This window comes from Malus sylvestris, chromosome 12 (assembly GCF_916048215.2).
Source record: "Malus sylvestris chromosome 12, drMalSylv7.2, whole genome shotgun sequence".
Taxonomy (NCBI): domain Eukaryota; kingdom Viridiplantae; phylum Streptophyta; class Magnoliopsida; order Rosales; family Rosaceae; genus Malus; species Malus sylvestris.
This window is the reverse complement of record NC_062271.1, coordinates 26,134,633-26,277,004: the sequence shown is the minus strand read 5'-3', so window position 1 is coordinate 26,277,004 and position 142,372 is coordinate 26,134,633. Positions and strand designations below refer to the sequence as shown.

The 142,372-nt window shown below is 38.2% G+C and overlaps 12 protein-coding genes, 1 non-coding gene and 3 pseudogenes across 17 annotated transcripts; 9 read left to right on the top strand and 7 right to left on the bottom strand.

Moving 5' to 3' along the window:
- The first annotated feature begins 7,585 nt into the window (after window positions 1–7,585).
- LOC126592661 (probable WRKY transcription factor 70) lies at window positions 7,586–9,551 on the top strand (annotated as a pseudogene).
- A 4,419-nt stretch (window positions 9,552–13,970) lies between these two features.
- LOC126592305 (uncharacterized) lies at window positions 13,971–14,630 on the top strand. Its single transcript, XM_050258007.1, has one exon. The coding sequence runs from the start codon at window positions 13,971–13,973 to the stop codon at window positions 14,628–14,630; it is 660 nt and encodes a 219-aa protein (XP_050113964.1).
- A 21,549-nt stretch (window positions 14,631–36,179) lies between these two features.
- LOC126592304 (prohibitin-3, mitochondrial-like) lies at window positions 36,180–37,015 on the top strand (annotated as a pseudogene).
- A 12,322-nt stretch (window positions 37,016–49,337) lies between these two features.
- On the top strand, window positions 49,338–51,724 carry LOC126592658 (WRKY DNA-binding transcription factor 70-like). Its single transcript, XM_050258415.1, has 3 exons — window positions 49,338–49,881; window positions 50,784–50,888; window positions 51,004–51,724. Exons 1-3 carry the CDS (start codon window positions 49,436–49,438, stop codon window positions 51,470–51,472), a joined length of 1,020 nt encoding a protein of 339 aa, XP_050114372.1. The 5' UTR covers window positions 49,338–49,435; the 3' UTR covers window positions 51,473–51,724.
- Window positions 51,725–65,657: 13,933 nt separating this feature from the next.
- Window positions 65,658–68,655, top strand: LOC126593773 (uncharacterized). The gene is made up of 5 exons (XM_050259887.1): window positions 65,658–65,978; window positions 66,269–67,202; window positions 67,516–67,611; window positions 67,741–67,877; window positions 68,234–68,655. The coding sequence occupies exons 1-5, from the start codon at window positions 65,725–65,727 to the stop codon at window positions 68,382–68,384; spliced, it is 1,572 nt and encodes a 523-aa protein (XP_050115844.1). The 5' UTR covers window positions 65,658–65,724; the 3' UTR covers window positions 68,385–68,655.
- Window positions 68,656–69,115: 460 nt separating this feature from the next.
- On the bottom strand, window positions 69,116–69,187 carry TRNAH-GUG (transfer RNA histidin (anticodon GUG)). Its single transcript has one exon. It is a non-coding gene; the product is annotated as a tRNA-His (tRNA).
- A 7,453-nt stretch (window positions 69,188–76,640) lies between these two features.
- On the top strand, window positions 76,641–81,839 carry LOC126594052 (vacuolar-sorting receptor 1-like). The gene is made up of 12 exons (XM_050260254.1): window positions 76,641–77,260; window positions 77,719–78,411; window positions 78,985–79,073; window positions 79,195–79,264; window positions 79,353–79,436; window positions 79,876–79,952; window positions 80,059–80,140; window positions 80,223–80,305; window positions 80,393–80,459; window positions 80,834–80,962; window positions 81,245–81,354; window positions 81,473–81,839. The coding sequence occupies exons 1-12, from the start codon at window positions 76,966–76,968 to the stop codon at window positions 81,569–81,571; spliced, it is 1,878 nt and encodes a 625-aa protein (XP_050116211.1). The 5' UTR covers window positions 76,641–76,965; the 3' UTR covers window positions 81,572–81,839.
- A 1,678-nt stretch (window positions 81,840–83,517) lies between these two features.
- Window positions 83,518–86,929, bottom strand: LOC126594051 (protein FATTY ACID EXPORT 3, chloroplastic). Of its 2 annotated transcripts, none has more exons than XM_050260252.1 (7): window positions 86,489–86,929; window positions 85,278–85,671; window positions 85,015–85,182; window positions 84,845–84,891; window positions 84,693–84,730; window positions 84,010–84,110; window positions 83,518–83,838 (listed from the first exon to the last, which is right to left on the bottom strand). In XM_050260252.1, the coding sequence occupies exons 1-6, from the start codon at window positions 86,723–86,725 to the stop codon at window positions 84,026–84,028; spliced, it is 969 nt and encodes a 322-aa protein (XP_050116209.1). In that variant the 5' UTR covers window positions 86,726–86,929; the 3' UTR covers window positions 83,518–83,838; window positions 84,010–84,025. The 2 variants fall into 2 exon arrangements, with proteins under 2 accessions (XP_050116209.1, XP_050116210.1); XM_050260253.1 differs by having other exon boundaries at window positions 85,278–85,668; window positions 86,489–86,927.
- A 4,720-nt stretch (window positions 86,930–91,649) lies between these two features.
- Window positions 91,650–95,715, top strand: LOC126594050 (leucine-rich repeat receptor-like protein kinase PXC2). The gene is made up of 2 exons (XM_050260250.1): window positions 91,650–93,697; window positions 94,042–95,715. The coding sequence occupies exons 1-2, from the start codon at window positions 92,244–92,246 to the stop codon at window positions 95,483–95,485; spliced, it is 2,898 nt and encodes a 965-aa protein (XP_050116207.1). The 5' UTR covers window positions 91,650–92,243; the 3' UTR covers window positions 95,486–95,715.
- Window positions 95,716–99,072: 3,357 nt separating this feature from the next.
- LOC126594049 (uncharacterized) lies at window positions 99,073–102,903 on the bottom strand. The gene is made up of 4 exons (XM_050260249.1): window positions 102,532–102,903; window positions 101,896–102,445; window positions 100,645–100,760; window positions 99,073–99,786 (listed from the first exon to the last, which is right to left on the bottom strand). The coding sequence occupies exons 1-4, from the start codon at window positions 102,661–102,663 to the stop codon at window positions 99,361–99,363; spliced, it is 1,224 nt and encodes a 407-aa protein (XP_050116206.1). The 5' UTR covers window positions 102,664–102,903; the 3' UTR covers window positions 99,073–99,360.
- Window positions 102,904–112,101: 9,198 nt separating this feature from the next.
- On the top strand, window positions 112,102–114,735 carry LOC126592303 (pentatricopeptide repeat-containing protein At5g41170, mitochondrial-like; annotated as a pseudogene).
- LOC126594048 (uncharacterized) lies at window positions 114,713–117,820 on the bottom strand. The gene is made up of 7 exons (XM_050260248.1): window positions 117,605–117,820; window positions 117,418–117,495; window positions 116,680–116,786; window positions 116,233–116,310; window positions 115,830–115,931; window positions 115,448–115,529; window positions 114,713–115,059 (listed from the first exon to the last, which is right to left on the bottom strand). Exons 1-7 carry the CDS (start codon window positions 117,753–117,755, stop codon window positions 114,929–114,931), a joined length of 729 nt encoding a protein of 242 aa, XP_050116205.1. The 5' UTR covers window positions 117,756–117,820; the 3' UTR covers window positions 114,713–114,928.
- Window positions 117,821–121,095: 3,275 nt separating this feature from the next.
- On the top strand, window positions 121,096–126,571 carry LOC126594045 (B3 domain-containing transcription repressor VAL2-like). Of its 3 annotated transcripts, none has more exons than XM_050260244.1 (13): window positions 121,096–121,435; window positions 121,592–121,719; window positions 122,291–122,372; window positions 122,484–122,585; window positions 122,898–123,550; window positions 123,680–123,776; window positions 123,906–124,080; window positions 124,345–124,421; window positions 124,522–124,920; window positions 125,058–125,107; window positions 125,202–125,315; window positions 125,397–125,464; window positions 125,650–126,571. In XM_050260244.1, the coding sequence occupies exons 2-13, from the start codon at window positions 121,607–121,609 to the stop codon at window positions 126,408–126,410; spliced, it is 2,691 nt and encodes an 896-aa protein (XP_050116201.1). In that variant the 5' UTR covers window positions 121,096–121,435; window positions 121,592–121,606; the 3' UTR covers window positions 126,411–126,571. The 3 variants fall into 3 exon arrangements, with proteins under 3 accessions (XP_050116201.1, XP_050116202.1, XP_050116200.1); XM_050260245.1 differs by having other exon boundaries at window positions 121,097–121,435; window positions 124,606–124,920; XM_050260243.1 differs by having other exon boundaries at window positions 121,097–121,435; window positions 124,498–124,920.
- Window positions 126,572–126,776: 205 nt separating this feature from the next.
- On the bottom strand, window positions 126,777–130,585 carry LOC126594046 (probable serine/threonine-protein kinase PBL1). Of its 2 annotated transcripts, XM_050260247.1 has the most exons (6): window positions 130,342–130,585; window positions 130,144–130,252; window positions 128,817–129,511; window positions 128,078–128,335; window positions 127,763–127,882; window positions 126,777–127,607 (listed from the first exon to the last, which is right to left on the bottom strand). In XM_050260247.1, the coding sequence occupies exons 3-6, from the start codon at window positions 129,465–129,467 to the stop codon at window positions 126,978–126,980; spliced, it is 1,659 nt and encodes a 552-aa protein (XP_050116204.1). In that variant the 5' UTR covers window positions 129,468–129,511; window positions 130,144–130,252; window positions 130,342–130,585; the 3' UTR covers window positions 126,777–126,977. The 2 variants fall into 2 exon arrangements, with proteins under 2 accessions (XP_050116204.1, XP_050116203.1); XM_050260246.1 differs by lacking the exon at window positions 130,144–130,252 and having other exon boundaries at window positions 130,342–130,584.
- A 3,537-nt stretch (window positions 130,586–134,122) lies between these two features.
- On the bottom strand, window positions 134,123–135,291 carry LOC126594044 (uncharacterized). Its single transcript, XM_050260242.1, has 2 exons — window positions 134,641–135,291; window positions 134,123–134,533 (listed from the first exon to the last, which is right to left on the bottom strand). The coding sequence occupies exons 1-2, from the start codon at window positions 135,046–135,048 to the stop codon at window positions 134,417–134,419; spliced, it is 525 nt and encodes a 174-aa protein (XP_050116199.1). The 5' UTR covers window positions 135,049–135,291; the 3' UTR covers window positions 134,123–134,416.
- Window positions 135,292–138,293: 3,002 nt separating this feature from the next.
- LOC126594043 (RING-H2 finger protein ATL74-like) lies at window positions 138,294–139,998 on the bottom strand. Its single transcript, XM_050260241.1, has one exon. The coding sequence runs from the start codon at window positions 139,146–139,148 to the stop codon at window positions 138,531–138,533; it is 618 nt and encodes a 205-aa protein (XP_050116198.1). The 5' UTR covers window positions 139,149–139,998; the 3' UTR covers window positions 138,294–138,530.
- Window positions 139,999–142,372: the final 2,374 nt, after the last annotated feature.

The window sequence follows — 142,372 nt, the reverse complement described above, 5'->3', positions numbered from 1 at the left end:
AGACTTAATCCCGGGAGTAATTTTTATTTCACTTTGTCTTTTCAGTCGATACTCTGTCGAATTCGTACCGTGATATTTTCAATGTCCATAATGGTTCCACAAGTCTCCAATCTTCTGCTTTGACCTTTCTTATGTTAGTTTCTCACATCAGCACCTTTCTTTGTTTTCACTTGGTATATTTTTTGTGGTTGTTATTTTTCCATGAAATTCAAACGGTCGGTTGTCACCACTGTGAGTAGATGTCGATGAAGACAAAGTCCGATAAGTCTGGTTGGCAGATTAAAGTAGGACATCTTTGCTTACTTGGTAGGCTACGTAGGTTTCAAAACTCATCTGAACGAGCCCTTTAACAGCCTTAGTAATCTAATTTTGTATAAGTAGTTCATTTCACATTAATGAGACCAAAAATATGTGTAAAGACCGAGCACCGCGATGCCTTGCGCTTCAGGCTCAGATATAAGACCAACAGACTCAAAACTACTAGCAATTGGTTGGGAGTGAAAGAATAGATCACGACAACCTTGACGACTTACAAGTCAGTTTTGGCGATAACCTCGTCCACCGAGCGCCGATGGTAGATTTATGAGACTCTTTTCATCAACTGCCCCAGAAGAATAATCCACCTCTGGCTATCGAAAGGAGAACCTTAAACAAGATGTCATCAGAGCCGCTTTTAGTGAGATAGGGGATGGAGACTTCTTCAATACCTCTGACTACCTAGGGTCTTCGATACCCCAGGTAGATATGGTTGAGTTAGCTGAAAATCCTCTCTCAGTGAGTTATAAGAAGGCGTTGGGGGATCATACCGATGACCATACTGTCAGCATTATGACCCAGCTAAGGGTGGAAGAGCTAAAAAGTCGGTATCGAACATCGAGTAACATCGTTCCGAGCACCAATGCAAGGAGAAAATCTTAGATGATCGCCACCGTCACGCCCCGGACCCAGGACCGGTGAAAAAATTAACCCATGTTTGGTGCACGACTAAAAACAAAAAACAAAAACAAACGAAATACACGATTGAAAAACCCTTACAGAGTGTACAAATATAATAAAACTCTTAAATCCCGCTCTTATGACACAACCTCAGCTCATTTAGTCATTCTCTTGCCAAATAACTCATCTATAAAATAAAACGGTGGGGTGAGCAACAACCATCATTGCCCAGTGAGTAGATTATGTAATATGCCAATCAACTGATGTCATTTTGCATAGGCTAGAAAATATGAGAATAATATCAAAGCTTTAGTGACATAATTCCACATCACATCATCCCTTCACATGTTGGTTATACTTCATAATATGCAACTCACCACGTGACCCCTAAATTGGTCGTTTTGCCCTAATGTCACCATGTGCCATACATTTATCCCTCGGATAGCCCAACACTAAAGTTCTTATGCTCCATAAGCATATCCAATTATCCACATATCACCATATATAATCACTCCGAAAACATTTCAACAAATCCAACATGCTTGACTTGAAATAGAAAGATATTTGGAAATAGATCAAAACCCACGAGAGCTCATGGTTTTCAAATTTATAGGAAAACAAGAATATTTTGAACACATTACATAAACCACTCACATCGATCGATAGCTAGAACTTCGGCAAGACAATTTATCTACCGAATCCCACCGAGACAACCAAATACTTTCTTTCCGCTCTTTCTATGTATACAAGTATATATAATCTCTATGTGAACTCTTACTGCATGCAATGCATGCTCCTCGTTATTTTCTCTGTTGTAAATGTCACGCCCCGACCCACTTATAAAGACTATTCACAAGCTAGGGTGTGAGCCATATCTTAACTATAGAAATAAATTCTACAACCAAGATATGGTGGAAAATAAAATAAAATTATAACAATTACACCATACATCAACAAAATCTTACATAAAAATTATTGAGTTTGTTGAAGTGCAATTTGGTTTTAAAATTAAAAATTTACAATCAGATGGAGGCAGTGAATTCATAAGTAATGCATTTAAGGATTTCATAGCATCAAATGGCATAACTCACAGAGTGGCATGTCTTTACACACCATAACAGAATGGCTTGGCTGAGAGAAAACATCACCATATTATTGAAACTGCAATTACTCTAATGGATGCAGCTGGTCTAGCTTAAGAATTTTGGTATCATGCATGTGCTCATGCAATGTTCTTAATAAATAGGATGCCTTCTAAAACACTACACATGAACTCTCCTTATTTTGCATTGTTTGACAAACATCCTAATCTACAAGAGTTGAAAATCTTAGGCACAACTGTGTATCCATACCTAAGGCATTATAATGATAACAAACTGCAACCTAGGTTTTCAGTATGTTTGTTCTTAGGATATGCATCAAGATATAAATGGGGTTATTTGCTATCATCTGCAAGCCAAAAGATTAATTCTATCCAGACATGTGCTTCATGATGAAAATCAATTTCCAGCAAAGGTTAATGGAGTTGAAATCTCTAAGAATATAAACACAATAGTTCCTAGTTCTTCATCTCTAGTGATTGTGAATGTTGTAACTTTTGAAAGTCAAAATAATACATCTCAGACAATGAATCGTGCCACAACTTCATCAACTCAAGTACAAAAATTTGATACTGGTATACTTCAGGATCTACATCAACATCTAGTGGACTTCAAAATGGTTCTAATCACACTCAATCATCAAATGTTGCAGGGTCATCTTAGGAATCTGAAACACATAGTTCACAGGTTCTTCCTCAAACACAAGATCAATTTCTCCCATTGTTGCCTATCCTTGATCCTGCACAACTTCAGGTAATATTGCCTATTACAGATACACATGAATCCATTTCTGAATCTAATCTAGTTCTGGCAAAACACACAATATGACAACTAGATTGCAATCTAGTGCAATTATGAGGAAAAACTATGCTGCTTATTTGTCTGTGTTACCTGAGCTAAAAGCATTACAAATTGATGATTATGCTATATATTCCTTTTTAGCAGAAATCAATGATACAAATGAACCAAAAACATTCAAAGCCGCTTCATCAAATCCTCATTGGCAGCAAGCAATGCAGGATGAATATGATGCACTAAAGGCTCAAGGTACATGGATATTGGTTCCAACTCCAGCTACTAGGTCTATTGTGGGGAGTAAATGGATTTATAAAATAAAGAAGAATCCATATGGCAACATTGCAAGATACAAAACAAGATTGGTTGCACAAGGGTATACACATGAACAAGGGCTTAATTATGCTAAAACCTTCAATCCAGTTGTGAGACACACTACTGTAAGGTTGATTCTTGCTCTTGCTACTTGTCATAAATGGGAACTTAGACAACTTGACAATAAGAAGGCCTTCTTGCATGGAGATCTTCAAGAAGACATATATATGAAGCAACCACAAGGCTTTATAGATCCAAAATGTCCTCAACATGTGTGTAAGTTGGTTAAATCTTTATATGGACTCAAACAAGCACCTAGGGCTTGGAATTCAAAGTTCACAAGTGTGTTACCATATTTGGGATTCAGTGTATCTCAATTTGATACAAGTGTAATTGTCAAGAATGATGGAGAGGATATAATCATTCTACTATTGTATGTAGATAATATCATCTTGACAGGTTTTAACAAGTCCAAAGTTCAATGATTATCACTCAACTTGGAGAGTTATTTGATTTGAAGGATATGGGGTAGTTGATATACTTTCTTGGACTTCATATTCAATATAAGGCAGATGGAAGTCTCTTTGTCAATCAAACAAAATATGCCAGAGAATTACTAAAAAAGGCAAGAATGGAAAATTGTAGACCTACACCAATTCCATCCAAACCACACACTCAGTTACTTGTCTTTGAAGGCAAGCCTATGTCTGATCCTACCATTTATATATGTTTGGTGGGGCATTACAATACTTGACATTCTCTAGGCCTGACATTACACACTCTATCAATGTTGTTTGTCCATACATGACTAGGCCTACTAATATGCACTTCTTTCTTGTGAAAAGAATGATGGGATATCTACAAGGAACCTTGGAATGTGGTCTTACTTACACTCCATCAACTGATTCATATATCAGCTTTCTTTGATGTTGATTGGGCAGCAGACATAAATATAAGAAGGTCAATAACAGGTTATGTTGTGTATTTGGGTGATGGTAATTAAAGAAGCAAGCCTTTGTCTCCAGAAGTTCAACTGAAGCTGAATACAAAGCACTAGAACATTGCACTGCTGATGTTTGCTGGATAAGATTTGTGCTCAAAGATTTGAATGAGTTTGTAACTTCTCCACCTGCTATGCATTGTGACAACATTTCTACTTTGGCACGCAGTTCAAACCCAGTATTTCATTCTCGAATAAAACAACTAGACACTGATTATCACTTTGTCAGAGAGAGTGTAGAAAAGAGACATTACAGTTGATTATGTTTCAACTGAGTCACAAGTTGCAGACATTTTGACTAAAGGATGACACAGCCCAGTTTTCATCAAACATTGCAGCAATCTCAGGCTTGGATATCCCAGCTGAGATTGAAGGGGAGTAATAATAGAATGCTGATATAGCTTTAGTATATCGGTCCATGTGTCACAGTGTAATTGGATTGTAATAAGATTAGATTGTTATGAGTTAGTTAGCTGGCTGCCTTGTATTGTAAGCTAGTTAGTTAGAATCTCAAACACCATATGTACTGTTGTAGCCTCTAATTTCTCAATAATGTGAATCTGTTCAAAGTTATACTTTTCCCTCTTTCTCTCTCTTCTCTCTATATCTTCGACTCTTACATTTCTGAAGCTCTTCAACTTTTCTCATAATTTCTGCAACTCTGTAAAGCTTGATTGAGCATTGTTATTAATACAAAACTAGTGTACCGAAATGTTCGTACCTAAATATGTTATACTAAACGAGAAAATGTCTGTACCTAAACATAATACTGAACTAGTGTACCGAAAAGTCTCTACCAAAATATTTCTTATATAAGATACTTACCATAAATTGGTGATGCAAAATGTCAACAAATAAAAGCTAATTCATTTGCCACTTAGTACTACGGTCCAGTGATATTCCTCTTCACTTGTAAGTGAGGTCTTAGGTTCGATTCTCGCCAAAGGCGAATTTGAACCACATTATTGCTAGCACATTGTGAGGCTTAACACACCCCCTTCCCTTAGTGCAGATAATATCGTATGTTAAAAAAAAAGCTAACTCATTTGAATTCAAATGAGTATTATAATTTACAATATTTTTTATAAAATTTAATTCATGGACACTATCAGTTATGATAAAAAAAGACATTGAATGCATATGTTGACATTAAATTGAGTCTAGGGACTATAAAATAAAAGGGTGGAGTGAGCAACAACCATCATTGCCCAGTGAGTAAAATATGTAATATGCCAATCAACCGATCTCGTTTTACACAGGCTGGAAAATATGAGAATAATATCAAAGCTTTAGTGACATAATTCCACATCGCATCATCCCTTCACATGTTGGTTATACTTCATAATATGCAGCTCACCACGTGACCCCTAAATTGGTCATTCTGCCCTAATGTCACCATGTGCCATACGTTTATCCCTAGGATAGCCCAACACTAAAGTTCTTATGCTCCATAAGCATATCCAATTATCCACATATCACCATATATAATAACTCCGAAAACATTTCAACAAATCCAACATGCTTGACTTGAAATAGAGAGATATTTGGAAATAGATCAAAACCTACGATAGCTCATGGTTTTCACATTTATAGGAAAATAAGAATATTTTGAAAACATTACATAAACCACTCACCTCGATCGAGAGCTAGAACCTCAGCAAGACAAGTTATCTACCGAATCCCACCGAGACAACCAAATACTTTCTCTCCGCTCTCTCTATGTATATAAGTATATATAATCTCTACGTGAACTCTTACTGCATGCACTGTATGCTCCTCGTTATTTTCTCTGATGTAAAACAATGGGACATGCTCCTATTTATATGGTCTCAAATAGTCGGCACCCCAAAGACTCTAATTGGTTGAAACTGAAGCTACTGACTAACTTAGGGGCTCTGTCTTTTGAAAGTACAATAAGAAGAAGAAGATAAGTCACCATCATATATGATAGTCGTGGTATCAAAGTGTTTACTCACTCTAATAAACCAAACACCTGGTACTGCTGCACGAAAACAATAATTTCCGTACCTCCATGGGTTTAACAACTACTAACGCTATTTTAATCAGTTGCTCCGGAATAGGCCACGTCAAAAATCTAACTAAGATAAGATGTAAAAACATGGTTTCCTATTGGGTATAAGGGTGACATGTCAATAATTCCAAGCGATACGAAAATGAAATAGTAAAACTGAATAAGAGAAATACACACATATATATTATAGTAATATACGGGATTTCACAGCCACGTTGGAGATGTAAACTACCACCTTAATATCGTCTTATTAACAATCCTAATGCAATTCTCTTTGCCATATATAACTAAAGTCTCCACCTCTCAAACGCTCCAAGAGCACAATTCTAAAGGATGCAATCGTAATTCGCCCAAAGGGGAAGAGAGTATAATTTCAGAATGAGGATAATAAGATAACATAGATGGCTCAACAACTAGTGAATTTGTTTTGTTGGTTAGCTAATATTATAAAAAATAAAATTAATCAAAGTAAATAAATACATTTCGGGCAAGGCCAGGTAAGAACACGTGGCTGACGACACTAGGGTTACCTCACCAATGACGTCGTAAAACATGTCGACTATAGCAACAAGTATAGAACAACCGCGTGTGGAACAGTCAACCAAATATAGAATTATGTCAAGGGCTCATCCAGCGATTGGTGGGAAAGATATACCTGAATGGCGGGGTTGGTGTCGAATTACTGGACTTTCACTTCTCCTTCCTTCGACATGAGCTCATCTTACAAGGAGATGTCAAATATACTAACTAGAAATAAAACACATTAAAGTGTTCTAAAAAGAGATGTCGTACATGACATAGCAGCTGAGTAATTTAACTTCTTGTTTTTTACCTGTCTTTTTTACAACAAACAAAGATAGAGTCAAATGACTTTAATTCTTTTTTTTTAAATACATGGGTCATACTGACAATCAATAGAATGAAAATTAAACCAATTTTGATTATTTTTTAATCATTAACGTAATTATGAGGCCCACTATCTTAATAAAATAAATATTTAACACATTTATTGGAGAAAATTTTCAATGTGCTGGGAATACGGCTCGATAAACCAAGTGATAATACAATTAGTTGAAAACTTAAATACAAAATTTTTCATTCATTTATATTTTGACACTTGATATACTATTCGGCACACTAAAAATTTCTCCATTCATTGAAAAGGAAAAAGATTTAACATTTAAATTCAATAGGCCACATTAGTAACAAATAAAATTGTGGCATATAGTAAATTACATTTTATCATCTCAACTTTGGGTCACATAATAATTCAAACCTCATCTTTTAATATTGCTATTTCATACATCAATTTAAGATTAATTGCAATGTCAGAGGAGATTTTTGACGGATATAAAAGGATACCTCCCATCCAACACTTTGGCTACAGCTAACAAAACCATAAACCCTCACATAAACAAGAGAGATTAATTAACTTTTAATCGCTATATTAGTTAGTTAAGTAGGAGATTAGGATTAATGAAGTGGTCGTGGTCGGACAGTGTGCTCTAAAATAGGGAGAGGGTTATGGAGGAGTTGATCCAAGGCCGTGAACTGGCAAGTCAACTTAGTACGGCTTATGATAACAGGTCAGTTGTTAACGGTGATGATGAGGGATCGGCTGAAGGTTTTGTAAATACCCTTTTGATTTTAAATGGGAAGGAGTCTGATCAGATTCAAGGAAATAGTAGTGGTGTTAGTGGGGGTGGTGTTAGTGACGGTGGTAGTGTTGTTAGTGGTGGTGGTGCTGATTTATCATCTTGGGATGCTAATCATGATCATGCAGCTGCTATTAAGTCTGAAGATTATACTGAGGAGGAGATCAGTTGTAAGAGCACTTCAACCTTCAAGGATGGTAGAGGTTCTTACAAGAGAAGGTAATTAGTTATATTTCTCTAATTAATTACTACCTAGGTAATATGATCATCAACATCTGCATTAACATATTGTTTAAAATGATTTTTTTTCCAGTAAAAGGATCTTTCCATGTATGATTACCTGATTGTTCAATTTCAAACATTTATGTATAAAACCTACAATACTAAATAGTCTCTTTGAGAACTAATGACCCACCCGTGATAAGAATAACTATAATTAATTTGTTCATAACAGTTGTTAGATTTATGTGGATGTGTGAACAACTAGAATTATAATTAATTTTCTCATAACAACTGTTAGATTCCTGTGGATGAATATAATTGTATTTTTCTATTCAATAATGCATAGAAATTTCTATTGAGACAAAAGAGTGAAGACTACCACGTGCTCTTATATGTTCATGTTATGCTATATTCTAACAAAATTTGGATGCTTCAGTTATTCCTTGTATTTAATGATCTAAATATCCATTCCTATCCTTCTTTCCATGGCAGCATAATGCCAGCATTACCAGTTAACGTTAACCGTACATTTTATCAAAAAAAACATGGGAATTCTGCCCAATTTATTGATTTAAAAGTTCTAACAAAGAGTTCCAACTTGTTGATTCCTTGCAGAAAGACTACACACTCTTGGACTAGAGATACTCCTGGTTTGATTGACGATGGTCATGCATGGAGAAAGTACGGACAAAAAGTTATCCACAATGCGAAGCATCCTAGGTACATACATATATACGATTTACCTTGTAAAATAGAAACAAATTTCAATAGTTACAATGGTAATAATTACAAGAAATGAAGTTGACCATAGTTATGTTATGTGTATGCAGGAACTACTTTAGATGCACTTACAAATTCGACCAAGGGTGCAAAGCAACCAAGCATGTTCAACAAGTTCAAGATCATCCGTCAGTGTTACGAACCACATATTATGGCACCCACACGTGCAGAGACTACTTCAAAACTTCTGACCTGGTCTTGGATTGCACAAATCTTAGAGATTCTTCAATTTTGATTAGTTTTGACAACGCCAATTGTTTGACAAACAAACAAGAGCACCCATTTTTCGCATCCTTTGCTTCATCATCAGTTTAAGAAGAACTGATTCTCAAGGCAACAAGTGATCATACGCTGACAAGCCACGACAACCATTGGCTACCGAGTGATTATCTCGTGTCGCCTGATGATCTGATGGCATTCAAGTCCTCTTGGCCCGTGAGTGGGTTTTCATCAAGCATTGATCAGTATGATGGTGATGACGATGTGTTTTCGAGGATAATATCCGAGTTAATTTGATAATAAAGTTTTGCAATAAGGATTTTGAGCTTTGAGCTTTGATGATTAGTACGTACTTAGTAGCTAGCGTACTCCTTGTAGTAAATTGAATTTAGGAAAATCGTATGTATCTTCAGTTTCTGTGAAGAAACTTGTTGGTTTCTCAGTCTATAAAATCGTGTAAACACAGTTAATTATTGAAAGAATAAAGAAAACCAGAAGCAATATTTTCTATTCTTCTTGTTAAGTGTTCAATGGAAGCTTATTTATGCTTTTCGTATACCCTTTTCATATACAATGCAATGACAATTCTTAATCAAATCAATTCTCTAATACGTAGAGATCTGATAACATTCAATACGATTTATTAACAGAAACGAAATATATGTTGGATTTAATCCAATATAAACAAACCTTTAAATGGTCTACACTGTAATAGGAATGAAGTAATAGAGAGTAATGCTAAGATTGTGATTTGATCTCTTTATATCAGCCTTATGAATGTGTGTCTTGGAATCCAAATAAGGCCAATTGAATCCTTGATAAATATGTATTTATGATACCTAACTGGTAGGCTAAGGAAGTGGGATTTGGGATTCCTTTGTGGATGGAAACCCTAATGCCTTAACCAGTATAAATACTAAGGTCCATGCAAATCCTAGACACACAACAACACTTCCCATAAAGTAGTTGTATCTAGCTAGGTGTTTGTAGAAGATATAACGATATGAATAGTTGGTTCATTACTACATCGAACTAGCTATGACTAGAAAACCATGGCATGTTTTAGGTTTTTTTTTTCTTTCTTTGTTTTCATTTTATAGTTTTGGTTAATTGATATAGTGATAAATACAACCACTTTCTTCTAATGTCATTGTTGATTTTATAAGCATGCATATATATATATATATATATATATGTATGTATGTATGTATGTATGTATGTATGTATGTATGTATGTATGTATATCTGATATTTTGTTCTGAACTTGCACTGGAAGACTGATGAAGCGCGTCAACTCAGCAAGCTCGATGAAGTCATTTATCAAAGCAATCGGTGTTGATATATATGGTTTGAACTTGGTTATTAGAAGAGAAGGTATATGGTTTAAACATGATAAATTCATATATACATATGAGTAACATATACTAATCGAGTTATACTAATTGAGGGAAAGAAAATTATAAAGCAAAGGTAACTAATATTCAGAGACCAATTTTTGATTATTTGTTCTCAGTTCTTTATTGTGTTGCCATTGAAAAGTCTTCGTACTGACATAAGAGATTGAATATTCAGAACCGAATTTTGACTGCAACCTGATTAATGCAATTAAGAAATGGGCATAAGAATTCGAATACAGTTTGACGTACTTCTGACTGCAAGAGATGAAATTGGCTCTCTTATGGAATTTCTCAAAATTACTGTTGATATTATGTAAATATATGATTATGATAACACGCATTAAAATTGTGTTGGAAGGATACATCATATGCTAGTTATATACCATCAATATACATGCCTGCTAATGCATTTAATATATTTCCTATATATGTAAGTTAGTCAATATTGTGGAACCAAAAATATTCACCAGGCGACACGTGGACTTTTGAACGAAAGAGGACAAAAATACCCTTGAGGCATACCGGGATTCCTACGCGCAAATAGTGGGTAATCATCCTCAACCAATTCAAAAATGCTCCAGAAGAGGTAACCAATTCCAAATTATCTTATTTTAGGTAATTATTTCCAAAACTTAATTTCCCTAATATATTATTTAGTTAATTAATTATCTAAATAATATATTCTTCCCATATCTCCTAAAATCATCCCTTAATTACCAATTTGAAACATCCACTCAAACCTAAAAAATGGCATAGGGCCGGCTACCCCATTCAAAATCTATTCCATCACCTTTTTTCTACCTTTTCCACCTTTCTTTCCCTTTTAAATTAGCCAATCAATACCATAAATAATAAAATATCTCCTTTCATATTTAATTAGCCAATTAATTGGCTAATTAAACCAAAAATAAAACCCAAAACTCCCATCTAGGAGCCGGCCACATTCCCTCTCTTTTTCCTTATCTTTTCATATTTCCTCCACTTCATTAGCCAAATAATGATAACCATTCAATTTAGTAACTTCCCATTTATTTCTATTGTATTTTATTAGCCAATAAAGTGGCTAATAAAACCAAAAAATTCACCCAAAAGCACACAAAGGGGCCGGCCCTTTTCTTGAAAATGTGGACCAATTTGGTCCTATAAATAGTCACCCATTTCTACCAAACGCTCATTCCAAACCTCTTGCAAAAATTCCAAAACACTCTAAACACTATTTCTCTCTAAATTTCTAACTTTGGCATCGGAGGTTCTTCGGCCAAAGCCCCCCCCATTCATCGTGGGCGCGTGAGGCTTTTGGCCTTAACCTAAGGTGCTAGTTGTTTTGTAGGTGCAAAATCGTCCAAGATCGAAGAGGAGAAAATTTGCATCCACAAATTGGTGCTTTCATTGAGAGTTGAAATCCATACTCGTAGAAGACTCTCGTACAAAAAGGTTTTTTCTTTATTTTCTAGTCCATTTGAATATTTTTCATACGTTCTTATTATTAGAATTTTCTACTTGCAAAGGTTCTTTGATAAAACGTATAAGAAAAATATAATGACTAGAAGTTTAGAAAATTCCGCAAGTAAAAATTCTAGTATTCAAGAAATGGGACTGCGGAGATCCATGAGGCAAAATGCGACAAGAAGGGGAGCGGCATCATCACCACGAGCTTCCACCATGGGAACCACCGTGATGGCTACCTCGGTAGCCACCCGCGGCGAGGTCCATGGTGCCTTCACCACAGCCACCATGGGAACCACCGCAGGGGCTACTCCGGTAGCCGCTCGTGGTGAGGTCCATGGAGCCTTCACCATCGTCGCCATGGGAACCACCACGGTGGCTACTTCGGTAGCCGCTCGTGGCGAGGTCCATAGAGCCTTCACCACGGCCGCCATGGGAACCACCACGGTGGCTACTTCGGTAGCCACTCGTGGCGAGGTCCATGGAGCCTTCACCACGGCCCGAGCCGTGCCATCCAAGTTTACGTGGACCAAAGCCCAAGCCTCGCATTCACATGCACCGCGCATTGAGCAGCCTGCTCCCGTGATCCAGCCAGCTCTTGTAGCCCAGCCTGCTCCCGTGATCCAGCCTGCTCTTATAGCCCAGCCTGCTCCAACGATCCAGCCTGCCCCAGTGATCCAGCCTGCCCCCGCAGCCCAGCCTGTTTTCATGGTTTCCCAAGCTGCCCAAGTCCGCCCGAGACAATCTCAACCATCCGGACCAATCATCGAGGCTGAGGTGTTTTCACCACATTTCTCCGCAGATTTGACATTCCCCAACTCAAATCTCGCATTTGGAGTCAACCACCCTTTCATTGTTCAAGGAGGTGCATTCCATCCAAGTTCTTCCAATCCGAATGGCGAACAAAACTTGTCCCGACAAGTCATAGAATTGACGAGCGCCCTTGCACAACAAACTACCTTGGTGAATCAACTTTTACAACGTACTGAGATGCATCGCGCCCACGATGAAGTTTCCCGAAGTAGAACAAGGGTAGACAATGAGCCTTTTAAACAACGTCCTGGAAAGCAGCCATTCAACCCATCACAAGTCGAGCATTCAGACAGTGCACACTCTCGATTGGGCCCCCGAAATAGCGTATACTCCCGTCTTAGCGCGCGGAGGAGCGTGCACTCTCGGTTAGGCCCACGAGCAAGTATACATTCACGGTTGGGGCCACGCTTTGATAATCAACATGGGCAACCTTCCAGGCAAAACATTCATTCGTGATTAGGCTCACAAGGAGTATCCTCCACATCACATCGGAACAGGCAACCTGACAAACGGAAGGAAACGATCGTTCAATCTGGCTCTAGTTCAACCGGTAGCCTGCAAAGAAATCCCTCGCCTGCTAGGAATCTATCTCATCCATTGCAACCACAGCATAGACGAACCGACCGAGAAAAAGAGCAGCCTAGACCGGTAGAAAAAGACCAAGGGCAGCCAAAAGCTCCGCTACCCCAACAAAAGCAAATCCAAGAAGAGGTAGAAAGGCTTTTCAATGAGCGGATGCGTGATTTTCGGCGCAACGAAATGGTTGATGAGGCACTAAGGCGAGATATGACCAACATGAGCAGGTCACCTTTCGCGGATGAGATCGAGCAGGCAGAGCCTCCGCGCAAGTTTAGCATGCCACACTTCACATCTTTCAAAGGAGATGGGGATCCCGAAAGACACTTGAAGCATTACCGAAATGCGATGGTCCTTTATCGGAATAATGACGCCCTTATGTGCAAAATATTCGCCACTACTTTACAAGGCGAGGCGCAAGATTGGTTTCATACCTTGCCGGCACGATCCATCCAGAATTTTGATGATCTTTCCTTGGTCTTCACCAAAGAATACTCATCTTATCGATCGATCAAGAAAAAGTCCGATCACCTGTTCAACGTAAAGAAAAACCCAAAAGAGTCGCTTCGCGATTACGTGAAGAGATTCAAAGCAGAGAAGGCGAAGATCGTCGGATGCGACAACTCGATAGCAAGTGCAGCCTTCCAAAAAGGACTACCAGCGGACCACCCACTGTTTGGAGAAATGATCATGAAAGAAGACCTAACTCTAGCAGATTCCTTTGCTCTGGCAGAAAAGCATGCGCTTTGGGACGAGGCTCGACAAGCAGAAAAGGCTCCCGAACAACCTCGAAAAGAGTTGGCAGCTGCTCAAAAGAAGGATGAAAAACAACCCAACAAGGGCAGGCAGGAGTTCAAGCGCAGGGACCGACCCACGACCAAAGAAGGCCCGATAACCAACAACTATTCTAAGTTCTCAATTCCGATTCATCAAATCCTTCGTGACGTCAAGAATGAACCATGGTTCAAGTTGCCGAAGCAGTCAAAAGGAGATACTTCCAAGTTGGACCACACTAAGTATTGTGCATTCCACCGAGGTCCCGGTCACACAACCAACGATTGCTACACTTGGAAGAACTACCTAGAGAAACTCGTGAAAGAAGGCAAAGTCGATAGATATTTAGACAAGCCAGCTGAGCAGCCAAAAAGGAATGCAGACGGAGATGAGGAGCCACCAACTAAGACGATTCGAATCAATGGCATTTTCGCTGAGTCCGAGCACTTAGGGGCTACTAATAACTCCAAAAAGAGGAAGATCCAGCAGGCCTTACTAATCTCACAAGTTCATGCAGTCGATACCCAACCTGGACCTATCATTGGCTTCACAGAGCAGGATGCAGAATGAGTCGATTTCCCACATGACGATGCATTAGTAGTATCTGTCCAACTAGCCCATGCTATAGTCGACAGGATGATGGTTGACAATGGAAGTGCGGTCAACCTACTTCAACTTTCAATCATTCAAAAGATGGGCCTGGAAAGTACAATCATACGCCGGGCAGAGGTACTTACTGGATTCAACAGACACACCTCAACTGCCATCGGTCATATCATACTTGACGTAAAAACACCGCCAGTCGTCTCAAAGCAAACATTCACGATTGTAAGCGACCCATCTCCCTACAATGGGATTCTTGGGAGACCTTGGTTGATCAAGCTGGATGCTGTCACTTCCGTCAAGTATCAAAAAATCCGATTCCGCATCCCGGGAGGAGGAGTCGGAGAGATCAAGTCTGACCAGGTTTCATCCCGACGATGCACTGTGCAAATGTTAAAAGAAACAAAGAAGAAGACCTTTACACCCGTAGAGGTTACCGAAGTCCAAAAGGGCAAAGAAATTGCCAAATAGCAATTACAGCAGATGGATCAAGAAGATGGCGCCCAAGCAGACAAGATAGGATGGAAACCCGAAGAGGACGCCGAGGACATCATTCTTGATCCCCAGCAGCCGGAAAAGACGGCTAAAATTGGCTCACAATTAAGCCCAGACGAGAAGGAAGAACTCACAATTTTCCTTAGGAAAAACCGAGATATCTTCGCATGGTCACCATCCGACATGCCTGGTATTGATCCTAAAGTGGCCTGCCACAAGCTGCACGTCGATCCAACTGCCAAACCGGTAATTCAAAAAAGAAGACATTTCGCTCCCGAACGAGTAGCGATCATCGAGGTAGAAATCGACAAACTATTGGAGGCCGGCTTCATAGAAGAGGTAGCACACTCGGCATGGCTTGCTAATGTCGTACTAGTCATGAAGAAAAAGAAGGGCAAATGGAGGGTTTGCGTAGACTACACTGACCTCAACAAAGCATGCCCAAAAGACCATTATCATGTCCCCCGGATTGATCTATTAGTAGATTCAACTTCTGGAAACCAGTTACTTAGTTTCTTAGACGCATACTCCGGCTACAACCAAATAGCCATGCATGAGCCCGACAAGGAGAAAACTGCGTTTGTGGTAGAGCGAGGCACTTACTGCTATAAGGTCATGCCTTTTGGCCTCAAGAACGCGGGAGCCACTTACCAAAGGCTAGTAAATATGATGTTCAAAAAGCAAATTGGGGTAACCATGGAGGTCTATGTCGACGATATCATGGTAAAGGGCAAGCAGCGATCAGATCACATTCGCAATTTAGCAGAAGCTTTCAATATCCTTAGAAGGTACAAGATGAAGCTCAACCCCACCAAGTGCACATTTGGAGTATCTTCAGGTCGATTCCTAGGGTACTTAGTAACCCAACGAGGAATTGAAGCACATCCCAAGCAAATCCAAGCAATCATAGAGATGAAATCTCCAACTACCTTGAAGGAGATCCAAAGCTTGACCGGACGAGCAGCCGCCCTCAATCGCTTCCTCTCACGATCCACCGATCGATGCAAACCCTTTTTCAAAGCTATCAGGAGGGCACAAAGAAACAAATGGGATGAAGAATGCGAAAAAGCTTTCCAAGACTTGAAGAGTTATCTCACATCACCTCCCTTACTATCCAAGCCGGAAGCAGCGGAGGATTTATATATTTATTTGGCAGTTTCCAAGGTAGCAGTGAGCTCTGCTCTCATACGAGAAGAGCTGGGGGCCCAACTGCCGGTATTCTACACTTCTAAAGCTCTTCTCGATGCGGAAACAAGATATCCGAAGATTGAAAAATTAATTTTGGCGTTAGTTGTTGCGGCTCGGAAGCTCAGACCCTACTTTCAAGCTCATACAGTCATTGTTATGACTCAATATCCCTTATGATCAATATTACATGGTCCGAACGCTTCTCAACGAGTGATGAAATGGGCATTGGAACTTGGCCAATATGGTTTAGTTTTCCAACCTCGCACAGCGATAAAGGCCCAAGCCTTGGCAGATTTCGTGGCAGAATTCACACCTAGCCTAGACAACGCAACAGTGCGGCCCAACGACGCCCCAGAAGTAGCAGAGAGTACCTTAGCCACACTTACTCCATCTAATAAAGATTTCTGGAACTTGCATGTCGACGGTGCATCCAACTATAAAGGCTCGGGAGCAGGTGTAGTTCTTGTTACTCCAGATGGCTCAATGCTCGAGCAGGCGATCACTCTAGGTTTCAAAGCATCCAATAACGAAGCAGAGTACGAGGCTCTACTAGCGGGCCTCCGAATGGCAAAAGACTTGGCGGTGAAGAAACTCGCAATTCATTCTGATTCCCAACTAATCACCAGCCAGGCTACTGGGGAATACACGGCAAAACACCCAAGGATGGCACAATACCTAGAGAAAGTGCGCCAGCAGCTTGAAGCATTTCAGACTTACACTCTCACTCAAGTTCCGCGGGCAGACAATGCACATGCAGGCACTAGCTGGTTTAGGCTCCGCCCTTGACCACCAATTCAAACGCTCCATTCCGGTGGAATATCTAGACAAGCCAAGCATAGAGATGGAGTCGATAGCCGAAGTGTCACAGGTTAGTGTAACTCCCACTTGGCAAAGTCCAATTATAGACTACTTGGTCAACGACACATTACCCACAGAAAGATTGGAGTCAAGGAAGCTCCAAATTAAGTCGGCACGTTACTATATGTGGAATGGCATTCTCGTCCGAAGATCCTACACCGGACCACATCTCCGCTGTCTGGCACCTCCCGATGACTTGAAGGTTCTAAGCTCAATCCATGAAGGCGTTTGTGGGAATCACTCTGGAGGTCGATCCTTAGCCCAAAAGACTCTTAACGCAGGCTATTACTGGCCTACCATGCACCAAGATGCTAAGGAGTTAGTACAAAAATGCGACCGTTGCCAACGCTACAAACCAGTACCAGCACTACCCGCTAGTGAGCTACACCCGCAAACGAGTCCTTGGCCATTCATGCAGTGGGCAATCGACCTGGTAGGGCCTATGCCGCCTGCTACGGGGGGCAGATGCATGATGATTGTGGCAACCGACTATTTCACCAAATGGGTAGAAGCAGAACCCATGACAACCACGACTCAGACGGACATAGAGCGCTTTATATGGAGGAACATCATTTGCCGATTTGGCATCCCTCAGTCCATCATCACTGACAACGGCCCTCAATTTGTGGGAAAAGATTTGGCAAAGTTCTTCCAAAAATACGGCATCAAACAACACATGTCCACACCAAGATATCCTCAAGGCAATGGGCAGGCTGAAGCATCCAACAAGACGATTCTCGACTGCCTCAAGAAATCCCTCACCGACAAAAAGGGAAAATGGCCAGATAAGCTCCCAGGATGTTTATGGGCATATCGCACCACCAAAAGACGAGCAACCGGTGAAACTCCTTTCTCTTTGGCGTTTGGTTCGGAAGCAATCATACCTCCCAACATCATCGTGCCAAGCATCAACACTCTATTGCCAAACGTTGAACGGAACAGTAAAGAAATGGCCACAGATTTAGATCTGGCAGAAGAAAGGCGCGAACGAACCATCACCCGCATCGCAGCCTACCAGCAACAGCTCATTTCCAGCTACAACAAAAGGGCCAAGATCCGGCAGTTCCAACCCGGAGACCTAGTCCTAAGAAAAGCTTTCATCACTGCCCGTAGAGAAGGCTCGAAAAAAATGGACCCCATCTGGGAAGGTCCTTACAAGATCAACAGAGTCGGCGGCAAATGCAGTTATACTCTTGCTACCATGAATGGTAAAGAGATCGAGAAGCAATGGAACGCCTACAATTTGAGGAAATACCATGTGTGACTTCACACTATATCAAGACCCGAAGACTCGAGCATCTCAACGGGCACCACCTCGTAAACCGAGGACTATCCAATCATCACGCAGTTTTTGCAACCAAGTTATTTGCTCATTTTATTTTTCAATAAAGAATTCAAAAGTAATTTGTAATTTGGCTTTAATATATGTTTACAACAACTTATTTCTTTCTGCACTTCAAAAGAAAATTACACCCCCCAAGGGACTAACTGTGCTCTCCAAGGAAGGAGGATAAACTCAACACTCCGAATATCCAGACGTGGATGAGCTTGGCTGCCCTAGAATGACTAGGTGCATGATGGCTTGCGCCGGGATTCCTAGAAGTAGCCACAATGGTCTGTTTCAAGGCTTAGCTAGTTGAAGGATTATGGGTCTATCGGCTTAATCCGCAGGGAACCGGGCCCTAGAGACGGAGGGGGCACATTATGCAGCACACCCAATGGGCGGCTGCCCTGGAAACCTAAAGCTGCTACCGAGTGCACTAAGGTAGCCTACGGATTTCCAGAAGACTGCCTACGGCTTGCCCTTCGAGCAGTAGAACCACGCTAGACTTATGCAACCGCACATTATTGTGAAAGGTTAAACAAGTTAGCGTGCACACACGAAGATTTTATCCACTACCGACATGCTACGTAGTTGATAAGCTTCACCTCTGTCAAACGCAGAATAACTTATACCAAATCCTAAAGTGTTGTGATACTTGCTACACAGCCTACGGAATTGGAAAGATCCAAGGTTGAATAGCCAAGTGGTTACGCGGATTCGTCTGCTTCTGTAAGTAAGGCATCCGGCTGCCAACCCTATGGTTAATAACTTTGCAAAAGTTCTACATCAACACCTACGGCTGCATAGGCTATGTGGGCTTGTCTGCTTATAGAAAAGTAGCACGCCTGCCACTGGCTTATAAGGTCTAAAGGTTAGAAAAAAAAATGGGAAAAGCAAAAGAAGCGAGTTTATTAAATTTTATAGCAAAATTGATAAACAACAAGCAAATACCGAAGGAGTTCAAGCAAAAGCAACAAAGGAAAGAAAAGGAAACCCTAAAAGCTACCTAGAAGACTACTCTTCAGTAGTTTGGACATCTCCCAACTGCTCGGTTGTTACACCTTCAGCAGCCTTGGTGTTCTCAGCAGCAGCATCCTCCGAACCTTTACCCTCGACTGCTCCAGCCTGGGTATCAACTCCTCCAGCTATTTCACCGATAGAAGACTCAAAGGTAAAATCGAGCAAGTCTTCTGGGGAAATAGAGAAGGTCTCGAAGTCTTTACCGGAAAACTCAAAGTCAGACGGCCGCCCATAGAGATGATCTACATAGCCCAGCTTGTAGAAATCGGATTGGTTCTGAATAAGCGAAGCCTCGAAACCATTTTTCTCACTCTTCAACTGCTCATTCTCCTCAAGCAGGCAAGCACGAACTCGCTGCAACTCCTCAATTTCTTTCTTCAGATTGTCGTTGGTCTTCAAAACACCTTGAAGTTCCGACACTTGAGGCTCAAGCCTGTCAGCAACCTCTTTGAAGTGGATCGCTTGGTTGTAAGTAGCAATCAATTCTTCATCCTTTGCATAGGCAGCGGAGCGAAGTTCAGATATGGAGCGTTCAAGATCTCGAATCTGAGGTATGTAACGCTCGATTTCCTTCTCTGCACTTTCATTCTTTGTTTGGACCACATCAAACCTAGTCTTCAAATCCATGATCTCCTAGTGAGCGGCCTCAAGCTGCAGAGAAGTGGGGTCAGAAGTATGAGATTCCTTCAAAGCAGCAAGCTCAGATTCCAATTTTTTGATTTTTTCGATCGAGGAATAAGCTTCGGCAGCCATAGTTCTTGCCATCTCTTTAGCAGCCTTGGTGTCCTCTTGGTCAAGGAACATAGACTCGGCTGCCAGAATTGTTGTTTTCTGCATCATGGCTAGCAGAGCATTCTTCCTATACTCGGGTGTATGCTTTGCAAAAAGACTCGGACCAACAATCTCTTTGACGCCATCAACAAACTGGGCGCATACATCCATGTCTTCAAGAAGATCTGGTTTCAAAATAGCACAAATCTTAGCAGCCTCCTCAGAAACGGCCTTGGCGGATTCTTCAAGCCTGCCTGAGCGAGCAGCTTCATTCTTATCAGCAGACGAGATGGTTGCAGCAGCGGAAGAAGCAGTATTCGGCGCCACTTTAGCAGACAGGGGCACCTTATCACTCTTCATAGTAGCAAGTCTCTTCAAGGGTAAGTCAGGTTTAGTCCCGGACGGACGTTTTGGCACAAACTTCGGTACCAAAGGCACGGAAGAACTTTTACGCTGAGCAATTTTTTCAGCAATCGAGCTAGCAGCCTTCGAAGCAATAGGCGTTACTGGCACAAATGTAGCAGTTCGTTCTTTCTCGCCCTTAGAGGAAGTCAGGTCAATCACAATCTTGGGAGCAGCCGGAGAATCCCCACGAGCAGTCTTCGTTTTCTTCTCAGCAGGCATCTCTTGAGCAGGCGGGGAATGTTTCTTTTTCCCACCTTCATTGGTAGTAGGCTCCACCACAGTGATAGGACGAGCCATCGCGTCTGCCTTGATCCGTTTTATTTCTTCTTCTGGGGGTAGTCCACCTTTTTCCCTACGAAGAGGACTAAGCAGCCAACGCCACTCACGATACTCGGAAGGAATACCCAGAGCGACATGCACTTTTTTCATATCTGGAGAAACCCTAGGAGTTGAGCCAAATTCCGAATCTAAAAAAAAGAAAAAAAAACAGAAGACAATCAGAAAATTGAAGAATGATTTGGCACTAAAGCAAAGCAGCCGAAAAGACTAAGCAGTCTGCTTACCAGATATGAAGACCGTTGATACACGCAGCTCGGGAGAAGAATCAGATTCCCATTCTCCACTTATCTCCAAAGTCTCTTTGGCCTAATCATGATCTCCTTTACTCGAATTATCAAAAAGCTTATGACGGATTCGCAGTTGTCCAACTCCATCAATACGACCTATGTCAAAGAAATACTAAAATTCGTTGGTGGTTAGTCCCAAGTCAAAGAATTGGTTCAAATTGTGGAACCCCACCATCACTCGGACCGCATTCGGGGAACATTGGGCAGGCGCACATTTCATAGAGCAAAGCACTTCTTGGAAGAAACGCGGCATAGGGAAAGTAAACCCTAACACAAAATAGTAAGGATGGAACTTGATAGTTCTCCGAGTTCCACTGCATGGTTCTCGGCTGCTACCATCTTTAACTCGTCTCACACGCACTCCCGACGGAATGGCATGCCAATACGTTTCAAGAAAATCTCTAAACAAATTGTCGGAGCTAATCTTGATGTGAGCAGCTTTGAAGTAGCCAATCTTGCTCAAAGACCCGCCTTGACGGTACAGCGGGGGCACACCATCATCATTCTTACGGCTCGAGGAAGACATGCTTGAAAATTCTACAAAAGTACAAGGAAGATTTGTTAGAGAGTTGTTTAAAAAACAAAACAAAACAGCTCTCGGCAAAAAAAAAAAAAAAAAAAAAAAAGTTGAAAGCCGCAGCCGCAGGAACCAGCCAAATTGCCAAGCCCCACAGCTTGGCTAATCATCCATTCACCATAGCCCAGCAAGAAAAACCAAAATAAAAAATCAAGAAGACAAGAAAATCAATTTCTTCTTACCTGGAAGCAACGAAGAGCGATCCTTTACACGGACAAGACGTAGAAGATTGTTAGAGGAGGGGGAACAAATATCCTCTAAGCTCTCTTTTTCTCTTGTAAGGATGAATAAGTTTCTCTCTAAAAAAGTTGATTTAACAATCCACTTAAGGTGGACTTAAATGAGCTTTGGGGAAATTTATTTCCTTTTCCTAGAAGGATTTAATTTCCTATTGAAAGAGAGAATCAACAACAAAATAGGAAACAGTTCAGAATTTCCTAAAGCAAGAAAATCTCTACACCTATTGCCCTTTTCTGCAAATAGCTCAACAGGTGTGGGGGCATTTGTGGAACCAAAAATATTCACCAGGCGACACGTGGACTTTTGAACGAAAGAGGACAAAAATACCCTTGAGGCATACCGGGATTCCTACGCGCAAATAGTGGGTAATCATCCTCAACCAATTCAAAAATGCTCCAGAAGAGGTAACCAATTCCAAATTATCTTATTTTAGGTAATTATTTCCAAAACTTAATTTCCCTAATATATTATTTAGTTAATTAATTATCTAAATAATATATTCTTCCCATATCTCCTAAAATCATCCCTTAATTACCAATTTGAAACATCCACTCAAACCTAAAAAATGGCATAAGGCCGGCTACCCCATTCAAAATCTATTCCATCACCTTTTTTCTACCTTTTCCACCTTTCTTTCCCTTTTAAATTAGCCAATCAATACCATAAATAATAAAATATCTCCTTTCATATTTAATTAGCCAATTAATTGGCTAATTAAACCAAAAATAAAACCCAAAACTCCCATCTAGGAGCCGGCCACATTCCCTCTCTTTTTCCTTATCTTTTCATATTTCCTCCACTTCATTAGCCAAATAATGATAACCATTCAATTTAGTAACTTCCCATTTATTTCTATTGTATTTTATTAGCCAATAAAGTGGCTAATAAAACCAAAAAATTCACCCAAAAGCACACAAAGGGGCCGGCCCTTTTCTTGAAAATGTGGACCAATTTGGTCCTATAAATAGTCACCCATTTCTACCAAACACTCATTCCAAACCTCTTGCAAAAATTCCAAAACACTCTAAACACTATTTCTCTCTAAATTTCTAACTTTGGCATCGGAGGTTCTTCGGCCAAAGCCCCCCCCATTCATCGTGGGCGCGTGAGGCTTTTGGCCTTAACCTAAGGTGCTAGTTGTTTTGTAGGTGCAAAATCGTCCAAGATCGAAGAGGAGAAAATTTGCATCCACAAATATAAATTTTGGAACATATATTAAACAAATGACATGTATTGTACTACTGGTATGGCTATTTTGGTTCAAGCATGTTAAGGTGGTTTTTTCTTATATTGCCGTAAGCTTGGCTTATGATAAAATTGTAGCTTTTGGTTTGAACCAATTTTCTCAAGAGATGTGAATAGCATATTATGCTTAAAAACTAATTATGAGAGGTTAAACTTGTCTATAGCAATATTAACAGCATAGGAGATTTGAATGACTACTCAATTAATTTTTGTCTACAATTTTGCTTTCCTCATTAGTCATTTAATTATATATGCATGATTAGTTAACTATGAAGAACTGACGCATAACTTGTTGATTAACAACTGAGAGTGATAGAAAGCATTTAGCAACAAGAACATTATACAAATGAATGAGGTTTATAGTAATCTATGTAACAATTATCATTTGTGCTTTATCTATTTTTATGTGAGAATTATGAATTTGTCATGTGATTATATATATGTTTATGTAAATAAAGAAGTTGTGGACATATAAATTTAAAAGGCATGAGGGATACCCAAAGAGTATTTTTGGCAGGAATCCTTTTCCGTATTAGAACTTAGACATATATATGAAAAGATGGTCAAGGGACATGGGACACTAGGCATATAGTAGCTGGGGCGGCACATGAGGAATTTGAAATTTTGTATCGCTGGACGTATAGATCCAGAAAGATGTAAGAGTGTGAACAAACACAAAGATGAGAATCCAAGTGAAGGGAATTTAAGGGTCTAGATGATGACAAGTGTCACAAGATCCAAGGGAAGTTATAAGGTTGTTAGAATCTGTTGTTAGAATACTAGCTTATGCATTAAGCAATGTAATCATATAAATACATATAGCAAAGGTGTAAGGAATGTAACTTGACACTCAAGAAATACAAGAAAGCTTTTCTTTCTCGCTCTCTCTCTCTCTCTCTCTTCTTCTCTGTATCTGCAAGTCTGCTTTTCTTAATCGTCTCCATTGAAGCTACTGCTTCAATCTTTACATGGTATCATCACCAAGCATCGACCTGGTGCTTCCGCACCTCAATCAAAGCATCTATTTCTCTTCTTTATCCTCTAGTTTGCAATATGTTCTGTGATAAACAAAAACAATTGGCTTCTTCCGATCTCCACAGAGTTTCAAGAAATTGCTCTTCTTGTCTGCATATCAACTGTTCGATAAATTGTCTTAGTGAAAGAATTCTACACATCATCAACAATGGTTACTGCTGATCAGCTCAAGATTGTTCATTCTCCGATCACCAGTCTTATTCCCACCATCTCTACATCCGTTACAGTCAAGCTCGATGATTCTAACTACCTCACATGGAGTTTGCAGATCACACTCCTCTTCAAAAGTCATGACATTGTGGGGTTTGTGGACGGATCAAGAAAATGTCCTCCATGGTTTGATGATGATTCTACAAGTGAAGGGATTGAAAAAGATGACTGTCTCGTTTGGAAGATGCACGATCGTGCCCTTATGCAATTAATCATTGCAACTCTATCTACAACTGCAATGTCTTGCATCATTGGGAGCCGAAGTTCTCATGAAATGTGAGTTAATCTTGCTGAAAGATTTTCAACAGTTACAAAAGCTACAATCTTTCAGATGAAAACTGAACTCCAAAACATCAAGAAAGGGTTTAAATATGTTTCTGTGTATCTACAAAAGATCAAAGATGTAATGGATCATCTTGCAGCTGCAGGTGTTCATTTTGATGATAATGATATAAACATTCTTGCCCTGAAAGATCTTCCTGCATAATTCAATACCTTTAGATGTGTCATAAGAGGAAGAGAGAATAATATTTCACTAAAGGATTTCAGGTCTCAATTGTTGGCAGAAGAGACTACAATTGGTCAATATTTTGAGTCTTCAACATCTTTTGGTTCTGCACTGGTGGCTGGCACTGCAATCAACAAAGGGAAAGCTTTAGTTCTTGATCAAAATTCCTCGCATTCTGTTGAAATTGGTTCAAGCTCTGGAATCAATGACCAAAACTATAAGAGTAATGGTAGTGGGTTACCTTCTGGTCAAACTTTTGGGGGTCATTACAACAATAATGGCAGTCAATTTCACAGCAATGGTGGTCATTATCAAGGCTCCTCAAGTTTTAGAGGTTACAGAGGCAAAGGAAGAAGTAGATCATATTACTTTAGACTAAGGCCTTATAATCCTCCACTAAATGCAAATCCTGGAATTCTTGGTACTCCAAGACCATTTCAAGCTTATTGTCCAGATCATCATTTTGAGATTCCCACATGCCAAATTTACAACAAAAGAGGGCATGTTGCAGCTGATTGCTTCCAGAGACATAGTACATCAGTCATAGGTTCTCATTCTCAGATTCAATCCTAAATTTGCTGGAAATTTGGTCATTCAACTACTCAATGCTATCACAAAGGCAATTTTGCTTATCAAGGCTAGTCACCACCCTCGAATCTTTCAGCCATGCATGTCAATCATCAACCATATACACTTATGGAACAATTTTGGGTTGCAGATACTGGTGCAAGCTCACATATGACTTATGAGCTAGCCAACTTGGAACTGGCAAATCCATATCAAGGCAGTGACACAATAACCACAGCTAGTGGTACAGGTTTGCAAATTTCTCATATTGGAACTTTGAAATTACACACTTTTACTCATAGTATTGCATTGAATAATGTGTTACATGTTCCAAAAATATCTCAGCATCCATTATTAGTTTATCAGCTATGTAAGGATAATAGATGCAGGTTCATATGTGATGATGTTTCTTTTTGGGTTCAGGACAAATTCACAGGGACAATCCTACTGTGTAGGGCTGGCTATTACCCTATACTTTTCCATATTAATTAGAAGCCATCATCTGCATCATCTCGATCACAAAACTGCTTTCTTGCACAACCTGTTAGCACAAGTTTATGGCATCAAATGCTAGGACACTCATCTAATGCAATCACCTCTGCAATCCTTCATCAAAATAAAGTCTCTGCATCTTTTGACACATGTAAATCAGTTTGTACATCATGTCTAGAAGGAAAATTCACCAAGTTACCTTTTGTTTTTCCTACAACCAAGTCTATACATCCACTAGAAGTCATACATAGTGATGTATGGAGACTTGCCCCTCTATTGTCATATGAAGGATTTCGATACTATGTCACCTTCATAGATGAATGTACAAGATTTACATGGATTTTCCCATTGACTAATAAATCAGAAGTGTTTGCTCTATTTGTCAAATTTCATGCCTTTCTGTGTACTCTGTTTTCTGCCAAAGTAAAAGTTCTACAAAGTGATGGAGGTAGATAGTATACCAGTTCTCAATTTCAACTTTTTCTAGCTAAAAATGGTATTATTCATCAAAAATCATCCCTGAACAAAATGGTTTAGCTAAGAGAAAGCATAGGCACATTGTAGAGACTGCAATTACCCTACTTTAAACTGCAAAATTACCTAATCTTTTTTGGTTTCATGCTTGTGCTACTGCAACATATCTAATCAATAAAATGCCTTGTGTCACTTTGAAAATGCACTCTACTTATCAACTGTTATATGGTCAAATTCCCAATATTAATCATCTCAAAATTTTTGGTTGTGCCTGTTTTCCACTTTTAAAACCATATAACACTAGTAAGCTACAACAAAAAACAACAACATGTGTCTTTCTGGGTTATGCAGGGAATTACAAAGGATTCATATGTTTAGACATTGCTCAAAATAAACTATACATATCTAGACATGTCTTGTTTGATGAATCAGTTTTTCCATACAAACAGTTTTCAAGTTCTGTCAAACCTTCCCAATCTACAGTCACATCTCCTTCACTATACTCTTGTCCATCTCTGCCATGCATTACATTAACAAATCGAGTCACATCATCACTTCATTCTCATGCATCCCTATCAAATATCACATACAAATGCATCTAGTGCTCTAGATTCATTGGCTGCATCTAGTGACTCAGATTCTTTGTCTGCATCTAGAGCCTCAGATTCCTTGGAAACACATGCATCTGCTAACCCACCTTTCAATCATTCATCACCAAGTCCTAGTTCCAATCACTCATTTCTTCCTGAGATACCAGAAAACACGCCTACACAGCATCCAGTCCATGTGGATCCTGATTTCCAACATGAACAACTTCATGTGGTTTTTCCTATACCCATGAATGTGCATCCTATGGTAACAAGATCCAAGAATGGTATTATCAAAATGAGAGCTTTATATGCCAATGTTAGTTCCCAGTCAGTTATCTCAGAGCCTAAAACATTCAAAGTTGCTTCTAAAGCACCAGAGTGGCAAAATGCAATGGAACAAGAGATAGATGCACTGCATTCTCAAAATACATGGGCTATTGTTCCACTTTCAAGTGGTAAAAATCTGGTTGAGTGTAAATGGGTGTAGAAAATTAAAAAGAATGCAGATGGTACTGTGGCAAGGTATAAGGCAAGGCGTGTAGCAAAGGGCTATAGTCAGGAGGAATGTGTAGACTATGGAGAAACATTTAGTCCTATCATTAAGCCTACAACTATTAGACTCATTTTTGCTTTAGCAGCTCAGTTCAAATGGCAACTAAGGCAATTAGATGTGAAAAATGCCTTCTTACATGGCTTTTTATAAGAAGAAGTGTATATGGAGCAACCTCCAGGATTTCAAAGCTCATAACATCCATCAAATTATGTTTGCAAGCTTCAAAAATCGCTCTATGGGCTTAAACAAGCTCCAAGAGCTTGGAATAATAGATTCACTAGTTTTCTACCTGCACTGGGATTCAAGCCTTCACAGGTTGATCCATCTTTATTTGTTCAACATTCTAACCAAGGCATTATAGTATTACTGCTCTATGTTGATGATGTTATCTTAACTGGAAGCTCATCTCAGTTGATTTCTCAAGTCATTAAAGAACTTACTACAGAGTTTGAGATGAAGGATTTAGGTAATCTGCATTATTTTCTGGGACTGCAGATTAGTCACACAGATGAAGGCTTATTTGTTTCCCAGTCTAAATATATCAGTGAATTGGTTGACAAAGTAGATTTGCAGGATTGCAAACCCTGTGCTACTCCATGTATGCCATATCACAGACTTCTAAAAAACGATTGAAAGTCATATCATAGCCCTAATCAATACAGAAGTGTGGTTGAAGCCCTTCAATATCTCACATTTACAAGGCCGAATATAGCATTCTCTGTTAATCAAGCATGCCAGTTCATGCATAATCCTATGGAGTCCCATGTAATTGCAGTCAAAAGAATTCTCATGTATCTTAAGGGTACATCAAATTATGGAATTCGCTTTACACCAGGGCCAATACATGTTCAATCTTATAGTGATGCAGACTGGGTTGGGGATCCAAATGATAGAAGATCTACCTTAGGGTTTATGATCTTTCTAGGGTCCAATCCTATATCTTGGGCATCAAAGAAGCAGCACATTATGTCGAGGTCATCAACAAAAGCTGAGTATCGGGCTCTAGTTATCACAGCAGCTGAACTAGCTTGGATAAGACGATTATTTTGTGACTTACACATTCCTCTTTATCAAGCACCAATGATTTATTGTGACAACATCTCAGCTATATCTCTATCAACCAATCCTATGTTTCATGCAAAGTCTAAACATATTGAGATTGACTATCACCTTGTTTGTGAAAGAGTAACGAGAGTAGATCTTCAAGTGCAACATGTTTCATATGCAGAACAATTTGCTGATATACTTACAATAGGTTTATCTGCACCCTTATTCCAACAGCATTGTAGCAATCTCATGCTTAGTTCACTCAAGCATGAGATTGAGGAGGGATGTAAGAGTGTAAACAAACACAAAGATGAGAATCCAAGTGAAGGGAATTTAAGGGTCTAGATGATGACAAGTGTCACAAGATCCAAGGGAAGTTATAAGGTTATTAGAATCTGTTGTTAGAATACTAGCTTATGCATTAAGCAATGTAATCATATAAATACATATAGCAAAGGTGTAAGGAATGTAACTTGACACTCAAGAAATACAAGAAAGCTTTTCTTTCTCTCTCGCTCTCTCTCTTCTTCTCTGTATCTGCAAGTCTGCTTTTCTTAATTGTCTCCATTAAGGCTACTGCTTCAATCTTTACAAAAGACAGGTAGTGCTTGCCTTGGGAAGGAAATACTATTTTCTAAGTCTGTTAGGTTTTGCTTCAATGTTACATATCATCCAATGATACGTAAAATGAATGGTTATAATTGAAAATAAATAGAATTAGGAGCCAATTTATGCAATGCATTGGTCATCTGTTAGGAGTCAATTTAAGAGGATTTTTAACGGATATATGATATTAAAATAAAATACTACGTAAATGTAAGAGATTTAAATGTTTCAAAGATGTTATATGAGATTGCAATTGAACACAATTCTGAAAGAGTAACATATAATTTACACTTCCCTTTTTATTGGCTTAGTCCAAATCGCTTTTTATCTGCTTTGTTTGCGGAGCTATTGTCTTGTCTTGTACCTCAAGCAGAAATACGAGGAGGCCGCCTTTGACAAGAAAAGGAATAAAAAAAAAGAGAAGAAAGAGAAAGCTACCGATCTTCAGCAATCATGTTGGAGGAGTATGCTCGGATAGTTCCATGTCTTGTCCTCAAGCAGAAATACGAGGAGGCCGCCTTTGACAAGAAAAGGAAAAACAAAGGAAAGAGGAGGCCACCGATCTTCAGCAATCGTATTGGAAGAGTATGCGCGGAAAGTTCCATGTGAATGTCTGAATGGAACACTGAACAGGGACTTGAAGCTCAAATATTCAAGTTCGGATGCCTTTACTTATTATGCTACAGACAAATGATGGGAAATATAGTCCAACTTCATTCTCTACTTAGGTTATGTCATTTCCTAGAAACTTAGTTTGATTAATTAAAGCTTGTGTGAAACTGATGGGAATGGGTCTGATTCATTGATTTGCTCCTGCCGGATGAGTCAAGCTTGTTCAACAAGTTTGTTTTACTTTTTTCTTTTTTTCTAATGCTTTTGGACGCTCCGCTTGAAAGAAAATGAAAAGTCTCTAGGTCTACAAATAAAAGATACAAATAACTTTCTCTAAAGGGGAATATAATATATAGAAGATTTCATTACTAAAGCAAAATGCTCATAAAGTACAAATAGGCATGTCGGTATGGGGCGGCTCTGAGAAAACGTTGCCCGAGTAAAACCTCGTACGAACGCTGTGTCTCAAATGAAATTACATTTGGACAAGACAAAAGACAATGGTACTTAAAGTTGGGATAATATCAATGACCAAAAAACAAAAAATGTTGGGATAATATATAGTATTTGATGTCCTATTTTCCCCCAACAACTTGAGATTTCAAAATTAATATTATGCTAGTTGTAATGAAAAATAAATTTAAAATAAATATCCAGAAGGTTAGTACGCCAGCATATAGCAACTAGGAATCCAATCAATCGATGACGAAACAAAGACCTCGGGCGGTGACGTGAAATAAATTATGATGAACCAAAACTAAAAGTAAACAAAAAATAAGATAGCCTGATGAAAAATGTTAAAGAGATTCTCTCAAAGTATGATTTTCTATAGAATTGACTTTTCGATACTTTACACTTTAAATAAATTTATGTGCTAACACTATAGAACATTGTATCAAAACATGAGGTGGCAGATAGTCTCACTTTTGAGAGAGTCTCCTTATTATTTTTCTGGATCATATAATAAATCTTGATAATAACATGTCACTTACTATTAACGATGGTGATCATGATTTTGGATCAGGTTATCATGATTTAGGGTCTCTTGAATTGAATAAGCAAGACATAGCATATGAAATGTACTACCTCACGACATTACAAGAAAAGTTAACAATAGCCACTACAATGGTTTATACAAAATGAGGTGGTTAAACCCTTAACAGTGACTAAGAGCAGTTTCAGTGTATAAAGGCTTCCCATGGCAATGGGCAATTGAATCCCCTCAAGTGAATAGTAACCATTTTTAATGAACAGTAATTGTCTTTTGTATCTTCACCCCTAAACTGAATAGTTATGGCAATAGGCAATAAAATATTAGTATTTTTATAAAATAAAATAAAAATTTGTAAATTTCAAATACGATTTTAACCAATCTCGTCACACCACATGTAATTATCCGAAAGTACAATTTTTATAGATATATTACAATAAGATTTTTAACCAATTTCATAGCGCGACTTGTCCTTAACTGTTTAGAATCGCTGAAAATAATGAAATGTGGTGTAAAGTGGGAGAAAATGATAAGGTATTTATAGAAAAAAAAAATTATAAAATTTTAATTTTTCGGATCAATAATATGTTTTTCAAAAAAATTATTAACTTAATTAATTTGGACCGTTAGATTACAAAAAAAATTGAAATCCAACAGTCGAGAATGTGACAAGTGACCCACTGTAACATTTCTAGTTTTTTCCTTTTTTTTCTTTTTTTTTTTTAATTTTTAAAGCATAAAAAGCTGGACTGTTGATCTGGAAATCAACGATCCAGATTCAAATGTGACTGAGTGGGGCTGACATGCGAGTCCCAGAGTCTGAAAATGTGTTGGAGGCGCGCCCCCACGCTCACTTGTTAACCACACACATGAAGCAAAATATTTTACATTGTGGCTGACGTCAGCCTTGCATCACTCTCCCATAAGATGCTTAGGCCTTGGGTTTATGCATGAGCTCTCCCTCAAACTCCCCCTCAGCCCAATAGCCCGAATGGGTTGGAACCACTTTGGCAGGCAATTGGGTTGCTAGAGCAACCTGTCCACAAGGCTAAAAGGCACGCTGAAGCTGCTCTAAGGAGGTGGGTAAAGGCTTATCCACCCCCGTAAGGCTTTAGCTATCTCATTATGTACAATTAATGTTGGTGAGTATTGTCAACTTGGTCATCAACAATAAAAAAAAATTATTGAAACCTTACAAAAAAACTTCATTGAAACCTTAAAAAAACTAGTGTTCCTTGCCAATTACAAAGCACCACACCATTTACTTTAACAATTACTGCTAATTAACAAATATGATTACTGTTGAAACAAATTCTGTACAGGTTGTCAGATGGGATCTGCAAGTACAAAAACAAGAGAATGTCGTGAAACCAAGTGTCCATAAAGATGGTTTCCAGCGTAGGTGCTCCGACGATCAAATCAGAAATATGAGGAGTCAAAAGGCTTATTTATAGGCGTTTTGAAGTCAGCTTCTGAGTACTCTGTCGATTGTCTTGGTCGTCAGAGCAATTAAGTAAGAGATAAGGCTCAGTGTGGTCTACTACGAATCTGGATCCATTTTGTGAGGATTCCAAAGATTCGTCAATCTTATCCGTTCATCGTACATCAAGCGGTCAGAAATTATTTTAAATATTTTTATTTAAAATTAAACACAAACAGTACTTGACAAAAAATAAATGCATGATGTACGATAAACAAACATAATTCATGAATTTCTAGAATCTTCACTAAAAAGATCAGGAAATGATACTGTTGGGTCTGCTGCATCAACAATATATGTTGTATCAACTTGTTGCAAGTTTGCAGGCGCAGCATGGGTCAGGTACCATCAACCTGTCCAGTCAAATCAGTCGTTGGAATTTGGCAGTTGAGATTTGACTGGGGAATGATGGAATTTGAGTGGAGGAGTTGTTGGACGATGCACGAGGGGCCTAAGCACATGCATTCTGGTCGGGGAGTCTATGAGGTGGCTGATCACATAGGCCTCGTTTGGCAGCTCGGATTGTACTGACTATTTATGTCGGATAGGATAAATAGCCACCGGATAGTACTGATTAAATTAGTCGGGCGTTTGGTGCAGTATCGGACTAATGATCGTATTATTTATATTGTGGTTTGGTATAGAAGGAATTTAAAGTATTATTATTTTAAGATAAACTGTAGAGATCAGTTTTAACCATAAAGTATTATCATGTCTCCCTGGGTGGTCCATTCTTAGCGGCCACAACAGATGCTTTCTCTGCTTCTATGTCAACAACAATGGCATTAATTTCAGCTTCTTCAAGTTGTTTCAGACCATGATCCTTTGTCATCACAGCAACTTCTATGTGTTTTCCTTCACTCTCGACAACCTCAAGCAAAGCCCGGATTGCAAGCTTTACAGTTTCTTGCCCATATCTCTCTGCCGCACCCCCCCAAACTCCCTCCATCTCTCTCCTTTCTTCTTCTTCCCCGACTGTTTGCAAGATCCAGTTGTAAAAGAAGCCCAGAGCCTTCGACGCGCGACGGCCAGACCTCGGGGATCTTATAGCAAAGGAAGACATGGAGGCCGTAGGCGTTGACAGTGCCGGTAAGAATGACGACGGGGAGAACGACGTTGGCGAGAGGGACGACGGCGAGAGGAGATGTCGTGGAAACGAAGTGCGAGAGAGAGGGAAGTGAGCCGGACTAATAATCCACTCATTTTGGAAGGGTTTATTAAGCAGGTGTATACCCGACTAAATAGGCAGACTGATTAAACTAATTCGGCGACTATTTTATACGGGAAGGCACCAAACAACCGGCTCCGTATAATTAGTCCTATCCGATGCTCTATACGGTGTGCCAAACAAGGCCATAATGCCATAAAACTCTGCCTGCAGAGTTGACTCAGGATTCCCCTCTGTAACCAACCACCCCGTGTTGTTATTTTGCTATAGTATTATCCGGAATGCCTCTTTCATTCCGAAACAGGTCGACAAAATGAACAGGACCCTATTGGCAGTGGGATTCCGACCCTTGCGTTGTTCACTATTCCGGAGATGTGCAAAATATGGTCTCACAATAACCATATCCATTAATCTACCAATGTTTTATAATGAAACCCATTGGTTGCAATTTAGTTCCAACAAAAGCCAAAAACTAATATAATCCCTAAACCATTCAAGAACATGGCATCCTACATTCGACGCTTAAAATTTGAAAACCACCGCATTTCATGATTCATGATATTATCTGCATATCAGATTCAACCCATTATTCTTTCCACATCAAAATTTGCTACCATTTCTAGCTACAAATTCCCACAAAAATCCAAACATGTATGTGTTGACCTTAAAAACTACCAAGCCTATGTGGCACACAGGCCAAGTAATCAATAAGCTAATTACGTCTTGCGGTTGTGTGTGGGGCATGCCAACTCGTCGGCCGAGCTCGGTCAGGGAGTAAAATGTGTTGATGTCGCGTTAGGCGCACTGCTGACTTCTTGATCTTGCGACTGCAGCTGAGGAATGAACACATCTCGGCCTTCGAGTTCTAGAGCCTGAAGATAAGGCTACTAGTTCTGTGAAGTTCAAATATCAAATTTGGCTTTCAATGTGCGGAATGTAGTAACATGGTAACACATTACTTCGCCGAGAAGGCTGATGAGATGACCTCTACCAACAAGGACTCGAAAACCCTTGTCGACCAAGACTTGGATAGGTAATCAGTTGGCCGAGAAGCAGTGTTGTTTATGCAAACTAAAAGTGCTCATTGATCGACTGATTCTACGGCTCCAGTGTTATTTATCCAAACTGAGGATGTCGCCAGTTGTCTTCACAGTGCTGTTTATCTAAACTGAAGATGTGTCGGCGAGAAAATAAAATAAAAATCTCAAGGTTGTTGAGAGGCTTCGCGTAGAGCGAGAGTTTGCGCAGGGCAATTTGTGTGTTAAATTAGATATGCCTTTAATGTTGCATGCGACTCTGTATTTATAGTGGCTGTAAACCCATTGGATGACGTGTTTTTTCCAACCAAAACTCCGTCTCCAGAGTTGTATGCACAGACGCATCCATGCAATTTCATAAAGAATTGCAATCCAATTACAATTCCTCCTTCAACCCATCATCTGGTTGTTCATCTCCTTCAACGCACGCATAATATTTCATGATGAGGCCACGTGCTTGCTTGATGAGATGTATTCTATCTCAAATGGAACTCTAGGTTGATAACAAGAAGCCACGTGGGTTTGTCTCTGCCTTAGATGTTGCATGCATGCCTATCTCCATGTAATCTTCATTAATTCAAATGGAAAATCACAAACCAACTCAATTTGATTGTGAATCAATCCAATCATCATGTGCTGCATGCTTCTCAAATCAGATATGATTAGTTCAATCCCTTATCCAAGCAAAAAAGGCATGACTTTGTAGACTTTCACAACTCACGCACCATGTTAATCCCATTTAATCCATCTGGATCTCCTCAAACTCAAAAGATCTCTCTCAAGATAATTACCATGATTAAAATTAATAGTAATATCAAGAAAAATCTGTTTAGTTTTGGAGTCATATAATGGTTTCAATGCAATGGGACGATAGTGTAAAATCAGATTCAAACAGTATGCCTGAATTGTTTGTACAAAATTATGTTGTACCATATATTGGGCCTCGATATTTGGGCGTATATTTGGGCTTCATCACTAAGCCCACGATTTATGTAAGAGGGGAGGGAACCCTTACTCTATAAAAGGGATCCTCCTCACCTTCACTTGGGGGGGAGAAGAAGAGAGGAAACAAATAGAGAGGCAGAAAATAATACAGAGAGCAAATACTAAGCCTCTATAGCCTCCATGCATATTGTAACCTTCATCAACATTTAACGACATCAGTGTGGACGTAGCCCAACTTGAGGTGAACCAAGATATATCTTTGTGTTCTTGTGCGTTTGTGTGATTCATGGTTGAATTTACGTTAGTCCAAGATCCGTCGGATTTTATGCATCAACATTTGGCGCCATTTGTGGGAATCGACACGAAAAGCTATGTCGGTTCTATTTCATTTTTTTCATTTCACCACCGTGAATCTGCAATCCTTTCTCTCGAATCTTCTCATCGTCACCAGGATGGGAAGCAACCAAGCTGCCATGTCCTTCCTCACCAACCTCGTGAGCGCGGCCTTCGACCTCGGCGCAAGCGCCACAATCCTCAACTCCTCACTCTACACCGTTGACGGCGGCCAGCGCGCCGTCCTCTTCGATCTTTTCTGCGAAGTCATCAACGACCCTATCGGCGGAGGCACCCACTTCCTAATCTCATGGCTCCAGAAGCCCTACATCTTCGACATCTACACCCGACCTTCTCCTCCGTCTCCGGCACCAAGGATCTCTAGATGGTGAATCTCACCCTCCGTGTACTCTCGCGCCCCGAGTTCACTCAACTCCCTCAGATCTTGAAAACCTTAGGGCTCGAATAGGACGAGAAGGTATTTCCCTCCATCGGCAATGAGGTCCTGAATGCCGTTTTTGCGCAATTCAACACCGATTAGCTTCTCACCGAGCGCCCTCACGTGTTAGCGCTCGTGCGCGAGAGCTTGATTCGCCACGCCATGGATTTCAACATTGTTCTGGATGACATGGCCATCATGCACTTGTCGTACGGGCTGAAGTTCTCGCGCGCCGTGGAGGCGAAATAGGTGGCTCAGCAAGAGGCGGAGCGGTCCAAGTTTGTGGTGGCCAAGACTGAGCAGGAAAGGCCGGCTGCAATTATCCGGGCACAGGGTGAGAGCGAGGCTGGGAAGCTCATCTCTGATGAGACTGCATGGGCGGGTATAAGACTGATCGAGCTGAGGAGGATCGAGGCATCCAGAGAGGTTGCTAACACGCTTGCCAGGTTCTTGTTTCTACATGAACTGGTCGGAACACCCGGACGAGTTCGAAAGAAGTCTGTTGGTAACCAATGAAAATGATCAGTTTCTAGAACTGAAGGATGTCGTTGCCAGAAAACAGACGTTGGCTTTTCAGTTGAAGCCCAAGGTCATACAGGGAATCGCACTATTGGCAACAGGTACGGCCCGCAAGGTCAGCTACAACAGCCGGTCTCTGATTATCGACGGCCAGCGGAAACTCCTTATTTCTGCTGTCATTCACTACCCTCGCAGTGCTCTTGCATCTCTCTCTCGCTCATGAAGACAAGCGGTATTGCCATGACCTCCAAATCGCAATAGCTCAAGCAACTGGCATCCCTGACCTCCAAGCCACTGCTCACCCATGTTGTAACCTGCAACTGTCAACCATGCCCAACCCACGGGAGAACATGCAAAAGATAAGAACTTTATCTTTTTTATTTAATATGTTATTGATACATGTTATGATCATCCACAATCCCATTGAAAAACCCACGGGAGAACATGCAAAAGATGATAACTTTATTTTTTTAATATGTTATTGATGTTGGTTATGATAATTGTTACAAGTGTCCACCACTTTCTTTTAAAATAAACATAACTTTAATCATTTCTGAATACTTTATTCATTATTTAAATGTTAGGATGAAACTTTAATCATACGTGAGTATAATATGTACCCATTATCTCACTGTTTGAAAAAAAAACACACGAGGAAGATAAGAGCATATTTATATCCCTTTACAGCTCATTGTTTATTATTTTAATATTATGTTAACAAAAAACATATCACATCACACATATTTTATTATTTTAATCCATTAGACACATGGGAAGGCTGATCACATTCACCTAAAAACCCTCTTTAATTCGTACACCCACTTACATCATTTTGAGTATTATTGTATTATTGCAATGATAATTTACTAGATGTACACCCACTACATCGCTTATTATGCCGGGTCACGACGCATACACATCATTACTACTATCATTATTTTACTGTTATATAAATGGCATTACTGCCTAAACGAACGGGGTGACATGTTATAATAATATGTTTTACATTATTATTAATGGTTTATCATACGACTATTTTCCATAACATGTGGCAAGTCTGACCAAATTACACCTTTTATTATTTAAATTTTAGGGTGACATAACTTTGGTGGTTCATGGCGCGGACTTAGTTGATCAACATTGTTACGAATGAAGTTATGGATCACTGAGCCACATGCTCATGGTGACAAAGATTTAGTCTGAACGGTGATCTCTTGTCTGACCAGACACCCACTTGCTCGGACACTCGCTTATTTGGACACCTATGTGCCTGAACTCCCTTGAGCTCGAACCTCGACTCACAGACCCAACTCAAAGACCCTACAGATGGCCCCGACTCGATGACCCCATGCATGGCCCCGACTCAAAGACCCGACTTGTGGACCCGATCCGCGGATCCGACACATAGACCCAATATGCGAACCCGACAAGCAGACCCGAGTCATGTCAAGAATCAACTCATAATGAGCGCACGCTGACGTCAAGTGCATACTCATAATAAAGAACGCCACAAGTCGAGCCGCCTCGCAACGAACACCGCCTCCAGCCTCGCAACCACCTTGCCGAGAGCATTGCCTCTAGCCGAGCAACCTCGCAACGTGTGCTACCTTTAGCTAAGTATTGCTTGACGTTAAGCACTGTCTCATGTCGAGTACTAGTTCTGGACGGCATCTAGTCATTTCGACCCACACATGGATTGAATTTGAAGTCTCCAGCCAAAAGACTCTCTTGACTGAAAACTTGGGGGACTCCTGTTGTACCATATATTGGGCCTCGATATTTGGGCGTATATTTAGGCTTCATCACTAAGCCCACGATTTATGTAAGAGGGGAGGGAACCCTTACTCTATAAAAGGGATCCTTCTCACCTTCACTTGGGGGGAGAAGAAGAAAGGAAACAGATAGAGAGGCAGAGAATAATACAGAGAGCAAATACTAAGCCTCTATAGCCTCCATGCATATTGTAGCCTTCATCAACATTTAACGACATCAGTGTGGACGTAGCCCAACTTGAGGTGAACCACGATATATCTTTGTGTTCTTGTGTGTTTGTGTTATCACGGTCAGATTTACGTTGGTCCAAGATCCGCCGGATTTTGTGCATCAACAAATTCGAATGCTTGATTCAAATATTATGGAAATCAATTATACTCGGAAATAGAAAATGGGTAAAGCTTAATCTAGTATAATTTTGCACGAATTTATTGAAATTGGACCTCGCTAGAAGGGATTAGGGTTTCATAGTAGTGGGAAAATAAACGAGAAATTACCTCTTAATATGGCTTCCCTCCTCTTTGGTATCTCCTATGAACTTTGAACAAGGGCCAACAACTTTCTCCTTTAGTTTGGAATCCCACCTTTGAGGTTTGGATGTCATAGATCCACCGCGACGACTGTGTTGATGTGCTTGTGGTGGTTATGGAATGAAGGGTCTTAAGCCATCTCTAATGGATAAGGCCATGTTTTATCCCCAATTAAGACAAAACCCAACTCCAATGCAAGGCTGGCAAAAAAACTGGACCCACCAGACCTTTTCTCATCCCTTTGGTCATTGGGCTAGGCATCCTTAGCCAGTCAACCAACCCGTTTGAGGGGCCCAGTTTATCAATAGCAACGGTCACATGACGCCAGCCTGACGTCATGTAGCCGTTGGATTTTGAATTTTTCTTTTTTTAAGACAAAATTTAAATTAAAAAAAAATTAAGTTCTTTTTTTTTTCTATAACTTAAAAGTGTAAGTCGTCTTTTCTACTCTATTTTGATGATTTTGTCATTTGGGTTTCTTACAAAGCTCACATCTCGGTTAAAATTTTTACTAGAGTTTTGATTTTTTTTATTTGTATTTTTGGAAAATTGCATACATATCGCATTCAGATTTGGCTCTTTAAGCAGGACTTAAGATTGAATGCTAAATTATTGTAAGTTTGTTTTCTTTTTCTTTTGTTTTCGCAAAACAAAATTTGAATTACAATCCATTATGATTTTCACTGTTCTAAAAATTACCGCCTAATGCTGCCTAGGCCCCGCCTAGGTGCTAGCCAGCTGGTTACCATCCCGATTAATGCCTAGGCGTTTGAAAATTAAGAAATGAGCTCGCCAAGACCCGCCTAGGTTGCGACTCACTTAGACAGAAAATGGATAACTTTCATTTTGCATTCTATTCTTTTCAATAAATTGTAAGAGATTTGTTGAATACTTAAATGAACACATATTATATGCTTGTTTCCTATGTTTTCATTATGTTCCAATAGCTCATAATATATATGTTATTCTATTTTGTAGATTATGAAATTATATATATTTTAAGTATAAATAGACACTTATTTACACAAAATATAATAGATTTAATTAAATCCACCTAGTTCGCCTATACGCCCGCCTAGACCCTGCCTAACTGCCTAAGCGCTAGGCCCCAACCCGTCGCCCAACTAACACTTAACGTCTTTTAGAACCTTAATGATTTTATAGTTATTTTGATGATGCTGCTACACTCATATTACCGTAAAATGAGCTTTTATCTTGGTTTGTTTGGTAAATGGATAATTTCGTGTAAGAAAGAGAAATAAGTATATGGACACGTTCAGGCCATCTCCAACCAAGGGTTGGCCAAAGGGCTAGTTTTAGCCCTCTGGCCCTCCAAGATATTAATATTTTAATGAACAATACAAGGCCATATTTGCCTCCATCTCCAATCGAGAGCCAAAGGGCCATAGGGCTCGTTTTAGCCCTGTCACAAAAAAATCGTCTCCAACCGAGGGCCAAACATAATTTATTATTTAAATCTAAAAACTACAACAACTTAAATTTAAAAACAACAACTTAAATTTAAAAACTACAACTTATATTTAAAAACTACAACTTAAATTTAAAAACGACAAATTAAATTTAAAAACTACAACAACTTAAATTTAAAATCCATAATCAACATCATTTTCATCATCCGCCATTGTAGGAGTATAGTCAGAGGTAAACAACTGCCGCCGAGACATAATTTCCTTTTTTTTTCCTATCAAAATAGGCCTTACTCATTGGAGTGTAATTCGAAGTGTTCCTTTCCATATTCTTATCATCCATCTCTTCTTGTATTTGTTTGGCCCGTTCTTCATGCCTACACTTCCTTTCTTCCGCCTCAAGGACATTTTACTCCGCCATTAATCGCAATGAGGCCGCCACTTCATGTTGAGCGGCGTAATCAACATTTGCCTTGCCTTTTTCCTTCAACCTTCGCGCCTTGTTTCATCCCATAGCCCTAGGTATGGAACCTTCACCCGAAGACGGATTTTCTACCCTTGTTTGTTGAATGGTAGAAGATCCATCTTCATCCATATCTGCAGCTGAGGATGCAGTTCTGAACACCGGTGTAGGAGCTCTATGTTGAGGTGGATCTTCAAATAACACCCACCCTTTACAAATTTCCCAACAACCGTGAAACTGAAAGGGTTTTGAGCTGCCCTCCATATACAATTCCACCGCTTGGCGTACCTAGAAAATATAATTACAAAAATTAAAGGAAATTAATTCATGAAATTAAATGTAATATAATTAAATATAATTACAAAAATTAAAGGAAATTAATTTATAAAATTAAATGTAATATAATTAAACATTTAAAATAAACTGTGAAAACACTAACTTCATCGTAGTAATTCGCGCCGATTTCATGTCTACTTGCGGCTGCTAATAGTGCTTGATGCCATTTATTTAAACTTGGATGAAGATGTTTCTTCCACCTTGAAGAACAACTCTCGTGGTTTCGGGTATTCGGTGGAATGGTGCCTTCATAGAACTCTAAGTATTTTTTGGACACACGACTCCAAACACCTTCACTTGTTTGAGAAATCCCCCTCACACTATCTTCCGAGACCTATCTGTAAGCCATGCAAAGAGCTTCATCTTATTTTCGGGTCCAAGCCCTACCTTTCATTGCAGATGAGACCATTTTTACTGAAAAAATTGAAGGAAATATTGAAGGAAATTATTGAAAAAATATTGAAGGAAATTATTGAAAAATTGAAATAAAATATTGTAGATGAAGGAAATATTGAAAAATTGAAGGAAATTATTGAAAATTTGAAAGAAATATTGCAGATGAAGTGAAGAATTGAAAGAGCTTCACCATATTTATAGAAGAAAAAAAAGGTTTAAATTCAAAAAAAAAAAATTGAATAAAACGGCTAGCTGCAGTTAGCTAGCTGTTGTATTCAAATTTTTTCATACTATTCGTGTCGGTTATAACCAACACTATTGCAATTTAAATTACTATTCGTGTAGGTTATAACCGACACGAATAGTAATTAATCAAAAATATTCCTGTCTAGTCGTAATATTTAAATCATTATTCGTGTCGGTTATAATTGACACTATTGAAATAATCTAAATTATTCATGTCGGTTATAACCGACAGGAAATCCGACACATTTAAAAAAATTCTGGCCAGCCCGAGGCTGGCTGGCTGGAAGGGGCCAGCCCTCTAGCCCTTTGGCACTTTCAGATTCCGTGGGGCCCACGAGGCCTCTGGCCTAGCTCTCGATTGGAGACAGTTTTCGGGCTATTTTTGGCCCTCTAGCCCTCTGGAGCCTTCGGTTGGAGATGGCTTCAGATAAAAACTAACTCCAGTCGTCATCATTTCTTCGAACCTTCATTTTTTTCTTCTGCCACATTCAGTTACAAATCATACGGGCAGAGGTTTCCTGGGTTGGTAAAATGATTTTACTAAGTCTTCATCCTTACAGGTAATAGGTCATCTATTATTTTTATTTGATCTGATTTCAATGAGTTGCACGAATATAATTTGGATTGGTTTTCCCTGCTTCAAAGACAACTTTTGAAATTGTTTTTCTATTTCGCTCCTAATTAAGTCGAGTACCCGACTGAGAAGGCTAAGGAATGAGATTTGGCTCCGAATAATGGCTGCTCTTTTGCTTGAAATGGTCAGTGCTTTAAATTCTTCTTCATTTTCTTTTCTTTTTGGGAAGCTGGGTGTTGACTTAAAAAGTTGAAGTTTAAGAAGCCCTTCACATCACCAGATATGAGATGTAGAACTAATTTAAGAGAGATTAACCTATTATATGTACATGCCTTAGATTTATAAGTTGTTTCTGCCAAATCAGACTTTTGATTTTCAATGTTACTAATTTAAAAACATAAATGATTTCTCATTTGATAACTCAATTATTTGTTATTCTGATCATAACTCAGTTATTTGTTAGCTTCAAATAATCTAAATTTTCAGTCTTAAAATTTAGGCTAAAGATTATGAGTACTTAATTTACGCAATCAATAATAGAAATAATGATGGTATATATTCATTTTACACAATGCATTTCATGGGCTAAGCAAATCATCTTAATTACACAATTGAACCAAAAGTTTGCTTGCTTTTATTTTTAAAAGTAATGGCTTACTCAGACTAGTGAAGGAAGAATTTCCTAAATAGGCCAGGACGAATTACAATAGTAATCTGCCTAATAGTCTAAATTCTTCAGAATTTTTTTATGAATGCCAATCGAAGTCCCCCAACTCCGATCATATAGTCTGATATAGAGGAAATCAAACACAATATGTAGCATGCTACATATTTTGTAAAGGAACAAAGGTAGATCATATAGCTAATTAAGGAATATTGTATTTATTTTCATGCTATATATTTCGTTCAAATTTAAATGCTTATGTGAAAAGGATTTGTCCATTTCTGCCACAAGATTGAAACGATATTTGTTGTAATTTGCATGCTTAAGTGATTGATAAAATTAACTGAAGAATTATGTTGTTCATTTCATTTAGCTACTCTATATCACGATTTTGAATTGTTTGAGTCCATAATATTCTAGGATGCGTGGGAAAATGTATCTCAATCTGAAATTATACATTTGTGTTGAAATTAAGCTTATGTTTGATATTGGTAAATTTACTACTTAATGTTAGGTAAATTCTGATTACATACACCTTATGTGTCTTTGACTATTTGTTTCAAGCATATAATGTTTAGTTAGGTACCAATATCATTTTATTAACTAACTACTCTTTTTTACATGTTTGTAGATCTGGAACCATGACTACTTAAGGTCTATCAGTGAACTTCTAGAACCATGACTGCTTAAGTCGTCAATCGACGAACCAGGTGGTGGGGGAAAGCCATTCAGGGAACTTCTAGACCTAATTAATAGAGACTCTGGTTGTTTTGAGAGATCGATTGACGACTGAAAGTCAGTTTCAATTACACAATTTGGTTCTGACAGGGCGAAATAGGTCGATTGTTTGCAGATTTCGTAAGGTTTCCAATAGGACTATCTACAAAAACTTTTGTATGTAAATAGTATGTACATACACATCAAGTATTATATATCCTTTGTCTGTAAATAGTACTATATACAAAAAAAAAAAAAAAAAACTTGTACAATTTTCAATCGCGGGGCATTCCTTGCTAGTAACAACTAAAGCCTAAATGTGAGTTTGTATAAATTTCTAAACAAATTAGCAGACATGTATTGGAATGATCTCTTGCATTGATCAACTTCTGTCATTATATAACACACACCATTTCTTCCAATATTATTAGGTCAAGTGGCATTCAACAACTCGTCTCTTCGCATTCACATGATTAAGTTATTATAACTTGATTCCATTTTCGTGTGATTTTTATCGATCTCCTGTTAACTTTTATGACTTTTGGGTTACGTCTTGGCGCTGAACGCATTCCTCCAATTCCAATAAAATATATCCAATGATAATGTATCTTTACTACAACTAGGCAATAAACTAGATTCATTAGCTTCCCTTTTCCTTCTATCCCCGAGTAATATTGCAATAAACTAAGTTTAATTTTTATAAAGTGAAGGAAGAAAACTTTAGTGACATGGATGTAATGCGCCCCCGGCTCCCTTTATACTAATGGATGTGGGTACTAATCGATATTTGGAATTACTTTTAAAACAATTAAAAATATTTATAGAGAAAAGTGTTTTTCCAGAATTTGTTACTTGTTTTTTGTTGTGCCTTGGCCCGTTCATCAGTGCGGAAACGAGATTCAGATTACAACCTCATCAAAATCACACTCAGTTGAACATAATAAAATACAAGAAATAAAGACACCGAGAAATTTACGAGGTTCGGCAAAAACCTGCCTACGTCCCCGGAGAGATATTGCTCTTCACTATGAGAATAACAGTACAAGTACACATGAGTTAAATCAACATAACCCAATCCCGAATCCCTTGCACACCCACTCATAGAATTTTCCCAAGAGCCTCACTCTACCCCAAGAGTTCTTTCACTAGAATATTTTTCACTCTAGCTCTCTTGATTTTCTCTCAACCTTGCCCATGCTTTCCCATGGGAGAGCCGAATGCTCTCCCCCTTTGGATGCTCTCTGATGCTTTCCTCATGGAGAGAGCCAAATGCTCACTCTATTTTGTGTATGAAAAATGCCTTCACTTATAGACATGCACCATCAATTATGCTTCCACAAAACATGCTTCCACAAAACATGCTTCCAAAGTCCACAAAGTTGAGAGGAAATGGTTGCCAACTCATAATTATATGAGCCAAACACAACATTTTTTTACTAAGAATTAGTTCCTAAAACATTTTAACCAAAATTATTTTCAGTCATTTTAAAGTAATTTTAGATGAGTCTTTTATATATATAATTAATACACCATACTGTCATATGTATACTACTATAGATTAGTGACATGACTATATGCATGTTACCAATCTCTTCCTGAATAAGTTGCCAAAAGAAGAAAACTTAAAATTACGTGAGAACACGTAAGTTGTTTTGCCCCAGCTCTGGTACTATACAAATGACATGCATACAGTAGAGGCTAGCTGGTACTGTAGCTATTATTATTATTATTATTATTATTATTCTTTTTATAAAAAAAAATACTAGGGCGTGTTTATTTTGGCTTCATTAAATTTTATTGGACTGGACTGGCTTACTAGTCTGTATTTGGTGTGAAGAGAGACTGACTTTAATGGGACTAAGTTGGACTTGTATTCACAAAACAAAATCCTTCGCTAGGTGGTCTTAGCGAGAACCACCCCCCCCCCACGCGGAAAGGAGCGGATTGCTAATCTCGTCTCCAATCCCTGCTTTGCTTCGCCTCAGACTCATCCAGGCTGCTTCGCATCGTCCTTGTAGTCGATGGTCGCCGTCAAAACCTAAATCCCCGCTGATGGTCTTCGTCTCCAAACCTGAGTCGTTTTCAAGCCTACATAGCGTCGTCTACAACAACTCCCAACTAGAGCGGGCAACGACCGACGAAGCCTCTACAAATTGAAAAAAAAAAAAAAACAATTTGGGATTTTCTAAGTTTTATTTTAAGATAAATTATGGGTTTATTTGAAGAGAAAGCAAATGAAAATAAGAGAAATTATTAGTCGGATTTTTTCTGGGTTTGATTTTTACTACGATCAATTGTGGACGGTGCGAAGAAGAGACATCAAATGAAAAGAAGAGAAGAAATGAAAGGTAGAGAGAGGGAAGAGAGAGTGAGTCAAATATAAAAAAATAAAATAATAAAAAAAAGATTAATAATAATAAAAATTAATGAAATGAATTAGAAAATAACAAAAAAATATTTGAATTCCAAAAATAAGTTAGTTCGTAGTCCTTCAAATTAGTCAAGCTCGAGATAATCTAGTAAAATAAACGCACTCTTAAATTCTTTGTTACTCCAATGAAGCAAATGGGACACAAGATATACTTCTTTTTTGACTTGTTTAGATCGATGCCTTACCTCCCCAAATCTAGAAGAGATTTTTCAGTGTGACCGTCACACAGAGTGTTACATCACGTGTCGCTATATAAATGGTGGGATATGAGTGTTAAAAAGTTAATAACTTAAAAAATAAAATTTCCCACCACTTACATAAAAACACGTAGTGTACCACCCGTGTTCCCGTTACAACTAAAAGTTTCTCCAAACCTAGGGATATATAATACAATAATAGCACTCGAGTTTGATACAATAACCTCTCTCTACACCCAATTTAAACTTTAAATGTGAATTATCTTTTTTACCCTATTGCATAATTATCATTAAGTAAAGATAAAACTAACAATAAAATTAAAATTTATCAATAAACCCACTTAATAATCAAACCCTCTCATCACATCAAACTCTACCATCACACAATCTTTATTCCACATTCATTCTAACTAAAATACTAAGACACTCTCATACAATAAAACAAGCTCTTTTTTACCAATGGTGGTGATTTTAAAGTTTTGAATCCTCCAACCAAAGGATGAATTGATATAATCTCAACAAAATCCTCTACGAAGGAGTTGGGCAATTTATACCTAGCTCTAATTAAAATTATGCTTGAACTTGACAAATGCAGGAGCAAGGATCGAATATGAGCAACATAATTATTTAAACTCGACTCAATTGTACATCAGAGTGACGAGTACTACATCATATCCAGTATCCACCAGGTCCTTGACTTTGTATATCAGAGTGACAAATGTCATAGATTGGATTCTGGTGGGAAAGACCGAATAACACGAGAAAATTCATGCTTCCTTTTGATTCAAGCATCTGATTCTGAGGTTAATTATCGATTCAACAAATTTGGGATTAAGGTTAGAACTAATTTTGTATAAACAATGTGTCATAGGTTCACTTTGATTATTGGGTTTTAATTCTTATTTGGGTTTCTTTTGCAGGTGGTGATTTCTAGGTGTGGCTATGAGGTAATTGCAGTGTACTCTTTCTGTAATTAAGATTGTTTTTGCAACAGGATACGATGAGTTTGATTAAGTTATTAAGTTACTCCTTTTGCAATTAAGATTGTTTTTGCAAGTAGAAGATAACAGAAGACTTAACAATGTTAAGTTGGGTTAAGAAATTAGAAAAGCCACAGAGGGGTTGCAATCCTTATGAGTGCAAAAGATTTGAACTCCACTGAGCACAAGACAAATATGTGAGAGATGTTGCTCTATGTACGCCTTGAATAAGTTGTAGAACATTAATTTTGAGTTTTTATTTTTGAATGGGTGTAAAGAGAGATCTATATATTGAATTGGGTCTCCAAGGGTAATTTAAGTAGTAAATTTAGGTTTAAAGAGATATTGATAGTTTAATTAAAAATAATATGGGTGTAGAGAGTAAGTTGGGTATAAAAAGAGGTTATATGAGTTCAAAGAAAATTCATCTTTGAAGTATATGAATCGCGACAGTAGTTTAGAAGAAGCCAATGATGTGTCTCCACGCGTTGAGACTGGAATGGACGGACTCGATACCCTAGAACAAGGACGTTGGAGTTGTAAACTACCATCTTAGTGTCGTCTTATTAACAACCCCAATGCCACTCTCTTTGCCATTTATAACTAAAATCTCAACTCAAAGGCTCCACGAGCACAATTCTAAAGGATGCAATCGTAATTTGCCCAACTGGGAAGAGAGTAATATTCAGAATTAGGATAAGATAATACCATAATATAGATGGCCAAACAACTAGTGATTTTTTTATAAGAAAACTAATAAAAATAGGTTGAAATTTTTGAATTTTAACGATAATGACAAAATAAAGGGTAAAGTGAATAGTACCATAATTGACATTTTAGTGTAAAATGTGATTTTTCATTAAAATGAACAGTACCAGTAGCTTTTCGTTAAAGTTCATTTTTTTTATTGTTGGTTTGCTAATATTATAAAAATTAAAAATTAAAAACAAAGTAAATAAGTAAATGTTGACAAAGCCAAGTAGGAACCAGTGGCTGACGACACTAGAGTTACCCTCATGCAATGACGTCGTAAAAGATGCCGTACGATAACAACAAGTGTAGAACAAGCGCGTGTGGAGCAATCAACCAAATATAGCATTATGTGGAGTCTCATCCAGCCCTTGGTTGTAAAAAATAGACCTGAATCGCGTGGTGGTATCGTATTGAGAATCTTGGACTTTCGTTTCTCCTTCTTCCTTCAACCTGAGGAGAAATTTCTCAGGTAATTATGGTAGGAAGACTAAATTTGTAAACAAAATTTTAAAAATTAAAAAACATAAAAGTTGATGATTAGTTTATTACTTAAACATTGATAAACGTATTATTGGTGACACATCATTTAGTTTACAAATTTTGTATCCAAATTTAATCTCTCTAGCATTACTCTTTCTAATTTTGTCCGAAATACGGATGGTGCAACATGTCTCATTAAAAGAGGAGATGAAAGTTTTATTTAACACAAGTATCTGATCACTTATATAGTAGTACGTGATGTATCATAGCATATCCCAAGCGCATGAAAATTCATTCCAACCTGAAGAGCTTTTTAGACGGCTATAAAATACCTCCCATCCATCACTTTGGCCACAGCTATGCAAACCACAAACCCTCACAGAAACACAGAGAGATTAATTAATTTTTAATTGTCATATTAGTTAGTTGTTAATCAGGAGATTAGGATTTATGGAGTCGTCGTGGCCGGAGAGTCTGCTCTCAAATAGGGAGAGGGTGATGGAGGAGTTGATCCAAGGGCGTGAGCTGGCAAATCAACTTAGTAGGGCTTTTGATACTAGGTTACTTGTCGCTAATGGTCATGATGGGAGATCGGCTGAAGGTATTGTTAATAAGATTTTGGGGTCATTTGTGAATACCCTTTTGATTTTAAATGGGAAGGAGTCTGATCAAGAGTTTGTTTGCAATCAGATTCAAGGAAATAGTAGAGGTGTTGGTGGTGGTGGTAGTGGTGTTAGTGACGGTGGTAGTAGTGGTGGTGGTGGTGGTGCATATTCGTCATCTTGGGGTGCTAATCATGGTCATGCAGCTGCTATTAAGCCTGAAGACTATACTGAGGAGAACAGTTGTAGAAGCACTTCAACCTTCAAGGATCGAAGAGGTTCTTACAAGAGAAGGTAATTAGTTATATTTCTCTAATTAATTAATACGTAGGTAATATTCATTAACATCTGCATTAACATACTGTTCACAATGATTTTTCTTCCAGTTAAAGACTCTTTCCATGTGTGATTGATTGTTCAATCTCAAACATTTGTGTATGAAACGAATACTAAAGAGTCTTTTACTTAGACAATTACACTGTGTATGAATGAAAAAAATTTAAGATTACTAAAAAATTTCAAGATGACAGAGATACAAATGACATAATTTTATTTTCTAGAATTTGTAAATTTTCTTATTTGGTTCAACTAAAAATACAATGGAATTTGAACACATAATTTTTTTATTTTCAAACTCTCACTCATAGAAATTTGGAAATAACATCTTTACATAAAATTTAAACTCGGGAACCGGAGGTCCCAAATTTCAAGTTTTTCTTCATGTCATGAAAATCCTAAATTTCTATGCTTATGAATCCAAATGAGAGAATTGTTGTATGTCTATTTATAAAATTTGGCTTTTGTCAAAATGTCATGTTCCCTACATAATGTTAATCATCCACATGTGCGTGATAAGAAAAGGAGTAATTAATTTAATCATAGTAGTTGTTAGATTTATATGGATGTGTGAACAACTGTAACTATAATTAATTTACTCACAACAGCTATAGATTCAATGAATGAAAAATATTATTATATTTAATAATGCATAGAATTTCTAATAAGACAAAAGAGTAAGGACTGCCCCTTGCTCTCATATGTTCATGTCATGCCATATATTTACAAAATTTGGATGCTTCTCTTTTTCCTTCTCACTCCTATCCTTCTTAGAGTGGTAGCATTATCACTTAAATTGTTGGATTTATATATAATTTAAAAGTTCTAACAAAGAGTTGCAACTTGTTGATTCCTTGCAGAAAGACTTCACACTCTGGGACTAGAGACACTCCTGCTTTGATTGATGACGGTCATGCATGGAGAAAGTATGGACAAAAAAATATCCACAATGCCAAGCATCCAAGGTACATACATATGCAATTTACCTTGTAAAATTGTAACAAATTTTAATAATTAAACTAGTAACAATTCAAGAAATGAAGATTCCCATAGTTATGTTGTGTATATATATATGTTCAGGAACTACTTTAGGTGCACTCACAAACACGATCAATCGTGCAAAGCAACCAAGCACGTTCAACAAGTTCAAGATCATCCACCAGTGGTTCGAACCACATATTATGGCACCCACACGTGCAGAGACTACCTCAAAACTTCTGAACTGGTCTTGGATTGCACAAGTCCTAGAGATTCTTCAAAGTTCATTAGTTTTGAGAACGCCAACTGGTTGACAAACAAACAAGAGCATCCCTTTTTCGCAACCTTCGCTTCATCATCAGTTAAAGAAGAAGTGTTCGTTAAAGAAGATATTGCAACAACTGATCACATAGTGACAAGCGACCACAACCATTCCGTACGGCGTGATCATCTTGTGTCGCATGATCTGACGGCGTTCGAGTCCTCTGGGCCCATGGGTGGGTTTTCATCAAACATCGATCAGTATGAAGATGACGACATGTTTTGGAAGACTATCGAGTCTTTACTTTGATGAATGAAGTTTTGAAATACGGATATTTGAATTTTGAGTTTTGATGAGTACTACATACTTAGTAGCTGCTAGCTAGCGTACGATCCTTGTGGTAAATTGAACTTTAGGAAAATCGAATGTGTGTTCAGTTTCTTTGAAAAAAATTGTTGCTTTCTTGGTTTATAAAATATGTAAACACAGTTAATTATCCCAAAACAAAATATACAAGAAGCAATGTTTACTATTTCTTCTCGTTAAGTGATTAATGGAAGCTTAATTATGCTTAACAGCCTTTTCATATACAATGCATGACAATTCTTAATTAATAAAATCAATTCTTTTCTCCAATATGTGGAGATCTGATAAAATTCGATTTACTATCTATTAAAAGAAACGAAAGAATTATGAAGATCTTACTACATACAAGGAAAATTCCTGGCTATTTTAGTTGTTTTAATTTGAATTTATTTAATAAGTTGGATAGAATTTAAAATATGGCAATCGGATAGAATTTGTTAAATTGGTTGGATAGAAACAAATGACTATGGTGGATATAAGAATTATATCACGTTGTTCTCATTAAAAAATTGAAGGAAATTTGAAACCAATTAATTGCTCACTTTAAATTTAAGCGGAACTTTAAACAAAAACAATGCAAGTAATTAGTTCATGAAAATTTCTAAATATCCAGTGTTGTTGGTGTCAAAATTGGAAGGAGCCTGCATGTTGGGTTCAACACGTGTTCAAAGTGTTGTTTTTGGTCTCAGTGCCACGGGATGACTCGAGAGAAAGAGAGAATAAGCATGTCACTGTTAGAGGCTGCCAACATGAATGTTTGTGTTCGAATGTGTGTGAAAGTTGCTCGTAGATCTGACTTGTTAACCAAATGATTATGCACCTAGTGGAACGCTGATTCGATTAACTTCTTATATGTGCCTCAAGTGAACAAGGACGTAAATAAGCGAGAAATGAAAACTAAAGAAAAAAACATAATGTAATCATTTTCAAGATGAAGTCAAGACTACAAACATTTATAAAAGTAAAATCTAGGGCGATAGGCTGAGCTACATGACTTGAAATATAATTAACTGGAAAGGCAAAGAAAAGTAGTAAAAGTCTAGCCAAATTCAGGCCATGGATGCCGATATAATACTAAAGGAGTCCACCGATATCGCTTGTATATGATTGGACTTAGTACAAAACAAATGCCTTTGATAGGAAATCAGAGTGGTTGGAATTGCACGTCAACTGAATCATACCATGGGGTGGCAGAATTGTAAAAGTTTTAGATCTCAGGATCGTAGGTAGTATTTGCCTCGAAGGACGACTTTGAGCTTGTGGTTGAAGAGTTAAGGGGTTTTACTGAAGGGCAAATGGGTTTGTGATGAAAATCAGTTGGAAGTCACTTTAGGTTTTGTTTAATTGTAGAAATTCCTTTGAGCTTGTGGTTGAAGAGTTAAGGGGTTTTACTGAAGGGCAAATGGGTTTGTGATGAAAATCAGTTGGAAGTCACTTTAGGTTTTGTTTAATTGTAGAAATTGAATTTGATGAAGGTTCTGAACTTGAAGTCTTCTGACTCTATTTATAAGTAGTGGAGAAAGTACAACCTCAATTAGATCTTATCTAGTGCTGTCAATGACTGTAATTTCTGCTAGGTGGCCTTCAGATGTATCTTAATGCGGTTCGCACGATCTAGAGGTGGCGTGGGCATGTAGGATAATGGGCACATCTACATTAAAGGAGGTGAGTACTTCTAGCGACTTAAGAGGCCTTATTTTTATTTAATTTTGGCCTAAACAAATATGTATGCAATAGTACTTCTCGCAGAAATCTCTTTTGGTATTAGAATTTAGACATATATATATATATATATATATATATATATGAAAAGATTGTCTGTGTAAAAGGACATGGGACACTAGGCATATAGTAGCTGGGACTGGACATGAGCAATTTGAAATTTCATATCGTTGCGCGATTCAAAAAGACAGGTACAAAGTGCTTGGGAAGGAAAGATTGTGATTAAAAATAAAAGATTTAACAATTTCTGAAATCAAATCTAATGGTTAAAACATGTGTCATTGAAATCAAACCCAGGTTTGTTTATAAGAATTGTTTATCCTTGGCATCAAATCCTTAAACAAATAATTCTTAGAAATTCTAGTCTAAGGGAAATAAAATTGTTTTCACATTGATAATGTGTCCATTAGAAATTAGGACTCAAGTCTCAAGAAGGCTTTGTTAAGAGTATGAATCACACATCAAGAAGTGAAGGAACCCTATTCTTTTTTATTCGCTTAGTTCAAATCTATTTTTATCTGCTTTGTTTGCTTAGTTATTGTCTTGTGCCTCAAGTTGAAGAAAATTTGCAGAGTACCAAAAACACAGAACAGTATACCAAGTGTCATAATATAATTTATTGGATTTTTTTTTTTAATTTGCAACCATGTGTAAGAGGAAAGAGAAGAAATCGGAAACATACTTGGTGTACCAAGCCGTGTTTCCGATCCATTGAATCGCACAATGATAGCTAAGAAGAGACTAAAATGCATATGTGAGTCTTCTCGGTCCCGAAAAGGTAGACTGTCGAGCCACCAACTTGTCCCATTTTCAAAAAGAAAAAAAAAGAGGAGAAGAAAAAGGAAAGAGAAGCCCACCAATCTCCAGCAATCATATTGGAAGCATGTGAATGTATGAATAGAACACTGACAGGGACTAGATGATCAAGTAATCAAGTTGGGAAGTTTAGGTGGACTCCTTCATTTATCATGCTACAGACAAAATGATGGGAGAGATAGTCCAAGTTCATTTTCTACATAATTACAAAGGTTATGTATTTTCCAAGTTTTGGGCTTAGAAAATTTGATTAATTAAGCTTCTGTGAAACTGATGGGAATTGGTTTTATTCATTGATTTGCTCCTGCCAGATGAGTCAAGCTTGTTGAACAAGTTTGTTCAACTTTTTTCTTTGAGAACTTTAACGAAAAACTCTCGTACTGTTCATTTTAACGAAAAATCACATTTTTACACTAAAAAGTCAAACATAGTATTATTCATTTTACCCTTTATTTTGTCCTTATCGTTAAAACTCAAAGTTTTCAAGCCATTTTCATTAGTTTTCCTTTTTTCTTTTTCTAATGCTTTATGGACTCTCCGCTATAAAGAAAATGAAAAGTTTTTAGGTTACCAACTAACAAGATACAAATAACTTTATGCAAAGGGTTTAGTGAGAGATGTTGCTTAGCCGGTTGATTAGAATAATGTTCATGTCAATAAATATTATTTTTCCAAAAAAAAGAGAAAAGATTATAATGTTTGAGAAGTTTTATCCTAACCCTAATGTTTTCTGATTTCTTCATTCCAAAATCACTTCTATCAAAAATAACAAAAATGAAAAACTGTAATGGCTTATCATATTTTTAAAAGTGTGAGCCAGTAATTGTTCTAACCATTAGTAGTTTTGCGATAATTTTGATGATTAACTATGTTGGATTTTTCCAGAAAGATAAAAGAGGGCTAAAAGCCTGATAAAGAGCTGTCTTAGCCCCAGTTTGGGGTTGAGGTGATTTTAAAAAAAGCTCCTATGAAAAAAAGCTGGGAGTGTTTTTGGTGTTTGGTAAACTTAAAAAAAATGGCTTATTTTGGAAGCTGCTGTGAGAATAAGCTGAAATCAAAGGAAAAAGCTGAAACTGCAATTTGTAGCTTTGGAAAACTGGCTTTTTTTCAAAGCACACAGAACTACAGTGCTCCTTTAATGAAAAGACCCACTATCAGACTGCTTTTTTTTCCAAAAGCACTTTTACAAAAAAGTTTACCAAACACTCTGCTGATTTATTTCACAGCCGCTTATTCTCACAGCACAGCCGCTTATTCTCACAGCAGCTTTTTTTCAAAGCACAGCAATACCAAACCAGCCCTTAGTAAAAATTGGAAAGAGTTTTGCACTCTCTCATTCCCCAAAATTAGCAAGAACAGATTATACTAATTAATTACCCCATAGAAAAATACTTGCTAAGCGTTTAGCCACCTCATTGTGTACAACGAATGTTAGTGATTATTGTCAACTTTTCTTGTAATGCAAAATGCAGCAATGAGCAAACTTGATACCTGCTGCAGAAGATTACACCATCAAATTGCAACTTATTCTAATCAATATCTAATCTAATTCTGGATGTGATTGAGCAAAGGAAATTACACCACCAAACTGCAACCTATTCACTTCCTTTCTTCTTCAAGTTTATTGGTGCTATGGCGTCTTAGGGTTCGTTGATCAAATTGTCTGGCTCTCTTAGCTAATTATTAGGGTTCAACATGATCAACCCCATAATTAGCTAAGAAATCAGTAACATGATTGCCCTCTCGATAAGTAAGTTGGGCTACTTTCATAATGTTAATTAATTTTATGGTGAAACCTCAATTTTCTTCAACAACATATATATTTAAAATAAAAGAATTAAAATGAGGAAGTGAGAAGTGGTTGAGAGGGATGGAGGCAGGAAGATTTGAAGCAATTTGTAACAACATATATATAAATTGTTGATAATAGAGAACTTGTTGACGGGCACGGAAGCAGGAATTGTTGACAAACGGAGCATGTTATTCAAGCATTTTTTTTTTTTTTCCTTTTTGATAATTCAAGCTACTTCTAATTTAGGGTTTTTGACTCTTTTACTTCTATCTTGCTTCATATATGTTCATCATGCTTGATGTATTGCAGCAGAGAAGAGAAACAGATGATGAAGGAAAGGGAGGTGCCCCTCTCGCAATTTGAGCTTTATATGAATGAATTTCCATGAAACTAGCAGGAAATTTTTTTTTTTTTTTAATTTGTAGAGGGTCGATGACGATTGACGACACATGAGAGAGAACTATGAGAATGTGAAAGTAAAAGACTTCTATGTTGGTGAAAGAAAAACCTTGCAAGGCTTATAAGAGATTCAGCTACTTCCCATATGGCCAATTAGTTTTATGGTAGAACTCCAACTTTCTTCATGGTATCAGAACAGCTTGGCCCACGTGTGAAGCCCAAAGGCCATACGTGCTCCACGTCACCCAATTCGTGTTGTCCACGTGTTTAGCTTGAAAAAATCATCAAACGTGAATGAACGTGCACATTACGACTGTGTTCTATTTTTGTAAATCATTTGAATATTTCTTTGGTCTAAATCAAAACAAATTGGTCATTATGGTTTTGTATCAATCAGTTTGGTCAGATTGGTGCGCACCGAGGAACCAGCGTTCCACTCGTTGACAGCTAGCAGTGGTACGCTCTCCACACACCCCTTTCTCTCAAGCCTTCTAATGGGGTTGAGAGGAAATAAGTACTTGGGAAAAACAAGTTATCAAGGTGGCGTAAACTAAACTATTCTGGACGCAGTTGCCCCTAACCTACATCTGTATAGAATTGTTGTTCAAATGTTAGCAACTCCAAGTCCAAAAACAGGGAAGATGATCCTCTCCGGATTCACTTGGTGGGGATCCTAGGAATCTCCACATCCTAGCCGTTCATCGTATATCGTACAGTCAATTTTTGTCAAGTACTATTTGTGTTTAATTTTAAATATAAAAAATTAAATAATTTTTTACTGCACAATGCACGATGAATGGCTAAGATGTGAGGATCCCTAAGATCCCCACAATTTGGATCCGGATGGGATTCAAATCCCAAAAACAGCACATCTAGAGGGCGTTTGTTTGCCCTCATTAAAGTTCACTGAATTGGACAAAATTAAGGGTTAGTCCGGTCCCATGCTTGTTCCCAGCAAGGATTAGCTTTAGTGAGACTAGCTCTCACTCGCCTCGACTAAAGGCAGGACTATCCGGTCTTAGCATGTACCCCCAAGAACCAAGGGACTAGCTAAGACCATCATCTCTCTCATCCTTGTCTTGCTCGACCACTCTTTGTGACCTTCGACCACACACTGCCGTTAACTTTCCGATTTGACTATCTCTTTCAAATACGTTTCACAACCAATTTTCACATAAAAAATATACCAAACTGAAGCTGGGAGTGAAGGGATTCCGTTTGAGGTCAAAAGGTGGTCGGTGGTGGCCGGAAATAGGCTCGGAAGTCTCAGCATGTTTGGGTTTCTTCGAATCCATGACAGATTCAACATGCAAAGTTTTGATTTGTGTCCAGGGATGGAGAGCAGTTTGTTGGTGGTGCTAACCTCATCCAATTCGACGAGGTTTGGCCGGAAAAGATGATGGAAAACCTGCAACTCGTCGGAAAAAATGGAGATGTGAGGTTTCATCGAATAACACAGAGCTGGAGCGAGGGAGAGAGGAGAGAGAAAGATTATAATCGAGAGGGTGTTGGACATAAAAAAGAGAGAGATAGAGACTGGAATTAAGATGTCTAATCTGGGAGAAGGAAGGGTGGGACGGAGAAAGGAGAAAAAAAGGGAGAGAAAAAGGGAGACAGGCAACTATGGAGGTTTTCATGGTGGCCATGGTTTTGGGGAGAGAAACGAGGATGGGGAAGCTATCTTGGATTTTGCAATGGAATATGATCTCTTCTTAGCCAACACCTTCTTTAAGAAGAGAGAAGAACATGTGATTACCTACAAGAGTGGGTCGTCAAAAACACAAATAGATTTTCTTCTAATGAGGAAAGGGGATCGTATAACTTGTAAGGATTGCAAAGTTATACCAGGAGAGAGCGTGGCTAATCAACATCGCATGTTGGTGATGGATGTACATATCAAAAGAGTGAGAAAAAAGAACAAGACTTGGAAGTGCCCAAGGACTAGATGGTGGAATCTAAAAGAAGAAAAACAAGCCATTTTCAAAGAGAAAGTAATCACCCAGTGTGTGTGGGATAGAGAGGGGGAAGCTAACCAAATGTGGGATTCCATGGCTAGTTGTATCCGAAAAGTAGCAAAAGAGGTATTAGGAAAGTCCAAGGGCTTTGCCCCACACCAAAAGGAATCTTGGTGGTGGAATGAGGAGGTACAAGCAAAGGTGAAGGCTAAGAAGGAATGTTCTAAAGCCTTATACAAGGATAGGACCGATGAAAATGGTGAAAGGTATAGAAAAGTGAAGCAAGAGGCGAAGAAAGCTGTGAGAGAATCTAAGTTAGCGGCTTATGACGATATGTATAAGCGACTAGATACCAAAGAATGAGAGTTGGATATCTATAAACTAGCTAGAGCAAGGGAAAAGAAGACAAGGGACCTAAACCAAGTGAGGTGCATCAAGGATGAGGATGGAAAGGTTCTTGCTACAGAGAACGCGGTTAAAGACAGATGGAAAGGTTATTTTCATAATCTTTTCAATGAAGGACATGAAAGGAGTGCTTCTTTAGGGGAGTTGAGTAACTCAGAAGAGTGTAGAAACTACTCTTTTTATCGTAGAATCCGGAAGGAATAAGTGGTTGTAGCTTTGAAGAAGATGAAGCATAGAAAAGCAGTAGGCCCAGACGATATACCAATCGAAGTGTGGAAAGTTTTGGGAGAGACAGGTATAACATGGCTCACTGACCTTTTCAATAGGATTTTGAAAACGAAGAAGATGCCGAATGAGTGGCGAATGAGCACTTTGGTGCCTATCTACAAGAATAAGGGCGATGTACAAAATTGCATGAACTATAGGGGTATTAAGCTAATGAGTCATACAATGAAGCTCTGGGAGAGAGTCATTGAGCATAGATTGAGGCAAGAGACACGGGTTTCGGACAACCAATTCAGGTTCATGCCAGGGCGCTCAACCATGAAGGCAATCTATCTCTTACGAAGATGGATGGAAAGATATAGAGATGGGAAAAATGATTTACACATGGTCTTTATAGATTTGGAAAAAGCGTATGATAGGGTCCCAAGAGACATTCTTTGGAGGATTTTAGAGAAGAAAGGAGTACGAGTAGCATATATCCAAGCTATACAGGATATGTATGAAGGAGCAAAGACTGCCGTAAGAACTCATGAAGGACAAACCGAAAGCTTTCCCAGAACTGTAGGATTACATCAAGGCTCATCCTTAAGTCCTTACCTTTTTGCGTTGGTAATGGATGAGTTAACAGGACATATTCAAGGTGATATTCCTTGGTGTATGCTTTTCGCAGACGATATAGTGTTGATAGATGAAACTCAGGAATGGGTAAATGCAAAACTTAACCTTTGGAGAGAAGTGTTGGAATCTAAATGTCTTTGCCTAAGCCGATCAAAGACAGAATATATAGAGTGCAAGTTCAGTGCAAATGGAGGCCAAAACGAGTTAGGGGTGAGGATCGGAGATCAAGAAATACCAAAGAGCGACCGTTTTCGTTACGTAGGATCTATCTTGCAAAAGAACGGAGAATTAGATGGAGATCTCAACCATAGAATACAAGCTGGATGGATGAAGTGGAAGAGTGCATCCGGCGTGTTGTGTGACCGCCGTATGCCACTGAAGCTCAAGGGAAAATTTTATAGGACGGCAATAAGGTCGGCGATGCTGTATGGCACAGAATGTTGGGCGGTGAAGCATCAACACGTACACAAAATGGGTGTAGCGGAGATGAGGATGCTTCGTTGGATGTGTGGGCACACGAGAAAGGATAAGATTAGGAATGAGGATATCCGGGGTAAAGTAGGAGTAGCCGAAATTGAAGGAAAGATGAGAGAAAATCGGTTACGGTGGTTTGGACATGTGCAAAGAAGGCCTACTGACGCTCCGATTAGAAGATGCGACTATGGGACAGAGGTTCAGGGCCGAAGGGGTAGAGGAAGACCTAGGAAAACTTTGGAAGAGACCCTAAGAAAAGACTTAGAGTACTTGGATCTAACGGAGGACATGACACAAGACAGAACACAATGGCGTTCTAAGATTCATATAGTCGATCCCACTCAGTGACTTGGATTTTCCAAGTCTCCAACCGAGAAGTTTTCCTCACTCGAGAAATTAAGGGAACATTACCTCAACCTATATGCTCAACTCACAAAGCTTCAACATACAAGCTTCAACAAAAGAAAATTCAAAGAACTTAGCGAAGAAGGCTTTGGTGTATTTAACACAATACGTTGAAATGAAGGAAAGCTTATTTATTGATATCCCCGATAAGTTACAAATATGTACATATACTTGAGTCAAAATAAACAAACAAGAGGGAGCCTTCACAAAGGTTGCTTAGGAGAAGTCTCAGCAGTCGGTAGAGCCCCAGAAAGAGAAGGCACCGGAGGGGGATCATTCGGAGCCTCAGTACTGGACAAAACCCTAGAAGGAGGAGGCATCAGAGGTTGATCATATGGAGCTTCATTACGCGGTACAGCCCCAGAAGACGAAGGCAATAAATGCCTTTGGAACAAACCCACAAATCTCTGATGATCAAGTAAAACCTGACCATCAGATTCCTTCATCTGGTCAAGCTTCCTCTTCATGTTTGTAGCATAGTCATATGCGAGCCGGTGCAACTGTTTATTCTCATGCTTGAGCCCTCTAATCTCCTGTTTGAGACTCATCACTTCAGCCGCCAATGATTCAACTTGGCGGGTTCATGCAAATAGGCGTTGGGCCATATTAGACACAAAACCTGCACACTGAACACTGAGAGCCAGAGAATCCTTAACAGCCAACTCATCAGACCGTTTGGAAAGTAGTCTGTTATCTTTGGGAGTGAGAAGGTTCCTGGCCACTACCACAGCGGGCATATCATTCTTCATCACGGAATCCCCAACGGTAAGAGGACCAGTAGGGGAGACGAATGATGGGCGCCATATGTTGTCTGGAGAAGGCGAGGCTGCCTCTTCAACAAAGTTCAAATCAAAACGACGGTCGGAGGGGCCAGACATTTTCAAAGGTGTTGAAGAGAGAAGAGGTCGGACAAATTAAGATCTTAGAAGTGCAAGAATGGAGCTTCTACTGGTGGATATTCAAGTGTGCTTTGGAACTTAATGTCAGCTCCTATAAAAATCTGCACTCGACGAAGCTTCAGAAATCGAAGAGGCGCCTGCTCAGAAATCGAAGAGGCGTTTGCTTTCTCAAAAGCTGGGCTGCTCAGAGACCACGAGGGTCGATCTCAGAAATCGAAGAGGCGTTTGCTTTCTCAAAAGCTGGGCTGCTCAAAGACCACGAAGGCCGATCTCAGAAATCGAAGAGGCTTGCTTTCTCAAAAGCTGGGCTGCTCAGAGACCACGAGGGCCGATCTCAGAAATCGAAGAGGCACCTACTTTTCCAGCCTTGTCAGCACCTGTCACACGCACACTCAGCTTTGCGGAAATTATGGGCATTCTGTCGAAGATTTCTGGCGAAGTAGAAAGCACATGAATCGTACTGTTCAATCACCCACTTCCCACACGCAACAGTAGCTCATAGGTACCACAGATAACTTTGCCAAAGTTCTCTGACAAAGTTGAGACACGTGAAGCTTGCAGCTCCCACTACATCGCTCTGACCAAGAAGGGTAAAAGAATTGCAAAGAAACAACACTAACAAAGTTTAGACACATAAATTTTGAAGGTCTAGCTACCATATTATTACCCACAAGGGTAAAGGAACAGTACCATTGCTGGATAATTGGAAAGTTCCGGTGTGTCAACCTCTGTGCTTCGTGGCAAGGTAGACTAGCAAACATGCCCAACCTTTACTCACATTCGAGAAAACACTCCTAACAAGATTGCTTGCTCCAAAATTGAAGAGGCACCGCCCTCCGAATCTCGAGAGCCAGACTCCCAACATGATTACTTTCTCAAAAATCGAAAAGAGGGTAAAGGAACAGTACCACTGCTGGATAATTGGAAAGTCCCTGTGTGTCAACCTTTGTGCTTCGTGGCAAGGTAGACTAGCAAACATGCCCAACCTTTACTCACATTCGAGAAAACACTCCCAACAAGATTGCTTGCTCCAAAATCGAAGAGGCACCGCCCTCCGAATCTCGAGAGCCAGACTCCCAACATGATTACTTTCTCAAAAATCGAAGAGAGGGTAAAGGAACAGTACCACTGCTGGATAATTGGAAAGTCCCTGTGTGTCAACCTTTGTGCTTCGTGGCAAGGTAGACTAGCAAACATGCCCAACCTTTACTCACATTCGAGAAAACACTCCCAACAAGATTGCTTGCTCCAAAATCGAAGAGGCACCGCCCTCCGAATCTCGAGAGCCAGACTCCCAACATGATTACTTTCTCAAAAATCGAAGAGACACCGCTCTCCGAATCTCGAGAGCCAGACCCCTAGCAGGATTGCTTTCTCAAAAATCGAAGATGCATCGTTCTCCGAATCTCGAGAGCCAAATCCCCGACAGGATTGCTTGTTCGAAAACCGAAGAGGCACCACTTTCCCAACGTCAAGAGCTGGATCTCCTTGGATAAAGATTGTCTGTAATCTTCACACGCAACATCAGCTTTCCAGATACCACAGACCACTTTTTCAAAGTGCTCTGACAGAGTTAAAACATGTGAAGCTGGCAGCTCCCATTACCGTGCTATGACCAAGCAGGGTAAAGGAATAACATTATTACTTGATGTTAGGGAGACTCCTATATATGTTGACCTCCATCCCTAACGGACAGGCAGACCTGCAAAAATGCTCAACCCTTTCTCTTATCTGAGAGGGCACTCCCAACGAAGCCTTTCGAAATATTCAGCTTTCTTTCCCCCCGAGAATACCTCTGTAAACAAGCTATACTAGAACAAGAATATCTCATATCATCAGGGTTAAAAGCAAGAGTATCCTATATCATGCTTTTTCCTTGTCTTTTCCTTTGGCCTTGTTCTTACCTGCAAAACAAGGAGAAAGAGAGCAATCAGTCAGCACTTAGAATCAAGCTTCCAGCCAGGAACTGACTGCCTGGAACCCTTACCTGATTACTTACCTGGCATTGCTCTCGAGTACTCATCTTCAACATCTTATGCTTCCAGGGAAGATACCGCATCTGCTTGAGGAACAGATAGGACAAGTGAGAATGATACAAGGAAGCATGTGGAGACAAGCGTAACAGCACACGTGCCTATACATCCACTACTCTGTCAAAAGCAAAAGTATCCCATATCAGCAGGGTCGAACGTACTCTAGATTTGATGGACTTGTTTTGACCCTCAAATTCTTCAGTCGGCCTTATACTCTGGAGGAAACCAGAAAACCCTCCAGCCCAGTTCAAGAATAAGCCTGTGAAAAGTTACTTCTTTAAAAGCAAAAGTATCCCATATCATTTCTTCTAAAGCAGATCCCCTAGCTCGGCGACTTGGAGGACTCCTACTACATGGTTTATATCGCGTTTGACCAAGCATGAAACTACAAGTAAGCTTCAAGTGAAATTGATACATTACCTTGTGCATCTCCACCAGTTACAGATACCACCCCTGGATTGAGGAAGAGTACTTCCAGAGAAGATGCCACATCTACCTGTGAGACAGATAAGGCAAGTCAAGACGATACCACACTCCGGTACTTAGAAGTTTCGTGGCTACGAGATCATTCTCCCACAATATTTCCTAATGTCATTTGTACTAAATCATTCACTTGTACTCACTAAAGGAGAGCTTGAACCTATGTACTTGTGTAAACCCTTCACAATTAATGAGAACTCCTCTATTCCGTGGACGTAGCCAATCTGGGTGAACCACGTACATCTTGTGTTTGCTTTCCTATCTCTATCTATTTATATACTTATCCACACTAATGACCGGAGCAATCTAGCGAAGATCACAAAAAGTGACCGTTTTCGCTACCTAGGATCTATCTTGCAAGAGAACGGAGAATTAGATGGAGATCTCAACCATAGAATACAAGCTGGATGGATGAAGTGTAAGAGTGCATCCGGCGTGTTGTGTGACCGTCGTAGGCCACTGAAGCTCAAGGGAAAATTTTATAGGATGGCAATAAGGCCAGCGATGTATGGCACAAAATGTTGGGCGGTGAAGCATCAACACGTACACAAAATGGGTGTAGCGGAGATGAGGATGCTTCGTGGGATGTATGGGCACACGAGAAAGGATAAGACTGGGAATGAGGATATCCGAGGTAAAGTAAGAGTAGCTAAAATTGAAGGAAATATGAGAGAAAATCGGTTCTGGTGGTTTGGACATGTGCAAAGAAGGTCTACTGACGCTCCGGTTCGAAAATGTGACTACGGGACAGAGGTTCAGGGCCGAAGGGTAGAGGAAGACCTAGGAAAACTTTGGAAGAGACCCTAAGAAAAGACTTGAGTACTTGGATCTAACGGAGGACATGACACAAAACCGAGCGCAATGGCGTTCTAGGATTCATATAGCCGACCCCACTTAGTGGGAAAAGGCTTTGTTGTTGTTGTTGTTGTAAAGAGGGAGAGAGTGACGGTGAAGGAAGGAAAAAAGGAAGAAAAATATAGGATAACAATAAAATATTTATATTTATTAATTAAATAATATAATATTATTTATCCAGCTTTTTAGTCTTACATTGCACCAAACGCTTCACTAAGCTAGTCCAGCTTAGTCTATTCTAAGCCAGTCCAACTTAATCCCTCAAGTTAGTCTAGTCCGAGATAGTCCGGTGCAACAAACTCTCCCCTAAGTCATTATTTGTCGTTTTTTTTATTTGTGCGATATTCTAATTAAATCAAAACTATTTGTATAGCCCAAATTACTGAGTCATTTGAGATGTAATATGCGCACATTCGTGATAAAAAGGACAATGAGACACTGGAGCAATTTTATGATTAGTCTACATTAAGCACAACATAAATAGTTAAGACTCTGAGATATTGGGAGCAATTTTATGATTAGTTGACAATTATTCTTATGTGGAGGCATGTTTCCTTAAGATGGGATCAAGAATTTTACTACAATGTGGAGTTTATTTCTATATATAACTAATCTCAAGTTGCGACTATAATTTACGACTTTAAGGAGGTTATTTCTTTATAGAGTATTACTTTAGACAGTTTTTACAGTAGAAATAATATTTTTTTTGTTTTTGTGATCAAATAGAAAAAATTAAAGTTATTCATATTCTCATTCTTCACAATTTGGTCGATCCTTTAGTTGATTCTTACTTGAATATCTCATCATGTGTGATTCCTAAATGCATTGATGCTTCTATTGGGAGACTTGACTGACAACTAATAAACGCCACCTCTGTCCTTTATGCTTCCTACTTTTTGGGCTTCATTAATTTGACAACAAAAGCCCATTATTTTAAAAGTTGACAATGTCTTAGGAAGCCGAAATATTTAACCCATCAAAGGAAAATGAGGCCCAAGACGCCTTTGGACAGCGAAAAGACAGGTGCGGCGTCTTTTTCGTTTGGGTTGTCTTGTTTCTTCCCCACTTCATCTCAAACTGCGCAGAGATTCTCGAGGGGGAAGAAGGTGAGAGAAAAATGGAACAGAGAAGGTTCTGGTGTGAAAAGGGCTCGCTCTTAGGGTTAATTTTGGGGGTTTTTCTCACATGCAATGAGTGCATCATAAGGTCTGATGCTTCAATCCACGAGTACAGAAATGAAGCTTTCAATCCTCAGTCAAACGCCTTCTTCTTCCATGGCGGCAGTGAAGGCCTCTACGCTTCCAAGGTCCACGATTCTACTGATAATTCTTCAGCAGACAATCGCCACCTCAAGGGCAAGTCCTTCATCAAGTAAGTGAAAACTCTGTCCTTTTATCTTCTATGCATAGCAAGTTTTGTTACTTTACTAATTTAGTTTACCTGGTAAACTTTAAATTGCTGATACCAATTGATTTAAGATAGCGGGTTATGTTTAATTAGTTTGTTAATGTGAATATTAGTTGGTAAGTTGAGAACTTGAGATTGTTTCTCAACTGGGTTATGATCATGGTTTCGAAATCGGTTCAAAATTTGTGATTTTATAAGTTCATGATTTGGATTTGAGTCGGTTGGTAGTGGCGGACTTACTGATGGAATTGCAGGTTTGAGAGTGTCACTTTTGTGAGGACGAAAGAGTCTGCGAATAAGATGAGTGAAATGCAGCAGGACACTGGATTGGTGGAAGCTATCATTCTTGAAGTGAAGGACAGGGCAAGGATTGGAGCTTCTTTCGCCCAATCGGATGAAATATGCTGCACCAGGAATCTATCGAATTCTGGATACTGCACGATGGGAGAGGTTGTTATCCACAAAAATCTGGACAACCCGGAGTGGCCTGTGCGCATCAAAACATTCTTTAATGGAAACGATGAAGAGGCGAAGATGGAAATTAAGACGGTTGATATCAACAGTTCCGGAATGTACTACCTTTATTTCATGTACTGTGATACGCAACTCAAGGGTACGCTGATTAAAGGAACGACCATCTGGAGAAACCCAGATGGTTATTTGCCTGGGAAGATGACTCCTTTGATGACATTCTATGGCTTTATGTCTTTAGCTTACCTTGTGCTTGGACTTGCCTGGTTTCTGAGATTTGTTCAGTTTTGGAAGGATATTATACAATTGCACTACCATATCACAGCGGTGATTGCTCTTGGAATGTGCGAAATGGCTGTGTGGTACTTTGAGTATGCCAATTTTAATTCAACTGGGATCAGACCTATGGGCATTACATTGTGGGCTGTAACTTTTAGTGCTGTCAAGAAGACTCTTTCCCGCCTTCTTCTTTTGGTCGTTTCCATGGGTTTTGGTGTAGTGAAGCCTACACTTGGTGGTATAACTCTGAAAGTATTTCTTCTTGGTCTGGTATATTTCGTGGCATCAGAAGCACTTGAGCTTGTTGAACATTTGGGGAACATCAATGATTTTTCAGGAAAAACAAAGTTATTTTTGGTTCTACCTGTTGCCTTCTTAGATTCGTGGTTTATTCTATGGATTTTCTCATCGTTATCAAAAACTTTAGAGAAACTTCAGGTAATCTTTCTGTTTTGAATTTCTCTCTGCAGCTTCAGCATTTTGCATGCTTGAATTTAGTATCTTCTTTTTCACGCAACAAGCATGCGGCATTGGATGTGGCTTCCACCTAAATATGCACGAATACCATGCAATTTGAAGCTTTTCTTGTGCTAAGCGACAATGTAATCTGTGATTTTGCTGGAAGAATGCTTAATGATGTTATTATATATGTACAGCTTAGGATAACGTTACGCCCTTGAACGATGAAATATGATGATGTTATACTAATGACCAATTTTTCACCATCTTTCTTTGTTTCTTTTGGATGCAGATCAGGAGAAACTTGGCTAAATTGGAGCTATACCGAAAATTTACCAACTCGCTTGCAATATTTGTGCTTCTTTCGGTTGCTTGGATTGGGTTTGAGGTATTATTCCTTGCAAAGTTGTATTTTGCGAATTAACAATTCCCATGGGGTGCAGTGGAGTGTCTTTATTCATATTGTTTTCTCCAGTAGGAACTAATAATTGAACTCCTTTCCGTATTGTTGACTCAGCTATACTTCAATGCAACGGATCCCCTGAGTGAGTTTTGGCAAATTGCTTGGATTATTCCAGCATTCTGGAGTATTCTTGCCTATGCTCTCTTGGCGATAATATGCATCCTTTGGGCCCCTTCACGGAACCCAACTAGGTATTTTGTTTCAGACATTGCATCTATAAAGTTTCCTGGTGTCTTATATCATTTTTGCGTACTTATTATAAAAATCTATACATTTGTCCTTAAAGAATGTTTTGTTTGTTAGACTTGAATGCCATAAGATTTATTATAAATGATATGCTTGCTATTGTTGTCGAAATTTTGTGGAAATTGTGTGTCGGATGTGCTATGGAAACAAGGAAACTGGGACTTTCTTTTGTGGGGGTTTGTTTCCCATTTTTATTCCTGTTTTTGGTTGGTTGAATCCAAAATGCAAATGGCGAAGGCAATTATGGAGTTGTGTTATCTTGTGTTTGCAAAAACCAATCACATTGGTGCTTTACATGTAGATATGCATACATGGAGGAAGCAGGAGATGATTTTGATGAGGAGGGCATCTCGTTAACCAGTGGAGCGTTGAAGGTCAGTGGAGATGTGGCAATCAAGCGAGAATACGAGAATGCGCATGCAGATGATATGGAGGAGGATAAGCGAGAGTAGATGCTTCCCTTCCCTGTATAAAAGTGATTACCATGACGAAGCTTCATTTTCTTGATCTTACAATTCCGGAGTTCTGTGAATCGTTGATACAGAATCCATGTATTATGTATTATGCAGAGAGAATAGGTGCAAAAGTAGTTACGGTAGAAAATATGTGAAGAAAGAAATGCCGGTGAACTTTGGTGCTGTACCGTGATTTTCTGACCGCTTTGAGTTCCGGCAGCGGAACGAAGATAATCTAATTCTTGACGAGCTATGTCCATTCTCTGAATCTCTGCTTTTGATATGGTTCTCATTTTCTAGCAAATTTTTATGATGTGTAAAATTCTGATATAGACCCATTGTAGGGGTAAAAAATCATTTCACTAGTAGTTAGTGACAATTTTTCCATCATGCTCATGAGTAAGAAGTAAATGAAGAAAGCAAATGAAATTTAAATGACTCTTTGGCGGCATTAGAGAGGATCGGTTTGGATAAGATGAAAAAATGAGTTTTTTTTTTTCTATCGACGTTGATTCACTTTAAAAATTAAAAAAAATAAAACGCAACTTTTGTGTACAGTTGCGAGTTTTACAATGCTCATTGACTTGAAATAAATTCACAACAACTCAAATTTAACAAAACTATATCCCCTTAAGTTTTTTGCAATTCATTCAATCTATGTATCTTGTTTTTATGACAAATTTAACCTTGGGTTAGTGAATTCGAAATTATAAAAAAAAAATGACTTGTGTGGCTGCTGGGATTCGAGCCCAGGTCTCCACGGCCACAACGTGGAATTCTTACCACTAAACTACAGCCACAAGACGATGTTAACTGGTCAATGAAACAACTTATAGTATGTGAGTTCCTAGGGATTCCCTTGTACTCCTAGAAAGAAACTACTGGTTTGATAGTGTTCGAGGTATTGCCGAACCAGTTGATAGATCATAGAATGGTCCTGGTTTCCATCAACGCTCATAGTTCTTTTTCATCGTGCAGACAGAGAGTAGGATGGTCTTTTATGCTTGCACAGTCGCACCAAAACATATTGAGTTGAACCAAACATATTAAGGTGTAGTAACATTTTGTTGACGAGTGTGTCCAATGGGGTACTTATTGTGTTCGCTATTTGCCATCAGTTGATCAACCAGTCGGCTTTTCGGGTTGTCCAAACGTGTCTTTCCGATGTCTCCAAGTTTGAAGGGGTATGGTGGACTAAAACCCTAATTAGGATTCCTTGTTGTCAACTATGTTGTATATATATTTATTTGTATATCAGATTTCCTACTTAGGAATCCTATTCCTTGTAGCCCAATCCTTGTAGGAATCCTAGTCCTTATAGCCCAAGAATTGTGATGCATATATAAAGGGATTTACTCTATGAATGAATTTAATCATCCCATTCTACAACAACAAAGTTATCTTTCATTCAGGTAATATTACAGTGAAAGCTGCTTCCACTGGTTTTTTATTGTTGGGTTCTTTCTGATATTGTCTAATAGTTGGGGGAAGACGAAGAACATGGGTCAACATCATCGCCACCACGGGCGGCCGCGGCAGAGACAGCCCTTATTATGATCTCTTGTTGTGGGGTTGTTGGTGTCCTTGTTATTTAGTCTCTTCGTTTTTCGGAAGAATTGGGAGATGCATGGCTAGTTTCCCTGTTCTGCAGCGTTTTGGATTGGATAACTGCAGACACCACCACCATCACCAAAAACACATTCTCACTAACCTTCTAAAAGTTGTATCCCCTTCTGAATAGCTTTTGGTATTTTTAGCCAATTATTCTTTGTAACAGAACATGTTCTACGAATTTGTGTCTGCAAGTGCAAACGGAGAGGTTTTCCCTTGAAACAATGCATAGTCCTAGCGACGTCATTGGTCCATTGCATATTTGTCACATGTTTAAAATTACTTTAAACTATTCAATAAATGTTTGTCATGTAACGTCACTGATTATATAAGAGTAACTCTCACACAGATGGTATAGCCCACCCGACCAACAAAGCTCATGCGCCCACATGAAAAACACTAACTCCTAGCAGCTAGAATAGGTTATCGTTGGGCCTTACCGTGGTTGCACCAATTTGCGAGATCTTAAGAAAATTATTATGTTATGCTCCTTCATGCAACTTTATTTTTCTCAACAATAGTGAAGGTTGTGAAGGTTTAGACGAACAAAAATACACATCAAGATCTGTCGTCAGAGAACTACAATTGCATGCCCTCCTTTTTCAAATAAAGCAAAAAACAAGAGACCTAACCCTCAATAGAATGCCTTATAAGAACTTTAAAACCACAAACAAATCAACTAAAATCCCAACTGTCCCATGTAATACTTCTTGCATTCCCGGTATTGTGTATGCTTTTTTATTCTCTACATTGATTATTTGGTTATTCACCTAATCACAATTAGAGTGTTGTAAATATTATTAAAATATATACCATCAATGAGCAAATGATCAATGTGTTTTTTCTTATCAAAACAATACTTTTGCATATTATATATCCATCCTTTCATTTTTGTTGAATAAAAGTACATACATATGGCTCGTTTGAAAGTATATTTAAAATTACTAAAAGCTTTTTTTGGTGAAATTGATTTTGAGTTCTAAAAGCACTTTAAGTAGTTTTTGGAAGAAGCACCACATATCTACTTCTTGCAAGAAGCACTTAAAACATTGTTTCAAGATCCTTTAAATTTTTACTAAAAATGTTTTCAGTTATTTTAAAAACACTTTCAAATGGCCTTAATCATTTATAAACTCATGTTTTGTTTGGCCAAATAAAGTAAAAGCTAGCCTTCATGCATGCGCTCACGCGCATGCATAAGACATTTTTTGAATCACGTCGTGCTACATGCGACTTACTCGTTTTAAATGTATTTATATGCATAAATTGACAAAAGGAAAGTCAAATATTTGAAGTACATGAATATTCTTAGATCATGCTAGAAGAAACCCCTCATAAACCAATTAAAGTAGCTGAATTCACATAATAAAATCGGTCTCTATAGAATTTACATTAAGAATAGAGAAAATAATATTTAATAAACAATTGATTGAATCACATTATTGCTAGCCTATTGTTAGGCAAAACCCACCCTCATCCCCCATAGTGTAAATAATATTTTTTGTTAAAAAAATAAAACAATCATTTGACAACTAATTTAATCACATTATTATCCGCGTGTGAAAGATCTTTTTTTATAACCGGCATTACTTGCCTCTTAAGATGTTTTGAACGTGTTTAAAAATAGAGAAAATAACATTTAATACACAACTGATTGAATCACATTGTTGCTAGTCCATTGTGAGGCTAAACCCACTGTGACAGCCCGTCCCGAAATATATTTTGGATGGTGTGAAATGTCTATATTGCTCTTGAACGTTGTGTGGTTGTGTTGTGTGGAATGAGCTTAATATTTTGACCAATCCATTTTCTTCCTTAGCTTTTGGACCCAATTAGATTTTTTTAAAGTTTTATTTGTTTTTGTTTGGTTGCCCAAACCTGGACCACACACACACACACACACCAACCCGTGAACCCTCTCTCTCCTTCCCTCTTGGATTTCTTCCATTTTTCGTACAATTGTACAGTCAACTCGTGAACCAACCCTTTCAGGCACGGATCGAGGTCGTATCTTTGGACTCCTTGCAAGCTCGGAAGTCGATCTATACCCTTGGTTGGATGCAAGGACTTGTAGAACGTGAGTTACCCGAGCTCCGGTGAGGGCTGGAAATTCCTCCGATGTGATCACAAAAGTTTTAGGTTGCTTCGAGACTTAAGAAGGTAATATTTTTACTTTTCTAGCACGTTGGATCGATTTTGGAGTGGTTTTGACGTTAGAACGTTCAGGTTTATATAGTTGCAAGGTTTGGTAGGATTCCTCGAATTTTTCCAACAAGTTTTTGTTGGATTTAGGACCTAAAAGTGATAAGGAAGTGTTCTTCTAGTCCTAAGCTTCAATTTGGTGCAAATTTCATGAAATTTAGATGAAAAATGAGAATGATATTGAAGTTTAAAGTTTTTCACAGTTTCCGATGACACAGACGGCAACAACGACAGAATCCGGTGATTCGCCGGAGAAGAAGGCGAATATTCCGTCAACTTTAATAGAATATTCTAACGGTGTTAGGTATCTTTAACGGAATATGCTTTTATTTAAACGAATATTCCCTAACGTCGTTAGGGAATCCGTCAGTGTGCAAGGCACGTGCTTACGCATGGGCGGTATGTCTGGCCGTGCCTTGGCCGACGCGTGGGACGTCGAAAAATTTTTCTAAAAATATGGGGATGTTCGTGGGGTTGAGTAGATCACGTTGTTATATTCAAACACCCCAATTGAGTAATGTATGAGAAGTTATTACCTAGTTTTGGTTATGTGCTTTAAATAACTTTTATATAGTTGTTTCGCATATAAGTGAGACCTATCCTGAGGACGAGCACAGTCAAGGAAGGCTCGGGGGTTACGACCCTTCCACATATCAGTGAGTGGACTTTTAGTTTTCAGTATATACTTATATACTTGATATTTTTCCCAGAAAATGTGTTTAAATGAAATTATGTTTTGAAATGTCATGCCTATTGATTTATACTTAGACTATGAAATTGTATGGTATATACATATGTGATTCGACGCGGTGGACGCTCAGGTAAGTACCAGGTGAGTTGTAGATTGTTATTGTGAATTGATGATCATGTAAGATGTGTTGAGAGCTCATAAACCTGCACCCCAGTGTTAGTGCTCCCGCCCGTGGTTAGGACACAGTCCTTCACATGATGTTCACCTCCCGCACCATACGCTCACCTTGGATCCAAGTTAGGTGATAGTCATGTCGTACAGACCACTATAGGTGGTTCCGACTCGTAGGTGACCCGCGATTATTTGCACAGTCTTCACATGATCATAGCACTTGAGCGTATTTATTTACACCCAATCCTGTCATACAGACCACATTAGGTGGTTCTGACTCGTGTGCATGCATACTTGTTGAGCTATAGATTCAGCCGTACAGGCCCCTTTAGGTGGATCCAGCTGATATGTTATTTCTCATAAGTTATTTCACCTAAGTTATTTCTGTTGCATTGTGATATTTGGCAGGGCATACTTATGATTATCGCTATTTTGAGTATGGTTTTGATATAAATATGAATATATTCTATTTTCTGGGAAATTATACAGGTTTGACGGTAAAGGGTTAGAACTTTTGATAAATGAAAGGGTTTGAAAAACTTTGTTTTTGCCCACTCACACTTTCTGTTTTGCGCCCCTCTAGGTTTTAGGTAGGAATACTTATTGGTGGCTCAAGAGAAATTCACAGCAGCTTTGACAAATTATCACTAGTGTAGGACCATCTTTGATACTGTATAATTAGTATTCGTCCTGCTGGACTGCACTTAGGCTACTTATGCTCTAGTTATGTATAGTCACACTTATTCCCGTTTTGCACCTTACCTTATCTAGTGCTCTAGTTGGTTTGGTTTTTATTTATTCGCATTTCTTTATATCATTATTGCTTCCGCACTGTGCACATGCCTACATCACCCTCACGTGACGGCTAGCATGCCTCGAATTAGGTCGGGGTGTGTCACCCACCCCCTCCCTCTTAATGTAGATAATATCGTTTGTTAAAAAAAATAATCTTAGATCATACTAGAAGAAACCCCTTATAAACCAATTAAAGTAGTTGAATTCATATAATAAAATTGATTTTTATAGAATTTACATTAAAAATAGATAAAATAATATTTAATAAAAAATTGATTGAATCACATTATTGCTAGCACATTGTGAGACTAAGCACACCCCTCCCATTTAGTGTAGATAATATCGTTTGTTACAATAAAAAACAATCATTTAACAACTAATTTAATCACATTATTATCTACGTGCGAAAGACATTTTTTATAACTGACATTACACGCCTCTTAAAATGTTTTGAAAGTGTTTAAAAATCCACGTGCAACAGACCTTTTTTTATAACCAGCATTACACGGCTCTTAAAATGTTTTGAACGTGTTTAAAAATAGAGAAAATAATATTTAATAAACAACTGATTGAATCACATTATTACTAGCCCATTGTGAGGTTAAGCCCACCATCTCCCCCTTAGTGTAGATAATATCATTTGTTAAAAAAAAACAATCATTTGACAACTAATTTAATTACATTATTATCCGCGTGCAAAAGATTTTTTTTATAACTAGCATTACACGTCTCTTAAAATGTTTTGAACGTGTTTAAAAATAGAGAAAATAATATTTAATAAACAACTGATTGAATCACATTATTGCTAGCTCATTGTGAGGCTAAACTCACATCTTCCCCTCAGTGTAGATAATATCATTTAAAAAAATAATCATTTGACAACTAATTTAATCACATTATTATTCACGTGCAAAATATATTTTTTATAACTGGTATTACACGCTCTTCAGTGGACTCTCAATTGCAATAGCAATTGGATTCAATTGTCTTTAGACCCAACAATGATGCTTCACCGATGGAAAAACCAAGAGGCGATTGGGCAAAAGGCAGTAGTCCTTGCAACAATGGCAAGGACTTGCGACTGCTTGAAGCCTAGCAGACAGGGGGCGCCTTATGTGAAGCCCAGTCTTTTGCAGCGCCACCACGTGGCGCTTTGTGAGCCTTTGGTTTCAAAAGATTGCCCAATTTAACAGCTGGGATTAATTTAACTCCGAAAAATCTTAAAAATTACCAACACAAATATTTAATAATTTCAAAAAACTTACAAAGTTCACACTCTTATAAAATTCAATACACTTGCAAATTAAATATTTAGAATTAAACCAAAATCATCGATAATATCATGTAAATGTGACAAAGACGCATTAATATTTAATGTGACGTCTTTTACTATGCTGAGAGTATTTTTTTATTATTTTTCCTCATGTGACCACTTTTAATATTTCTATCTTTTTCTTTTCTTTTCTTTTTTTGTTTGAAAAAAAGGTAACAATGACATAATATTATAATAATAAAAACAATGATAATGCGACCTTAAAAGTGAGACTTTCTGTAAATTCTTTAACACCTCATTCTTTTGTCATATTATTTTATAATATTGGCATGATAATTGATGTTAAACTATGAAATGGCAGAGAGTTCATAGAGTGTCCCACTTTTGAGAGTCTTCTAAGAGTGGGATAAAGAGTTCTAATTGAGAAATGCTAAGAAGACTCTTTCAAAAGTGGGACTCTCTATGAACCATTTATCACCTCATGATTTTGTCACTATGTTTTATAATATTAGTACGAAAATTGCCGTTAAACTGTGAGTTAATAGAGAGTCAATGAAAAGTCTCACTTTGAAAGAGAATCCTCAATATTTCTCATCTCTAAATTTATGAAGCAAGAAAAAATTCTCTGTGTCACTTTAAATTTAATTTTGTAGACTCTTGAAAATGCTCTAAAACAAAAAAGTAACAACCAAATTAATGTTCTCTAAGTTTATATTTACTCCCTAGAAGGACCATATTCTTTTCATCATATTAGCTAATTACATAACATGTTTAATCAATTATTAATTAATAGATCAAGTTTTACATTTATGTTATGCTAAAGTGCTCAAAATATAAAATTCATCTTTTTCAACATCCTCGTAGAGAAGAATATTTTCTGCATTGTACACCAAAGAAATGTTAAGGATATTTTCGGTCACCTCATATTTTTTATATAATATTTTATAATATTGACATATGATTTGACATTAAAGTATGAGGTGAGTCAGGTGACAAAAAATTCATAAAGGATCTCATTTTTTTAAAGAGATTCCTTAACATTTCTCTCATACACAGTTGGGTAGGAGATTTAGTTTAAAGCCCGAAATAAGGAATTATTTATCTTATGGTGTATTTAATGGTATGTCTATCTCTGTTACTACGTGATTAGTAACATACTAAAATAAAAAGACACGTAATTAATATAAAGAAAAAACTTATGTAGAGACACCTTAATTACATTAAATGTATGACAACTCTCATAAAAACGTAAAATTTCCTTTATTTTGTTCACATGCGACTTCACGATAATTTCTAACTATATAAAAACTGCCGTAACGAGACAACGTTACGTAAACTTTCCTCGATAATAACTAGGAACTTCTCCCAAAAATTACGACAAGCGCTTTGTACAAAGAGACACGTAAATTCCATGCAAAACATAATTGAACATAGTTATCTGCTCCAATGTGGGCCCACCTCTTTTATCCGATAGCTTAAAGGCAAAAATATAATCACAAAGTTACAGTTTACAAGCAATTGGAAAAAGAAAACGAAAGGAACACAAAATCGAACTGTGGAGATTGGAGTTTATATGACCGAGAGAAATTGCTGAAGTGCACAAGAACTAGTTTCTCTTCTTAATTATCAGATTCTGCGATCTGGGTTTTGAGAAGAACCATATTTTCTCAGGAAAATCCGTAAAAGTTTTCCTTTTCTTCTTCGTACATTTGTAATATTGGGTTCGAAAAACTATCGTCATCTGAGTTTTATGTTGTTGGGTTGTGAATCTTTTGATCTGGGTCCCTCTGTTTCGGCTTCATAAATTGGAGACCGAGTGTTTCAGTGTGTAAAAAATGAAGGAAAAGCTTGGATTTTTAGTGTGTGTGTGGTTTCTGCTATGTAGGGTTTGTGTGGGGAGGTTCGTGGTGGAGAAGAACAGGTTGAAAGTGACTTCTCCGAGCTCGATGAAGGGCGAGTACGAATGTGCGATTGGGAACTTTGGGGTTCCTCCATACGGAGGAACGTTGGTCGGAACTGTGTACTATCCGAAGACCAATCAGATGGCATGCAAAGGGTTTGAAGATACCGACGAAACCTTCAAACCGAAGCCCCGTGGTCTGCCGACGTTTGTTCTTGTCGATCGAGGAGGTTAGAATCTTCGATTTTTTGATATTTTTCACTAAATTTATGAACTTTTATGGTAATAGTTTGGTATCAGTGTGCAAATTTGTGTAGAAATAATTATGGGGTGTTATGGAATTTGCAGTTGATGTATATGGCATTTAGTTTGGTGTGTTTTTTTGTTCTATACTTGTGGTTTGTATCTAATCCCGTTGGCGAAACTCGCAAGTATATTTGAAAAGTTTAGCAGATTTTAATAACTGATAAAAAAGTTGGGTTGTGTTGGCTGGTTATGGTTATGGTTCTTGTGTATTCATAATTCAAGCCCTTACCCTCCTTGACAAGTTTTTTTATGACTCATTTCTGCGAGTCCGTAAGCGGATGGTTTTGATCGGGACATTTCTAAGAACGTGCATGTAAGGCTTCTGTGTCCCTTCACTGATGTGTTTTCGTTATATGACTAATTGACTGTGACGTCCTGGCAGATTGTTACTTCACAACGAAGGCATGGAATGCACAGAAAGCGGGAGCGGCCGCCATTCTTGTTGCAGATGACAGGAATGAACCGTTGATTACCATGGACACTCCTGAACAAGAAAAAGCGGATGCTGATTATCTGCAGAATATCACAATTCCTTCGGCTCTCATTAGCAAAGAGTTGGGAGATAGTATAAAAAAATCTCTATCGGGTGATGAGATGGTCAACATAAATCTAGACTGGACAGAGGCTCTTCCACATCCTGATGAACGTGTTGAGTACGAGTTTTGGACGAATAGCAATGATGTGTGTGGGCCAAAGTGCGACAGCCAGATTGAGTTTGTGAAGAACTTTAAAGGAGCAGCTCAGGTACTTGAGCGGAAGGGGTACACCCAGTTTACTCCACACTATATAACATGGTACTGTCCAGAAGCTTTTATTTCCAGCAAACAGTGCGAGTCTCAGTGTATCAATCATGGGAGGTACTGTGCTCCTGATCCAGAGCAAGATTTCAGTGAAGGTTATGATGGGAAAGATGTTGTGGGCCAAAATCTCCGTCAAGCTTGCTTCTATAAAGTGGCCAATGAAAGTGGAAAGCCATGGCTTTGGTGGGACTATGTCACTGACTTTGCGATACGTTGCCCAATGAAAGAGAAGAAGTACAACCAAGAATGTGCAAATCAAGTTATTGAATCCCTTGGTATGGTAGCAACTTCTCATATGTTGAAAGTTAATATTTGATTAACCAATGCACTACTGTTAGCTGCATTGTACATGTGTTGTTTAGCTTAAGTACAATTTAATATTTTTGCTGATTTGTGTTTTGATTTTGTTGCTAGTTGTTTCTGCTTGCTTTTCGAGTATAAATTCTATAGTATTTTGGGAACTTTATCAATTTGCCAGTTTGAGCTACATTGTCAGTTTGAACTGCCATCTCTTTGATGACTTATTTATTTGCATTTCTATGATTCGCCTGTCTATGTTTTGCAATAATTGAAGTTTCTTGGTTGGTGTTAACTCGTATTCTTCAATATTTAACCGAAGTATGTGAGTATTGTTCATGTGATCAAGTTTTGTTTTTTATCCTGCTATAATTTGCCCGAAAGTTTTAAGCTTGGTCGGTGTATAGAAATTCATGAAATGAAATATCAAAAACTCTGATGTGAGTTGTCTAAATACCTTCCTCTCCTTGGCTGGTTTTTGTGGATTGTTATTTACTCTGCTAAAATCTGAGCACCATAAAGTAACTATTTCCACGTATTTTCTGTAAAAGGTGCTGATCTGAAGAAGATACAGGAATGTATTGGCGACCCTGAAGCTGATGAGGAGAATGCAGTTCTGAAGGCCGAACAGGATGCCCAGGTTGGGCCCATGGGAACTGTTTGACATGTTTTAGCTTTATCCCCTCATCTTTTCATGTTTTGCATGCAGTGTGCAGTGTGCTACTTTGTTCTTATGTTTCTCTTCTCAAATGTTGTTGCAGATTGGCAAGGGCTCCCGTGGAGATGTTACAATATTGCCAACTCTTGTTATAAACCGCGTACAGTACAGAGGTATAATACAAATCTTTTCCATATCCCGTTAGGCATTTATTCACATCACTTTTCTTGTCTCACGTTTGTTTCCTTTGTTTTTTTTAAGGGAAACTGGACAAAGGAGCTGTTCTCAAAGCCATCTGTTCTGGTTTCCTAGAGAACACTGAGCCCGCTGTCTGTTTAAGTGAAGGTCCTCATTTAGCCTTGTTTTTCTATGTTCTTCATTGATATAGTTATGTAGATTGATTCTTGTTATTCCACATGTGAGTTTGTATGATGGTACATGCGAATGTTTGCTACTGCTTACCTGTCTTTACTGTACTTGCCATTATTATAAAGACGGTGATTTCCGCCAACCAAAACAACGATACTTTTGTTCGCAATAAAAAATGACTGTAATATGGTTCACATGGTAAAATGATGATACCCCTTCCAGTAAAAACCTTCCTACTTGAATGTGTGCGTGTGAGCAGGGCTTGCAATAAGTTTTGGAAACGGTAGTACTTTTAGTTTCCAGCCATATCTGGATAGCATATTTTTACCAAGATTATCCAATGGAAGCATCATTTCATTATTTGGCTCGCACTCTATTATCTCTGAGATGGTGTCAATTGCCTGTTTATTTTCAGATGTACAAACAAATGAGTGTTTGGAAAACAATGGAGGTTGCTGGTATGACAGAGCTGCTAACCTTACCGCTTGCAGGGTATCTATTGTCGTATTCTTTTATCGGGGCTGCTCAGAGTTATTGATATTTAGTTTGTTTGGGATTTCAGTTTTTCTCGTGTGTACTGATTGTTCTTTTGTTTTAGGATACATTCCGCGGACGAGTGTGTGAATGCCCTATTGTGCAAGGCGTAAAGTTTGTTGGCGATGGGTATACTCACTGTGAAGGTACATTATTTGATTGTTCTTTTATTTTATTTTCTTGTTTTGTTTTACTCTAGTCATTATGTTGCTTGTTTTGATCGAACAGCTACAGGAGCATTACGTTGTGGAATCAACAATGGAGGTTGTTGGAAGGAAACCCGAACCGGCAGTACTTACTCCGCTTGTCGTGTAAGTTTGGATTTGAATCTTCTTAAAGAGTCTATCTCCACCCTAAAGTAAAAAACTGATCATGGTTTCTGATTAATGGATGTTCAGGATGACCATACAAACGGTTGCAGTTGTCCACCAGGATTCAAGGGTGATGGAGAGAAAACATGTGAAGGTATCCACTATGTCCAGATGTCTCTAATTCATGATCTATGCCACATCTATACCGCAAACTGTTCTATGCCACATTTATACACACCGTTTTATCATCAAGAGAACATTACCTACTTCCTGCGCTTATAAATTTGCAAGGCTACCAAATGAGCACATAATCTAGGGTCCTGAGTTTGAAGGCCACCACTGGTATTATATTTAAGTACTTGTGATTTTTATTTCATTGCAGAGGTGAATGGTTTGGTTTCCTCGAAAACTTATATGTGCTTTATTTCGTATTGTAACAACTAGATGACATTTATGATCCCTATTCTCTTGTATTGGTGCCAATGCCAAGTCACCCCACCCGGTTTTCTGCTTTTGTTCATGTTCCAGATGTGGATGAGTGCAAGGAGAAAACGGCTTGCCAATGTGCACACTGCAAATGCGAGAATACTTGGGGCAGTTACAAGTGCAGTTGCGGTGGTGGTTTACTGTACATGCGAGGACATGATGCATGCATAAGTGAGCATTCTCGATTCTTTTCTGTTTTTGTCATTTGAATGACATGCTGGTATAGTTTTCTTTGCTAAACTAGTCGTCCATTCAACTTCACAACGCGTTAGATCGTGAGTCGTGAGTCATAACATTGGAACTTCCTTTTCAGACAGATTAATCTAGATGATGGAACTCCTGCTGTTTGTTTCCCGCCATTAATTTTGACGCATGATCACTACCTTCTGTGCTTTTGCATCATGTTTATATGGTTTTCTGCGTTAACTATTCTGTCGTACTTTTTTTAAGCAGGTAAAAACGCCAGTGGTTCTGGGTCTAGCCGGGGATTAATATGGATAATCATTCTCTGCTTGGGTGCTGTCGGAGTTGGGGGATACATAGTTTACAAGTATCGAATCAGGGTACGTTTTCTTACTCTGAAATTCTTGTTCAAAAACTAATGCATTACTTACGAGTCCGCTTTCTACAATGTGCCAGCCCTAAGAGCTGAAAGTGGTTTGTTGAATTACTCCTGTGCAGAGATACATGGATTCAGAGATCCGGGCAATCATGGCGCAGTACATGCCGTTGGATAATGAAGGAGCAGTTCCCGGCCATGTCTCCCGCGGGGATATCTGAAGCTGGCGGGGACGTATTCGTAAGATATAAGATGCTGTCCGAGAGAAAAGGGAAGACAGACGACGTCCTGAAATCCTATGTCCTCCTCTAGCCTCTAGGCACTAACAATCGGTTCACTGGCGAGAGTGTAATGTTTTAAATGTGTCTAGCATCGGCGTTACTCCACATGTTTCGCATTATATTTTCTAGTAGAAAACAATTGTCCGTCGTTGTTGTCATAAATGTAAAACACACCACAGAAAACTAGTTACAATCGTTCATAATCTTACACCAATTTTCCACTGCCAAGCTTTCTTTTCTTCGAAATCTTATCGAAATTTCCGACACCGCCTCTCTATTTCGGTGGTGGAGAGGGAAGTTTAAGGCACCAGATGGGAAGGATGAAGAGCAAGGCTTGTCAAAAGTCTCCGGAAATCAGAGACGAGTTTTGGGATGGGAGGGTTTGAAATCAGAGTGTGGAATGTGAGCCTTCACTCTTCAAGTTCACCCGCTGGCACTGGGTTCATTAAGTTACTGGGTTCATTAAGTTCCTGCACACCACGTGGCATAAGAAAAAAAGAGATTCAGAACACAAGCTCGGTACACCACATTGTCATAAAATAAGTGGAGATAAGGCTATCCGAAATGCCTAAACATAGTTTCCTACATAATTTATAGCTCTGCAAAAAAATTATTTTTAAATGAATAGTTTCAAGCTATATTTATAGACCATTTCCAACTGAATAGGCAAAATATAGAGTAAATTGTACAAATGGTCCCTCAACTTTAATCAAATTGGAGCAATGGTCCCTCAACTAAAAATCCATTACCATTGGTCCCTCAACTTATCAAAATGTGTAGCTATAGTCATTTTCATCAATTTTGTCAAAATAAGCTATGTTGGAATGACCATTTTTATAATTAGGGTCTCTCAACTCATCAAAGTGTATAATTATGGTTATTTTCGTCAACTATGTCAAAAAATTTGTCAAAACGAGTTATATTGTAAGGACCATTGCTACAATTGGATTAAAGTTAAAGGACTATTTCTCCACTTGAATTAAAGTTCAGGGACCAATGGTAATGGATTTTTAGTTGAGGGACCATAGCTGCACGTTTTGATAAGTTGAGGGACCAAAGGTAATGGATATTTAGTTGAGGGACCATTGCTCCAATTGAGTTAAAGTTAAGGGACCATAGCTACAATTTACTCCAAAATATAAATCTCGCAATAATTTATTAGTTTTAAATTTATACTTGAATTTATTGGTTAATTTAATTAAATTACGGTTGAATGTTTTCAAATACAGCTATTGAATTTGTATCACTTATTACAACTGAGGAGCTGAGCCTAAAAAAGGGCTAAGAGGGTTACAATTGGTGGAAATGGATCCTCTTTGGATCCCTTCCACCAAATCCTCCTTATCAACTAATCTGGGCTCTTGAAATTGATTCAACGGCTACAAACAGGGGCACACTTTAAAAGTTGTAATAATTTTAACTGTTGGATCAAATTTCAAGGATCCAAATTAATTGATGAGGAGGATTTGGTGGAAGGGATCCGAAAAATATCCCTTTCCACAATTGGCCAGCCTGATACCCTTTTGCCCAAATAATGGCCCGCCAGGCTCCATAGAATTGTAACTCAATCATCAGTTAAAGATGAGTGTTTTTTGGTAAATCAAGCTATTTTTGTTTGCTTTTGCATATTTACCTTCTCCTTAAGATGGCCTACGATATATTTTTTAGTGCCCTTTTACTTGTATTGTAACACATCATGTATTGACTTGTACTTCGGATACGTGGAAAAATAAAAACTTCTGGAGAAAAAGAACCTTCAGTCCATGATACCGAGGCCTAACTTTGCTTCTTACTGATTAGGGCTACCTGGCCATTCATCGAGGACGAACTCTCACTCTCAGGTCGAATGTACTACTGGGAGAGTATCAGTTACCAAACAAAGACAATTTGGTTCAAACGCAAGCATTATCGAATAATAGTGCGGAATCCAGAGTACATTGTAAGGACGGCTACAGCCATTACGTTAAGCATTACCGAATTTGCTTATCGAAAAGTATGAATGCTGAAAAGAGGAGCAAGAACACCATATATTATTACACAGTAAAACTCTATTGCCCACTAGATGATGAAAATATAGAGTAAAAAAAGAAACGCCTAAGTTCTGTTGCCTCATTCCCAACGGCATCAAACGCACAAATGTTCTCTCATCGCTGCTGCTTTCCCACAAACACCACTAGCCTGGCACGCGTGGAGACGATTACTGGGCTCTGCAGAAACATGAAACCAAATTATACAAACCAGTTTCAATCAAGTGTTCAATCAGACAAAAGGATTGGTTTCCGCTATTTAGTGATATTGCAATTCATCACTGTTTTGGTATGCTTGCATAAAAGAATCATCGGACCACACCTCATGCAAGAAACAATCTGGAAACTCACCTTGCACTCTTCAACTCTACGTCTCCTTCTCAAAGTTGGAACCCTTTTGATGTTTGCGATTCTGTACAATCCTATAGAAGTAGAAAGCTACAACTGCACCACTGTACAGAAAGAAAAAAAAAGCAAACTATAAGATAATAAACTCTTTTGAGATCTGAATTATAAATATTACAAAACTCATATTATCATGAACAAGCAAACTATAAGGTTTTGGATTAGCTACTAAAAAAGATGGTTTTATCTTCACTTCAAATAAACAAAGTATACTTATACATTTTTATGCTGGAAAATGTGCATTGTTGCTCAGGTATGTGTATTCAAAGATCTTAGGAGGTAGTCGGCAATCTAGACCATCTAGACAAAAACAACGAAAGAACTATGCAAGGTCCAAAGATTGCAAAATACCACATCAAGATCCACTCAGATCAGCCATACAAGTCTCTTCCACTATTTTCCCTCTCTCAGATTGTTATTTGTAACTAGATGCCATCATTTCCTTCCCAAAACTACAAGTTATTTTTTACCTTCCCAGAACAAGGATTTTGAGAGCAAAATAAACTCTTTTAACGATTATATCATTGTCTCCATATCCTTCAAAGACTAAATATAATTTTCTCTGATTCAAGAAACGCAAGAAAGCAAACAGCATCATAAAAATGAGAAGAAACATGAATAATAATAACCTGACAAGGGTTGTTAAAAAATTCGGAAACGATGATCTCTGCAAATAGGAGAAACAAAAACAGAAACAAGAAATATTAGAAATTTGGAAGACATGTCAACTAGACTAGTAAAGAAACTTAATTGTACTATAAGAAAAGAATGAATTTCTAACCTGAGCCAGAAAGCGTAGCTCCCTCAGAAAAATTATACCGGATATAGCTGCAGGTCCGACAGTACATTAAGAATCATTGAAATTATATTAAAGATCAACTAAATCATGTAATTAAAACTAGATTAGATAAGCTCCAATATGTATAATTATAGAAATAAACCATTCTTTACCTGTCTGCCCTTTCAAGACCAAAGGAGATGATTCTCCTCCTTTATATGATCTTAAACTTGAAACACTTAGAAACAAAAGAGTGGCACCAAGTATAACCCCGAACCTAATTGCAGAAGTGCTTCCCGTTACCATGAAGGACAGGAATCCACCAACAGAAAGCAAAAGACCTACAAGGCATAGGCATATGCGATTAGGCATATAAGTTTACTAAAAGCTTTAGAAAGAAAAGAACAAACAATAGTATTTTTTCCATAACACATACCATAAGGTATCCCAACATGAAAGTCGCGGACTTGTGAAACATCACTGAGATCATCAGTTGATGAATTATATGTTTCAACAATTTCCTTCACTGGCTCAGGGGAATTCTTTGCAGCTTTGGAGATATATTCTTTACCTTCTTCACTGATTTCTTTTGCTATCTCACTCAAGTCATCCCTTGCCTTATCAGCCTGTATTTTTAACAGCTCCGAAGTTTCTTTCATAATAACCAATGCTTTCTTTGAGTATTGCTCATATGCTTCCTGCGAGATGCTTTGCATCTTCAAGGCTTGTTCTTTGAAAGAAGCCAGAGTCTGTTGCCAAGCTTCTTCTGATTCTTCAGATTCCGATTTAGCATTGTTCTTTTCATTCTCCACCTCAATGTCTGAATGCTGCTATGAACAAAAATTCAATTTAATGTCATGACATCTGAACAAGTTGCGTCCCCAATGAACGATTAATCAAACCCGGCTCATCCATATATCTCCTTCCCATAAAATCTAAGTGGGTATTAAGGGGCACCTCAAATAAACCTGAAACCAACATTTTATAACACTTTTGTCCCAAATTTCTTAATATCACGTAAATGGCCATGCTGTCGGGATAGCATAACCAAACATCCAGTCAAAAGAACTGGACGAATGTAAACTAAAACCGCAAAACCCGAATTTCTGAAAATATTCATCCCAATCATACTTTTTTCCCAATTCCCAAATGCCAAAAATCAAAACTTGATATAGTCCCACACAAGCATCCGTATTCTTCAATCAAACACTTGTAATACATTAACCTCAAACTCCCATTTCCCATAAAATCTAAGTGGGTATTAAGAGGCACACCTCAAATAAGCCCGAAACCAACATTTTATAACGCTTAGTCCCAAATTTCTTAGTATTGCGTAAATAATCATGATGTCGGGATAGCATAATCAAACATCCAGTCAAAAGAACTGGACAAATGTAAACTAAAATCGCAAAACCCGAATTTCTAAAAACATTCATCATAACCATACTTTTTTCCCAATTCCCAAATGCCAAAAATCAATACTTGATATAATCCCACACAAGCCTCCGCATTCTTCAATCAAACACTAGTAATACATGAACCTCAAAATCCCATTTCTCAAAAAACCCAAATCAAAACACCATTACCACTAAGCAAACACTCTTAATTCTATCATCAACAAAAAGAAAACTCAAAATTTCAGCTTACAGATTCCTCCTGAGAAGCAGCGGCGGCGACAATCGGCCGAGTCCACAAGCTCCGCCGATGCAGGGAGAGAGAAGCGCCGGAAAGCCCTTTCGGGAGGGCAATAGGCGAGGCTCCATGACCGCGAGCAGCAATCAATTGTCCGAACCGCAGAGAAGAAGACGAAGAAGGTGACTTCTTCAATCCACAGCTGCTAGGGTTAGGGTTTAAGAGCGAGAAGGACTGCAATGTCACACTCATTGTGATTGAATCCTAGAGAGAGAGAGAGAGAGAGAGAGAGAGAGAGAGAGAGAGAGGGTTTGAAACTGAGGCGAAGCTGACGAGGAGAGGTAGGTAAAATGCGCCGAGGGGTGCAATTTTTATACTCCAAGCTGGAAATTTTGGTAAAATTCGAAGAATCGTTGCGAATTAGAAGAGTTTACGGACTTTAGGGGGCTCCTGGGCTAAAATGCGCCAGGGGTGAGGTACACGTCACTTACTGCGTGTTTGGTTGCCAGGAAAATAGGGAGAAAAGAATCTGGTTAATGCCTTGGTGACACGTAATTAGCGGGTGGTTGGTTGTCCCGCGCGCTCCCACTCAATCTTCTGTTCAAGTGCCGACGTGGTAGTGCTTGTGATTTGGTAGACGACACTAATATAGGTGTCGTACGAACCCAAGATAATGATTTGCCCCCTATGTGAATATTAATGGTGATTTTACTGCATTGGCCTTGGTAAAACGGGTCGACTTGCTATAATAAGTTTTCATCATTTTTACCGTAATACCGGAGAAGTTTATGCGGTGACATTATAATTTAGTTATTCATTATCATGTATTTAACTTTCTCATATGTCATTGCGTAATTGATTTGAGATACTGTTATTGTGACATCTTTTTTTACACACGACTGGTTCTACTAAAAAAATAATTTCAACCTTCTTAATCACTTGAATGGATCGATGAAAATGTTAGACCATGATGCAGAGGTGTAGCAAGTGTATGTTTGAATTCTTGGGAAATTCTTTAATTTCTTGCATAACATGAACAAAGCATTGGGAAAGACATATGAGCAAAGAAAGGAATAGATGCAAGCTAGAGGAGAACCATATTTGCAATACTTGGAATCAAAAGGCAAGCAAGGCACCTCCAGCCAGCAGGCTCTCTCTCTTACAACTAACCAAAAGCAGAAAGCTTAAACCATATGGGAAACCACATGCATTTATTAGTGCATAAATCATGTTGCTTGTTGCTTGTCAGTCTCTTCTGTGAGACCATGGGATCGAAGATTTTCGCTTGAAGGCTTGCCGAGCAGCCTGATAAGAGCAACTTCACTTCTAAAAAATGAGTTGGTCCAAAATTCATTTAATTCACCTAAATAAATAGTAATTGACTGCAATGAATAGTAATTGATGCATCTCCACCCCTAAAACTAAATAGCCTAGTCAATTTTACTAAAATATTATTAATTTTTATTATAAAATAATAATAATTTTATTTTTAATTTCTGACATTTATTTATTTATTTTTAAAGTTTTTCGGCCAAAAAATATGGAATGTTGATCAGAAAATCGAACGGTCCAGATTGTGCCACGTCACTAGCCGTTAGGTTTGAATTTCAAATTTTTTTACCGTTGGAAATCCAACGACCGAGGCTTAGCCACGTGGCCCATGTCCCGCGCCCCTTTAGTGCGCCTGCAGCGCGGGCCAGCATTTGTCGCCTTGTCGAGGATGCACGCCCACGCGCTTGATGCAAAAAAAAATTGTGTTGTCTAACGTCATGCTAGCGTCAGCATGACGCCAGATAGGCTAGTTCCTACCTCAGCCCATTTTGGGCTAGCCTATTTTTAGGGGTGGAGGGGTTTTTTTGGACGCCAACCTATTTTTTTAGGCTTTGGGCAGCCTAAAAAATAGGGCTGGAGTTGCTCTAAAGAAGTCAAGGCATTACACGAGGACTTGTCAATTAGTAACATCGTAACAAGGGTTTGCAATTAAAGGGAACAATGTAACACAACGGCAAAGCCACCTTTAAGCTAGGGTGGACTCTAGCCCAGTTAAAAATCTAGGTAAATTGAAATTTTATGTCGACTTCTTATAAAGTTCAACGTTTTAGTAATAACTAGCACACCTCACTCTCGTTCAACTAAAAATTGGTCAACCCCGCCTTAAAAACTCTTAAGACCAAATCAGTCACTCCTTCACGCGTAGTAAATGAAAAAAATAAAGAAAATAACTTATAACGTACTCTGAGAAAATTTCAAGTTTTGATCTTACCGTGACAAATCGAACTTGTCAATCAAGTACACTGTGAGACTTGCTAAAGCCCAACTTTAACTAATGGCCTAATTAGTTTTAGGCCTCAAATTTTATGACATGACTTGGAGATAGCACAATAGAAGAGCCCACTTAGGCCTCAATCTCCTAATTAAGACCATTTCCAACCGAAGGGTCTACAGGATCAGAGGGCTCGTGGGCCCCATAGGACAAAAACAGGCCAGAGGGCCAACCGGCTGGCCATCTTCAAACCGCTGGCTAGCCCATTTTGTTTTTTTTTCTTTTCCACTTGCCCAGCCCAGTTTCTTTTTTTTTTTTGTTCTTTCAGCCCATTTTAGGGTTTTTAGGTCACTTTAGATTTAGGGTTTACGAACTTTTTTTGTCCCAGCCCATTTTTTTATTTTTTTTAACAGCTCACTATTTTATTTTATTTTTGGACGTTTATTTTTTATTTTTTTATTTCTAATTTTTTCCTACACCATTTCGCACATATTTTTCACCATTACATACTCTCTTACCTTATTTTATTTCAATTCTTCACATTCCATGCTATAACCCTTTGACCCTCGGTTGGATATGGTTTTTTGTGACAGGGCTAAAACGAGTCATCTAGCCCTTGGTTTGAGATGAAGGCATATGACCATGTACTATTTATTAAAATCTTAATATCTTAAAGGATCAGAGAGTTAAAACGAGTTCTCTGGTAAACTTTTGGTTGGAGATGGCCTAAGTCTTTATTCTTTCTAGAAATCCTCCATGGTTTCCATTTTTTAAAGCAAAGAAGTTTGACAAAGCTATTTGATGAATTATTATAAAATTGGACCATCCCTGACATTGCTTAATCCTCCCAATAAGCACTTTTAAGACAGGTTTTATTTTAATCACACAGAAAACATCGGTAGTAGATAGAGGAACACAAGATACAAAATATATAGGTATATAGGTGTGAAAACTTGAAACTAGTTTGTCAGGAATTTGAACAAAGGTGGCATTTTAAGTCCCAACAGGATCCTCCCGGATCCTTTTGGTGAGGATATTTAGAATTCGTGAATCGTGTCCGTTTATCGTACATCGTGTAGTCAGTTTTTGTCAGGTACTAATGTTTGTGTTTAATTTTAAATAAAAATATTTAAAATAATTTATAATCACACGATGTACGATAAACAGACACGATTCATGAATTCCTGAGATCCTCATAAAGACGATCCGGATTCTGTTAAGTCCATCAGTTGATGCAAGTGAGTGACAAGTGTGAGGGACAAAGCCAAAGGCAAAGCTTGGTGTTTAAGGAAAATGATGGATCCCTTCCATCAAATCACTCAATCCGGACCATTAAAATTTAATCTAACGGCTAAAAACAGGAGTCCCTTTAAAAATTATAATAACTTTAGTTATTTGATCAAATTTCAAAAACTAATTGGGTGGATTTGATAGAATGAATCCAGAGAGAGGATCCCTTTCCACAGTAGTTGGTCGACTAAACGTATGATTAGGACTTATATCCGCACGGAATTTTGACTATACTTTATGGTGTAGGACAAAAGGAAAAAAAGGAAGAATGTAAAGATGGAAAAACATGGGCTTGAGTGACTTATTACTGCAAGAAAAGACATCAAGCTAGTTAAGGGTAAGTGTGCTTCAAGCAAAAATTATTTAGGCTCGATACAAGTTTTGAATTTTGTTTTTTCGAATTTGGAGTAAGAAGATTTTAGGATATTATTTTCTTCCTACGATGAATTTCTTGTCCTTTAAGTTTGATGAATACTTTAGAATATAGGGAGTGTCTTAGGTCGATTAGGTTTTCGTTTTCTACTTAAAAGAACATCATAAATTACTTTAACGTAATACCAACACAATTTGAAAATATTCTCTTATCGAGGATTTCAAAAGCAATATTGAAAGAGATTCATAATTCTCACTATTTCTTTATATTCAAGGACTAATATGCGTTTGTGTATGTCCTATAGATCTAAACGTTGTTGATTGAAAATTGGAAACAATATTTGTTTATATAGTGTGAAACACTATGGCACCGCATTAGGCATCTCTCACAAAAACATATGATCTCATATATTTGATTTTATATAATCTTACATGGTCTAACCTAATACAAGAGTTGTTCTAGTTAAAGACAAAAACTTGTGTAGGGTCCAAAAAATATGACTATTTCTATAAGTATTTTTCATATACACGATATTATCTACACTAAGAGAGTGGGAAAATGGGCTAAACCTCACAATTGACTAATAATAACGTGGTTCAAATTCGTCTTTGGCGAGAATTGAATTTAAAACCTCTCACTTACAAGTAAAGAGGAATACTACTAAACCGTAGTACTAAGTGGTGACCGTATCTATATGTTTAGGAGTTATATTTGCGTAGAGTCTCGTACTATAGTATAGTAGAACTCGGAAAATATATGAACACTCAGGTTAGGAAAATGCTAGGGAGAGAAACTTTTTTTGGAGACCATTTTGTGTAAACTAAATGACGTGCCGGTTGATGGTTGAACTATTTTTTTAATAATTTAAAGAGTGAGTCCAATCATCAACCGTCAAATTATTTAGTTCACAAACAATGTTTTAATTAGATGATCTCGGGAGAATTATCCCAACTCTTTAGAATGCTGTACTCTAATTTCTCAATTAATTAAGCAAAACTAGCAAACGTCTTCTTGCAGCTGCCACGCTGGTTTAAAAAACAGAGAGTCAAAAGCCAAGTGGATCACACCTCGGATTCTAGTTTGACCAAATGCCAATATGGAAAGAGATTTTTCAATGTCACTGACACACGAAACAATACATCACGTGTTATTATATAAATGAAATTTATATGTTAAAAAGTTAATAATCTCTTATCATTTACATAAAAATAGATGGTGTTCCGTCCGTATTGCCGTACAAGCCTTAAATGCCATCGCCGGTACAAGCCTTAAATGCCATCGCCGGTACAAGCTTTAAATGCTTGCCCCTTCCACTCTCGCCAGAACCAGCAGAGCCAGCCACTCTACTCCCCCACCACCATTATTTTCCCTCCACTCTTCTTCTTCTTCCTCCACACCAACCCCCACACTCCCTGACAAGTGACACCCTTTCTTTAATCCCCTCCTTCCCTGAACTTCGGATTCAACTCCTCTCCCGGCCCGTACCCCGCCACCCTCCGCCCCGTACCCCGTACCCTTCAACCTAAGCCTCCACCTTTAATCATTTTTCTACTTTTTTTTCACTGGTTTTCTCAAAAACACCCAACAAAAGAAAGAGGAAAAAAGCAAGAGAAAAAGTGGAGGAGTGTTGTGATTGATGTTGGTGGGTTGATCACTTTACCTTTTGCCTATTTCTTTGCCCATTATTACACATGGCTTAGTTGCATTTCTCTGTTCAATTCAAACACTTCCACCAAAAGTCCTCCTCCTCTGTTTTTCTTCACAACTTTGAAGCGTTTTTCTTCACTACTGTGAAGCTCTCGGACTTCTGAAATTTTCATGGGATTTTATCAGACTTGAAAACAATGGCGTTCGAGCTCTGTTTTCTCCTTCTTCTTGCTCCTCTTCTGGTAGTCGCCTTAGACCCCGCCTTTAATGACGACGTTTTGGGGCTGATCGTCTTCAAGGCCGGGCTTTCTGACCCGGAAGCGAAGCTTGCTTCGTGGAGCGAGGACGACGGCAGTCCCTGCAACTGGGCAGGCGTCAAATGCGACCCGACAACCGGCAGAGTCGCCGAGGTTGTTCTCGACGGCTTTTCGCTGTCCGGGCACATCGGCCGCGGCCTTCTGCGGCTGCAGAACCTTAAAAAACTCTCGCTTTCCGACAACAACTTCACTGGGTTCATAAACCCTGATCTCCCACACCTCGGCAGCTTGCAGGTTATCGATTTGAGCCGGAACAGCCTATCTGGGTCGATCCCGGAGGAGTTCTTCAAGCAATGTGGATCCCTTGGGGTGGTTTCTTTCGCCGGAAACAACCTCACGGGGCGGATTCCGGAGTCCCTGAGCTTGTGCCAGACCTTGGTGGAGGTGAACTTTTCATCGAATTGGCTGTCTGGGAAATTGCCTCCTGGGATTTGGTACTTGAGAATGCTTCAATCAATCGACTTGTCGGATAACTTGCTGGAGGGGGAAGTTCCTAAAGGTATGGAGAATTTGTATGATTTGAGAGTGATCAACTTGGGGAAAAACCGGTTTTCAGGACAGCTTCCAGGGAACATTGGAAGCTGTTTGAAGCTGAAGTTGCTTGATTTTAGTGGTAATTTGTTTTCTGGGAGAATCCCGGATTCAATTCGGAGTCTCGATTCATGTACATCTCTGAGTTTACAGGGGAATTTTCTTGCGGGGCAAGTTCCGAATTGGCTTGGTGATTTGAAAAACCTTGTGATGTTAGATGTGTCTGGAAATAATTTATCTGGTGAAATTCCAAGTTCGTTAGGAAATCTAGAGGTGCTCGAAAAGTTGAATTTGTCTAGGAATGGATTTACTGGAAGCTTGCCTGATGCATTGGCAAACTGCATCAATCTGTTAGCTATAGATGTTAGCCATAATCTGTTGGCAGGTAAGCTTCCTTTGTGGATTTTTAAGCTCGGTCTGCGCAGTGTTTTGCTTTCTGGCAACCGATTAGGTGGAAGTGACGAGTACAGTTCACTGGCGTCAATGGCAGCGTCGAATGGAGGCCTGCAGGTCTTGGATTTGTCTTCGAACGCATTTTCTGATGTGCTTCCATCGGACATTGGTGTTCTTAGTAGCTTGCAGTTCTTGAATATGTCCGGGAACCATCTGTTGGGTTGGATTCCGGCAAGTATAGGTGAGTTAAGGGCGGCTTATGTTCTCGACTTGAGTGACAATTGGCTAAATGGAAGCATTCCTGATGAAATCGGAGGGGCAGTCTCTCTCAAGGAACTAAGGCTGCAGAAGAACTTTCTAACCGGGAAAGTTCCAGCCGAAATTGTGAAGTGCTCATCTCTGACAAATCTGTAAGCTCTCTTGTTCTGCTTATCTCTGCTTCTTTAGTTATGTTTCCGCACACATGATTTATAACGAACAGAAAGCAACACCTACTTAATTACATCAGAAAGTGCTTAACCTGAAGCTGTTTTCAGAATGCTTTTCGTTTAGCGTAAAATGCATTTCGTTTTTCCAATGTTTTTTTTTTTTTTTTCAGTTTTCTTTGGCAGCATATATATATATATATATATATATATATATATATATATATATATATAGTAGCATTGCTGTTTTATCTTACTCTACTTACGAGTACAGATGGAGCTTAAATTGGTCTGAATTATTTTTTCTTTTGCGTCTTCGAATTATACAGGATTTTATCTCAGAACAATCTGACTGGCCCTATTCCTACTGCCATTGCTAACCTTACCAATCTTGAATATGTCGACTTGTCTTTGAACAAATTCTCAGGAGGCATACCGAAAGAGCTGACAAATCTTTCCCATGTCCTCTACTTCAATGTCTCCCACAACCACCTAGAGGGTGAACTACCACTAGGGGGATTCTTCAACACTATCCCACCTTCATCTGTCTTGGGCAATCCATCTCTTTGTGGATCTGCTGTTAACCGTGCCTGCCCTTCCGTCCACCCCAAACCCATTGTCCTCAACCCTAATTCTTCCAATCCCGTCGGTGGTTCTTCCTCTCCAACTCATGGTCACAAGATCGTATTCAGCATATCAGCCCTCATTGCTATAGGCGCAGCTGTATTTATTGCCATTGGTGTCATAGCTGTAACCATCCTCAACATGCATGCACAGTCTTCATTATCACGTTCTACTGCTCCTCTTGAGTTATCAGGTGGGGAAGATTATAGTTGTTCCCCGACTAATGATCCAAACTACGGCAAGCTTGTCATGTTTTCTGGTGATGCTGACTTTGCTGCTGGGAGACAAGCCTTGCTCAACAAGGACTGTGAACTTGGTCGTGGTGGGTTTGGAGTAGTTTACAAAACAGCCCTTTGTGATGGGCGTTCTGTTGCGATAAAAATGCTATCAGTCTCAGGTTTGATCAAGTCCCAAGAAGATTTCGAGAGGGAAGTCAAGGGACTTGGAAAGATCAGGCACCGTAATCTTGTGGCACTTGAAGGGTATTACTGGACTCCGTCCTTGCAGCTCATCATTTATGAGTACATACCATGCGGGAGTCTATTTAAGAATCTGCATGACGGACCTGGCAAAACCTGTCTCACTTGGCGGCAGAGGTTCCACATAATTCTCGGGATGGCAAAGGGCTTGGCTCATCTGCACCAAATGAACATAATCCACTACAATTTGAAATCAACTAATGTTTTGATGGACAACAATGGTGAGCCTAAGGTGGGAGACATTGGCCTGGCAAGGCTGTTGCCAACACTAGACCGGTGCATCTTAAGCAGCAAAATCCAAAGCGCGCTTGGATACATGGCGCCCGAGTTTGCATGTCAAACGGTTAAGATTACTGAGAAATGTGATGTCTATGGCTTCGGGATCTTGGTTTTGGAGGTGGTTACTGGAAAGAGGCCTGTCGAATATGTGGAGGATGATGTGATAGTACTCTCTGATATGGTGAGGGGAGCGCTGGGGGAAGGCCGGGTGGAGGAATGTCTGGACAAAAACCTCCTTGGCAACTTTCCAGCAGAGGAGGCAATTCCGGTGATCAAGCTGGGTTTGATATGCGCGTCTCAAGTGCCATCAAATCGCCCAGACATGGGTGAAGTGATCAACATTTTAGAACTCATCCAATGCCCTTCAGAAGGCCAGGAGGAATTAGAATAATTTTAGTTTACAGATTGAGAAAGTGAACAGATAATCGCCATGTTCCGGTGAAGATCAATCCAGTTTTGTTTCAAGCAAAAGCAAAAAGAATATAGTGTTGGAGTTCCATCTCCATGTCTTCCATTTGTGTCTGTAATTTTTTCCCCTATTTAATTGTATAGCACTTATATGGTGCCAGATTGCTTCTCACCGGTTTGAAATGGAACAACTTGATTAGGGTTTGGGTTAAAGATCTCTCATTATAAACAACAATTAAGTGTATCTGTCTCTGGACTTGCGTACATTTCTAACACGCCACAAATAGCGTGTTACATACATTTTTTATACGTCATAAATAGTGTATTACATACACTTTCTGTATGCCACAAATAACGTGTTACATACAAATAGCACGATGCCATGTAGGTAACCAAAAGACAAAGTAGAATAATGCTTAAAAATTTCCCAATAAAACACTACTTATGGGCATAAGGATTAAGATTAAAAGCAACATTATCATGTGCATCTTTAGGGGAAACATGTTGCTTTATTTCTACTCTTTTTATTGTTGGCCATGTTGCTTTATTTATACTAAAACTAAGCTTTAATTACATTATCTTTTTGCTTAAGTTAAAGAATTTGTCGCATCTTTAGGTGAAAGCGAAACGTCGTAAAAAAAAAAAACTTTATCATTCAAAATCAATAGATTTTTTAGCCAAAATAGTCATCGAGATTGGCATAACTCATCACTTTAGTCTTTAAGATTTAAAATCTATTGAAATGGTCTCTAAGTTTGTCTACCGTCAATTATTTTAGTTATTTTGTGAAAATCTTCATTAAATGAAAGCCAAGCTAACAAAAATACTCTTTTGTTAAATTATTTTGGCCCAGTGTTTATTAAATTGAGATTTTTGTCATTTTAGTCCTTATTAACAAAGATTTTCATGAAAAGACCAAAATGATTAATGGTATAAAAATTTAGGGTCGATTTCAGATTGTAGAGACCAAAGTGAGGAGTTATGCTGGTCTCATAAACTATTTTAGCTAAAATGCCAAATTAATGTCATCATGTGCATATTTATGCGTACTCCACTGACCCTAATCAAGATTAGTGTGTTCTTTAATCTTTCTCAGACTTTGAAAAGCTTTGTGTCTTCCTGCAAATTTGGTGAATAATAATTAGAGTAACACTTAGATGTGAAGCTTTTGTTTAATCAAATGGTGTTGGACCCAAGAGGGGAACCTAACCAAACAGCCTTTGGACATCATCAAAGCAACCTCACATGGGTTTCTCTCTCTCTCTCTCTCTCTCTCTCTCTCTCTCTCTCATCCTCAAACCCACTTAGAAGCGCTTTTCCAAAAGTGATTATTTGTATTTTGTAGCGCATGGCAAATTGGCAATCATGCCATGCCCTCTAAATTACAATAAGAGCTTTTTGATGTGTAGTCACGCAACCACCAAAACTAAAAAAAACCACATTTGTAGTAGAAAAGAAATTTAAGTGCAACTGGTTGTATATTTTTTTGTTTATTGGTGGGCAAAATTTTGAGTACAACCGATTATATATCTTTCTTTTTTTCTCTTTCATCATGTGAGAGAAGAATCATACCATGATCACATAGCACAACGGGTGGCCTCCTCGGATGCCACATGTCAGAAAGACCCATGGTATCAGTCAATTTGCTGACTCTAGCTTATAAACACTAGAGTTTTTTGTCATCAAATTCTTGATTGAAGATCCAATGATTAAAATTTAATGACAAAAAACTCGTATAAAATACACAAACATAATAGAATATTGGTAAATTGATTAAGGCCAAGACTAAGAAAAAGAAACCCCACCTTGGAGATGGATGCATTTTTGGAGGAGAAAGTTGTCGCATTTGCTTCTTTACTTTTGTCTGGTGTTTTAATGAACGAGGAACCAAACGAAATGAGTGATAGAACCCACCACGCTTCCGCTAACGACCTAAATACATGAGTGAATCAAAAACTAATGGTCAAGTGATAAATGATGGATTATAAGGCTTCCTTAAAACTAAAAGCTAGAGGTCTCAGGTTTGAAACCCACTGTTGGTGTGGAAGCCAGACTTGTGGCCAAGGGAGGCTGAAATGCCTCTGTAAGTATTTCCGGGCCCTGGAATGAGTGAATAACCGTAGCTTGTCACCAGTTACCTCCCTTTTGAAAAAACTAAATAAATAAAAAAAATGCGTGAGTGAGAGTGTGAGACTATGTTCCAAGTTCGACACTCCTGTCGGGGCAAACAGGGCACAATACTAAGCCACTATGCAAAATCATCATACCTAAGGGTAGTGTATTTTGTTCATGTCCCAACTCCAAGTAGTTTAATCCCTGTTAGGTTTTTTTTAGGGAAATTTTGAAAAATCAACACTTTACGACTCATGATCTTCTTTTTTAAAGATATAGAAATATAGTCACTCGTTGCCATCACCAACAGCTCTCGAGCCATCTCGAGACCCCTTGAGCACTACTCAATCTCAAATCCCCCTCCAGTATCGAGCCCTTGAGTGACTTAATTATAATTGTTTTACTTTCAAACTTTCCCGTTCAAATAGCGAGTGCTTTCTAGATATCACTTTTCACTTTATGCGCACCTTCTTTTATACGTATGAGGTTAAAAATAATGTGTAAAAGTCACTTTCATTTCCGAAAGAAACTTACCTACATTCGAAAATGCGTTGTGGCAGTGCACCTGTGCATGGATGACAAGCTGCAGTGAAAGGAAAGTATGTAACGTACAAGTAGAAAAATACAAAATTCTTCGGTGTTCCAGAGTATCGGATACTCCGGGTAAGTTTGGAGATCAGATAGGGACGTGAGTGATGTGATATCAACTTCATGGGGACCTGCTAACAATAAAGGGAAAGTACATAGTACCACATCTAAAATCTGTATTCTCTTCTTTGGTATATTTTCAATTATTGCGATTGAGTGACAGCCGCAAAACCAATTTGCCTTTTGTTTCTCCAGTTGGGTCCCCCCAGCTATCTACTTGGACACGGAAACCAAATGCAAAGACAAAGGCATTTGATAAGAGTTGGGATTTTGGAACTACCTACCTACCTACCTGCTCTTTTGATGCGTCAATACTACGCTGCTCAGCAGTTCCTGTTTTTTGTTGTGTCAATATCACGCTGCTTAGCAGGTTTCACGTTTTTAGTCGTTTTTGCGGCTATAATTCTCCATATCCACTTGGGAAATGGTGACTTCTCTATTAAAAATCATTTTATCGGGCTCTTTTGTTTATTTCAGCGGATGATCTGAATTTGCTACTTCGCGTGGTTATGGAGAGCGTGGAGTTGGACCACAAAGCGCTTTCCATACAACTTGTTTTTACTTCTCTGTTACTGTTTATATTTTTGCTTCTAGCAATGGGTTCCTGGAGCTTTGTAGGTTTCGTGGCTTAGCTTGCAAGAAATTGCCCGAGCTGTAGTTGGGGAAACCCGGGAAGAATATCGGCCACTGTTAGTGTCTAAATTAGATAACTCGCTATATTAAAAGTATGAAGAAAACCAACTACTAAATTATGTCGACATGAAAGAAATTACCCAAACAATCAACCTCTGCATGTTTTTCTACCCAAACTTATTGCTTGAACTGGTATAGCTGTATTTGCTTATAGAACGAGTCACGTAAACATTTCAAGGTTGCAGTTACAGTAAAAATGAATCACTTATACAGACCTAATTTCTGGGAACTCACTATTACACGAAAACCGCTTGTTTCAACAACGCAGTTTGTCAATAAACGTTTTACATTCTGTATCTCGATCCTAATTTGTTCTGTGCTCATCGGTCTTACCTTCTTCTTCCATTTTCTTCTTTCTTTTGGGCAAACTCTACTCTGGACACCCTTTTGGCTGTTCTAAACTAACTAATCATTCCACCCATCTTTGTTTGCAGCCCTCGATGTAAGGCCATTCACAGAGATGCTTCCCAGACGATCCCCAGGTGTTTTCACCGCATTTTCTCCATCCCAGTCATCATCCCAACCTTCATCCCAACCTTCAGCCGTTTCCACGGCGGTTGCTGGAACAGATTCCGGCAATCCCATTTCAAGTTCCTGATATGGAACTCCACCTCCAGTACGCTCTTTCCCCTTCCTGATCAAGCAGCAAGCCCACGTTCCTCCAAAAGTTAGCACTGCAACAATCAAGAAGTAGGCACCATTGATTGGGGTCGCTATGGTCTTGAGAGAAGGAAACGCCGGAGGGGGAGGATCTATATGAAGCTTACATTCTCCGGTTCCAGTATTTAATGTTATATTGGTGCTTTTACCCGGATCAATTGATATATTGACCTGCAAAAACAAATTAACAAACGGCACAACTTTGTTTTCAGAATAAAAAAAAATAGGCGAATGTAAGCTTCCAACGTAACAGTGACAGAAAAACACAAAGTATAATTTCCATGGTTCATGCATGACACCAAATCATGAACCAGTCAAAAGCAGGTAAGACATTGTAGTAAGGTCATGCATCCAGGAAAGTCTTTTGCATGGTATTATCAATTCAGCTGGTCATCTAAACACAAACAGGGTTCTTTCAATATTAAGTTTCTAAGGAGAACACTGATAATGCAGAATGTATGTCCATCTCATAAACTTTTCCACCTCCCTTCGACATACAGCCATAATTTATACTGTATTCCCGATTCAGCTGGTCTTCAGCCTATGTTTTTGTTTTCGTCTCTCCCTTCCACGCTCCTTTCCTCTTTAAATTTCTTTCATCGAGAAGAAAAACACGTTACCAAATGGGCTCTTATTGATCATGTTTCATTCCCCTTTTTACACATTCAGGCCAATCCAAAAATATATGCTGATCCCACAGAATTACAAAAGACTGCCATTCTTGTGTTTGGAAACCCCACACAAAGAAGAAAAGGTGCAAGACAGGTAATCCAAATGTGAAAACTATGTCATCACATGGCGAATTTCAGATTTTTGCTTTTTTTTAGAAAAGAGAAAGAAAAGCTATATAATCACAACAGAAAAAAAACACTCAACCAGGCAAAACAATAACAAAGTAGCAGAATTAAGACGAGGAATTCTCTTATGTGCATTGACCTTTCACTGTTGGATACAACAGCATTTGTCATCCAATATTGAAGCTTCGATGATTATCCTAAGAACACTGTGGCATAATCCTATGATCTTTACCTTTCTATTTAGGTGTTTCAGAATCTCTAGGACCTTGCTGGCACCATTTGCAGAAAGGGTTGCGTTCAAAGTGCTGTTTCCTACGTTTTGAACCAGAATGGCCACTTCTTTGGACCCTGCAACATGGGAAGATAAAATAAATTTATTGTTTTTCATCTCACTAATAATTATGAGTTCAGATGGTATTGATTGATCTCCACCATCTGATCCACAGCTTTAATAAATAACATACAAAACAGAGTGATGAAGAGTAGATGCAATTTCACATGGCATAAATGAAATTTAACATCTCACTTTACCATGAAAACTTCAAAGAATACCTCTCCATCAGAGAATAGCTTTGTAAAATGTACATAGCTTATGATACATCTTAGACACTGAAATCGGGTCTAATTCTGCCTCTTTATATTCATTAAACTCCGTTAGCCATAATTTTTTCCTTTAAAGTCCAAAAGATTTCAATAAACTGCCCAAATCAAGGCCGACCAAGCAAAAACCAAAAAAAAAAGCAACAATGTAAGCCGGAATTTTGGAAAAAGCATTAAATATTTAGAAATGTCAAAGAAACAGTCTGCAAGATTGTGGTAGATGTGACTACTACATCAAACCAAGTCTGATATGCAACTGACACAGGGGGGCGCCTTTAAGCTTTTTAATATCCAACAGAATCCCCAGATAATTTCAAACTAATCTTACAGAAGTAGTGACCTAGAGCCCAGCGGCATTGATCGATAAATCAAAACTGAAATGTGTTAACATTTACAGATTGATGGTTCAGATATCATGTTTATAAACTTCTTAATTAAGAAGAAATGCCTTACTACCAAGCCTATTGTCATAGAGCAAGCCAAGTTTCTATATAATCGTGATAAAGAACATGTACTGAACGGCAATGCCTTTCCACACAAAAAAATGTGTTACATATAGTACTCACAAGAAATGACTTTCGACCATTTGCAGCTGCATAAATAAGAAGCTTTGATTTTCACACAGTAGACACTACAAACCAACCAATAACTAGTTCTACGTTCTAACAATAGCACAAATGTACTCGACAAGTATTCCTATGTAGTATACTCAAGCAAGCAAAACGATGTCACCAAAATGTTTTCATCTTTGAATTCCATCTCAACATCCTAATTTGTAAAACCATTATAGATAATAATATCCCTTAAACTATACTGCACATTTTCTTGTAAATCAAATAGTGTAGAATGTCAGCGAAATAGTATCAACAGTTATGCACATTACCACTACTGAAGTTCTTAATGCAAGCAACTGCCACATCCTTGACCGCACATGTTTTGATTTTGGTTACCCCAGCGCAGCTCTCCTGCTTCTCCTTCTCCTTCTCCTTCTCCCTTGGATTATCCTTCTCCTTCTCTTTCTCCTTCTCCTTCTCCTTCTCCTTCGGATTATCCTTCTCCTTCTCCTTCTCCTTCTCCTTTGGATTATCCTTCTCCTTCTCCTTAGGATTATCTTTCAACACCTTGTCAGTGTCCTCCTTTGGATTATATTTGACCTTGTCGGTATCCGGCTTCGGATCATCATTCGATGTCTTGGCAGGCTCTGGATGCTTCTTTTCTGTTTCCACATCCTTCCCTTCACCCTTTTTAGTATCATTATTCAAACCCACCTTGGGGCCCTGATCCACTTTCGGTTTCGGAGTCTTCGCGGGTTGCGAAGACTCCACTTTCTCCTTACTCGGGTCATCAACCGGCTTAGTATCCGACCCATTTCCACCAGAACTTGACACCGTAGGAGGCAGCAGCGGACTAGGCACCGGAGAACCCTCCTTGCCCTAAAGTTTTCGAAAACAAGTAAATTTTCGAAGTTTGAACTAAAAAAAAATAGAAATTCAGAATCTGGAGAGGGAAAGAGAGTTACTGGTACTGTCGTATTGTCGTTTTGAGGCTCACCAATCAAAATTCTGTGCTTGGAGAGCGCAGCAGCAGCATCGGAAACATCGGCGACGACGAAGACGATGAAAAACACCGCCAGAAAACCGATTCTATCCATTGAATTCGGAATTCTGTGCTCGTTTTCTGATCGGATTCACGTCCTCCGCGCCAAAACCATAGAAATTAATCCGAACCCCGATCCGGACAATCGCATTTTGGGGATAAAGTTGCAGGATTTATGAATTTGTGTTAGGATTTCACTTTGGGGTTTAGAGATTTGGATTGAAATTTAGGGTTTTAGATTGGGGAAACTGTGATTTGCAGAGACTTAACGCTAGGTGCGGCGCAGAAGTCAGCCTCTTCGCAGACGAAAAGAGCTCCAATTGGACCATTTTTTTGACACGTGGCAAACTGCCAAGTGTGCCACCTTTGATACGATGTTGACGTGGTAAAAGGGATCCTCATAATTCTTTGCGGGCAGTATGAGAGCTTTCGGATTCCCGCAAATTTTCTGCGCACGGCTCCAGGAACGCGTTACTAACATACAACGTTGTAATAAACGGGAACCACGCGGTTTGGTTACATCAAAGCTCCAGAGAGGGTTGAGACAGGGAGATCCATTTTTACCCTTTTTGTTTGTCTTAGGCCAAGACCTAAATGTAGTTCTTTTCAGAATTAGAGCAATTCCAGCGTGGGAGCCATCCCCCAGGCTATTCACTATTCAATCCACCCATTGAACAATAATTGCTCTTAATGAACAGTAACCAGTGGCGAAGCCAGGAATAGTCGGAAGGATGGGTGGAATTTAAAACCGTAAAAGGTCCTAAAAAATTGTAGACAATCAAATCCTTTTAGATAGTAGACAATATTAATGTCGTTCATAATTAAGGTTAAGGGTTCTAAAAGACGCTAGGTCTAGGCGAGCGGCGAACTGAAGCCTAGCGCCTAGACAGATTTGAGTAAATTTATTTATATATCATCTAACGCCTAGGCGCAAACCTAGACGTATTTGAGTAAATTTATTATGTATATATCATATACATAAGTGTCTTACACCTTAAAAAATTATACTTGTATTGAAGCTTCTATTTTATATTTAATTAAGCTTATTATTTAACATATAACATTCAAAATTATCAAAATTTTTATTTTAATAATTTAGTGAATATGATAGTATGAGAAAAGTACACTTCTTACAATGAGTTACTATTTTTTATAAAACTCTAAACTCTAGATTAATAAAAGGAGAAATTAGTTCTCATCCTTCTTTTTTGCTATTTCATTGATTAAAACTCCAAACTCTAGATTATTTCAATAATAATTTTTTTTATTTCTTGTCACATCCCGGCCTGGGGCGGACCATTTTCCGGGCCCGCTCCACCACCATAGCACGATATTGTCCGCTTTGGGCCCCGACCACGCCCTCACGGTTTCGTTTCTGGGAACTCACGAGCAACTTCCCAGTGGGTCACCCATCATGGGATTGCTCTCGCGCGCTACTCGCTTAACTTCGGAGTTCCGATGGAACCCGAAGCCAGTGAGCTCCCAAAAGGCCTCGTGCTAGGTAGGGATGTGAATATACATTTAAGGATCACTCCCCTGGACGACGTGGGATGTTACAATCCACCCCCCTTAGGGGCCCGACGTCCTCGTCGGCACACCACGGCCAGGGTTAGGCTCTGATACCAATTTTCACATCCCCGCCCGGGACGGACCACTTCCCGAGCCCACTCCACCACCGTAGCACGATATTGTCCGCTTTGGGCCCCGACCACGCCCTCACGGTTTTGTTTCTGGGAACTCACGAGCAACTTCTCAGTGGGTCACCCATCATGGGATTGCTCTCGCACGCTACTCGCTTAACTTCGGGTCACCCAAAAGGCCTCGTGTTAGGTAGGGATGTGAATATACATTTAAGGATCACTCCCCTGGGCGATGTGGGATGTTACATTTCTAAATATATTCATTTATTGTTAAAAATGTTACAATTAATATATTTATATTTATGACTAAATTTTTATCATATATTTTTAGTTTTAGTTTATACCCATTTTTAATTTGTAATTCTTTTTTTTTAACTTGTACCAATTTTCTTTTCAGTTTTAATTTGTATCCATATATTAATTTCTTTTTGTGCCCATATTTTTTAAAGTTTATTTGTATTTGTACCCATATATTTTTTTTATTTGTACTTTTTATTTTGCTTTACCCATGCTAATTATATGTACCCATTCATGTAAAGCTTTTTAATCTTAAAATGTACTCATTCTTAAATATACTAATTTGTTATATGTAAAATGTACCCTTTTTTTAATATAAAATCTATTCAATTTTTTTTCTAATCCATTTTTAAACTTATATGGGTACATTCTTTTTTCTTTGATTTTAAAATGTATCTATGTCAAGTTTAATCGAAGAAATTTACTAATGTTATTAATCCCACAAATTATGTTTATTTATTTATTTAAAATCTCATTTATATAAACAACTAAATTTTCTAATTTTTAATTTAAAAAATATAGTAACGTATATAGAAATAAATTATCACATTAATTTCAGGGACCTCGATCAAAAATTAAAAACCAACAAGGTTTCAATCAAAGAATATTTATAACTAAGGACCGCATCCAAAGTCTCCTTTAATCAAATTAATGCTCTGAAATCTTTTGTTAATATTTAAAAAATAATTATAAAAAAATAAGAAAACAATCAGAAGTGGCTTGTAGCTGTATTTTCATTGGTAGCCACAACAAAAATGAAACTGTGCGTTTCAACTTAAATAGCTGGCCCCCTTCTTCTTCCTCGTGAATCATTTGAATCGCCGCTTCTGCAACGCAACTCCGGCTCGCACCGGAAATGCCCATATTTCGTCTTATTTCTTCGCTATAGGCCAATAGTACTTGGGATTTTTTTTTTAAATGAAGGCCTACGCACACCGGATGATGTACAGCAGCAGAGGAACCACCGGGCGTTTGCAAGTTTTCTGACTAACTAGAGGGACGGCTACTCGCTTCTGGGCTTCTTTTCCGACGAAAAAATGGGCGACCGCCACTCCTTGCTCCTTTGTAGCTTCGCCCATGACAGTAACTGCCTTTCGCATCTTCACCATTGCATTTGAATAGCCTTGACAATAAGTAATAAAATATTAGTATTTTTTTTATTTATAATTAATATTATATTATTTACTTTGTATAAATTAATATTATATTATTATTTATATTAATACTATAATTAATATTATATCTCTCGGGCATCTCATCGTCCCATCTCCACACTCCACAAAATCCGACCCAATGCAGACGATAACGAAGCCAACGACCTGCTGTAGCTGCGGTCCCTGTCGTTGTCGTCGTCGACATGGGACGACGACGACGAGGTTGCATTCGAGGCGTGGGAGAAGATCCTAAACTTCGACGACGCTGTCGACGATGAGTCCACGGCGGTCCCACCTTTTTCGTGGAAGAAGTTGTGGTTGTTCACCAGACCAAGTTTCCTGATGAGCATAGCGTTCCAGGATCTAGGCAATTTAGAAGCGGATCTCCAATCGTTGCAGAGGAGATGATGGTTGACGTCGCCCAGACGTTAGCCTTGCATCACATGACCTTCGGGCTCTTGGGCTGGCAATCGCTATCGGGCCTGGCCTGTCCCTTGGGTTCGCATACGCTGGACCTCATCCCCCAGCCTATTCGGCCCTGTTCCACAGCCTGTCCTTTGAGCAGGAGCACCTGTTGGAGCTGCTCTTATAACCCTGAGTGTCATGTTATACTCAAATATCATTTCCAACCGAAAATGCTAAATATAGCTTTCTTAATATTTTATTAATTTTAAGTTTATACTTTAAATTTAGGGAGTTTTAATAAAACCACATTTAACGAAAAACCACATTTTACCTTTCCCTGACACTATTCACCATATCTTTAAAAAGGACTTTTCATTAAAATGGAAGACTTTTCATTAGTTTTTCTTTAAATTTATTGGTTAATTTAGTTATATTAATGTTGGATATTTTCAAATCTAGCAATTGAATTTGAATCAATTATTGCAATTGAGGAACAAGATCTCAAAAAATGGGCTGAGAAGGGTACCATATTTAGCCATTCTGATGTCCTTTTGGCCAAATAGTGATCTAGTGGGCTTCATAAAATATTTTTGAGAATGTACATCACAATCTTCTTCATCGAATTCATGGATGGGAAGAACAACGTTTTTTTTTTAGGGGGGGGGAGAAGTATTACTAAAAGCTGTGGCAATGGCTCTTCCGAACTATGTCATGTCTTGCTTCTTTAAACTACCTATCAAATATATGCAATGAGTTTGGACAGCTTAATGGCTAAATTTTGGTGGGGAAGGAAGGAAGGAAGTAGGATTCTTTTCCCTCTTGTTTCCCCTTCTATTTGAATGGTCACGGTTAAATCACGTCAACATCTTATATTAATTTTTTTATAGAAAGAGAAAGACTAAATAGAGAATGTGAGAGGAGATGATGGAAGGAGATGAAGAGAGGAGGAGAGAAAATCTTAATCCGGAAGGAAGAGAGGGGGCAGTTTGTGCTGGGTCTCGTGGAAAAAATGAAAACAAAAAAGAGTGGGGGTTTAGGTTTTCGGGAATTAAAGTGCTTCAATCTTGCTAGCGAAAGTGGGGGGACGTTGATAGGTACGGTGTGGGCAGCGAGGTACAATGCTGGATGGTTTCAAATGGGAGGACGACGTGCGGATTGATGGCAGTCGAGCCTCGGCATGGAAGTTGAAGCTGTATGAGATGCTTTATGTGCTCTGAAGCCCTCAAGCATCTAGGTTCCCGAAGAATCAAGAAAGTGTTCTTCGTTCTTCGTTCATCGTTCTTCCAATATCAAGCCCTAACGGCCCTTTGGATCAACAATTATCCACCAATTCAAGATCAAGCCCCGACGGCCTTTGAAGAAAGTGTTCATTCGTTCATCATCCCGCTGATCCTAAGATCAAGCCCTAACGGCCCTTTGGATCAGCAAACGTCGACAAAGCCATACATCTAAACTGTTCTTCAAGATCAAGCCCAAAAGCCCCTTGAAGATCCGTTCATCACTGTTCTTCAAGATCAAGCCCAAAAGCCCTCGAAGATCCGTTCATCACCGTTATTCAAGATCAAGCCTTAACGACCCTTGAAGAAACACTCATCCTCAACATCAAGCCCCAACGACTCCTTGAAGATCCGCTCAAATCCACCTTCAAAGATCAAGCCCACCGCCCCTTGAAGAAACTTCCAACAGTTCATCCAAGATCAAGCCTCGACGGCCCTTGGATCAACGAAACATCCACAAATCAACACCTTACGGAGATCGAATCAGAGGATCAAAATTGAGAGAGATTGGAACCCAAAACCATCAAATACAAATATTTGTTTGCCAACGTCGTTCTTGTCTCTTTCGTTTCAGGAATTTTCCATGTTTACAGTCATCTTTCAGATTAATGTCTAGGCATTTGAAAATTATGAAATGACTCCTAAACCTGCTGAGGTGTCTACCTATACCTCTTAGGCACCCACCTAACCCGCTCAAACCCGCCTAGGCACCCACTTAAGTTGTCACTCACTTAAATGAACACATATTATATGTTTGTTCCCTATATGTTTTCATTATATTCCAATACTTTATAATATACATATCATTCTATTTTGTAGTTTATGATGAAATATATATATACATATATATATATATATATATATATATATATATTCAGTATAAACAAACACTCATTTACAAGAAATATAAAAGCTTTACTTAAATCTGCTTAATCTGCCTAACTGCCTAGGCATTAGTCCCCAGCCCGCGCGCCCGACTAGTGCCTGGGGACTAAGAGTAATTCCACCGGGAAAAAAATGTCTCAGCCCTCAGTCCAAAAAACAAGCTGGCCCTCAGTCCATTTGCTCCAGCCCGTGGAGTTGCCTGGCACCCAGCCCATGCCAGGCAACAGCCCAGCACGTTTTGGACTGACCAAGAAGCTGGCCTGTTTCTCAGGCGCGTGCAACACAAGCGCGCAAGGCGCAAGTGGGTTTCAGGCTTTCCTGAAAATGTGTCAGCCCACTTGGGCTCAGCGACATGGCGTTATGATAGCCGTTGGATTTCCAAAGGCTAGTTTTTCTAGACCGTTGGATTTCCAACAGTAAAAAAATTTAAAATTTACTTTTAAACTGGACCGTCCGATCAAAGATCAACGGTCCAGATTAATTAACTTAATTAAAATTTATTAAAAAATACAAAAAAATTATTAAAAAATACAGAAAATTTAAAAAAAATTATTTTTTTCTTTCTATAGTTTATCTGATGAGTTTATGTAATTTTATTTTAGTGTGTTTTTTTTAAGTTTATTTGATGAGTATGTAATTTTATTTAAGTGTGTTTTTTTTAAGTTTATTTGAAATTTTATCCAAAATTGGTTAAAAATCATATCCGAAATAAACTTAAAAAAAAAAAACACACCAAATAAATGCGCTGGGTGCCAGTGCATTTTTTTAGGGATGGAGATGCTTTGGTCTGTTACTGTTCACTGGGGTCTATTACTGTTCACTTGAGTGGATAAATGCGCTGGGTGCTGGCACAAAGTCCTTAGGGGTGGACTTGCTCTAATGCCTAGCGTCTTTTAGAACCTTATTTTTAAACTTTTATTCAATATTCTTGCTAAGAATGTAAACATTGCTATTTGAATTGATTAATAAAATCTATTGTTTTGAAAAGAAAAGAGATGTAGTAACATTAAGAAAAACGAAAACTATGATATGAATGATTATGGGGCTTTTTGTATGGAATCGTACGGGCCTAGCCTTTAGGGCATTGGTTGGACCGTGGAAAAACTGGGCATCCCAAAAGAGGTCCATACTAGATTTGCAAAATTGTTTGAAAAACTTGGGCATAGGTTTTGGATTTACCAGATATAAGTAGTGAGCTTGATACTAAATTATAACTGACATGTTATAAATACATTGTTGGTTATAGCTAAGGGACGTCTGCTTCATAATTGAATTATTGAAATACATAAATTTTTGTGTAGGATGTTGGTTTTTTTTTAGGGAGACTTTGGATGCGATTTCTAACTACTAATGTTCTTTGACTGAAACCTTGGTGGTTTTCAGTTTTTTATCAAAGTCTCTGACATTAATGTAATAATGTATTTCTATTTAGATTATTATATTTTTAAATTAAAAACAGAAATTTGTGGTTGTTTTATATTAATGAGATTTTAAATTAAAATTCATAATGTATGGGATTAAAAATATTAAAGAATAAATTATACTCTCTAATATAATGTGTGTGTGTGTGTGTATATATGTATAAACATGGGTACATTCATCAAAACTAACCAAAAAATTATTGTACCAAAACATGAGTACATTTTTCAGAAACACAAAAAAAAAAAAATTGTTAGGCTTAATAACATTATTAAATTTCTTCCATTAAACTTGACATGGATATATTCTTTAATCAATAAAATAGAAAGTATCCATATAAGTTCAATAAAAGGATTAGAAAGAAAAAAATGAATGAATTTTATATAAAAATGGGTACATTTTATATTAAAAATAGTACATTTTACATATAAGAAATTGGTGTATTTAAGAATGGGTACATCTAAGATTAAAAATTTGAAAATCATTTTATAAAAAATTAATGGGTACAAACTTATCCTTTTTTATATATTTTTTATTTTGTAAGTGTTTTGAATTGAAAATTAATAAGGAGTTTAATAAGGGTGTGAGTATTAAAATCCTAAATCAATTACTAATTTTTATTTTAAAAATTTATATAATTGACATATAAATTAATTAATACATTAATGTTAGGGAATTTGATTAAAATCTAAAAACTAATAAGATCTCAGTCAATGAACATTAGTAACTAGGGACTGGATACTAATTTTTCCTTTGTTTACAAAGAAAGAACGCACATCAATATTTTTGAAATGCAAGAATAGCATGTTTGTACATTTTTTTGGTGATCATAAGCACATTACCGAAAACTATCGACATTTGCTCTTTATTAAAGTACGAACATCTGCTTCATCGTCGGACCATATTGAAATAAGAAGTGATTGTTGCACACTAATTTTGTATGCATTCTTGTTTATTTTACCCTTCGAACTAAATAAATAAATAATATATTAAGAGACATAAATAAGTAGGACTGTTCAAAGAAGAAAAGAAGTGTGTATATAAGTATCTATCTTGACTAGAAAGATTAATAAAACAGAAAAGACATAAAGAAAAAAACCAAAAACCAGAAAAAGCAATTGCAAATGAATCTTGATTACTTTTGTGCTGCATAAGCCTTCAACAGTGAAAAGAGTTTAGCTTTGATAAGTATGGAGTAAAAACACATCTTAAATTGTAATTGATCATGGTACATGATTTTTCTGCAATAGACAAGTGTATAGGACGAATTCGTGTTTCAACCGCTAGATTATGACTCCGGACTAGGATTCTCTCTCTTCCTCTTTTTATTTCGTTCTATCTTATCTTCTCACACTTTCTATTTTGTTTTTCTCTTTTTATAAAAAATTAATATAAGATATTGACGTGACTTAACCATGACTGTTTAAATAGGAGGGGAGGGAAGAGAAGGAAAAAAAAAAGAGGGAGAAAATCCTTCTCCTCAAAATTCAGTAGTATAATGCACTGGTGCACTGTAGAACTTTTGTCTAGTGCAATACTTACCGTACAAGTTCCCTAGATTAATGTGGTACATATTAATGGAAATGGATCCACTTCGGATTCATTTCAACCAAATTCATCTAGTTCGTGATCTGGGCTGTTGGATTTTGATCCAACGATTATAGTTATTATAACTTTTAAAGAAATTTTCTATTTGTAGTCATTGAATTAAATTTCAACAACCCGAATACCAAACTAGGTAGATTTGGTAGAAGGGGATCATGAGAGGATCCTTTCCCATATTAATGTTCTCTACATTTACCTCTCTTTTGCTTTTGTTTTTGTTTTTGTTTTTGTTTTTTTTTTTGGAAACTTTACCTTTCTTTTGTTTGGAGCACTTATATTTGGACAGCCGCAACCAACTGCATAAAATTTGAGCCTTTTCAGATTCCATGTTGGTGATATTCCTTGCTTCGTTGCACACTTCAAATGAATCCGAGTCCTTATTTTTTGGCTTTTTATTTAAAATGATATCTGGGATTATCATAATTCTTTACTTTAGTCTTTGAGCTTTAAACTCAATAGAAGTGATCAATGAGATTGTTCACGGTCAATAATTTAGATCATTTTGTGAAAAATCTCTGTTAAACTGAATGAACTATTAGTTCAAGTGGAGGGACAACTATTAGTTGATTTAACAAAAATACCCTTAATTTATCGAAAAATTTTCACATAATGATCAAAATGATTGACGATGGACAATAGCAAGGACAACTTATACTGATTTTAAATCTCAAATATCAAAGTGACGAATTATGACAATTTTATAGACCATTTTAGTTATAAAAAAAACTTTAATTTTTTACACATAAAAAAAGAAAGTAAACCATACTATTTAGTACACTCTCACTGCCACTGCCCCAATCAATGTGCAAAAATGGAGGAGGCAAAGAAGGCAATAAAGGAAGTAGTTGAAGCAAAAAATCAAGTGCAAATGTGGAAGTTTGGGGACGACAAGAGCTCTCTGCTCGACCAATTCGAGAGGCTCTCCGTAGACTTACAACTCAACCAGGCAATGCTGCGTCGGAGTCTCTCCGAGCCGATGTACATTCGGTCTGAGTTTCCTCTTTTACTCACTCAAGGTCCACCAGAACCGTCGCGACCACCACCACCACCACCACCATCACCGCCACATTTGGTTGCGAAGAAGAGACGTGGCTCGGGGTTTAACAAGGTTCTGAAGAAGATGATCAAACCCATTCTGAGAAGAATGAGTGGCAAAAAGAAGGACTTCCCAATCCCAGATGCCAAAGACCCCAGGTTTTGGAAGACATTTAGTAGATCTGTACGCCTTTGAAAGTTGCAACATTTGAGAATTAGTAACTCTATATATTGTCTGAACTTCCAACATTTGTATTAACTTTTGGGGTTTCATTCCATGTTTTTAATTCCTCTTGTAAGTGCCAGTTCTATGCACATTTTTACATGATATACATACATGAAATGTTGCAAACTTCTACTCATTGGTGGGGATTCAAACGCTAATCACAACGGAATGTGACTATAGCATAATCTCGATTCTTAAGTAATTCACAAACTCTAAAGAAAAAACCAAAACATATGACAATTCGTAAGTAATTTGAATACTAATGTAAGAAAGTAACTTTCTCGATATAGATTAGTTTCTTTCGTACCATGTTCTGCATTAATAAACGATAAAATTCTTATGTCCACCTAGAGAACCACGTCATTCGTATATTCACTCACACAACTACACTGTTCGAAGAAATTATAACGAAAGAGTCACTTTCACCAACTCTCGAAGTGTACTTCATTCAGTGTGAGCGTATGAATGACATGGTTATCCAAATGGGGACAATTTTCTCCACAAACGACATGGTATTTGATATCGTTTTTTCCCAATTCTAATCAAAATTAGCAATTTTCCCCAAAATTAGATATTTTTTACGTTGTTCCAATGTTAGCTCAGAAAGAACTCCAGAGAATTATCCATGGACCTCTCTATGATGCCTTCTTCATTCCCAACCCCTGCACAGTTTTCCACTGTCCACCTCCACCTCCACCTCCACCTCCATCTCCATTCTCCAGAACCCAATACAGCGGTAAGCTGCTTTTCCTCGCAGCACCTTCATCCTCAGCTACAAATCCCACTACAACCCACCAGAAACCCTCAAAAGATTACATCTTACAGTCCGAATTCGAAAACCCAAATCTGGGGTTTGACGACACAGCCAGCAGATTGCAGGTGCAGAATTTCATTGACGGAATCAAAGCTCTGCCCTTAAAAAAAAAGGAGTGAAATTCTTGGTGTTTTAGAAAAGATGGTTGTTTTCAAACCGTATCTGAATTCAACTCTCTGCTGATGGCTTTAGTCATAGCAGAAGAACCTGACATTGCATTGAGCTTGTTTGATGAAATTTCATCAGCTCATTGGTTGGTGCCAGATTCTGTGACGTTTTCCTTCCTGTTAAGGTGTTACTGCGGTGAATACGATCTGGATGGGGCTAGAGGGGGTTTAATCCACATGGTGGAAAATGGGTTCTACCCAGATCCTGCAACTTTTACTGTCCTGGTGAATTCGTTGTGCAAGAGGGGTAAATTGCGAGGGCTATGGAGGTTTTGGAGGTGGTGGGTAGGGTTGGATTGAAGCCAACAATTCAGATTTACAATTGCTTGCTGAAGGGGTTATGCTATGTGGGAAGAGTTGAGGTTGCATATGATATACTGATGAGGATAAAAAAAAAAATGAAGTAAAACCTGATATTTACACTTTCAGTGCTGTTATGGATGGATTTTGCAAAGTGGGTCGATCGGATGAGGTGATGGAATTGCTCGACGAGGCGATGGAGATCGGATTGATTCCGGATGTGGTGAGCTTCAATGCTCTGTTTCATGGGTACTGCAAGGAAGGGAGGCCAATGGAGGGGCTCAATGTGTCGAAGAAGATGAAGGAGATGAACTGCATTCCAGATTGTATCACTTACAGCAGTTTGCTGCATGGATTGTTGAAATGGCGGAAAATTCGGAATGCGATTAGGGTTTATGAGGAGATGGTGGAAAATGGTTTTGAAGTGGAGGAGAGATTGATGAACAATCTCGTTAGAGGGTTGTGTAGGAGATCATGGAAGGAAAAAAACATCCTGGAAGATGCACACCAATTGTTTAAGAGAATGAGGAGCGGGCATTCGGGTATCGATGCGAGTACCTATGGCCTCATGATCCAGAGTCTTTGTATGGGAAAGAAGGTGGATGAAGCTCTGGTCAGTTTGCAGGGGATGGTTCGAACAGGGTATTCGCCGTGGATTGTCACCTTTAACAATGTGATTCAAGGCCTGTGTGTTGAGGGAAAGGTATTCGACGCATTGTTAGTTTTGAGCATCATGTATGAAGGTGGTAGAGCAACCAGTAGAGTATCGCACAACCCTGTAATTCATGAGTTAAATCGACGAGGGACTTTCCTCGGCGCTTGTAGCGTTTACAGCGCTGCGTTGAAGAGAGGTGTAATTCCTAATAAAATACCTAAACAATGAGAAAATTTTGCTCTTGCCCATTTCTTTCTTCAAATAAGCCAATCAATTACAGCAGGAGTTTGAAGGGTTTACAAAACCTGCCACTAACTTGATGTACGGACATAACATTTCTAGGCTCTATCATCAAATGCAGTAAAGTCTCTGCATAGTAAACAAAAATACAATACAAAAATTTTCCGGCCAAAGCTGTCAAATCTCTGAGGCATAAATTTACTAATTTTTCTCAGCTCGGGTCATGTATTGCCCGGTTCTGGTATCCACCAGTATTTCATCACCTACATTAACGAACAGCGGGACAAAGACAACAGCATCGGTCTCAAGAGTTGCAGGCTTTGTTCCACCTCCTGCGCAGAGTTAATGTAGAAGATATGTGAATTTATGAAGCGGAAAACGGAAATGGACCTTCAAAAACGTAAATGAGTGGCCCCTTCTTTGATTGCTGGTAATGAAAAACTGCAAACACAATATGGATATTCCACAAAAAGGAGATATTCCTTTCTCCAAACTTTTAGTCTGAGAGAAGGTGCAATAGCGAGTTCTAAGTATTTCTAAAACCCGATAAATCAATTAGGCAAATAATCTACTCGGCCTAACCCTGTAACCGCATTTTTGTCCGGTGACATTTTACCAGCCTTCATGTCCCTAAACAAGACATGGACTGATGGGTATTTACACCAATTGCATGCTAAATTTGGTCCTTTGGAATTTGCAAGAGGAAATAAATTGCATTACCTTGAGCTGTGTCACCTTTAAGTCCGGGATCAACATCAACCACCTTCAGCTGCACTGTGATGGGGATATCAACGTCGATAAGCTGCAAGCACACAAAAAAAGTGCAGACTGCTTTTCAAAGACCACAATTATGATACAAACAATCACGATTCGGCTCAGCATGAATATAAGTTGTATAATCACAAACTATACATCAATGAATTTAAATACATTGCTTGAGACTGCTGCTCAAAGTTCATTAGGTAGTGCCCAAGAGCTGCATCTCGGAAAAAAATAACTGTCTTGGCACAATCTATCTAGTGCATAATGAACTTTGTGGAAAAAACTGGAAATTTAATAGCTTGAAAGGCAATGGATTGCTAAAAGAGAATAAGGAAAGTACTTTATCATTCCAAAGAAGCAAATTGCAGTCCATGCCCTCTTTCAGCCACTTTGTTTTGTCCCCAATACTTGATTCATTTACACGAGTTTCTTCGTAGGTAGTCTGAGACAAGTGAACGAAAAAAAATGTTTAAGATAGAAAAATAAAGATATTTATGAATATTGTGTAAAGATAATAGAATCAGCTAGCTTCCTTGATAACAGGAATAGATGCTATGGGTCTTAAACACTAAAGTGAGGAGCATTGTTTTGTCCCAAATACTCGATTTGTAAGGACTCCACAATAGTCATCATGCACTCTTCCTTCCCTTTTTCTATCATTTGGTTAGAGTGCATGACGACTGTTTTGGAGTGCCAATAACGGCTCTTTAATTTTGTAAATTAGAAACTCTGACAAAGAATACCAGGTCCATGAAGACAAACTGGGGACCGTCTTTGTATACGAATTGCTTTGTTTCCTTGTATATATTTGCCTCATTAATCTGCAAAAACAATCAAACATGGGAATGTATATATGTCATTGTATAGACATCTACCATACTCACTTTTACGCGCTCCATGCTTGAAATGAAAACTTTCTTTCTTTAACAACAAAATGATATCAAATATAACCTGAAAGTTGAACAATGTCATATGTTTGAAGACAACTAAACTTAAGTATGCCACGCGATCAGTTAAGATGAATATACAAACTTGGTTCTGAGATTAAATTGCTTGCAAAAAATACAAAAATAGACCATGTCAAACGCTACATATTAAGCTGACTTTATTATACGTGTTAGCAAAAAAATACTATATTAAACTTCAAATACATTTGAACACAGAAATAATGATTGATCAATAAACATTACCGTGCTGCCAGCTCGAAATGTTTTCTCAACAGTGTTTCCTGATACATAATTGCGCATTTTGGTCCTTACAAATGCGGCCCCTTTCCCAGGTTTCACGTGAAGAAACTCTACATAAGGCAACAGGCAGCAAACCAGTAAGCTTCAACTGAAAAATGAATCATGGAAATAGTTGTTTCCCTGAAGATAAGAAAAACCTCCTCATTAGGAATATTAGACAGACAAAAACAGACACCGCAGTTATAGAGGCAAATGGCAATTGAGTACACCTATATTCAACCGGAACTTCACAAGCAACTCTTGACGTACCAATATCCCCCTACCCGAAGCAAAAGACATGATTCGAAAGCATGACGCAGAGAAAGAAAAAGGTTTTCATATCAGCTTAGCATCATGGTATTCAAAACGCTTTCGATTTTTCCCTATTTCGCATACCCATCATAAAACCATGAGAAACCAACATGTACATTGTGATCCTCATAAACCAACTAAAAGATACAAGCTCCCTAAAGTATGTCTATCGTAAAATTTACCCAAAAACAAACACAAATGCCATGAGATTAGTACTAAAATTGGTAATTATCAAACAAAAAGAAACATAATAAAATTGAATTACAGCCTTAAAACTCAATATGTTAACATACCCAATAAGAACAAAGTCCAAAATTTTCGACTTTAAGTCTTTAACTAAAAAAATTCAAAAAAAAAAAAAGTATTAGAAGAGGAAGATAATATAATTACCTATAACTCGCCAAGGAGCCCCATCAACTTCAATGTTGGAACCCACTTTTATATCGTTGCTGGAAAAAGCCATTATCCCTGAAATTTTCACAATTCAAGCATCATTTCACTGACCCAGAACCAAAATTACATGAATTTAACTCAGCAAAAAGTAAAATCGAAGAGTAAGAGAGTAAAAGGAGTTTACTGGGAAATCCGAGACGCAGGGGGGTTCGGGAAGAACTCCGCATGGCAAGAAAGAACGGCTTGGACGAGAACGAAAGCGACGAAAGCTGCGACGGACGGCTGAGGATGGAGGAGGCGGAGGAGACGTTGAAGGAGGTAGCCATTCCCGCCATGGCTGTGGATTGTTTGAGAAGCAAAGGTGTGTGATTTTCTCTGTAAATTGCGCCGGAAATTTAGATAAGGCCTACGGTATCGGAGTCATTTGCTTCGAGCCTTGCGTTGGGCTTGGGCCTGGACTCCTCCACTTCTCTCACTTTCGGTGGTCCATAAAAGGCCCATTGGGCCTCAAATATTTTTGGATTTTGGCATGAGTGATTTCAAATAATTAAGAGACAGATTCGAACTCAGATGGTCTTATATTGTGAGGAAGACGGAAAAGACTTGTAGCTCAGATATTTTACAGCATATACCTTTACACTCGAGGTCATAAATTTTTTCTTCCCTCTCCGTTACCGCTTTTATAAAGAGAATTGAAGAAAAGAAATACCACAAGACTATAACTTTGTTTGCAGTTGTAATCGGACATTTAACATCTCATCGAAGTTTCTCTCCAACACATCCCTAACTCCTAATACACATTCCTTCTTGGCATTCAACGTAAGAAATACGTACAAGGCTAGCTCGACTAAACTGAATTTTCTAGCTCAGCTCAATTCAAGTTAGTCTATTTTATTAGCTTAGTTGGTTATAAACGTTTCATCTACTAATTGTAATATGCATGTACCACAATCCTATTACAACCCATATACAGCGTTTGAGGTGGAGAAAACCATATCTTATTTGAGTTGTTACGTCCTCCATCTGTAAAATATTCAATGATAACCTCACTCAACTAATTCATATTAATTGTCGTCGTTGTTGTTGATTAGTCTCCTGATTAACATGTTAATCATTCATGGTTTCAATCATTAGCCAATATAATTAGTCAACACCGTCCCACTCGTTTTTCTTAGTCTAAAAACCGACATCCCTTACACGTGCTGCATGTTCGGTTCACGGGCGTGACTCCTCGGTCCACAGCGCGTGCGTTGTCCTTTCCCTATCAGCACTTTGGTAGGGCCCACATATCCGGTTCACATACCGTCACCACCTACTATTATGGCGTCATAAATACAAAATCAAGTCAACGGCGGCTATTCGCTTAATCATTCCATCGCGAAACTCCACAGGGTTTGATGGTGCGGAGACTCTGAAAACTAAAGGACGCAAAGCCACTGGCCTAAAAGTATTATTTTTCATTTGTAAATAAGAAGTTTTAAATTCGATTATCGTTAAAAGCGAATTTGAATTACATTATTGTTAATTTATTGTGAGGCTAAGCTCATCTTCCTCCCCTTTAATATAAAAAAGATCGTTTGTTCAAAAAAAAAAAAAACTGATCCAAACTTGAGGCAACACACAATCTAGGCCATCAAACAAATGAATAGAAATACCGTTAAATTGTAGTAAAAGTGGTCATAGTTAGTTTTTTATTGCATTTTCTGGTACTACTAATTTTTTATTGCATTTTCTGGTACTACTTCTGCTGCCGTTTGTATAATAGATAAGAGAAATGCTAAGGAGATTATTTTAAAAATTGGACTCTATGGATTTCTGTCAACTCATGTTTTTGACACATGTTTTATAATGTTGGCACATAATTAACGTTAAACTGTGAAGTAGTAGAGTTCATAAAGAATAACTTGGTTACGTCTTCGTTTATTTTGGCAATATTTTTGTCACATCCCGACCTAGGGTCCACCATATTCCGGGCTCGACTCTGCCTTAGCACGATATTGTCCGCTTTAGGCCACAACCATGCCCTCATGGTTTTGTTTCTGAGAACTCACACTAGAACTTCCTAGTGGGTCACCCATCTTGGGATTGCTCTCGCTGCGATCTCGCTTAACTTCGAAGTTCCTACGAAACCCAAAGTCAGTGAGCTCCCAAAAGGCCCCATGCTATATGGAGGTGAGTATGTACATTTAAGGAATAGAGGATTCACTCCCCTGGGAGATGTGGGATTTAACAATCCACCCCCTTTAAAGGCTTGATGTCCTAGTCGACACATTTCAGGTCAGGGATTGGCTCTGATACCAAATTGTCACATCCTGACCTGGGATCCACCACATCCCAAGCTCGACTTCGCCGTAGCACGATATTGTCCACTTTGGGCCCCGACCACGCCCTCACCGTTTTGTTTCTGGGAACTCACACGAGAACTTCTCAGTGGGTCACCCATCCTGGGATTTCTCTTGCTGCGATCTCGCTTAACTTCGAAGTTCCTACGAAACCCGAAGCCAGTGAGATCCCAAAAGGCTTCGTGTTATATAGAGGTGGGTATGTACATTTAAGGCATAAATGATCCACTCCCCTGAGCGATGTGGGATCTAACATTTTAATTAGTCAGAATTTACATTACAACTGCAACACGTTTCTCTCACTTCATCAGCTCACTTTCGTAAAATAAATCAAATTTAATGTTCTCTTCGAATCACATTGTTAGCCATGTGGCATGTAAGTTTTTATCACTTAGAGCTTTGAGAACTCAATTTCTCAGAAAGTGGTTCTGTCCAGTGTAAATAAAAATTTATCGCTTCATCGATTAACTCTCACAAAGTGAATCTGTATAGTTCAAAATTTGAAGACTTTCTTCAGCTCATGAGGGAATTTATGTGATAGGTAAGGTTTTCTCACTTCGTGAACTAAGTTTGATAGAGCATATCTACCTAAATTTCTCTTGATTCTTCGGCTGTATCTCACAAAGCTAATGTATTTAATTCAAAACGTTGCAATCAAGGTGGAAGCTCGATAGGTAAATTTTCTCGCTTTTCCAGTTTCACAAAATAGATTTACTAGTTACAGGTAAGTTTCTCTCGCTTCTTTAGCTAGTTTATCTCATAAAACAAATCTATTTAATTCATGGTTTTGTCAAAGTACGATGTCATCTCAACTGCATGTAAGTCTATTTTCCAGTTGCATGTAAGTTTCTCTTGCTTCGACATCTCAATCTCGGACAATAAATCTATTTAAGTCAATATTTTCTCTTTTCTTTTTGGTTTAAATTTCAAGCAAAAATGGTTAGTAACCCTGCGTTTGGATGAATACTTTAAGATTATTAAGAAATTCCAACATGATGATTATGTGGTGGCGGTGATTATGGTTGCGGGTGGTGAAGGTGGTGGGTGGCTTGGATGAATAAATTTTCATATTTATAAAGGAAAACTAATGAAAATGGCTTGAAAACTTTTGAGTTTTAATCAAAATGACAAAAATGTGTTGTAAGTAAATAGTATCAGAAATGAATTTTTAGAATAAAAATATTATTTTTATTAAAAATGAGGTCGAAAATGTTTCGATAAAACTCCTTATTTATAAATCTAAATAAAAAAATTGATGCATGTGGATTTATGAATTTCAACTTTTGTCGAAATTCCAAACTTATTTTCCACGTCCAAACACAGTGAAAGTGAAAAAGAGAGAAGGTGGGCGAGTTGGCCGAGTCTTGAAGCATAATCATCATCGTGCATGCATTTTGTGCATTTGTCTTTCAATTTTCAACTCTGCATGCACACGCTCCCCTTCTCCCTACCCAACAACCGCCGATCCAACTCTCAGCTCGCCAGAATCCAATTTCAACTCCAAGTCTTCGACCATTCCGCCGTTTCCTTCCCGGCAAAATCGCCGATCCAACACCAATCCCCCCGCCGCCGAAAAACCAGAGTGGTAGCAGACTCGCCCCCGCCGCCTTCCACTCCTATCTGCTCAAATGAAGCAGTTCTGATTCTGTTCAGCTGAAAGCTGCAAGCTTGAGGTTGATTTCTTCTCCGTTGTGCTTCTCTGTTCGTAGCTTTGCTGTTTGATCGGTCAATTTTCGGTTTTTTGCTTTCTCCGAAATCGTGACGATTAGATTTGGGGATTTTGTTGGATTAATTTCTGGGCGGATCCATTTTTTTTTGAAATTTTACAGAATTTAAGTGCGGAAATGGAGCGGCGGACTTGCATGAACGCTGCTTGCGGGACCTCGACGTCGATCGAGTGGAAGAGAGGTTGGGCTTTGCGATCTGGCGGATTCGCCAATCTTTGTCTCAAGTGCTGGTAATTAGTTCATCAGATTTTGCTTAAATTATTCAACTTTATGAATTTTACACCTCTGGATTTGGATTTTTTTTTTTTTAAATTCATGAACTTATTGGATTTTTTTTTTTTTACGGCCACATGATAAATGGTAGCTGTTGTTTGGATTTTTATTTTTATTTTTCCACGATTTTGCTCGTTTATTTTGGCATTTTATTTGTTATTTGTTGTATCTCTTACATCCGTATTTATTCAAACTGTCTGAATAATACATTTTAACCCGTAATATTCGATTTGATGTAATAATAAACGTTGATTATTAAAATCTAAGATATATTTAATTCTTCAGTACCACTAAATTATGTAAAGCTATGGTAACACCTATTCCGACGGAGAGAATGTAGAATTCTATTGTATTTTAGAACTTTAGAAGCTATGATAACACGTATTCTAAATGCTTTCGCGTGGATCACTTATGGTTGTTTGTTTCTAACTTACTAGCTGCTATCGTTCTATATATAAATTTGAAATAGCAATATGACATGAGAGATTTATGACTGGTATTGTGATATGAAATTGGCGTCGACACTAGGTCTGCGTATGAGCAATCAATTTATTGTGAGGTTTTCCACTCAAATGAATCCGGTTGGAGGGAGTGCGGAGTATGTGGCAAGGTGAGTGTATACCCAACAAAGAAATAACTTCGTGTTTGGTTTCTTGACTTCTTCCCCTTACTTTGGCTCTTCCATTCAACCATTTGCACTCAATAAATTTGTTTACTGCAGCGTCTACATTGCGGATGCATTGCTTCCACGTTACTTCTTGATCTTCTTGACTGTGGTGGTGTGAGGTGCATAAAATGTGCAAAAGATTCGGGACCTCACCCTGTAAGATCAATTTCTATAATCATGTCAACCTTAACATACAGTTATGGTGGTGGATTTTGTGATATTTATAGTGATCCTTGGGGTGTGACAGCCCTAGCCTCAAAAAGGATTCATATGTCTTTCTTGGTATGGAAGACAAAGTGTCCCATGGTCTGATTTTGGTTAACAACACCAAAGTCTTGTGATGTTCTCCACCGTCACAAAACTTCGGTTATTTCCTGCATTTAGGACTATAGCGGTATCATGCTGCATGCTTAAGTGTACTCATATAGCTTAGTACTCTATGATGATTTTTGAAATGCATTCACACAGATTTCAAGTGATGAAAAGCCTGATGTTCTTGGCACGCCCAAAATGAGTGAGCCGCAGTCAAATATTACAAACAATCAATTGGATGGACATAGTGTTGAAAAGTTGAAGCTTGTGCAGTTGGGAAATAATAAAGATTGTAATGGACTTATGAACTTGCTTCAACTTCGGAACAATGACACAAAAGGGTTAATGCTCAAATGGAAACATGATGAGGTTCCACCTCTTGGGGGTGAAATTGGAGGCACATGTTTTTCAAATTTCAATCAGGCATCCAATGGATCAGCTGAAGCTTCCACAGCAGAAGCTTTCAAGGCAAACTTGGGGATAAATAATTTATATGAATCACTTCCACGTACGAATTTGAGTATGACCCTCGGTTCACCTTTGGGAAAAGAAAATCCTTTTCCTAGTGCCATTGTTGATGAAAGGGAACACAGCATGACATCCTCTCCACTCACACCAGGAGCTAGGTCTCGACATCTTTTTCCAAAGCCCCCCAAATTGGCCCTTTCCACAGGTTTGGAGGAAAATTCTACAATGGTTTCACATGCACGTGTGGCAAGGCCACCTACCGAAGGACGGGGACGGAATCAGCTACTTCCCCGCTATTGGCCCAGGATTACAGACCAGGAATTACAGCAAATATCTGGAGAGTATCCATAATTCATTTCTTACTTTATTCATAAGTTAATTACTACCTCATCAAAACCATAAATAAAATAAGGAAAATTTTCATGATTGTCCCTCTAACTCAGCCTATGACTTCCTTAACTTTGATCAAGTTCAAATTCTACAATTGTTCCTTTGTTTGAAAAAATGCTAAGTGCCAGTGATGCTGGTCGAATTGGTCGTTTGGTGCTCCCTAAAGCTTGTGCTGAAGTAAGTATTCTAGTTTATAATCCCCAACATTTCTCTGATATTTGTGGTCATACCCATCATCTTTATTGTTTCATTACCCTATTTTTCTCTACAAGCTCTTGTTACAGTCAAGTATAAACCACTCTGCAGGCATATTTTCCTCCCATCTCTCAACCGGAGGGCCTTCCTTTAAGGATTCAAGATGTGAAGGGAAAAGAATGGGTGTTTCAGTTCAGATTCTGGCCGAATAACAACAGTAGGATGTATGTTTTGGAGGGTGTAACGCCCTGCATACAGTCCATGCAGTTGCAGGCTGGAGATACTGGTAATTCTCAGTGACTGCATTTGTATATGTTTTTGCAAGTGCGTGTGTGTGTTTTTAGATTTGGGATTTTCTTTTACTCCACTAGAAGGCCTTTTGGGACCTTGGACCTTTGATTATGGTGCATTCTGAAAAAAGAAAAAAAGTTTGTTTGTCAGACCCTATTGTCTTTCTAAATGATTTTCCAGGGTAATTAGTGAAAACCACTTTCGGTGGAGAAATGTTTTACACTACTTATGTGATATTTTTTTATTAATTTTTGTACAGTGACTTTCAGTCGTATGGATCCTGAAGGAAAACTAATTATGGGGTTTCGAAAAGCATCAAATACTGTTTCAATGCAGGTAAAAGCCTCTTTCATTTGTCACATTAACAAAATGGATAATATATTATTGATATGCAAGTTATTAAAATAAACAGGATACCCATCTTACTGCCATTCAGAATGGCCCTCACTCAAGTGAAACTTTGTTTACGGGTGTTTTTGAGAACCTTCCTGTAATAAGTGGTTACCCTGGCCTTCTTCAGTCACTTAAGGGAAGCATGGATCCCCATCTAAATGCACTGTCGAAACACTTGACTACAGCTAGTGGTGATATTAGCTGGAATAAAACCGAGAAGCAGGAAGGGTGGACAAGGGAAGGATTGCTGATGCCATCATTAATTCCTGAGAGGAAAAGAACTAGAAATATAGGATCCAAGAGTAAGAGGATGCTCATTGATAGCCAAGATGCTCTAGAGCTGAAGCTTACTTGGGAAGAGGCTCAGGATTTGCTTCGTCCACCTCCAGCTTCCAAGCCAAGCACTGTCGTGATTGAGGATCTGGAGTTCGAAGAATATGAAGTAAGTGCTGTCATTGAGATTTTCCAGGTCACTAGAGAACATACTGTTGATATATGTACGCAGTTATTTCTAATGATAGATACTATGATGGTCATAGATCGCATGGCTATTAATAACTATAAATTTGTGTTATTTAGGAACCTCCAGTGTTTGGAAAGAGGAGTATTTTCACAGCCCGGTCAACTGGGTAAGAACGTACAAAGAGAAAATTCTCCTCTGTCATTAGACTCATTACACAATTTGTCCTGTACCAATTCAATTGAAAATTTCTGATTCTTTAGGGAACAAGAGCAATGGGTGCAGTGTGATAGTTGCTCTAAATGGCGAAGATTGCCAGCTGATGCACTACTTTCATCTAAGTGGATATGCGCAGACAATGCTTGGGATCGAAGCAGGTTAGCAATTTTTTCTTTTATTCTACAAAATTTCTTGCAGTAACAGAAGTGCTTAACATGTCTCTAACTTTGTCTCGTCAGGTCTTTGTGCTCTATACCAGATGAATTGAGCCCAAGGGAACTGGAAAATTTTCTCAGAATGTGTAAGGGTATGATGCCATCTTAATTCTCTCTCTTAATTTTTAAGGATCAGATATCATCCGTTTACTTTTACATTTATGGTCCCGAGTCTCCCAACTCCTGTAGAATTACACTCTTCATGCGAAAATTAAAAGTTCAAATTTCTCATCAAATTATATCTAGAAAATGTTTGAATTAATGTATTGTTTTACAGAATCCAAGAAAAGGAGAATAGCGGCAGACCCTAGGCCAACCCCGGAGCACGAAGCTTCTGGCCTTGATGCTTTGGCCAATGCTGCAATACTCGGAGGCAGTGTGGCCAATCCAGAAGCTGCATCAGTTGCTACGACAACAAAACATCCCAGGCATCGTCCTGGCTGCTCATGCATTGTGTGCATCCAGCCCCCAAGTGGAAAGGGCAAACATAAGCCTACATGCACATGCAACGTGTGCTTGACCGTCAAACGCCGTTTCAAAACCATGATGATCAACAAGAAGAAACGCCAATCAGAGCGGGAAGCAGAGATTGCGTACAGAAGCCAGCACACATGGACCCCTAGGGATGAAGCAGAAGTAGACAGCACTTCTAGGCTTGTATCATCACACGTTGATCCTTCAGACAATGAGGCCAAGTCTGCAAATGAATCAGAAACCAAGAGCCAAAGCAAACTGGCTGAAACCGGGAAGGGAATACTAGACCTGAATTCCCATCCAGGCCGAGAAGGAGACTTACAAGCAGGGCCAGACCATGTGAGTATGATATCTCTTGTACAAGTAGCAACTCTTCCTCTTGAGACATATATGAAACACAATGGTATTACCAGCTTGATATCTGACCAACGGGAAAGTTCGACATCACATGTTCCCCCACAAGCCGCTAATGAGACCGAGGAACAACTCGATGAGAATCGCTGTCCAGAGCAGGAAAGCGGGGGTGAAAAAAGGCAGGATAAAAGCCTAGATGACCCTCTATGATGATTTCCAGGTTTTTTTCTTTTCGACTTGTTTCTTGTATAATTACAGATATTTTGTGCCTGTTTTATTTTGTTTGCTAAATGTTTTTAGCTGAGTGTGAATGTACGTTACATTAAAATTAACTTGTAAATTAATGTGACAAAAATAAGTCTCAAATTCAACTTCTCGTCTCTATATTTCATATTTTATATCTATACATATTGGACGTACATAAATGCATCCTGAATTCAAATCCTTCCCATTCAATTTGTCACCTAGTTTAAATTAAAGTAACAATATCGCTTGTATTAAACAAAAAACGCGTACTTAAAACTTTAAACGATGAGACGGCTTGAAAAACAGGAACTGAATTGATTGGAATTCGAGTAGACGAGAGGGAAACTAGATGTTTACTAGTACCAACCAGTGATGCATTGTATCTACAAGAGGAGGACATCCTCGCTGTTTCGTCGTCTGCAAGACGAGACGACAGTAAGGTGGAATCACATCTTTTATCTTCTATATATTGTGTTGAATCACGACGAACAAATGAAAAAATAAAATGAAAAAACGGCACATTATAAACAATCAAAATCCCTCAACACTAGCCCTAGGAACAGTCGATGATGATGATTTTTGGCTTTCCTGCCGGTCTAGCCCCTCAAAGGTGAGAGTGGAGGAGCAAGCACGTGGAGGTAGAGCCGTAAGTGGGGCAGGTCGTCTTGTAGGTGAAATGGATGGACGGGCGGCTGATGGTGGTGAAGGAGAGAAACTTAACCGAGGCGCAGGGGTAAGAATTCCGTTAAGGCTGGGTGATCTTGACATGTGTTTTCCGGCAAATGCTGGCTCTTGCAACGGAAACCTGCACGAGTGCTTCATGTCTTGTATGATCTTGAGATGCTGAACTACGGTTCTCATGGTAGGTCTTTCTGATGGGTCCTTCTGAAGGCATTTCTGTGCAATGTCTGACACCCTTCTGGCTGCTTGGGATGGGAAGCGACCTTTCAGCTGAGGATCCATGATTAGTGAAAGTCGGCAGTCATCGGCTAAGAAAGGCCGGCTCCACTTAACTAAATTCCTCTCTTCCTTGGGGTGACGGCTGTCTAGATTCCTCCGGCCAGTGAGTAGTTCCAGAAGAACAATTCCGAAACTCCAGACGTTGCTTTTTGGAGTAAGCATTCCTCTCTCGAGTGTCTCCACTGATAGATTTGCCACTGCCTGGATAATGATAAGAAGAAAGGTTACTCATTTTAGAGATGTATCAGATCATGTTGAAATTGTAAGTTTGTGTGGGAAATTAGTGCCTACAGACAAGGTTTGAAGACTAATAGGTAATAACTACTCTGAAGTGTAAACAGAATCAACGAACTTACAACGGAACTATTGGAGATCTCTGCCTCGGGAATTTGGCCGACACAACCATATCCTGAAAGCTTTGCACTAAAATCTTTATCAATCTGTATGTTGGCGGTTGAAAATTCATTGTACATTGCCTGCAGATATGTGAGGTAATTCAGTCATCACAGAGATGTAGGGATACATGCGATGACATTATCTTTTACAAGACAGTTACTTAAAATATCTAAACACTACGATCAACTAGCAATATCAGCTACATAATGCATTGTACATGCTTCATTTATTTCAACTGTCTTTGAAAAACAGATTCAAGCAAACGTTCTAATTACCTGGAAAGGCCCTTCTTCATGCAAGAAAGTAAGACCTTGTGCAGCACATAAAGCAATTTTCATTCTTGTATTCCAGTCTATCGGAGGCTTCTCTGACCTTCCATACAAAAGCCGGTCTAAACTTCCATGATAGAGCCTCTCATACACCAGCATTTTCTGTTCCGAACCCTCACGTGCATGGAAGCCAAGCAATTTACAGAGGTTTGGATGTTGCAAAGTTGCAAGGGTGTTTATCTCATTTATGAACTCCTTTAAACCCTAAAAAGAAGAAAAAAGAAAGCGGGATTATTTCGCAAACAATCTCAAGTACACGAGCAGAAGCAATTCCTAAACACATGATTGGAACATTGTTCCATAGCACAAGGCATTTAATTAACTATGCGCTTGGATATCGAAGAAGATAAATGTGAAAACGTGTTTTGAGATGAGGAATGCAGAACTTGGGCCCGAAACACTTCATCGTGTAAACTGTAAAAAACATGAGATGCTACTTATATTCTCAATTACCTCCTATATTATGGCAAACATAATTTATTTCTTGCAACACTTTCATGCTAATGGGTCCATTTGTTAATCCCTAAATAAATAGATAAAACTCTAAAAATTCACCCACAAGTAGAAGTAATTCTCCAAGATTCAATTATCAACCTTCAAAGTTTGTCTAAAATTCAACCAGAGGCCAAAAAACATGAGAAATCTGCAATCTTCATCATAATCAACTGAATATTTTATATGCTACCTGAGTGGATGGGTGAAGGCGAGTAACAGTAGCTTCAAACTTTTTTGAACTCGATGAGTCATCTCCAAATGAAGCCTTATATATAATAGAAGAAAGGCCTTCCGACATGCATCGGTCTGAAGAAAAGTTGTGGCAAGCTGATGCTATTTCTTCATATAAAAAGTTCCGTAGTGTTCCAGTAGGTATTGTTCCGGTAGGTAGTGCTGCCGTAGGAGGGAGTGGCAATGGTCCAGAAGCATAGAGAGGGCCGCTATTAGTCACTGACTTAAAACTTCCCGTAGTTCTCAGTGCAGCGGCAACCTGGGGCGATGGGAGAGGAAGAGGTTGGGGAACCGGTGACAATTGTTCTTTCGCTGTTCCAGGCCGGTACTTTGAGTCTTCTGGTTCTTCATATTCAGAGAGGTCGTCTTGGTCTGCTGCATCAAGGGTCGACGGAGCTGATAATGCTCGTGCTCTATTGCTGATGACTCTATTAACTGGTTGAATAGGTTTCACTCTGTTCCTAAAACTCGGGGGTGCAGACTGTAGTGATCGTGTCTGGATTTGGGGTTCAGGCAATGCAGCTGGTTTTTGCTCCTTCGGGACACGCTTATTATAAATAGTCTGCTCAGACTTCTTCTTTTTGCACTTCAAACCTGTGAAGCACCCCATATTATGTTCGAAACTTTTTTCTGCGTGTAGACGGCCTTAACTTTCTGCGACAGAGAAACAAAGTGGACATGATGTTAGCTTATGTGCGCGAAAACGAAACCAACGAACCAATCGGAACTCTACGAAAAGAACATAAAAAAATTATGTCCAGGAATAATGTTAAACTGGATAATCAGATGACGAATTCGAAACAAAAGAAGCCGATTTAATTGACTGATAGATGGAATATGCATCTTCTCCAAAAAATGATAAAAACAACAGTAATTGAGGGCATCCAATTAAACAGTAAGGTTCTGAAACAGATGCATTCTACTACAGAAATCTGGAAAACGAAAATCATGAGTGGAAATCCAAATCACATCACTTAAATACCTAAATCTCCCTAATGCCAACTTGCAAATTACATAATATTCTCCACCAGTGAACAATTTTTCTACTAAATTTCAAGGAATCAAACTATGAACCCATTAATCGATTCTTGCTCCTTTCAAAAATTGAAAAATCACCAGTCAATCAGCATCCATTCAACTTCATAAACATTCCCAGCCCAGATCCATAAAACCCAAAAATTCTATCCCAAAAATTAGACAAAAACCTATAAATCACAATTGGATAATCACCAAGGAGCTGAAATAAAATTACCCATTTGTACAATATAATCGAATCGGCAGCATACCCAAAAAAAAGTGACAGACAGATGAATCCCACAACACGCGTGCCCATAATTTTCTCGAGAAAATCTCGGCCAGGAAGAAAAAAAGGAGGCAAAAATTCACCTTTACAAGCTTTCAAAGAGCAAAACAGAACAGTGAAATGAAAATACATAAAGCAATTAAATAATACAATTCAACAGACAAAAAGAAGAAAAAATTACCAGCTTTCATGCAGCTTCAAATGGATTGAGAGAAATGGTGCAAAAATTGGAATATATGGGGTTATATTTTGGAGGAGAAAGAACCGGAAACAAGTCAAAGAAAGCAGATTGGGAAAGGTGAGGGAACTGGAAAGATTTTAGAGAGGGAGAGAAAAGCAGACAATAGATGATTTGGGAATATTGGAATTGGGAGAGAGAGAGAGAGAGAGAGAGAGAGAGGAGCCTCAAAGAGGAAGGGAGCCCAATGAGCAATGGTCAAACCTACCAAAAACCATTATTTAATTAACATTAAAAAGTACCATTATTATTATTATTATCCTAAAACAACAGAATTTGCTTTCTCATTTTTGACGATTTTGCCCTTGAAGCAATGAAAAAATAAAAACTAGTGAATATGATTTGAAAATTATGAGTTTTAACGATAAAGATAAAATAAAGGGTAAAATGAATAGTACCATGAATGATTTTTTAGTGTAAAAATATGGTTTTTCATTAAAGTGAACAGTATCGAGAGGTTTTCGATAAAGTTCCCATGAAAATAATCTTATATGGGAGAGATTTTTCAATGTACCGGAAACATTCTCGGTACATCAAATATAGTAATATAATAAATTGAAACCTTGAAAGAAAATTTTTAATAAATTGTATTACCACACTTAGTGTATTAGACGTATTTCTTTTACACTAAAAATTTTTCTCTTTATATATGGAGATTGAACCTAGAAGATCATTTAGGCTGACCATAAACTTTTGTGCTCATATTTGAGTAAATACAAGCTTTGAGGAAAAATGAGTTTTATTTGTATCAATAAACTTGTCTTCTATTGCATGATTGTGTATTGGAGGTGTAAGAAATGCTAACAATAATGAATCATCATCATCAAAGTGGGATTCTTTACGAACTTTCTGTCATTTTACTGTTTAACGTTAATTTATCTACATATATTGTGAAATATTGTGTCAAAAGCATAAGGCGGCAGAGAGTTCATAGAAAGTCCCATTATTGTCTCTCTTATTGTTATACGTTTTGAACAAATTATTCTTGGTTTTTGAAGTCTCCATTTTCACACCAAAGAAACTAATTATTTCATATTTGTGGTACAATTAAAGCTCAATTTGTCTTAGATTCGACTCATGCTCATATCAATGAAGACTTACTACAAATTCTTGACTGATTTTTAATGTTTACGTAGGAATATTAATACAAGGGTTGAAGTTGCTTTTTGCTAATAAAAATACTTCTGATAATATCCTAACATCGAAACTTAGAAATATTTTTAGGTCATAGAAGTAGTTTCAGCAAAATCAACTAATACTAAAAAGCATTTGTACTTTAATTAAAATTGCAAAATAAGTCTAATAAAATTAGTTTAATTTAAACGCTTATGATCATAAGTGTTTTTAAACAAAAACAGTTTGAAACGAGCTTACTTCTATGAATAGTAAAATCTCTTAAATTATTGTTTTTCAAGCCTTGGTTCGTCTAATGGCGATGAAAGTGACCGACCATGATTTTTTAAAGCATCGCTTAGAAATGCTTGAATTGTATAAGGGTAGTGATATTGCATGTTCGTTTTTTGTCTCACACATTTAATTAGTTTTTGTCGATTAATTTCTTCATTTCATTCAATTCGACTGTTAAAAATTAAGAGAATAAGTTAAAATGAATTAACTATAATAATTTAGTTTAAATTTGTAAAATCAAACTTAAAATTTCTCACGTAAAAAAAAATACTACTAGACAGTTATATAAGTGGCAATTGACTAGTGTCTTGCAGCCACAAGATATGGGGGAGAGAGAGAGGACCAAATGGTAAATTCAATCATTGATCACGATTTTCAACGAAGAGCGCCTCGATTGAAGTGATATCCCAGTCAAAGTTTTAGAAATTTTAATTTGTATTTAAAAGGGCATGTGTCCAGTGTGGTCAAAGAAACCTATCGGTATAGGTCTTTGACTCCCGACCTCCCCCGTCCGATGTGCGAGTGCCGGCAGATCGACGGCCAACATGTGGCCTACAGAAAAGGGAACCTGGGTCCCACTGACATCAACTCACTTTCTTATAGTTTGTCGTTTTAATAAGCAAAGGGGAGTATTTTGTATTACGCATGGAGGACTAATTTCTAAAAAACTTTAGACGCTAGTTTAGCGGTGAGTTGGTGCCTACGCGATCTAGAATGATTTAGGTAAATTTTTTATATATCTTGTAAATAAGTGCATATTAATACTTACAAAAAATTATACTTGTATGAAATCCATAGATAAGATAATAAAAAAAATGATAAAATACAAAAAAAATATCCAACAAGTCCAAAATTTAAAAATACATTAAGCATATATGTCATATAATCATATTGAGGAGTATTGTAAGATAGCACATGTACAACAAGTTCACAATTTTAAACCACTTAGACTTAGATAGGGTTTTTTATTTTATTTTTTAATTTCATTAAAAAAAAATTATTTTATTTTTTAATTTCATTAAAAAAAAAAAAAAACCATCTAGGTCGCCTAGCGCACCTAGAGCCCATCTGATTTTTCCAACTGGTTTACAAGAAAACACTTCGGCTCACCACCGCCTAGCCTAGGCCGTTTTTAGAACATTGCTAATTCCTTATCATCAAACCCATTCGTGGTCCGTGTGCACCCTCGTTCGACCATTTCCCAATTTACACTTTTCTTGATGATTTCAGTTACAATAACTGAAATTGATATGATTAGATAAAATGTAACGTAAAGTATCTGACTTGAATACGATGAATCTTTGAATCGACAGTTTATGATTAGTCGTAACAAATTAGCTTCTGATATTTGAATCTTTATTAAAGGAGGCAGAAATCAAAGGAAGAGCGCTAGTGACTATTTTTTTTTTCTTTCTATATTCGCTTCATTCTCTAATTAATACATTTGCGAAAAGAAATTAACACATTGCAACAAGACACATAGGTACAATATGGAGAGATTAAATCTTCTGCATCCAAAATGGTGCAACCTCTTATCTGTGGCCCTAATTAATGACTAACACATGTTAACTTTCTAACAACAAAATTAACAAAAGTTAAATTTATAAACACGTGTCAAAGATTGAGGTTATAGAGAGACCACATCCATTTTGGACGCGGAAAATTTGATCTCCAAAATGGAGGATTAGTAGAATTTTATTGACCAAAGAAAAAAGTAAACCCAAGAAATTTCTCTTGTACGTGTAGTGATGAAATTCATGAGAGCTTTTGAAAAGTTCTTTTGTGACTTGGAAGCTGAATCTAGGTTTGTTTTCGAATGGCACAAGCTAAACTCAAAATCCAATGTGGGCTTGGACTAAAAGAAAGATCCAATGTGGGCTGATTTAAGTGAGTCCAATGATTACTCACATGGGCCTATTAAGATAGCTCATTTACTTGGGGTTCAGTCTTATTGACCTAAGAGTATGCATGCCTCTGATAATGTTACCCTAAGCAAATGACGTGTTTATTAATTCGTAATTCGAATTGAAATAAAATGTTAGATTTCAATTATAGAGTATCCATGTGTTTACCAAATATTCAGAATAAGAAAGAAGATGGAGCCCAAACGAATTTAAAAACCCAACTTCTCATTTTAGAGAAATTGGACTAATTTTTAGAGATGAGAGGTATTTTAATCATGAGAGATGTCGAGAGTTAGGAGAGCGATATTTTAGCCATTATGCTCTCACTTTTGTTTCAAGACTACCTTTTGTTTTAGGACAATATGTTAAGTCAGTTGATTAGAAGTTAGAACATAGTGTTTGTCTCTTTACACTTTTCGTATTAAAACAGTATGTTAAGTCAGTTAATTATGCTCTCGAGATACAAGATACCAAATCACATCTCACCAATAAACACCAAGATCTAAGCACTCAAAACTAATACAAATTAAACCCCAAAATCCTCATAACATCTTGTTATACAACAAGCGAATCAAATTAAGAACTTCGACCATCCATAAGTGGCATAGTTCCAAGCCACTAGAAGCAGCAAGACGATGACCAAACTACACACAGTTACTCCTTTTCTAGGTCTGCTGGTAATTGATTCAAGTAGAAATGCGACAGCTCTAGTCATCAAAGTACCCGCAGAAATGATTTCCTGCCCAAATTTTTTTTTTTAATTTGAAACTTGAACAAAAATATTGGATCTTTATAGACCACAGCAACACTGTTTTTACTGTTTCCTGCAATAATAGTTTGAGATTTGACATACGTGCAAAAGTAACTCATGAACATGCAAAACAATAAATAAAAAATAATGCGTACGCGTCAAACTGTGATTCACATATACCTCATAAGCAAACTGTTTCAATTGATTTAGAGAGGATTCAGCTTCTGGGTACCGAGGTTTCTTACTGCGCCAAATGCGTAGTTTATTGATGATTTTAAGGAATCTGGATTTCAGGTGTTGCTTCCGCTGCTGCGGATGCCGCCTAGATACTAAATCTGTTGATTCTGAATTCTGTTTTGTTCTTTGATGAACTGTGGATTCTGAATTCACTCTCAGGAAAAAATTGCTAAGCTTGAGGGAAATCGAGAGACGTTGGAGCTTCCAAGCGGGCATGATTGTGTCGATTTGAATTTGAAATCGAAGTTCTTGGCTTTGGCTTGAACGTTGATTTTGCATTCTTGCTGCTGGTCCGCTTGCATGATGATGAAATACGAGCGGCGCTGAAGAGGTGGATCTGCTCGACGACATCTTGTGGATTTTACTAGCCGTTGTCCCATCATTTGAATTCTTCAAAAAGCCACTATTTTAGACGAAGAAATTGTTTTGGTTCGGGCCAAGTGTTGTGGGTTTCATAAACCTGGTCCTTCAGAAAGCGCTAGGGTTTGTCTTGTCTACTTCTTTTCTTGGTTAACAAATACTACGTTTTGGAACACAATTTCGTTCTGGAGCATAGTTTGAAATTCATTTGAGACGAGAAAATTTTCGTTGGTAATGATGAAATGACGATCACAACTCCAGAAGGCTATTTTTAGTGATCCGAAATCACTAAGGAAACCCTAAGAATTCATTGTTTCTCCTAAAACTTGTTTAACAAAAAACAAATTGTATAAGAGTGATAGTATTTAACGAATTTTTCGTCGTAAAATTACAATATGTGGTTTTATTCTCAGTCATAAATATATAACGAATATTTCTTTGATATAATTAATTTCGCCATTTTTAATGTGTGGATATGTATTTGATATTATTAATATTGGTGATACTTCAACCTCATAATTAAAGATATGCGGTTAAAAAGTTACTGCACTTTTAAGCAAATGAGGTTAATCGTAAAAAAACTATATATTTTATTGTGGATCATATTTTACTCATATTTATTGTGATCCGTAAGAATCTACTAACTTTTTTCTGCTCACACTGTTTACATCCACCCCAAAACAAGAAGAAGTGAATAAATCGTCCATTTCTTCCCCTTTGGCCCCGACTTTTCACATCAGATCCATAGCCATGCACCTGTCCAATTGATGAAAGGTTTCCCTTCAATTCAATGCAAGTACCTGCTAACTGCAAACAAGTGGTACTCGGCCAAGAGGCACAAATAGTGGGTGGTCCATGGTTCACTTATTGTTGATACAACGACAATTAGAAAATGTCGACATTTCTCTCACTTGGTCTTTGGCATAACTTGCAATCATAGAGGACTAGGCTCCACTGTTTTACAGCAGTAACTGAATCATGCATGCAACTTTCTGAAGTGCATGGACCGTTGATTCACGGCTCAAATAAATCCGCATGCGATTAGAGGATTAAGGTCACAAAACCCTAGGTTCTATGAGGGTGATGATTGATCTGTGAAACTGTGACTTTGGCGTTCTAGTTGAGAAGATATTCGAAGTCTATAACACTCTTATTTGTGTTGGTTTTACTCACATATTATAGCCAGTGTTTAAAATATCGATATATGGTGGAGATATCGATATGTAAATTTAGAGAAATATCTTTGATGGAAATTTGCAATGGAGTGGAAATACCAACTCATTTAGATTTAGTCGAAACTAAAGAAATTTTTCTCAAAAAAATGTAAAAGTTCAAAATCTGCAATGGATTTCGGCAAAATTTCTGTAGTTAATTGGTAAATATCGTTGATGTTCATTGATTTTCCTATTTATCATCGATATAGGGTGAAGTTTGCATTTCACCTCCCCTTTCCATATCGATCTTTGATTTTTTGGATATTTCAGAAATATCGATCATTTCATGGATATTTCACTTTAGCGATTTAGTTGCGTGTAAGTTATTCTCAAGTAGAAGATAAAGATCCAGAATAGAGGACAAAAGCTCATAAAACCCTAATTTGGGGAGTGATGCCAAATTGGAATGATATTCTATGCTCATAATACTTCGTCATGTGTTTTAACATATTCATATGACAACACACGATTAGTTTGAAATATTATCACCCTGCATTCCAGTTGCATGTAAGATTTTCTTAAAATAATATAAAGATCCTAATTAGCCAAAAAATAAAAAAATGAGGCGTCGGTCTTAAATCTTCTCTCTCCATCAATGAGAAACAAGAAATTTAATTCAAATTTGAAATCTCTTCCAACATCGAGAACAAACATAGCGGTAGCGATCTTATATTCTTAATCCATCACTTATTATTGCCAAGGTGTAAGAGATTAGATCGAAAGAAAAAAATTTCTAGGGAATGAATTCTCTACTTGTCTTGATATTTTTCGTACGGATAGAAGTTTTGGTTTAAGTAAAAAGATGGAGGATCGATTGGCTTTGAGGTAGGCAGTGATGGGAATAAAGTCCGTTCCAACTCACCGTCCCATAGCTGTACAATTGGACCATTTATGTTGATGGGATATGGTCTCTAATACAAGAGAACTAGGTAACGGTGTCTTACGTACCGCGGGAGGCAAATACTGTGGCTCACCGATTCGCCCGGTATAGTTTACAATGTCGGAATTTATCGTTTTGGGTTGAGTGAGGACCACCTCGGCTTATGCAGTGTATTCTGACTTAGTCCGCAGATGAGGTTTAATTGTAGGGAATTTTAACGAAAAGCTCCCGGTAATGTTCACTTTAACGAAAAATCATATTTTTACATTAAAAAGTCAATCATTTTACTATTCACTTGACCCTTTATTTTGTCCTTATCATTAAAACTCAAAGTTTTCAAATGATTTTTATTAGTTTTCCTTTAATTGTAATGTGCATGTATGGTCCCTTTTTCCTTAATTGGGATTTTCCCACTGGATTTTACTCGGTTAAGATTTTTTTAGAGACCTTCCCATTTACATGTCGTTGATGTAATCATTGCATTGAATGAAATTCATTTTACTCAGAAAAAAAAATTGGACCATTTAACCAAAACTTAAACTTCATTTGTCCACAAAGATTAAAAAATATTTGAACTAAACCTAATTAGTTCAAAATAATTTCAAAAAAGGAAAATAATGTTTACATACTTTTTTTTAGTGCAGAGTTTTACTTTTTAGCATTTGGATCAGATAAAATAAATGAGAATTAAAGAGCATAAATAAACAAGAGTATGCCAAAAAAAAAAAAAAGACGCACTATAATAATTTCCTTTGTATAAAGTATGTGTCACAAATTTTTCATCAAGAAGAGAATTGCATGACACTAAATAATAATCATATAATATAGTGTCATTTCGTTATTTGTTCAATGTTCCTCCAATTCAAGAAAAAGTTGACATAAAGACACTTCAATCACGTCATCTTTAAATCAATCACAAAGGAATGTGAACCTCGTATATTTTAATCTCATAGACTTCATAATTAATGGTTCACATGCCCCTGTAATTTGGTCTCACCAGACCATGTGCTGGTGGCCCGAGTATGAAAACTGCGCTACCTATCGAAGTTTCTCTCTACAAACTTTGATTAAAAATTCGGAGCCAATACATATTTTTCAAAATTTTGGATGGCTGTGAATTTGCAAATCTTAGTAGACATTGGTTTTCATTTGATTTTTTTTATTATCTACTGAAATATACATCTGACCGGAGAAGTACACCAGAAGACATTGTTCATCGTAGTGATCTGATCTCATATTGCTCTATATAATATATAATCTACAAAATAAATAAAAGTAAAAACTCCCACCATTCCCTAATTGCTAATTGGCCTCCACAAAATTAGATCAATAATTTCAAAAAACAATAAAATTTTGTGACTTTTGGCCAATTGGCAAAATTAACTCCCCTGCTCGACCACTACCACTACTCTGCCACCTTGCTGGCTGGTCTCATTGGCCGCTGCCGGTGACTCCTCCTCCGCCGCCGCAGCTTCTCCACTTGAATCTGCAGCAACGGCAGCTGCCGCAGCGGTGGCGGCAGTTGAACTCGTACTCAGCAGCGAGTGCCGACAATTCGGACACGAGGAGTGCGACAGAAACCACGTGTCTATGCACCTCACATGGAATCCGTGATTGCATTTTGGCAAGACTCGAACTTTTTCTCCGTCTTCGAACTCCGTAAGACAGATTGGGCATTCGGTGGCCGGAATATTCACGCCGGAGCCGTACACCGCAATTGGGATTTGCCTCAAATGGCTCTTCTTCAAGCCGGTGGCGGCCAACCGCGCTGCCGCCTGCTCCGGCGTCTCGAGAACGAACCTATGGCTGCAGCGGAGGGCGCAGCGGACGATCGAGTTGAGACCAAGCGCGCATATCAGAGCACACAGCAAGGCCGCCAATATGATCACCATGTTGGTGTCGAAGTTGGCCTCGTTAATGAACGAATCGGCGGTTCTGTTCCCATTGGACGACGGCGCCGCCGTGTTCAGCGCTGTTCCGAGGAGATGTCGATGCATGGTTGAAGAAATGGAAGAAAGTAAAAAGACCAGAGGAAGTGGAGGGATTTTTGGGAAGAACAGGAAAGGGTTTTTGTTGTTGTTTAAGTCACAGAACTGTTGTGAAGATTCCAGCTAGAAAAGGACATGGAAAGAGCATATTTTTATTTTGTTTATGTGAGTGGATGTTATCCGAATCAGAGAACCCTTTTTTAGCTGGTCCTGGCTGAGTGGATCGAAGAACAGCTCGACGGACTTACGGATTCGTCACTAAAACTCATACTTGTCAAGAGCCCAGAGAAGAGGAAAAAAGGACCAGAATTCTTCTCTCAATTACGCACATAAGAAAGGTGACACACCCAGCTCAAAGTACAGGAACGGAAGCAATCATACCAACTCACCGGATCCCATTAAAACTATGAAGTTAAGCGACTTTGAGCGACAATTGTACAAAGATGGGCGACCTGGGAAACTGGGGTTTGCATTCCCTTCTTTATGTATGGAAAAAAGAGGGTATGGGTATGGGGATGTGCAAAATGCATATCCAGTAGTTTGTAGGGTTTCAAGGGGGTCAAGTCAAGTGGTGTATGGAGATGTGCGTTTAATACTAATGGAAGGGTATAAAGTTGGGGGAAAGTGAGGAACTTTATCACATCTTTGGCTACGTAATCATGATTAAGGATTTAATAAACCCTGGATTACTTTACTAAATCATATCTTAATCACATGTTGTGCAGCTGTAAATAGAGCCAAGTAATTCCTATGTGGTTTCAGCCAATGACAAACTGTTGGATGCATGATCTTGTTCTTAGATGCAGATTCAGGCATGGTGGAAAATTTTGTTGCTAAAATCCCATTCGGTTTTACGTTACTTTTGACATCATAGGGTACAGATGGATAAGTACTGATACATATTTATAGAAAAAAAGGGAAGAAAAAAGAAAAGAAAATCATAAAAAAAAATATCTGTCTGCCTTTTATTTCCCTCCTTTTCTGCCTGCAAAAGATACTTCTGGTAACGCATTTTGAACTGATGTTGTTATCGTTTTGGATGGGTATATGAACCACTGTTCGTTTCAGCCTATTTTTCAAAGGTTAATTTAACCTAAAAGATGGTGATCTACTTTCATCTCCTAGTTTCTGCAAATATCTCTTGGAATTTCCACCATCACCTAGATATGTATGCTTGAAATGTTATCATATATAATTCTTTTGGACACAAACATATCCTCTTAGGTCCATGGTATTAGATTCTCTGCTTCTCTTTTCTAACTTGTTTTTCTTTTTAAAGAAAAAAATAACCACAGCCAAAAGCAACCAGTACACAAGAATTTCATTAATTAGTAAAATAGGCACAATTTTTTTTGTTTGGCTAAACAAAGGGGCTAATAGCTTGACAACAAAAAAGCTACCAATAATGTTGCAAGGGCGAGAGACTTCAAAAATATCAAATAAGCATAACTGCTTATAAGAAGATGAAGTTTGTTCAAAATACGAGAGAGGCTCAGGTTGGCCAACTCATTAGTACAAAATTTGTCTCACAATAAATATGTCAAATTCCTAGTCACAATGTAAGATCTCACGACAAGCTTGAATCAATAAGAGGATTACTATAAGTGGCACTATGTGATATTCGTTAGACATCAATTGTGGAATCAGACTCCAACAAAGACGCTCAGCCCCAAATTTCAGCGTTGAGAATTTCTCCACGCCAATATTAATACAAAACCCAACATGCCACTCAAAATAAGTTCCTAATAACACCACATGCTCTAATAAATTTAAGAGGGCCTTTTCTTATACCATCCACAAAGAGTTTAAACGACCCTTTTGGAGATAGTTCTTTATGAATAAAAGCAAGGGCCATGGATGTCTTATTGTAACATCTCACATCATCTAGAGGAGTGAATCCTCTATGCTTTATATGTATATTCCCATCTTTATTTAGCATGAGACTTTTTGGGAGCTCACTGGCTTCGGGTTCCATCAGAACTTCGAAGTTAAGTGAGTTTGTGCGAGAGCAATCCCATGATAGGTGACCCACTGGGAAGTTCTCGTGTGAGTTCCCAAAAACAAAACCGTGAGGGCATGGTCAGGGCCCAAAGCGGACAATATCGTGCTACGGCGGAGTTGAGCCCGTGATGTGGTGGGGGCCCAGGTCGGGATGTGACACTTATGAGAGGTAATAATATATATATATATATATTTTTTTTTTTTAACAAACGATATTATCTACACTAAGGGGAGGGAGATTGGCTTAGCCTCACAATGGACTAACAATAATGTGGTTCAAATTCATCTTTGGCGATAATCGAATTTAAGACATTTCACTTACAAATAAAGAGAAATATCACTAAATCGTTTAAGTGGCTATGAGAGGTAATAATAATAGCTTGCAACCATTCACAACAATAAGAAAGAATAATAACTTTAGGATCACTTGGGAAGACAAAATCACGCTTAAAAACGTTTTTGCTACGCCAATGCTAAATGAACCAGCAGGTGACACGAGACACAAGAAGCCATTGAAATTGATCAAGGGCAGAACCCTTCGAAATAATTAAATTATTATGCACTCATTTAAAGATAAGAAAAACTAATGAAAATGACTTAAAAACTTTGAGTTTTAATGATAATGACAAAATAAAGGGTAAAATGAATAGTACCAGTTTTGACTTTTTAGTGTAAAAATATAATTTTTCGTTAAAGTAAACAGTATCTCGGATTTTTCATTAAAACTCCCTTAAAATATCTCCGAAGCCAATAAAAGAAATTAAAACATTAAAATTTTGCCATACCTGAAAATGGCAAAATAGGAATAACCTTAGTTTACAACAAAACTACCATACAAACCTTGGTAATTATTCTCCTTCACACCCTCTAACTCTAAACCAAACCCTTTGATGCCTTAATATCTCTCAACTTAATTAGCTCTTCTCCCACAACCTTCTAACTTATAGTAGATAGGGTTATACGTTTAAGTATGCATACCAAAATACTAAGAAAATCATGAAAAATCCATCCACTCGAGCAATTGCGTTTCACGTTGTTTCACCTTATCTTCAATTCTCTTAGATCTGATTTATTTTTATTTTTTTAAAGACCTCATAGTGAGCCAATTTTCGCATTATTGATCAAATATGTCTCTTTTGCAAGATTTTGTAACTAATTAGTTAAGAGCGTTTATTTCATGCACCTGAAGTTCTTAGTTTGATTCCTCTTGTTCTATATATCACTTGTATGAA

Excerpts from the sequence above, each read along its gene's own strand:
- LOC126592305 (XM_050258007.1), top strand. The coding sequence starts at position 13,971 with ATGATCATGAAAGAAGACCTAACTCTAGCAGATTCCTTTGCTCTGGCA.
- LOC126592658 (XM_050258415.1), top strand. The coding sequence starts at position 49,436 with ATGGAGTCGTCGTGGCCGGAGAGTCTGCTCTCAAATAGGGAGAGGGTG. Across the intron at positions 49,882-50,783 it reads AGAGGTTCTTACAAGAGAAG|AAAGACTTCACACTCTGGGA; the intron begins GTAATTAGTTAT and ends GATTCCTTGCAG. Across the intron at positions 50,889-51,003 it reads CACAATGCCAAGCATCCAAG|GAACTACTTTAGGTGCACTC; the intron begins GTACATACATAT and ends ATATATGTTCAG.
- LOC126593773 (XM_050259887.1), top strand. The coding sequence starts at position 65,725 with ATGGAACAGAGAAGGTTCTGGTGTGAAAAGGGCTCGCTCTTAGGGTTA. Across the intron at positions 65,979-66,268 it reads AAGGGCAAGTCCTTCATCAA|GTTTGAGAGTGTCACTTTTG; the intron begins GTAAGTGAAAAC and ends ATGGAATTGCAG. Across the intron at positions 67,878-68,233 it reads CCTTCACGGAACCCAACTAG|ATATGCATACATGGAGGAAG; the intron begins GTATTTTGTTTC and ends CTTTACATGTAG.
- LOC126594052 (XM_050260254.1), top strand. The coding sequence starts at position 76,966 with ATGAAGGAAAAGCTTGGATTTTTAGTGTGTGTGTGGTTTCTGCTATGT. Across the intron at positions 80,460-80,833 it reads TGGAGAGAAAACATGTGAAG|ATGTGGATGAGTGCAAGGAG; the intron begins GTATCCACTATG and ends TTCATGTTCCAG. Across the intron at positions 80,963-81,244 it reads AGGACATGATGCATGCATAA|GTAAAAACGCCAGTGGTTCT; the intron begins GTGAGCATTCTC and ends TTTTTTAAGCAG.
- LOC126594051 (XM_050260252.1), bottom strand. The coding sequence starts at position 86,725 with ATGAGTGTGACATTGCAGTCCTTCTCGCTCTTAAACCCTAACCCTAGC. Across the intron at positions 85,672-86,488 it reads CTGCTTCTCAGGAGGAATCT|CAGCATTCAGACATTGAGGT; the intron begins GTAAGCTGAAAT and ends TTTTGTTCATAG. Across the intron at positions 84,892-85,014 it reads GGTCTTGAAAGGGCAGACAG|CTATATCCGGTATAATTTTT; the intron begins GTAAAGAATGGT and ends TCGGACCTGCAG.
- LOC126594050 (XM_050260250.1), top strand. The coding sequence starts at position 92,244 with ATGGCGTTCGAGCTCTGTTTTCTCCTTCTTCTTGCTCCTCTTCTGGTA. Across the intron at positions 93,698-94,041 it reads TGCTCATCTCTGACAAATCT|GATTTTATCTCAGAACAATC; the intron begins GTAAGCTCTCTT and ends CGAATTATACAG.
- LOC126594049 (XM_050260249.1), bottom strand. The coding sequence starts at position 102,663 with ATGGATAGAATCGGTTTTCTGGCGGTGTTTTTCATCGTCTTCGTCGTC. Across the intron at positions 102,446-102,531 it reads ACGACAATACGACAGTACCA|GGCAAGGAGGGTTCTCCGGT; the intron begins GTAACTCTCTTT and ends CGAAAACTTTAG. Across the intron at positions 99,787-100,644 it reads TGAAACACCTAAATAGAAAG|GTCAATATATCAATTGATCC; the intron begins GTAAAGATCATA and ends TTGTTTTTGCAG.
- LOC126594048 (XM_050260248.1), bottom strand. The coding sequence starts at position 117,755 with ATGGCGGGAATGGCTACCTCCTTCAACGTCTCCTCCGCCTCCTCCATC. Across the intron at positions 115,530-115,829 it reads TGCTTCTTTGGAATGATAAA|CTTATCGACGTTGATATCCC; the intron begins GTACTTTCCTTA and ends GTGTGCTTGCAG. Across the intron at positions 115,060-115,447 it reads TAAAGGTGACACAGCTCAAG|GAGGTGGAACAAAGCCTGCA; the intron begins GTAATGCAATTT and ends AACTCTGCGCAG.
- LOC126594045 (XM_050260243.1), top strand. The coding sequence starts at position 121,607 with ATGGAGCGGCGGACTTGCATGAACGCTGCTTGCGGGACCTCGACGTCG. Across the intron at positions 121,720-122,290 it reads AATCTTTGTCTCAAGTGCTG|GTCTGCGTATGAGCAATCAA; the intron begins GTAATTAGTTCA and ends CGTCGACACTAG. Across the intron at positions 122,373-122,483 it reads AGTGCGGAGTATGTGGCAAG|CGTCTACATTGCGGATGCAT; the intron begins GTGAGTGTATAC and ends TGTTTACTGCAG.
- LOC126594046 (XM_050260247.1), bottom strand. The coding sequence starts at position 129,467 with ATGGGGTGCTTCACAGGTTTGAAGTGCAAAAAGAAGAAGTCTGAGCAG. Across the intron at positions 128,336-128,816 it reads GCCTTCACCCATCCACTCAG|GGTTTAAAGGAGTTCATAAA; the intron begins GTAGCATATAAA and ends TCTTCTTTTTAG. Across the intron at positions 127,883-128,077 it reads ATGAAGAAGGGCCTTTCCAG|GCAATGTACAATGAATTTTC; the intron begins GTAATTAGAACG and ends ACATATCTGCAG.
- LOC126594044 (XM_050260242.1), bottom strand. The coding sequence starts at position 135,048 with ATGTCGTCGAGCAGATCCACCTCTTCAGCGCCGCTCGTATTTCATCAT. Across the intron at positions 134,534-134,640 it reads TGAAACAGTTTGCTTATGAG|GAAACAGTAAAAACAGTGTT; the intron begins GTATATGTGAAT and ends CTATTATTGCAG.
- LOC126594043 (XM_050260241.1), bottom strand. The coding sequence starts at position 139,148 with ATGCATCGACATCTCCTCGGAACAGCGCTGAACACGGCGGCGCCGTCG.